Genomic DNA, 144,179 nt, shown 5'->3' with positions numbered 1-144,179 from the left:
AGCTTTTTTCTATTTTCCCCCCACCCATGATTCTACCTGGGTTCTAGAAAATAGCCCTAGTATTGCTTTAAAACGGGATGTTAATATAACTAAACCAAACTCTCCTGTGTTTCAGTTGATTTTGAGCTTAAAACCAAGATAAAACAGCCAAAATGCAGGAATTAGACAATATGTAAAACCTCATCGTCCTAGGAAGAGCTTTAAAGAGATAGAGAGCGGAAGCGAAAGGGGGTTACACAGTATATGAGACATCTTTTGTTCTCCCGCAGCTGTTCAGTACTTAATTTAAGTCCTCTTCGATTTTCTTACTAGTTTTGATATCTGAAAGTCTTGGTTTGGAAATTACTGTGAGGCAATTTAAAAAATGTTATGATTCAGCAAATAAAACTCAGTCATGCATTCCATTTAAGTTTTTCCCCAGAAAAATAAGAGTGAAGAGTTGACCTTATTTGTTGTGGTCTCGGATTTTTTATCTTTCTTTTGGTCATAAGTTGATCTTGAAAATAATTTTAATAAAATACAGCTACAATGGGAAATATATCTGATTCAAAAAACTAGAAAATGGAAATAGAACTAAAATTACTTAGATATACGAACAATCATCTTAAGTCAAGTTTCCTACAAGGTGATGATAAAACATTTTTACCAATGTTTGGACCTCTAGCTGCCGGTATGTTCAAACTATTGAGATGAGATTTCAGATATAGTTATTTAGAAGTATAAGGTCGAGATTCTATGAACGGCAACAAAGTAGCGTTTCACGGTTACGGTTATAGGTACAGAAACTCGAAATTTTTTTAGCAAAGACTAATTTTTCCCATTTCAAAATATTCATCTCATGCGAAAATCCTAAAGAGCGTTGGAGCTGTACACTTTTCACAAAAGAAGGATGCCTTATGCACGCTCAAAAAAAAAAAAAAAAAATGTGTGGACCTCCCTCGCTTTTCTCCAAAAAAAAATGATCTAGTTTTGGGGATCTATCATATCTAGAGTGTGCACATGATCAATCCGCAAACGTTCCTGGATTTGAAAGGAAAGACTTTATCAAATGTGAGATTGCAAACATCTTCCCTGTTATGTTATGTCCTGCTTTACTGTCTAGTCTTTCATATGCAATGCGTAATTGCCGATGATGGGACCCATCAGGACAATGTCATCCAAGGAAAAGTTTTCTTTTTTCTGCTATATATGTTGTCACCAGTGATTAGTGTCTTGCTTCTGTCATATGCAGATTTCCTCCGTGCGTCCCTAATAGTGTCCCCCCCCCCCTCGCAAATCTTTTTTTTTTTTTTCTTTTTCTTTTTGTGCATGCATACCGGGTACATTTTCTGTGATACACGTACCATTCCAACCCTTTTTAAGGTTTCTGGATGCTCTAAGCATTTTGCTGCGGGGAAAAGGGGGCGTTCCTATCCGAAAATTTCTAGTTTTTGTACCTATAACCGTAACCATGAACTCCACTGTGCTGCCGTTCGCAGAATCCGAGCTCATACCTCTGCATAATTATATCTGAAATCTCATCTCAATCGTTTGAACTGACCGACCGCTAAAGGTTCATAAATCAGAAAAGTTATTTTTACGACCACGGTGTGTATATGTTAGGAAAAGCACTAACATATGATTAATTTTATACAAAGATGCCATGAAAAAATAAATAGATGAAAAGATCATTTTTCAAAATTATAAACTTCTACAACGCAAAATGAAAATTCAACAAAACCATCCCATTTCTCTGGAAAGAAATTCTCGAATTCCTTGGAATTCCTAATCTTTCAACATGGTATTCCTTTTCGCTTAAGCGGAAGCCGCAAACGCCTTGGTTTTCCTTTTGTGCTCCACTCTGTAGGAGCTCTCTTATTTACGCTCTGTTTTGTCTTTCTCTCTTTTTTTCTCCTTTCTTTTTCCTGCGCCTACGTCTAGCTGCCATTCTGACAAAATAAAGAAAGAAAAAAAAAATTCAAAAAAACTGTTTCGAAATTAAAATTTTGGTTAATTAAATTTAAGATTGCTTCTTACATTTACGAAATTGAACAAATCGAAATTTATGCATTTAAGACCATTATTACTGCTTGATATAAATATTAACTTAATTTGGTTTTGTTTTAAAGATTTAAGTTGGCATAGTATTTTGAAAAACATTTATAAAGATTAAATTTTTGATTTATTTCTGATTTTGTTTGCCTTGTTTAAAATATTATTCTTTGTAGAATTTATGGTTTTAAAGAGATATAGAATAGCAATCATGGAATTGAATAAAGACAGTGTCATTTCGGAAACGCCAGAATTCTGACAATCCTAAGAATTTTACACTAAATTTACCTTCTTTGATTTTAAAAGTTTAATTGGACTTATTTTTGGATTATTTTAATGATGAATGTAAACAGCATCAGCTAAATAATTCTTGGGAGATTTTCTTATAAACTAATTCATATAAGTAATAACAGTTAGTTGACAGACTATGCTATTTCTCGTGATGATAATTTGAAAGAATTTACTTGTCTTTTGTGGATCATAAATTCTTGTCTAAAAGTACATGTTTTGAGAACACGAAATCATACAAAGCGAAGCTGCTTTAATCATGATGTAGTACATGTTTTGAGAATACGAAATTATGCAAAGTGAGGCTGGTTTAGTCATGCTGTCAATTTCTCAACAACTAACAAAGTTGTAACGACTTTTAACTTTTATAAAAGAGCTGATTTAAGAAACCCTTGTTTCGAGATGAAGATTTACTTGTGGTTGCAATCGTGCGAAATATGCTTAGAATTTTTCAAAATTTAATGCTTTTCTTGGGTCAGTGTATCTGGTAGAGTTTGAGCATCTCTTGTACACATAGTTTGTGTAATTTATCTGGAAATGAAGACTTAATAATATATTGTGAAATAATTCTTGCTTTTCATCTTCGTATTATGTGTTATCTTTATGGATGTCTAAGGCTTCCGACAGATGACTGCAAAACTTTGTGATTTTTGCTTGTTTCTATACACGTGATTGGTCCTTTCATTTTAAAGATATTATTTTGAATCACCTTACATTTATAATGCATGCATGTGCATCCCAAATTCTGAATCATTTTCAAAAACACCGATTTCCACAAATTTGACATTCGTTATCGAAGGAAGGAATTTTCCAGATTTTACTTTAGTATTTCTTTAGGCAAAGAAAAGTACGACCAGTCTGGAAAGGAAGGAGGATATCAATTTTTAGCGACATGGACGGAAGATTACAATGTTAAACTCTGTTTGATGGATGTTATTCTTTTGAATGTATTTAGTTGTTCACAATATTCAATGTATTAAATGAATATATTAATCTATTAGCTGCCACGATCACCATTTGGGGATTTTGGAATTTTAAGTATACCACTCTATACCAAAAATATATTTGGTTCACTAAATAGTTTAATTTCACTTAACGTATATCAGTCAATATTGTGTTAGCAGAAAGTGTGTATTATGTGCTTCATTTCTTTACAACAAGTGAACAAATTTGAAATTCATCTGCAACAAATTTGAATTTCGTTGTCATAGTTGAAGTATTATATTTTTGCTTCGATTTTTATATTATAATGAAATACCATACGTAAGTATGCAATTTAGAGTTATTGTGACGATCTTTTATTCACTCAGTCTTCTGATTTTTACTGAAAGGGTTTTATTGACCATTTTATAATTAATTTATACTTTTTCTAAAATATCAAATATTTTCAAAACAAAACATGATTTAAATATAATTATACTGTTACACAACTTTTTGTGCATGTATATAAGTTATCCGGCCAAACCTTTAAAAAATTGGCAGTTAAGGATTTAATAGGATAAAACTTTATTATGATAATAGGATAAAACTTCATTATGAAACGAATGTACATTATCTACAGTAAGAATGTAGCAAATAAATTATAGACATTTTCTTTCTGAATGAATGAATGAAGCTAGTCATAGTTTCATGTTTAACGCAAATGAATGTAGATTTTGAATCGTCAGAGCTAACATGGCCTCTTCAAATCCGAATCCAAAAACAACAATTGATGGATACATTTTTCGTTGGAATTTCATCATCAATTTTATTTAAAGCATCTTCGAACTTGTGTCCATGTGAAACAGACAAACTTTATATCAAGGATTTGCTAGGGCCTCCCAAGCATAAACTGCATTGTTTAAGTCTGTGGAGGAGGCAAGCCATATTTTGATTCTCAATACTTTAGACGCGTGGTACACGAATGCTCGTCTGAGACAAGCACTCCTGGCCCTTTCGAAAGTTTCATCTATTAAAATTAAAATATATTGAAATTCTATCTTGAAGCAACTCTAGGGTTATTAGTGAGTGCATTTCATAATTTTGAGCCTCTCTCAGATGATGAAGAGGCAACGGGGGGATCGTATTCCCCACTCTCTCCGAGTTGTTGCATCATGTCATCCGAGGGTCATTTGGTTCCCGAAGACATATGCCAAAACTGCATACACAACTGTTTTGTGTGTGTGTGTGTGTGGAATCGGTTTTTAGAACGGGGCCTTCCACTTCAAAAGCCGAAACTTTAATAACAAACCACCGGATCCCTTTTGTTAGATGTGAAATATTAGTGATGAAGAATTTTTCAAAAATTCTCTTTTTTTGAGAATGACTTTTATGAAATATTTTTCATAATGACAACACACTGTTTGATGTTTCAGAATAAAGAAAAAGAAAAGATGCTTTATCATTTTTTTGAATTTTTCTAAACTTATATATTCAGCTGAGTGACACAAAAGTCTTTAAGGTAAATGAAGTACGATACGCGTGAGAATGTGATAATAATTTATTATTTTTCTGTATAATATACACTGTTACAATGCCTCTAAAATATGAGCTGATTACAGAATACAAGTATCAGGTTACCATGGATACAACTCAATATAATTTGGCCTGAAAGCAAATCTGCTTCATACATAAATACTTATTATTTATGTATACTTATTAAAATATATTTAGGATTAATTCGAAAATGTAACTATAATGGCTGACAGGAATTAATAACAATCATCATGAATTAATAACAATTACCATTTTCATTCTTTCATAATCACCATTATAAGGCTAGTTCATGAGTAAAGTAGAACCTCAACGAATAGCAGTTTCTTCAATTATAATACAATAGTTTGTTACATTAGTCTCTGTTAAGGGAAATTTTTCTTGAATCCTCAAACATTCAGTCAAATAATGTTTCTAAATGCGTGTGTGTCATTCTCTGATTCTTCTATTTATTTCAACCTTGGAATTTTAATTAATATAGTCTACAATTACAATCCTTTTGAGGGAGCAAAAAATTCCTGCTGTCCTCAAAATTATAAATAAAACAGAAAACGAAGCAAGCATTAATAATAAAAAATAACTAGAATGTTTAATGGACATTAAGCAGATTTTAATGAAGTGTATTAAATAAATTTCATTCATAAATAATGTAACATATTAACAAATCAAGGCAAGATCTTGAAATTTTTCCCAGTCATAGTATTATTCTAAGTCATGCAACCTCCAATTCCTTTTATTATTAGTATTTGTTATTAGAACAAAACAACTAGCGAGATAATGACTGCACGTATAAATATAAAAATAAGTATAACATATAAAAATAAGTATAACATATAAAACTAAGTATCTTAACATATTTTTTTTTTCAAATGTATATTAGCAAAATGACCAATAAAACAAAAATATGATCTATATGATTGCAACAAAATCTGATGTAAAATATTCCAGATTTCTATTTTTTATAAATGGATTTGTTGAATGTTACAGTTAAAATAAATTTATAAAATAAATACTGCCCACTTACTATAGCGGTATATGAAAACACCCCACTCTTGATTTTATTATACATTATACTAGAGGTTAACATAATCATTTAAAAGATAATGCATTAGCAATAACGATGATATTTTGAACAGACCAAAATTACTGGTGCTGCCATCTATTGAGAAATAAATATTTTATATAAACCAATTTTATTATTCATATTACAAGAAAAAATTTCTCGAAATAGACTTTATATCAATAGAAAAAAAAAAAAAAAATTGAGGCACGATCATGTTTTGCTTATAAAAAAGAATAATCAATTATATTTTGTTTTAATGCTATGGAGAATTAATTAAAAGAAAATGTCAGAAATGTTCTTCCAATCCTTTTTGAGAATCTTTGTAAATTTATACTCATATACACCAACATTAAATTTGTTACGCATTAATATTAAATTAATTTTAATTTTTTCAGATATCACATTGTTATTAAATAAAGATCCGATTCTATAATTATGATTCATCTAACACAGGTAATTAATTCGGCCATTCCTAAATTTCTTGGGGGAAAAAAATAAGTAATGCATCAGTATCAAATAATGAATGTAGAAGAAACTGAGATTTATTTTGAAAGAAAAAAATAACGTAAAAGTGCTTGAATTTTCTTTTATTTGCATTGAATAGACACAATTACATATTTGAAAAAAAAAAAAATTCAATTATAAAAATAGCGAACAAAACGAAGGATGCTATATGGCAAATTAAATATTTTCGTTGAAGATTCCCTGCTATTTTTCTTTTAGAATGCTATTTTTGAATAAATGATCATAATACTTAACTAGCCGCCTTTGGCGTCCAACTGTTTGGCCGGGAATATTTATTGATTTTGTTCACTCACAATTAATTCTTTTGTACTTAACTTAATCTTCATGATTCCCACATGAAATATTTTTAGGGATGAAATTGTGATGTATATCAAAGCCATATTATTTCAAAAATCTTATACATGTTCCGTTTATTGTGTAAATGAACCATCCTAATATTGCCAAGCAGCACGACATCTAGGATATATTACAAACGTAATTCTTTGGAAAATCTATCATTTAACTTTCGCCGTGCAGTAACTTCACTTTCTTTTTCCTCATATAAACTGTTACATCTGCTTTCGTTTCAGAAGTGTTTCGATATATCAGAACCTTTAAATCTACCCGATTTCTTCTTTAATTTGGTGAATTACTCAAAAGATGATAAAATCCATCAGCAATTACAGTCACTTGCATTTTAAAACATTTATTTGATTTAGACGCAAAATATTTTTATCAATTCACACTCTAAACACGGCTATGTGCAAAGCTTATATACAATCAGTTACGAAATATGTTTTTACATTGATGGAACAGGAGCACGCAGACTTGTGAACAGTCCGTTCACTTCAGTTTGTTTTTAAACGTGGACGGTCTTCTTCACATCCTCCCCACTTTTTGAGTAATTACTGCAACTCAAAAACATACATAGTTTGGTTGAATAAATCAAGCTTATTGGGAGCTTTGATACATCTGCCTGATCGTGTAAATTTACATTCGGTAACTTCAGGGGTGGAGGAAGTGTGAGAAAAATCGCCCTTACATATAGTTTTATTTTGAATACTTTTATTCTCTCTCTTTGTGAGAGAATCTATTTCATTAATGTTTAATTCTAGAGGAAAAATTCGTTGCACAGGCCTCAGAGAAACTGCAGACTGTGTTTTCACTTTAACGGTCGAATTTTTCCGTCGCTACCAAAAGCCAATTCAATCGTTTTTTACTGCCGTCTCCTATTAATACAACGTCACCTATCTTGGGTTCATGAATGTCGTTTTTCTTATTTTGTTTTTGAATTAATAAACTCAAATATTCTTCTCGGAAACGAAGTCTTAAATCTTTCAGCAAACTTAGTTCTATATCTTCTCCTTTTTCTTAAACGTTCGGTCTCTACTATGTTTATGTCATTAGTACTAAAATTTCTATTCTTAGTTAAAAACATGGAAGGAGTTAAAGGAATAAGATCATCTGAATTTTCAGAGATAAAAGTTAGGGGACGCGAATTTATAACAGACTCGCAGTCACATAACACAGTCTCGAGTTCCTCAAAAGACTAGATCGATTTTCCGAGAGAGCGTCTTAACAGTTCTTTGAGAACCCGAATCAACCGTTCCCAAAAGCCTCCCCACCAGGAAGCTGTGGGAGGATTAAATTTCCACAAAATTCTACGAATGTTTGCCTCCCTAGTGATTTTTCCCAATCCAGTTCAGAAATTTCATTATTTGCACCTCTGAAATTAGTGCCATTATCTGAGTAGACGGTTCTTGGTCTACCCCTTCTAGCTATAAATCGACGGAATGCCACTAGAAAAGAATCGGTACTTAGAGAAGCCACAAGTTCTAGATGAACAGCTCGGTAAACAGCGCAAGTGACAACAGCGCAACAAAAGTGGTCCCGCTAAGTCGACTCCTGTCACTTCAAAGGCCACTATGTCGGAAACTCGATCTTCAGGCAGCCGACAAGACTCAATAGCCAATGGTTTTGCTTTATAACGTTTACATTTCAAACAACTATTAAGTACATTATTAATAGTTTTACGTGATTTTACAATCCAAAATTTTTCTCTTGTAATACACAGCATAATCTGAGTTCCAGCATGACAATTTTTTCTGTGAACAGATTCAATCAAACACTCAGTAAATATACAATCATTTGGCAAAAGAATTAAGCTCAAAAAGTCTTGTACATCTTTACGTTCAGTTATACGTGTCTTAACTCTTAAAATACCAACATCATCTTTAAAAATATCAATTAACGATATCGAACTTTTATCAGCAACATATTGGTTTTGGATTAAACGTATCAATACAGTTTCTGCGTTTTCGATTTCTGACAGAGAAAGTTTTGAAGATTTAGAAACAGAATTTTTCTTACAGCTATTTATGAAACGTAAAGTCCATGCAACTACAGTTATAATTTTATCATAATCAGGAAACCTAGAGGCATATCAGGGGATTGTCTCTTCCGACAAATTTACACTACTTAATTTGGTTTTTCCTCTTTCTGTCTCTATTTCGTTAATGTCATAGCAAATATTTTCTAATGGCCAGCATTCCGAGGGCATTAAGAGCCAATTGGGGCCATTCCACCATTCAGACTTCAACATATATTTAATAGAGCAACCTCTTGATAATAAATAAGCCGGGTTAATATTTCCTGGCACATGGCGCCATAACTGAGATCTAGATAACTGTTTGATTTCTTTCATTCTATTCGTAACAAAAACTGACCAATCTCCTTGCTCCTTGATCCACCAAAGAGCAACTGCTGAAGAATCAGTCCAGAACGTGATTCTCATATTTGGTAAGTCAAGGGCATTACGAACAGAATTCGCCAACATTGCCCCAATGCAACATGCCATTAGTTCGAGGCGCGGTATGTTCAAAGTTTTCAAAGGAGCATTTATAGATTTCGCCCGTACCAAAGTAACTTTTAATCCATCCGAATCAACAGATCGTACAAAAATACAGGCTGCATATGCTTTTTCACTAGCATCTACAAAAACATGAAATTCAGAAGTTTCTAGCATTACCATGTAACGCGGAATTTTTACATTGTTCAGTAAAGATATATCAGTTAGCCATTTACAAAACTCTTCAATGAAATATTTCTTGGGAGTATTTCTTCCCAAGAAATTTTACTCTTCCAAGTTTCCTGTAACAGAAGTTTGGGGAGTAAAGTGGCTGGAACTAACATACCAATGGGATCAAATATTTGCTGTACAAGAGACAAAATTAATCTTTTAGTAACTCTAGTTTCACAAGTTAAAGTTTTGAAATTAATGTTACACATTAGAGAATCATTATGAAGATCCCATAGCATACCTAAAACACAAGTTACACCAGATGATTTGCACATATATTCACATAGAAAATTACTTTCCCATCCTCGGAGATTGAAGCAAGCTCTCAATATCACCTTTTGCGCTGTTTCAATAAAATGTTTTTCTTCAATAACATTATTCGCTCTTATAAGACAGTTATCAACTTAAAATGAATGTCTTAATTTCTGCATCACGTCAGCAAAGTCATGAGGAGCGTAATCAAGGAGATGTTCAATTGATGCACTTAAAATAAAAGGGCTAGAAGTAACTCCAAATACAACCCTAGAGTGCCTATAAATTTCTCCTTCATTACTAGGATAGAAAAAACGAAGATAATCCCTATCATGTGGAGCAATCCCAATTTGAAGAAAGGCCTTTTCTATGTCTGCACTTAAACCTATCGGGAACATTCTGAATCTATCAAGAATATCAGGTAATAATTCGATTAAATTGGGTCCAGTAAATAAGCATTGGTTTAAAGACGGTTTTCCCTTATCTCGTGCCGACGCATCGAAAACTGGTCTTATCTTAGTGCTTTGGCTACTATTTTTAACAACAGGTCTATGCGGAAGATAATGGCATTTTTTGTTTAATTCTAACTCTGGGACTCTTTCAATAATTTTAAAATTTTCTCATTCATTGAATATTTTTTGATATTCGTAAAGATAACCATTATTTGGCGCTCTCGTTATAGCTTTCTGATGTCGTTTCGACGCTAATTCTTTATTATCTGACAAGTTTGAAGAATCTAATTTCCATGGTAATTCCACCTCGTATCTGCCATCGGGAAGAACAGTTAATTTTTCATGGAACTCTTTTAACTGCTCGTCAAATAATTTACTTTTTGAAACATTTTCAATGGGATCACGAATACCTAAAGAATCAATTTCCCACAATTCTTTTAAGGAAATATCATTAACGTACAAAGACAGAACTGCTTGCACAGAAGAATCTACAACTATTTCATCATCACTGGAACTGTTTCTTTGCCAACAACAGTCCATCCTAATTTTTTATGAATTGCAGCTAAGCCAAAATTTAACTGAACACACTTTCCCGTTAATAATTTCCCAATTAGATCTGCTCCTAATAAAAGGTCAATTTCATCTTCGTTACAAAAAGCATCAGATAATTCGATCTTAGTTATTCTTAAATTCTCTAATATATGCTGATTTTCTATTTTAGGAACAAAACCACAAATCTTACGTTCAGAAAAAACTTCACTGCACAATTTGAATGAGCCATTTAAATCATTAATTTCTATCGCATATATACCATGTTCTAATGGAGCAGTTTCTTTCCCTCCGAATAGACCATGAATTACCTTTTCACGTCTGACAGGTTTCAGTTTCAAGTACTTAATAACTCTATCACTAACGTATGAACGGGAAGACTCACTGTCTAAGAGTCCCCGAACTCGAATTTTATTTCCCTGACTTATAATTTCAACACATATAGTCTGCAAATATACGTTATCATTATAATTATTATTCGACAGATTATTTGCAACTTCACTACTTTCATTAGTTTTAAATGAATGAATTTCTTTTTTATCAGAACACATTAAAGTTACATGCTGCTTATTACATTTTAAACATTTCAATTTAACTCTGCATTTTCTACTAATATGGCCGTAATTTAAACATTTAAAACAAATTCACCTTTTAAACAATATTTGCTTCTTTTCATCATAAGACATTTTTTGAGCCAAAAGACAATCGGAACTCAAATGAGATTTCTCACAAAATACACAATTTGGCTTACCTTTGGGTATCCCGTCATGAGAAGCATTTGTACTTTCTAATATCGCTGTCGTTGCTACATCCGGGACATCTGCAACTATAATTTTATTATTATTTCGTTTAACTACTCCATTATTTTTACCAAATCTATCTCGAGCTAAATTTATCATCTCCTCAGATTCGACTTCATGACGCACAAAATACATTAATTTTTCGAGAGATCTTTGTAGAGTCATCATTATCTTCGGAAACTCGGCTTCTTTCGCAGGCACGTAGAACACTTTCAGGTAGACATGATTCGACATGAGGCTCCAGAAAGTCCACAAATTTTTCTTTCTTGCGTCCCAAGCTTTCCAAAGCTCTTGGTTTCGTTTCCAGCATGTCGTAGAGGCTCGCTAAATCATGAGAATTCCTTCCGGTAGTAGCATTCTTCATAACAAGAGAAAGAAGATCTCGCACATAGATCTGTACTAAAAGATCCTCCCTACCAAATCTTATTTTCAACTGTTGAACCGCTTTAGAATAATTTTCAGATGTTATTGGAAAACTGGAAACCAATCTTGCAGCTTTGGATTCAGGCACCATCGCTTGATATAAATACTGGAATTCATCGATTTCAGATAACTCATCCGATTCATGAATTTTAGAAAAAATACTCCAAAATGTGAGGAATTCTTTCGGATCACCAGAAAATTTCTTTAATTAAAATTTCGGTAGTTTCAATTTCGCAGCATTGTTTTTTGAAGAACATTCTGAAACACATCTGCAATTTTTATTCAAAAATGTTGCCACTTTCGTTTTCAGTTCGAGATATCTATCTCGGTAATTTTCAGCCCGTTCAAAATCTGTTTCGTATTCGGCCGTGTTCTCTTCTAAAAGTAATGAGGAAATTTCATTTTGAATTTCATCCAAACGAGAAAATTTACCCTCTAGTTGCGAATTTAATTCGTGAAGTTTATCAATATCCTTGTCGTCAGTTTCAAGTATCGCCAAGAGTTGCACCAAATTTCTCTCTGCATTGGTGAATGAATTTCTTAACGACTTTCACTTCATTTTAAGAGAATCCAGGATTTCAAATGCAAATAATATTCTATAAATCACTCACCAGATTAAAATGTCCTGTCACGGACGCCACAAATGTTACATCTGCTTTCGTTTCAGAAGTGTTTTGATATATCAGGACCTTTAAATTTACCCGATTTCTTCTTTTATTTGGTGAATTACTCAAAAGATGATAAAATCCATCAGCAAATACAGTCACTTGCATTTTAAAACATTTATTTGATTTAGACGCAACATATTTTTATCAATTCACACTCAAAACACGGCTATGTACAAAGCTTATATACAATCAGTTACGAAACATGTTTTTACATTGATGGAACAAGAGCACGCAGGCTCGTGAACAGTCCGTTCACTTCAGTTCGTTTTTAAACGTGGGCGGTCTTCTTCACATAAACTATACATATATTAAATAGAATCGTTTTTCTTTAGTTTTCAACAAGGAAAGAAAATCACGCTACTAAATATTTGACAGCTTGAATTTCAGTTCTACAATAAAATTGTCTATTATTGAAAACTAGGCAAATAAATAAATAAATAATTCCCAGGAAATTTTGAATACTCATTAAGTTGGTGTCACTAAAAAGAAAAGTTTTAAAAATTTATGATGATGTAAGAATGATAAAAAGTTTTGTGCATTTACGTATATAAAGGTTAGGTTAGGGGAAATAACGTCAAAATCTCATTTGATTTTTAATTAACAAAAATTTAAAAATGAATGCCTCTGAACTGTTTATTCTCCGCTTCTAATATATATATATATATATATATACACATCAAATGTAGCAGCCGTAGGTCAAATGGTCTTTTTTGTAGAGCGTCAACATAACATTTATCTTTATTATTAGTAAGTATTGAAAAAGAAAGACAGGCGACATTTTTTAAATATGGCTGATCTTTCCTTTTTAGTTGAGTAATTTCATAATTTTAATGCCATTTACTTTCCATCATTTATATTAAAAAATTTTAATCAATTTGGACCTATTTAGAGTGTATCTAGATTTATTTTTATTATTAATGCAATTTGGCATTAGTTTAAATATAATAAATAAATAAAGTTCATGAAAAATTAGAATTTTTTTGAAATTTAGAATCACGAAGGTATAATTGATAAAATATTAACCATTACCTGCAGTTCCAATTTAAAGAAATATTTTTAAAGATAATGATAGTATAAATATATCTTTTCAAAAAGAAATAATTTCATTTCTGTTTCTTGGACACACAGATCTACTAATACCAGGTTTAATAATAATTAATAAAGAACACTTTTCTTTTTAATCTGTCGAATTATGTTTCATTTATCTGTTTTATAAAATAAATTAAAATTCCATCCACCCTGCATAAAACCTTTGGAAATTCCATTATTAACTTCAATCCGAATATATAACTGACCACTATTACACCAGATGGCGCTCGCAAGTAGCATAAGTCTAAGGAAAAAAATTGTTGATGTAACTAACGTATTCCAGTTTTATGACTTATACTGATTACGAATTACGCAATATGCACAACAAAGAATAATCGTTACCGCAAGATAAACTTTTCAGGATCTATAAATATTTATATCAAAAGAAAAAAAATTTTTTTTTGCTCATGCACCAAATCGCTGAGTATTTTTTATCACAAATACGCTACGAAACGTATGCGGGCTTAAGTTTGCCAGCAGCTTTTTAATTTTTTTTTTTTTTATGTTCAACAATAATTATTTTTTAGAAGTAACATCCCTTTGAGAAACCATTGTATCATGCGTCATAAAATGGAATGGAATTTATTTTAAATGGTTTACAACAAATAATGCTTATCGTGTCAATGGCCATTATTGAAGGGAGGAAAAATTGCGGAAGTATTATTTTTATTAGCCGAAACAATCAGAACAATAAAAAAAAAATATGTTACAACCATGCAGGATTTTCCGTGAGCAAAAACTAGTCGATGGAGACTTGTATTATTAGATTCGGGGGTATGGATTGTAGATATTATTAGCATTTAAGTTTTTTTTATTATTTTTTTAAACTGTAGATAGATTTCTTGTTTCCAAATTTGTGAATATTTGGGTAAAAATTTTTTAACATTTTTTTTCATCGGTTTCAGATTCTCGTTACGGTTTTTTTTTTTTTTTAAATTTTTTAGCTTTATCGTTATTTGCTTTGTTTGCTGTGTTCATTATTAATTTAGAAATATTTCATAAATGGATTTCTCTCCCTTACTAAGTTTTTAATGAAAAGTTTTCATTTCTTGAACTCATTTGGCAAGTTGTTGACATTAAATTCACTTGAGAAAGATTTTATTTATTTATTTATTTTTATTATTATTATTTCTGAAACCTGGAGGCGCCATTTTTGTTCAACTTGTGCCGCTTTACTTTTCACAATGCTGGACATTAGGCAAAAACAGTATAAATACAATTTACAATATAAAGACTTCTGCAATTATTGAAAATTGATGGAAATTAGAGAAACTTCCACTTTTCTTGTAATACGAAAAAGGTATATTATAAAAAAAATTTCTCTGTTAAATAAACATTATTTGAAATCTTTAGAAATTTTTGTTTTACATAACAATCAATAACAAATGATTTTATTGTTTTCTTTTCACCATGGTTATTTAAAATGCAATTATTAGAAATTAGAAGATCTTAAAATATTTATACATTCAAGTACAACGAGTACTCTGAAAAAAAAAATAGTTCTGATAGTATTTTTCAATATATAGGAACTGAAACTATTTTTTTTTTTATTATTCATTGATAAGTTTTGAATAGTTACTAGCAATGATAAATATTCAATGTTTATCAATGAATTAAATAAAATAGTATTATTTTTGTTCGTAGAATTAAAAAAAAAAAGAATTATAACGGATCTTTGTAGTGGAAGAAAAAAAAGGAAGAAAGAAAGTATAGAAAAAAAGTACTTAGAAGTATAAAAAAAAAAAGGCAAAAAAAAAAAAAAAAAAAACGCCTTAATCGCACAAAAGGAAAATCGCTTCACCTTGGAGTAACAGTTGACTCATTTTCTTAGAAAACCTCTTTTGACTGCTTTTGAGAAACGATGTTTTACATGCTCATTTTGTGCAGGGAAAAAACGGGTATGTAAAACGTTTATCTACCCATTTAAGCTAAAAAGTCATATCTTAAAGGTCCTTGTCACAATTTCAACTAGCTTCGAAAATTTGTGAGCTCCTATTCCACCTTAAAGGCGTGTTAACTAAGAAATAAATTCGCAGGTTCGTGTCAGCTTAGAGATTTTTTTTTATAACCAAGTCTGCAGGCGAACAAGTTTTACGTATTGATAAAAACGAGTAGAATGGCGGCATTTCGCTCATGTGTCAAGGCCATGATAACCAAGAATAAATAAATAAATAATAATAGTTCTTTTTCTTATTTTTATAGAGGATTTTCTCTTGCGAACATAATGAACGGTTTGGATTTGCGGCGGCCTTTTCTAATTCTTAGAACACATCAAACTTCAAAGATAGATTTCTCAGAAATTGAAAATTAGTTCGTTTTGTCCAGACAATTTTATAAGCACCATTACTTCTTTTTGTTGTTGTTTTACACTCACAAATCATAGTAAAACTTCAGTGGTTTCATCATTTTCTTGACAGCAAATTGAATTTGAATGCTCCATAATCAAATGAAAAAAAAAAAAATTGCGTTTGAACTTAAAATTTTCCCCTGTATTTGTAGCAAGATCTCAAAATAAATCAAATAAACAAGAAAGCAAATTTTTTATTAGTAATTATGAAGATTCGACAATATTATAGAACTTCATTTTCAAAAAAAAAAAAAAAGTATGTAACAAAGAATCTTAAATAAAATATTTTCCCATTCCTTTCTTTAAAAAAACAAACAAACAGAAAAAGGATGATTAGAAATATGTGTAGTTAATTATGAAACAAGCAATTTTCTGAAATTTTTTCTGCATTTCATTGATGTTAAAAAGTCTTTATATTTTATAATTATATAGGAAATATGATAATTTTATAGTCTCTACTTTTAAGAGCCAGGAAAAGATAAAGGTTATAAATTATTCAACATTATTATACTTTTTATTAGAATTTATTAATACGTTTTGAAAGAATTTTGATATAACAATATTTACACATTGTACGTACATTTTTAAATACTCAGTATTTTACCAAAAACGTCCATTTAATGTTTTTTCAAGGGTTTTTTTTTTTCTAATAACTTTTGTTAAAATTTATTAATATGTTGTGATGGAATTTTATTATAAAAATAATAAAACGTATAAAGTAGATTCCAACTGGGACATAAATGGGATTCCTTCGGGCCCACTCATTGTTTGTTTTTTTCAGATATTTTTTCCTAATCTAATAATTGCTTAAATTTTGTTTGAAGCATTTTAATCTTGCGAGAAGGGTGATATTGTTATGTATAGAAAGAACTGAAAGTATTTGTTATTAAAATGTTTTGAAACTTCATATTTTAAATAAAAACTGAGAAGATGTTATATTTCGAAAACCTAACGCTTCTGGAAATCAATTATGTGTCATATATTACTTGCAGATGATATCATTTTAAGTCATATAATATTTGTCACCGATTGATTGCCAATCAAAATGACATCAGGGCTGCTTTAATTTTTTTTTTTTTTTTTCATGTGCGATATAATTTTTTTTGAAGGGAAGGGGAAAAATTTCGATCTAAAAACTATACTGCGACTAGAAAGCTATATAATATATTTTTAAAATAGGATATTAAATAATTAAAATTAAAAGAATACCAGTTTTAAAATAATTATATAGATAATTTTCACGAAAACGCTAAACTCGTGATTTTTTATAAATCCGTTTTCAAGACACTTTTATTTAAAGGAGTTTCACCTACAAATATTAAATGATATGAAAGAAAGATCCCATAAGAAATTTAGTGTCCCTAATTTTTTCTATATGAACCCGCGTGGGATCACCGTCTACAGTTTAAAAACTTTTTTAATATATTAGAAATATAATTTATAATCTTTTTTTTTTTATTATTTCTCTCACTCCCTTTATGTTACAGACAATCTGCCTTTTTGGAGTAGTTTTTATCGATTACTGAAATGCAAAGAGCGTCAACACATAATCCCCATCAGTGATTTTTAACATTATAGAAAGTAGGATGATTTAAATTTAGGTTCATAACTTCATATAAGATAGTTGTACATATAAGTTAGTTACATGATGATCTGATAATATTATTCTCCGAAAACTATTTTAAACTAATATTGAAAAGAAATTGTTCCAGTTTGTTTAACCGCCTTACCTGCTTTTTCACTTAAATTATGCATACGGATATGGATTATAGAATCTCGTCTTTTGAATTTCAATGTGCAAATGCAGATTATCGAAAACAATCAATCTACCATGACTAATTCGTAATTCAATTTATAAATACCACAACTGGGTCAAAAAAAATCAAGGAAGGAAGAAACTACTTGGAAAAGTTTGCTACTCGATGGACCCATCCAAAAATGTACATCGATTGATTGAACAAAGGAATTTTCAGTAGATAAACAATTCTTTATTTTAACATTTAAATAATAATGAATATATATTTTTTAAAAATTTAACACATAGGATTCACCGGTTAGTTCCTGGTCTTATTCAATCTATTCCGTTATCACAATTGAATCCTAGCTGTTGTGTTTCTAATGGGGCCTTTTTCTCTCAAGATATTTTTGGTATGAAATAAATGATACAACTTCGGAAAATAGTACAGAAGCGATGTGTATTTTTCTTAGTATAACTGATATTGTTAGCTATGGTGTTAATCGAAGTTTACATGATCTGCATAATTACATAATTTTATTCATGGTAAGTTGCATGTTATTTGCATTGTAAAGGCTTAAGGTTACATTTGATTAATTGTTAGTTATAAATCCATGCAATAAAACAAAATAACTTCTTGCCTTTCGAATAAATTAATGTAAATTGACATTTTATGTGCGTATAGAATTATATGCCAAAAATAAATTTTTTCATGATATGCGTTTTTATTAACATTATATTTGTTATTTTTAATAGAATTTACAAAAACCTAATTTATATTTTTTTTGCATTTAAAATGATATTTTCTCCCTTATGATTTTGGAAGAAGTTTTAACTCATATGAAGACTGCTCGCAATAATTCATTAACTGCTCGCAAATAATTTCATTAACTAAATTTCCTCTGATGGAATTCAGTAATGAAATGAATTTTTGTTATGCTTTTTTCATTTTTCTTTCTATGTATGCACTTTTAGATTAAATATTATATAAAAATTAATTAAATTAATTTTTATATAATATTTAAAAATTAATTAAATGCTTTATAGCCAATTTTAAAAAAATGAATTTAGATTGTCACAGAATTTCTGTGATCCAAATTAATTAATTAATATAATTGTTTTACTTTTTACAGTTACAATTTTTTTTTCACTAAAGCAATGCTTTTCCATAAATACTGGTTTAATCAATCGCCATTATTACAGTTTCTCTGTAACTTTTAATCTTTGTTAGGCACTGAAATGTCACGTGAACATATCAGGTATTTAACGTATAGAGTAGTTTGTAAGCATTTGTAAAATAGACTTCTCTTCTTTGAGAGTACGATGAATGAAGATGTAAACCTGATATTACAATAGAAAGACGTTATGCCATGAATTCAAAAGACGTTTTATAATGAGGAATGGTATTTCCAATAGACTGGATCAACTCCGTCTTATTGTCGTAACAATAGACCTTATTTCAATGGATGATCTTATTTTAATGGTGAACAGGTGGTTAGGAAGAGGAAGTAGCACTGAAATCTCTTTCCACTCAATCACTATAAGCAATACTCATGGATTTTTTCTTAGGAGGGGGGATGTATGAAAAATCCAAACCAAGACCAATTACGATCAAAATGCGGAGATCACCCGTGCTGGTCATCGTATGCTGTTCAATCGGCTAGCTTTATTAACAGTGTGTAGATAATTACGATCAGCAAATCGAGCAATTCCTATGATTTATAAAATTCTATGTTTAAATAAATTGATTAGAGTATAGAGTAAATAAATTAATTAGAGTATACTTCTATATATGTTTTCAATTTTTTATAAAATATTTATTTGATGTATACGCACATTTCAGGGTTACATCTCGTATTTTAATTCAAGCTCATCCTTAAAAATGCTTTTCATTTAAAAAAGTAATGATAATGCTGTTCAGTCGGCAAGTTTTAAGCCAATGCATATACCAAGACCAATTACAATAAAAATGTTGAGAAAACCTATGCTGGTCATCGTGTGCAATTCAGTCGGCTAGTTTTATTAACAGTTATTCGTGTGTCAGTGTCTAGTGCACGATCAACAAATCGAGCACTTCATATAAGTGATAAATTTCTAAGTTTAAATTAGTTAATTAGAGTAATAAAACATCTATATATGTTTTCAATTATTTTTATTTTAAGTGCTCACACATTTTTGAGGGGCATCTCATATTTTAATTCAAGCCAATTGCTTAGAAATGCTTATCATTAGAAAACTAATGATATTGATTTAACCTGTTAGTTGTTTCGACCTCTTCGGAAAATGCGTATCTAAATTGTGCCGTAAAAATTTAGCGATGACGAGTGTACCCGTCAAGCACAGAGTATGCGTAATATGAAATTATATTGTAATGAAATTACTTTTATTTTTTTATTTAAATAATCACATTTATTTATTTACTTACTTAAACTAGCATGCATTTTTTTGCATATGAATGGGGAAAAAAAAAAAAAAACTAATTTATTATTTTAATTTGCTGTTAGAGAATATTATTGAACAAAGCATGATACAATGCATTGTAATCTTTTATTTGTTCCTTTGATTTCGACTTGACCTCAAAATTTTTTTAATATCTTCAAATTTACGAATATGTTTGAGTTTTTAGTAAAATTTTAATTAAAACCAATTGTTACTACCTATTACACTTGACGAATAAACTCGTCATAACGCAAAATGCTGCACTTTTTCCATGACGAGTATACTCGTCAAAAACAGTTAACTGACCAATTAAAAAGAGAGAGAGAATGCGTGAATAATAAACAAAGATCATGTTTTTGTTATTACATATATACTGATTATTTTACATGATATATATTTTTCTCTAACTTGGAACTACATTTAACAGAAATAAAAACATCCTTCAACGTCATTCACTACAAGCACACAATAGCGTGTTTCGGCGTTCTTTCTTCTTTTTCAAATAGTGCTTTTTGTTGACATTTATCGAGAGCAAAATATGTCTAGTACAAAGAACTTCTTGATGCTCGTTTTCATTTATACATAATACTGCAGAGAATGGGAAATGTGGTAGTGGAATTTTGAGCTGTACCGCCGTATCACGGTGAATCAGCATATTGCGTGATTCCCTCACTTGTAGTGTTTTTCTTTTAACTGCATTGCTCGTGAATATACGAATTCCTTAAATTTCTGCTTTCCCGTATACTAAGTACATTAAGTACAGTAAGATAAAGAAGTACACTAAGATAAAGCACAGTAATCTCGAAAAATTCTATCTTAAGAATTGAATGAATTACCACATTAAAGAAGTACACTAAGATAAAGCACAGTAATTTCGAAAAATTTCATCTTAAGAATTGAATGAATTACCACATTTCAGACCTCCCTGAGTTCGAAAAAAGCATCATGTCTGTGTGTACGATATATCATAAACGCAACTACAAGGACTATTACAGGAATAAAATTTGATATGTGATCGTTATATTATGTTACAGATTTCAATCAAGTTTTGAGCGAAAACTGACTAAGGAAAATCTATCTGTTCGTCAGTCTAAGTGTACATGAACATAACTGAAAAACATAAAAAGTAGAAAGTAAGTGTATAATTATATTTTTATAAATGTAGAACTATCAAATTATGTTCCAGATCTATCAAATGATTGATTGTCTGTATACATGTGAATACAATAACTGAAAAACACAATGATCTAGACAAATGAAAATTGTTATGCAGTCCTGTTGCATATTTGCATTAAATTTTGGGTCTCATCAGCGGAAAGGAAGATGCCCCAAATTCTATTCGGCCTTATAAAGCATAAAAAGCACCACAATATGTTAATGTATTTAAAAAAATAGAAAGGAAAATACTTTCGCTGGGTTTAGCAATGGATAAGGTTTCGTCAGTGGATGTAATTAAAAATGATTAAATTTTTAAAATTCAAAGAAATATAACCGAAATATATAATCTATTGCTAAAATCTAAATCCTACTCAACCATTTGAGCAATGAAATTGTAAATATTTCTCAAAGACCATTTGACAACTTTATTTGTAACTAAAATAACATCCCTGTTTTTATTTAAGGGAGGATTTTCGTAATTAAAGATAAATAAGGATTTTATTTACTATTATTGGCTGATATGAGATATACACACATTTCACTTTATTCATAAGAAAAATTCATCTCGGTAAGCTGAAAGGCAAAGGTAGATTCCTTTACATCTGAGTTATTATCTGGCAACATAGAAGCAGTCAGAATTAGAACGTGAAAATCACTTTTCAGTCTTTATCTTCTAAGATGCTGCAGTTATCGAAAATCTTTAAATACCAAATTTGTTTGTCTTAATGAGGGGCTATTTTGGGTAACTGGATTTGTTTTTCTATCTTCAGTATTAAGAAAGTTATAGCGAAATGAAATTTTAACCCCCTCCCCCGCCCATCTTTAAGTTAAATGGGCCATTTACGAACTCGTCCGATATTTTTACATTTCTAACATCATTTTCCAAACCAGTTAAAATCCAAACAAAATTACCCGAGTTATTCTGTTTACAAGATAACATAAACAAAGCGTTACACGCATATATATACAATATATATAAATTATGATCGGTGAAGAACTGAAGAAATTTCCTCGAAGTCTTGTCATGAGAACCATTGCAATAGGTAGTCTTCCTATAGGAATCTACCTAAAAATAACAAAAATGTAACCGGCATACGGGCTAGCATTAGTTTATTTTTTAATTGCTTCATGCTTTAAAAAGTAAATATGCCCTTGTACTTTTTATTTAATTTAATTCGAAAAGGTAAACGTTATTTTTATATTTTATAATTCAAAGTATAATATGGTTTTCTTTCCATGGCTATGAGTTTCTTTCAAATGAATGAAATTATTTTAAATTTGTAATCTTAAATGCAAATTTATTTTATATTTTAAAACGTTATTGTAAGCGTATGCCAGGCATATGAACACTCGAATTATAATTTTAAAACACGCAGCATTTGAATTTAACAAGACAGTTCGTAGCTAATATTTTTATTAATTTAAAATAAAATTGAAGAAGCACTTGTTTGTAACTAAAATACATCATACTGCTTCAGATGTAAATAAAACAATCAAATACAGATTTCTATTGCGAAATTTAAAGCAGTGTCCTTCTTCCTGCTTCAACACTCTGCCTTTTGTTATTCTTGGAGTGAACCCTGGAAAACAAGAATACAAATTAATCTAAAACACATTTTTAAAATATTCTTTGTAGAAGGATATGTCATAATGAGTTGCGTATCTTCCTGTGGCATAATAATTTGCACTAATTAGTGTACAGCATTTCAGGAATGTTCTGACAACTTTTCTCACACAACACTTCCCCATTTTAACAATCATAAGGTTAAAAGCTGGTGGAATAAAAGGAAGAGTAATTTAATACATAAGAGATTAATACCCAGTTTTATATGCCACAAGTATTAAAAATCGGAACAAAATTAGTATCTAAAGATAAATTTTTCGAAGGCATTTTTCTTGAAGCGTTACAAATTGTTCATAGAAAAAAAATAAGAATTCTTGAGAATAGTTTTTACTTTGGGAACATCCACATAATTTTCGAAACAATGTTGTATAAGAATTGGTAAATGCGTAAATGGACCATGTCCAATTTTTTTTTTATGTTATGTTGACTCTTGTTTAAAGGGCATCAACTCGAATTTTTATCATACGAAGGGTCAAGTCTAGCCTTTAGTAGTTGAGATGAAGCGGCAGTTAAAAACTGAAAGGGATCTTGTCCAGGATATGTTCGATTTTGTTCTGTGGTAGTGATTTCGTTCTCATCAAAAAGTTATGAAGCAGAATATTTTGTACACAATGGAACAATATGTTGATTTGACCAGACCATACTGTAGAAAATGTAAAAATAAAGACGTCATCCATTTCAAGTCGTATTGATCTAATCTGAGCAAGAATAAAGTTTTTACTCTACAAAGCAAAGGAAAAAAATTGTCAAAAAATAAGTTTTATTTCTTTATTGTAAAATACCATCCATTTTCTCTGCGTATCAATTAATCGATACAATGAAATATGCACGTTACATTTTTTGTATAAATTCGAGAATTTTCACACTAATGAAAACCGGCTGTGACTGTAATAATACCCCAAAACAAAATTTATCCATCAACAAAATTAAAATAACCACAGTAAAAAATGGATGATTTGATTAGAATAAATTAAAAAATATGTATTCTAATAGGAATATAATGATTTTTAAAGTATTAATCATTAATTCAGTAGAAAGGTACCTAGCAGAGTAGTTTTGATCATGTCTTTACAATTTATAATTACATTTGCTCTGTTATTAAATTTGTTTCCCAAGTAGCACAGCTTATGAAATAGCATTGCACAATAGTGTGCGATATTATATATTTTTCAATACTTAACAATATTATACAATATTGTGCGATATTATATATATTTCAATATTTAACAATATTATACAATATTGTGAGATATTATATATATTTCAATATTTAACAATATTATACAAAATATGTGTGCTACTAGAGTTATTGTTGTATTTTTATATTTGCTTCAGAAAGCATATTAAAGCTTGTTTTATTGTGAATATTTGAATTTTATGAGTTTCATTGAGATTTTTGATTGGGGAATTGAATTCTCTAAGAAGAAGAATCGTAAAAAGGGAATTGTAATATGCGAATTAGTTATTCTTCAAGGAGTCAAATTTAAAATATTGCTTCAGGACTTCACTAAAAGTATTTTAAATACATTACGGTTACAAAATATAAAAATATATTACTGGAAAAGTCATATGTTTTTCACTTGAAATGCCAGAAAAATAAGATTAGAATCCTTTTATATTTAAAGATTAATGTATGATTAATATAAAGCAGAAAATGCGTATGTCTGTCGATCATAACTCTTTCGAAGCGGAAAGCAACAAGGACATGAAATTTGCACATGCTATTTTGGAATCCATTTCTAGGTCAACTTAACTATTTTCAATCTTTATATGTAATTGTTCGTTTCTGATGATGTCAAAATAAATAAGGTAAAGGTTTGTGAGGGATTTTAACTGCAAATCGTTATCCAAGTTAAATGAAAACAGAAACACTCATTTTTGTAATCCCGATATCTTCCCGTAAAGTCATTGCTTTTCTTCAGTTTGATGATGAATTAATGATGACGTATTTAATGTACTCAAAAGCACTCCAAAACGACTTCTATATATCATAAGGTCATCATTTACTTATTACTTATGGAAGTTTAAGATATTTTCATTAAATCAAACTAACTATGTTTGATTAACTCCGTATCTAGATGAACCAATTTTTGATTGACAAAATAAACTAGTTATCTTGAAGTTCATTGAAACTAGCTACCTTTAAGCTCAAATTTACTAGTCAAAACACTATATAATTGTAATATGCGAATTAGTTATTCTTCAAGGAGTCAAATTTAAAATATTGCTTCAGGACTTCACTAAAAGTATTTTAAATACATTACGGTTACAAAATATAAAAATATATTACTGGAAAAGTCATATGTTTTTCACTTGAAATGCCAGAAAAATAATAAGTGCTAATAATAAATAGTGCTAATAATAAAGAGGTTTTTCATTATTTCTTGACATAGATTTAAGCTGTAAGAAAGGTGTTTTAAGGCATGGGAAATTTTTCACGTAAATGTGATAAATGCAAAAGCAAGTTTAGGAAAAGAAATACTTACAGAAATTATCGGTCAAATTGAGTACGCTAAAAAAAAAAAAAAAAAAAAAAATGTTGGCTTGTATTATTATTTTTGGAAAGAATGAAAAAAAAAATGAATCCGTAAAGAAAGGATGAATGAACGAGGCATTCCATCTTAAATTCCAAGATGCAACTTTTTTTTCCTTACGGGTCTGAAACAACTCAAAAATCTTTTATGTACACTTAAATTTGGTTTATAGCATTATGAGTTAGGGTTATTAGATTTGAAATCAAATTAAGAGGGTTGAGCCTAGAGTTCATGAACTTTCGTATTAAAGGACTCACCAGTAGAGTGTGTCAACATGTAAAAAAATTATTGATTTTTTTTATTAATATATAATGGATATCAAATTTTTGTTGATTATTTGAGGAGTTTAGTTAATAATGCTAAATTTCCATGACCTGAAACGTGATTGCTACACATTATTTGCAATCCCTATTAAAGTATGATTCAACAAAAACTTTTTTCGCTGCGCAGTAGCTTTGATGCATTGCGAATAACTGAATCTCCGTTAGTCTATTCCGAACGAAACTCAAATTTTTATTCTTCAAAAATTATTTCTGTATTTTTTGTTGTATTTAATTCATTTGTCTTCTTTTTTGAATATTTTTGAACATTATTGCTTTGGATGTCAAATTGTAAAAGATTAAGGATGAAAGAAGATAAAATTGTAAATTGTAAAAGATCTAAATTGTAAATGGTAAAAAGGCAAAAGGTCATTTGAAGATCATTATAACTTTACTCTTAGCATTTACGTCTATTTCTAAGTATTCTCAACGTCTAAGTAACTCTTGCGTGAAACCCTAGTTTGATCACGGATTCATTGTTTTATTTATATTTTCAAAGTCGCAAATATGAAGCTAGCACAAACAATTTATGACTGATGGCTATTAATTCTATTTTTTATACTTTACTTCCTACAATAGTACATTGCTTGCTTTGTAGGAAATTGTTCATTTTCTCTCATTCACTTGCATATTTTCAAGGAAAAAATATATATTTTCTTGTATAATATAATTTGAAAGTAGTACATCCTAAAATCTAAAAAGTAATTTTGGAAAAAACGACCATTAAATTTTTGAGAAAGAATATTGTTCATACAAAAAAATTAATTTTGGAAAAATCTTCTTAATTAAAATAAGATAAACACAAAAAATATTTGATATGCAAATTGTAAGAATATCAATATTTTGGACCTAAAATAAAATAATTCTTTTAATACTGAGATTTATTTTATCTAAAATTTAAAACTTATTGAATGTTTGTTTTTCTCCTGGAAATTATAAAAAAATAGTATACCACATCTCTAAAGTTATCACAGGTTATCCAAGACAGTTTCATAAATTAAAATTTTACTAATGGATATGGTCATTTTTTTTTATCAAGAAGACAATTTCACTGCGAATTTAAGCGAGACAATAAAATTTAACAAGAATTTATTTATTTGCACAATAGGAATATCGACTAAAAATCCAAAAGAATAATTTAAAGTCACGTTTTTCATTATTTCGTGGAATAATATCATCTATTTTCTTTGTAGGATTGAAATTTTTTAATTATTACTTAAAAGTTTTTGGAATTTTATGCTTTCGATACTTTTTCGCATTACTATAAATTTGTTACAGTTTCAATATTAATTGATAGCTAAATATCAAATGTAGTCTCTGATTAGTACATTAGAATTGTGAGTGAAATATACAAGAAAGTCTGACAATGTTTGTATCTTTCGGTGCTTTTGAATTACTACTGGCCGAATAACCAGTAGAATTTATCTTTTAAATATATATTCATAAAAAATAGCAATTCATATTTTGCTAATATAAAAGAAATCTCATCTTAAGAGAAAAAAAATTATGCAAATGATTTATGCGTTAATTTTTAAAGATATTTTCAAATAAAATATTAAAAAACGAAGACAAAGTAAAAAAGTCGATTTTTTTTTCAGTTTTTCACAGCTTTTACAGTCATAAAAATTACATAAATGTCTATTTTTTGATTAATGGTAAGTTATACGCATTTTTAACATAAAGATATTAATGAAGCAGAAATAAAACAAATAATTAAAAATTTCCTGAGTATTTTAGATATCTCAAACCATATCTGAATAATAGCACAAATGTAGAATGGTGATAAAATAAAATTTAAAATTTCCTCAAAATATAAACATTTATTTATTTGTTCTCGCTACATATCAGATAGGAGGTGAATTAGAATAAACATGCAGAAGTATTTGAGATCTGGCAACTTGGGGCTTTGTTAAAAATGTCCAAATATACACAACTATTTGAATACTTACAGAATGCCCCAAAGGAATATAGTGGAGAAACGACATGCTAGCAAGAATTATATAGGCTATATTTCAGATCTAGCTTAAGGGAACAGTATTAGAAACAGTGCTACATCCTAGAATCCAATGACAGTTCTTCAGAGAACTCTTAAGCCATCCATAGTATGGAGGATTTCCGAACTCTTGCCTATTGGGAATGTAAATTTTACATAGAAGAAGTCATCAATATTCTGGAGGCTCTATTTCGGGTATAATAATGACCCCTTTCTTGTCGCTGGGATAAAAGATCTGTTCCCCATCCATAGAAAAAGTGTCTAGAGCAGGCACACCGTGGGAGACTCAGAGAAAGCAACAAAAGGTAACCGAAAATTCCCCCTGAAGATGCTGCAGTCTCGTGAACAATAGAGTCTCCCTCTTTCTCCCCTGTATAACCGTCCTTGAGATTCCTTTATTCCACCTACCTACAGAAGATTCCCTTACCTTTGAGACTTCAACGGATCTTTAGAGTTTGCAGTCTCTTTGTCTAAGGAGCCCCCATTCAGCAACCAACGCCTTAGAGATCCATTTTGAAAAGGTTGCCTCTCAACAAAAGGGAGCTAGGTAAAGGTATAAAGAAGAAGGGGCTGATCTTTATTCTGTAGGGTAGGCGAGGGGCCAAAATTGACCGACAGCTGGGTTGAGTCGTGGATCAGCGCGCTTTGACCCCAGGAACAGATGCTGAGCTGAGAGTAACAGCTGGCGTTTAGAAGGCCGCAGGGGGAAAGCAACAGATGAATATGATTGGCCCAAATAAGGAACCACATCCAGGTGGTGGAATGGTCTACGAATTCATTCTTCTTTTTCTTGAAAACAGGCCTTTTGAAATCTTTCCGTTTCTTAATCTCCTCCTCCCCTCATTAACTTTATTGATAATTCGGTAACAGAGACAAAGACGTAATATTTTGCAATTCAAAGTAGTGTACAGCTAAATTGGGTATTTAATAAATGTTCAAGTAGTCATGTCGTAAAATGTTCTATAAGGACCGACTAGAGTCATATTTTGACGCCAATTGTAGAAAACCAATGATCTTACACAAAAGAATTCTCAATGAGAGACTAGTTGTAAAACCTTTATATTACTACTGCTTTTATGGTAGTTGTAAACGCACCTGCTTTGTACATTAAATATTTCAAACCATAATAACACAAATTTTGCAGTTAATGATGCAATAGCAATTTTACTCATTTTGGTTCATTTTCATCGATAATTAACATCTTTAAATAAACGATAATTATTGAAAGACTTTGAACGTGAGAAAGTATAGGGAGAAAGGGAATAGATAACAATGCGGGCAAGGAAAAAATATATATATGTATTAAATATTCATTTTGAGAGCGACAAAATTATGCATACTTATCGTCTGCTATAAACAAAAATGCGACGCCATATTCAAACAAGTGAGTTAATTTTTTCAACAAACATGTTATTTTAAAATTTATGCCACTGACAGATTCACGTGAATTTTTAAATTAATGAGTAAACTAAATATGATTGCGAATATTGACTTACAAAGCTTCTTGTTAATAATTCCACAGACTTAATGTGATATGTTTTTAAGCTTATTCTCTTCTTCTTATATTTAAGTTCTCAACCTAAAGTATATAAGAATCTCATCGTTACTTTTGATTTGAAAAGCATTCCTGTTCTTGAAATAAAAGAAGCAAATCCAACTTTTATGGTTATGTATGATCATGCTTGTTTTCATCTTTTTGAAAACTGAAAATCAGGCTGCTCCAACGATATCAGTAAGATAATCAAATCAGAATATGAATTTTGAAGTATCATATTTTGATTGCATTTAAAGAACATAAAAGTTCAAAATATACGAAAAAAATCGAGAAAGATTTGCAAAAGGAAGGAAATACCTTTAACAACGCTAAAGATATTTCCTTCCATTTTGCATTTATCACTAATTATATGAGTATGCTTGAATATGGGAATTAAAAAAAAACTATTAAATTACAATTATGAATTTTCAAAATTATGCGATTTAGTACATTAAAACAGTTTAAACCGGACTGACATATATTAAGAAATAAATTCAACTGATAATTTTTTCTATACTATATCTTTTCTTTTACTATAATATTTGAAAAATAAAATTGAAGTAAAAGTATGCCATTTTATGTTCTCTAATGTTTCAACATTTTTTTACTTGCTTTTAAGAGTAATACGTTCTTAGAACAAGAGAAGAATTGGCGCATTTTTTAAAAAATTGCCCTCATTGAAGCTGAAATAACATTTAATTATATTTATTTAGCGTTGCCATTCCATGTAATCAAATGTATTCGATTTATAATCAAATCAGAATATGAATTTTGAAGTATCATATTTTGATTGCATTTAAAGAACATAAAAGTTCAAAATATACGAAAAAAATCGAGAAAGATTTGCAAAAGGAAGGAAATACCTTTAACAACGCTAAAGATATTTCCTTCCATTTTGCATTTATCACTAATTATATGAGTATGCTTGAATATGGGAATTAAAAAAAAATACTATTAAATTACAATTATGAATTTTCAAAATTATGCGATTTAGTACATTAAAACTGTTTAAACGGGACTGACATATATTAAGAAATAAATTCAACTGATAATTTTTTCTATACTATATCTTTTCTTTTACTATAATATTTGAAAAATAAAATTGAAGTAAAAGTATGCTATTTTATGTTCTCTAATGTTTCAACATTTTTTTACTTGCTTTTAAGAGTAATACGTTCTTAGTACAAGAGAAGAATTGGCGTATTTTTAAAAAAATTGCCCTCATTGAAGCTGAAATAACATTTAATTATATTTATTTAGCGTTGCCATTCCATGTAATCAAATGTATTCGATTTATTTGAAAGGAAACCGAATCTTTAAATTAAATATGCGTTGTTATATGTTAAATGCACTATTTCATTAAAAAATGCGGCATTTTTTAAAGCTTATAAATTAGAATCTAACATTTCCTATTCAGCAGATAATTTTTGTAAGATCAATTTTTTGTGAATGCAACTTCACGTGAAAAAAATTGAAATATGTTGAAGCACAATAAGTTTTACCTAGAAATAATTGGGGGTATTTTAGTGAATTTACTATTTTGAATTCTTAGCAGTGAATTTATCAGAACATTGACAATTTACACACTTACGCTACTAAATCTTACATAAGGCAAAATTTTCTCCGAAAAATGAGCACTGCACAGAAACGTTTTAACATTTATATCATTGATTTATATATATGTGCAAAATTAAAAAATAAACTCAAAAAAATATTTACTACATGAATGAAAAAAAAATAATTTTAAGAATTAAAAAAAAAACCGAAATAATTTAATTGCTTCTTTTGTCCTTACATTTCGAGTTTCGCAAGCTAAAAAAACATTAAAATAACTGGAAAATATAAAAGCAAATATATTCAATTAAATATTATTTAATGAACCGGGATCATTACCTTATTGCATAAGTTTCTTTTTTTACGGATCATTTTTTTCTTAAAAGAAAGTACGAAATCTTTAAAAATTACCATTTGTTGACATTTATACATCGGCATCGAATTAATTTGAAAGCGTCTTTTATTATTATCTGCTTTTTTTTCCTGGTAGCGGAACTCTTCATTTATCATTGCTTAATTATTATGTTTTCATCGATTGTTATTCAAGCGTTTTATTTGTCGCAATGACAGCTATTACTATTAATTATTTACTGTCGATAGACTGATTTCAGGACAGTTTCATAAGTTTGTGTTATTAAAATGAGTCAACAACATTGTCTTGATTGTTCAGCATTTCCCAATTATGAGCGCAAGAACAAATTTCTCTTTCTTGCTTTACTGGAAAAAGGTAACGTAATTTTAGATTTACAATAAAATATTGCATCAAAATCAATAAATATTCATACTGATCACGAACAATACTTCACTATTTCTGTACTTAGAACCTGTAAAACTAATGAAGTTATCTGTACGCTTTCATTACAAGAACATTTCAGCACGAATGCACAAAAAAATAATATTAATGTAGAATCTTACAACACTTTGTGTTAGGATACTAGAATATTCTGAGAATAGGAAAGTGCATATTAGAACAAAAGATATCGCTTTTTTCCTAACAGGAAATTATTAAATTCATATGGCCAATAAAAATCATCCTTTGAAGCACTTTGTGTACGTGTGTGTCCATGCTTGCGTGTGCGTTTGCCTGCATGTATATCATCATCTGCGATGTTTTAGGATGAAAATTGCCCAGTAGTCTCTATTCGCACGAATCTATAGCTATTTGTTATAATCTTTGCAATATGCTAATTGTTATAATCTTTATCATAAAAGGAACTAAAAAAAATGACCTTAATTGCTGGCTTATTATCTGCCAGGTTCAAAGGCTTGACTTCTGTTTTCTTATTAGCGAGATTTAAAGAAATAACAATCCATATATAAACTGCTTGGCTAAAATAACGATAGAAAACGACGATCTGTTAATTTACTATGAAAAGTAAATTTCTGTTATGATACATTTGATATAATTTGGGAATTTTGCACTTTCATACACATACTTTAGGGGCAAAATTGACCAGCCGATTGATATAGTACTTTCCTTCGCGATTATTATTTTTTCATTATAATTATTTTATTAACCTCTTGCCTGCCGCGGGCATATATATACGTCTCCCTAAGCCAATGTGTTAATTGCCTATGGCGTATATATACGTCTCGCAACTATATACGTGGCACTGGGGACCGAATCTCGCAAGTTATCCTCGGCAGGTAAGGGGTTAACTAAAATTCATTCATTTAAAATTTGAGAAGCAAAAGAAACTTCTAGTTATAACATATTAAAGTTATTCTTTCAAAAGGAAATTCAATCGTCAAAAATGTCTATCACTTCATTTCAGTCATTTCTATTATAATAATTGATGTTATTTTACCTAATATTTTACTCATTTATTTGGCCTGATTTGTTTTTCTTTAAATAAGGAATGCTATAACCTAAATTTTGTTCACTTCCTGAAGGGCTATAGTTTGAAATTTTGAACACTTATGTTTTCTAGGTAACAATACAACATTTTAACTTCTTCCGAACTTGATTCTAAGGTAATTAATTTAATTACATTTTGATCCCATTCGAGAAACGCCACCCGGTAGTAAATTTGATAAAAAATTGATTTAAGCTTACATAATATTCATAAAATTAAATAAATTAAAGACTAAAATATAAAAAATGATTAAAATAAAATTCCATTTTTTAAAAGATTAATAAAACTATGTTTTTAAAAATAATTTTTATTAAATTTATTTACTGCGTTATCCTACAGTTTTTCACCAATTTTAAGTAAGAAGTTCGTCTTATTTGGCCGTTAGTCTGTTGATAGAAACTGTTATTTGATAGAATGAGAGTGAACAATTCTTTGACTTAGCTTTGTTCCTTTTTAAAACAGAATCAATTCGAAAACAATAAAGCAGAAATATTGAAAAGTACGATGCAGAATTTAAAAAGACGAAGCATTTTTAACTTCCTCCAAATATAAAAAATAAATAAAAAAATTTAATATTTTTTTATTACATCAATTGAAACTATTCGCATGAGATATTTCAAATAAAGGCGCCCCCTTTTCAGTCAATAACCTATACAAATATTTTATATCAAGTTTTTAAATAAAATTATGGGTTTTGCTTCAGAGTAAACTCCGATATTGTTTCATTATTAATGCCGATTCTTACCCGAGAACGTTACTTCCGTATTCAAGGCTAATATCTCATTAAATCTTGAAGACTATAATTTCGAAAAGAACGAACATTTTTATTTGCGGAAAACAAATATTGACAGTACATGTTTGAAAGTCGGCTATCACTCTATTAGCTCTGAAAAGATTTTTAATTCGTTTGTGTTTTTTCTTTCGAGCAAACCGAATTATTTTGTGTTTTTTTTTTTTTTTTCCTTTTGCAATTCCAAGTAGAAGCAGCATAATTATTATACATAGAAACTTATATTAATTTTGTAATTCATTTGATGGAACTGTATTTTCGATTTGTATTCTCCATTAATAACTGGCTTTCAAAATTTTGTTGAAATTTCTCGTAGTAAAATAAAGGGAATGAATTAACACTAACTTAGTTGATAAACGGCCTTTTGTTTTAGTAAATCACAGTTCATCTAGAAATTACAAATCGAAAACTCAAGTTTTTTTTTAAGTCAAGTATAATATTTATTAATCAAGCTAAGGAATGTTTATTTTGTTACACCTTGCTATGAAGTTAAGTTTCTCGAAAAATCGTAGAAGAAAAAAATATATAAAACAACCGAATAAAATATTTAACATTCAGATTTGTTAATTTTAAACAGAGCTTTCATTATTTACAGCTTGAATTATATTGACTTGCAAAATGAAATCAGCTATTTTGGGAAAATATGGTTTGCACTAGACGAAGAATTTAGTCAGCAACATAAAATATTGAAAATTAAAACAAATTATTCATAATTTTCAATAAATAATAAAAATATATGCTACTGAGAATGTTTATTTTCAGCAATTATTTTGAAACCAAAACAATTAAAGAAATGCGATACACACTTGAGAAATTTCTCACGGTGGTGTTCGCAATCGCATACATCTGAATCAAAAATTTTCGAGAATACTTTACTTATACATCTTCCGGGGATTCAAATTAACGACACTTTTCCCTTTTTTTTAGGATTCCTTAAATATAAATCACCAATCAAAAATAACTTAAACCTTAATCACCAATCAAAAATAGCCTAAACCTTAATCACCAATCAAAAATAGGCTAAACATTAATCACCAATCAAAAATAGCCTAAACATTAATCACCAATCAAAAATAGCCTAAACATTAATCACCAATCAAAAATAACTTAGACATTCATCACCATATTATACAAGGCTATCTTCGTTTATATTACACTATCGTATTTATAGACGTACAAAATTTCAAAAGTTTAAGAAGAAAGAAAGTTGACTTTGTCGTTCACAGAATACCAGTCTAGGTGGGAAAAAAAATTTATAGCGTTAAAAAACAATTCTTCAGGAAGTCTTTTAACAGGAACGAAAAAAAATAAAAATCTGAATGTGTGATAACTTACTGTTCTGTTACCTTAATGGTTGTAAAACAATATGTAGAATTCATATGCATTCTTCCGAAGCTCCAAATTTGCTGTTGTTTCCTGAAACAATACACGTATAACAGGTTCATGTTAGACACATTCGAAACATTCATAAAATAAAGCATTAAAATAACCTGGGTATTCTCTAAGAGAGTTTTCGAATCAATTGGCCAAAATTTATTAGCATATTGGAGTTTGTTAAATTGTTGCTTCGGTAATATAAACAACTATAATCAGTAATATAAACTTTTATAGATAAAGAGAAAACGAATATATATAAAAATAATACATTAAAATAAAATCTATGTAATGAGACAATTTCTTTTATGTAGTAAAAGAATAAATACATATTGGATAGCTTTATAAGTAATGCTTTAAAATATTACTTTTCCTCAAAATATGGAAAAACTTTCATTTTTCATGAGGCACAATTTGATTCAATTAACATGCCTCAAAATGCCAAAAAAGTAATTAGAAAATAGTTTTTTTTATTTTCAATTTTTGCTTTTATTTTTAGCATTTCAATTGCATTAACATGGTAAAAGAGAAAGCAGTTAAATGACTAAAATTTTTTCTTGTTGTGGGTTTTATGAACTACACCCACGTTAAGCCATGCCAGATCTTGATAGAGACATTTAAGATTTAAAAAATTATAGGCATTCGATTTCTGGAAAATTATATAAATTAAAAATAAATACCCAAAACAAAATTTAACTCAAATGGAAGCATAAAATCTTGTATTTTTTACAAGAAAAAAATTAGAAGGAAATGTGCATCGTTCTTTATATATATATATACAACACTCCCAAATGTCTGAAATCAACAACAAAATATATTCTTTATTAATATTGTCAAAATTACTAATCTTTTCCGCACCTCTTTACACTATTAATAGCTACAGCGTTCATCATGTCATTGGATTCCATTTAATATTAAATGATCAAATGTTCTTAACAGTCTGGTGCTTCTCTAATAACACGTCAGCAAAGTGGAAAACAATGATACCGAGAAAATGCTATGCAACAGTTATTGAAATTAATAAATTAATCGTTGATGTTTTAATATATATATTCACCGTTTTCCTGGTTCTGAGGCTGCATTAAACTTTTGCACTTGGATATCTCCTCTCGAGCACCATTCAAAACGATGCATCATTTTGATGTTTTATTTATTTATTTTTTAATTTTGATTGTTAAAAATACCTACTGAGTGGCAAGATGTAGATTAATTATTTTCGGGGAAATTGAATATAAACGATTACATTTATTTTTCGGAGCAATAAACAAATCCTGGTATTAAGTGGATAATTATGCATCGAATTACTTTTTCGAGGCAAAAGATTAACGATGTAGCCTCGGGTAACATAAAAATCGCATCCCAATTATTCTGTACAATTTGGTGGGTGACGCTATTATAGCGTTGCAAGTAAATGGCGATTCGCTTCGCTGAAAAAGTATTTGGACATTATGCACATAAAATTTGAGATTTTATACAGATAAATTTAAAAAATTCTCCCGATGTTTTAAGAATTATACGATTATATGCAGAATTTTAAAACTTATCCATTTCCCGTAAGTTATTCTCGAGTATTGAAAAATATTTCAGATTAAATTTGCGCCATCCAAATATTTAAACATATATCAATGTATGAATTTTTTTGATTTTCTTAGATATGGATATTAAAAGAAAGTATGAATTCACTTTTTACAACTTGAGTGGAATAGAAAAATTCAAACCAGAGATTTTAAAAATTCAGATTTTCTATAAAATAATTTTTAAAGGATTTTATTTATTTTTACTTAAAAAAGGGTTCATTTTTAAAGACACACGTAACGAAATTTCATCACTTTTACAATACATGCGTGTTTAAACAAAAGGGCAGAAATTGACAGTAACATACATAAATATTGTCACTGACCAGTTACATTAGCTTTGAAATAATTAACTGATAGTTTTGAACTGAAATAACCTTTGAATCATTGCAGATAGTACTACCTTTAAAAAAAAAACTGAAAAATACGAAAAAAGGTAATTTAGCAAATGTTTTCAAAATAACCTTTTAAAAGACAACACGAGAACCTAACCTAATATAAAGGCTATTAAATACAAATTCAAATGTGTCGTTTTTTTTTTCATGCTTAAAAATAAGTCAGTTATGGTAATTTTAAAGCTAATAGAGTTTTTTGGTTTCCTCTTGTAAATCAAATTTTCATTCCAGAAATAGAAATCAAAGATATTAATATCTGGGAAATGTGAGTCTATGCAATGACCAGGATAACGATTTGTATCGTGATTTGTATCGTGATATTCCAAATAGACTTAAAAAGTCAGTTTTTGAATACTGAAGATAATTTCCGTAGAAACAGTTTTACATTTTCACTTAACAATAAAAATTTAATAAATTTACGATATTCAGTAAAATATGATGGTTTGGAATACATTTAAAAAATTGTAAGTGACAACAATTTCCTCTTGTGCCTTCTCCCGCAGTACATATTCCCGCTGTTAGCGACATCGGATGAGATTGTAACAAATTTTTTCAGTTTATTGTTTTAGGTAAATTAAATCTCAGGCTGAATATCTTGAAATCTTTCCCAAAGCCGAATTAATACGCGTTAATTCTATTAAATTTAATATATAAAATATCTTATTTATGTTACGTTTGAGTCTTACTAATATACCTTACTGACAGGTACAGGTATCCCACAAACAGTTATGTATATAATAACTGTTTGTGGGATACCTGTACCTGTCAGTACAGGTAGAATAGTGTACCTGTCAGTACAGGTACACTACTGTTTTCGCCAAATCTGTTCTTTAAGAAAATATGCTTAGATTATTAAAAATGTTAAGATGCACAAGTAGAATTAGTTCGTAGCTAAAAAGTAAGAGACCACCATAAAGCATTTTAGAATATTGTAGACAAATTCCATAAACATCGAAAGAATCAAGATTCAGAAACTTTAGATTTGTTGAATATAAAATTCATGTTATTTGCTACATTGAGGTATTAGCTTTTAATCTACGAAATATCGTTTCTATGTGGTGATATTTAGATTTATTATCCTGTTATTTTGCGGAATAAAACAAAACAAAAAAAGGACTTAATTCAGAAAACAAGAAATGGAAATTAAATGAAACAGTACTAGTTTATTTTTCCGAATGTAAAATATTAAGTATTGTATATATTTAATTTTGTTTTTATTAATAGATGTTGTTTATTTCTTATTGAACTTTGATTAACGCTTGCAACATCCTAGAACTTTAAAACAAAGGTAACAAAAGCAAACAGATGAAAGATCAAATATCGCAATGAATATATATCAAATATTTTTTGAAAGAAGAAACTTTAGTAAAAACTAATAGCAAATAAATTTAAGAAATAAATTAAAAAAGAGAAAAAATTCAGAAAAGATCCACAGAATTCTAACAATTCAAAATATTAGTCTTAAGAGAAATGACATTTCTTAAAGACAAATTTAAAAAAAATTACAAGGAATATTACATTGTCACAACTGTTATAACAAATCTGATTACCGTTTGGCAAATTACGTCTAGTAATATAAAAAATTCTACCAATATTTGTTATTCCATGCTTCAGAATTTTGTTTAAAATACAATAATTTAAATACAACTGAAATTCGGATTAACAAATATTTTCATTAACTCATTGTCTAAAGTCAATTCAAAGTATCAACCACACCTTTAAAAAAACGATTAATTTGATTTAATATCACACATAAAAGGTGTTTTTTCAGATGGCTTAAACTCTGAAAATGTTACACAATATAGGAGTTACAAATTTCAGCAACTCTATCTCGTGGCGATTTTTAACGTTAATGATGTAGTATAAATGCAAAAACCCTTCGAATTAACATTCTGCTGATGGAAGTGGATAGAAACTCGTTTTTTTTCGCACTACCCTATATTCATAATTTATGTCAAGAATTTGACTTAAACCAGTTTGTAGGAAATTTTACATAAAACTTTCTCGCTTGCGCTTTTTATGGTAAATAATTTGTCTATTGAGAAAGTTTTTTTTTTTTTTTTTTTCGGAATTTACACTTAATAGAGATATTAACAACATGCCAATGTTTATAATGGCATGAAAATACTTTTCAACACTTAATTGCACTTGAAATATTCTATGCGTGTGTAGTTACTTAAGACACCTGGATTTCAGGTTTAATTATTTTCTTTCCTATTTTTCATTTCGAAAATCGCTTGTTGGTAAAAAAAAAATTCAATTAATGCTTTATTTTATAGATTCATTAAAAAAATTAACCAGAAATTAGAGTGCTTCATTTAATTATTTATCAGTCATTTTGAAAAAAAAAAAAAAAAAACTCACAAAACCAAATTATACGAATACCCTTAAATGTTTCTGAAAAGAAATGGAATTTTTTTATATAAATCATTAGTAATTTCCATTGGGTATTACATAACCTTTAACAGGAAAATTCAAGGAAAAGTATGCATTCAGTATTTCCAACAATATATATACTTAGATCCTATACTTTCTATTTAGGTAATATTTGCAAATACATCCAAGAAATTTAGACAATGTATGCATGCACATTCATATTTAAGAAACTAAAGGATATAGTTTTAATTATACCTGTTAAGATATTTTATTTCATATCATTAACCAAAACTATCAATTATAAATATCGCCATAGCAGGGCATATTTTAGGATTTGAACTAAAAACCCGGAATCAGGTCGTTACGATTCAAATTAAAATTTTATGCAAAGAAAAAAAAAATTTTTTCATAAAAACCATTCTTTAAAGCGAAATGTCTTCTTGGACTTAGTCATAAAACAATTGGAAATAAAAGAACGATAAAAATGGAAAAAGTAAACAGCATAATAAAATAAACATATATCCGCTTCATTCTAGGGTGGGGTGGATTTAGAGGTTAAATCTAACATTTATTGCAGACATTTAATAGAACAGCATAAATGAAAAAAATTAGTCGGTATTTAATGAATTCATTTTATTTAAAGATAAAAAAAAAAGCCAAGTTTACAATTTCTTATTCTTATGCACGCGCTAGCCAATTAATTTCGCTTTCATCCAAACATCATTCAGAAGTTAAGTTTTAAATTTAACTCATTTTAAAAATAAAAAAAAGTATAGCACATTTTAAAGAATTTATGGTCTCAATAAAATAAACTTACTATATATTCAGAAGTTAATGTTTGATGGTATGAGTGAACTGTTTTAAACACACTGATTTTTAATTCTTTAGTAATAGGAAGGATTCTTTATTTTTAGAGTTAAATACGATTAAGGAAATGCATTACATCGTTAGTTAAAGGAAATGTTAGACGATTTAAATGCCTCTGTAACCGTAATAGTTAGGTTTCAAATTAAATGAACTCGCTAATAATTCGCCCCCCCCCCTTTTTTTTTCTTCTAAAAATTGCAGCAACTATTTTTATAAAGTGGCAAGAAACTCCGAATTTGAAAATAATATGGATCAAATAAATTATATATTTGTTCCAATGTATAATTGTTATAATGCCAAAATCTATCTTTCAAAATATAATTTTATTGAAGCGACGATTTGAAATTTGCTATATTAAAAAAAGGTTGCTAATTATTTATTATGCATTATTTTTTTATTGCGAAACAAATAGCGTTTCTGAATAGCACGTGAAAAAATATAAAAGATAATTTGATTCAATATTTTCTTTACCCTTTATGATTAAAAAATGAATTTTTTTTATCTATCGTTATTTACTAGGGTTTATACAAAAACCAAATTTTTTGAAAAACCAGTTTTCGAATTCAATATTTTTAAAAAACCGGTTTTAGCCGGTTTTCGAATTTTTGTCAAAAATAAATAGAATAGAGAAAAATATTGTATTTAATTTATATAAAATAACAAAAAACAAAATCAATGTCGAAGTCAAAATATAAAAAAAATTAAGAATTATATGAGCCGTTTATTTTTAAAGTGGGGCAAGTCCATTTTTGAAAAGAATGGAGATAATGGTAGTTATAGATAAAATTTGTTATCTTTTTTTGTGCGTAAACAAGTTAAAAAAAAAAATCAGATTCTAGTATTTTGGAAAGGGAAGTTTTAGCTCTTTACAGTATTGAAAATATGTTTATTTTGAAAGTGGTGCAAGTCCGTCTACCCTATATTGAAATTATTTTTGACCGAATATATTACTGCAAAATTTAGCTCCAGTTGCTGTATGGTGAAGCAAATGTGGCCGTTTGATATCATGTCTGAAATCTAGGGTATTTCTATCTATCTATGATAATGAAAATCAGTGATTGTACAGTATTTCATATATAATAAAAAGTACATCTTAATTTTGTGTTTCGATAATATGTTTACTTCCAACACCGATTGTTCAGTCCAGTGACCATGAAATAAATATCATTGATCACAAATTTTTGTTGTCAGGACATTCGATTTTACCGAACGATCGTAATTTTGAAGTGATAGAACTGGCAATTAGGAAAATCAGTTCCTTGTATTTTCCCCGGGATTATTATAAAGTAATACGAAATTGTCTAAGACATAATAAATGTTTAATACATGAAATGAAATGCGGATATTTATTTTCAACCCAACCTCTGGAGGAAGCGGTTTTAAAAAGAAATAAAAATTCCGATGGAAAAACCGGAAATTGTTTAACTACATGCTGGATCAGATTTACAAGGGATGCACCACACAAAATATTCTACAAAACTTCGATAAAACGAGATGCTGAATTTAAAATTATCGATTTGCCACCATAACGAGAAAGACCAAATCATTTCAGAAATATAAAATTATCTTTTACGTGTGAAAAAAAAAAAAAAAAAAAAGGAGATTATTACATCTGAAAAATGCAAGGACATGGATTTATTACCATACATACCTCCTGTTCATCATGAACATTTTAAAATGTTAAATCCTGAATAAAATTCAATTTAATTATACCTACGTATAAACTGAAAATGTATAATTTCATTGAAATTCTTAATAAAACTGAATTGTTTTTTTGTTATGCTATATTTTCTACAAGAATATTCTTTGTTTTGTTTCACTTTTTATCAAATGAATAAATACAAATTTTTGAATAGTATTTGGTTTTTATTTAAAAAAAAGACTAATGCAACTGAGATATTTCCCAATTAAATGAATGTTTACAATAATTCATTAATTTTGAAAGTGAGGCAAGTCCATTTAGTTATAATAAAACTCGTATTTTTTTTTTTTAGTCGACACTGAAACATCATTGGATTATAAACTAACATTATCTGGTACCAAAAAATATAAAAATTAATACTCACCAATATTTAAATTTATTGAAATGTTAACCTTTAAATATCTCGCAATAACAAAAAGTTGACTTGCCCCATTTTCAAAATAAACGGCTCATAAATACTATATATTTAATTAAAACAGCGAAAACTAACAAAAATTTCAAATAATATTTATATTATTTTCACTAATTTCGATTCCTCCTAAGAAAATAGGATTTTAAAAAAATAAAATATCCACTGAACGGTGGCTAAGTCTTGTTCTTATTTTGGACACAATATTGCCTGTAGTTGAAAATACTCTTTCACTAGCTACAGAGCTTGGTTTTATAGTTTTCATGGCATCAAATAACAAATAAGTTTCTTGTTGTTTTATTCGTTGACTCAAATAATGAAAATTCATCTTTCGATGTCTTTGGATTTTTAAGTTTTCCTTCAGGGTCTTCAAGAAACTTTTGAATTGATTTTTCTCCATGGCTTCTTTCAAAAAAGCATTACTCTGATCAGTAGTTTCTTCGATTTGCTCTTCCTCAGAATTGGTTTTCACATAAGAATTCGGAAATATTCTAGACAGTATTTTTCCAGATAACTCAATAATTTCGGTTTTTGAAGCTAATGAAAGTATACTAGATTTCTTCGCTGAACTACAAATGTGCAAATGCAGCAAAAGAGTTGCTAATTCTACATCTTTCTTGCATTCGTTTTTCTAAAGCATATAATAATTTCAAAATTATTTCAGTGTTTAAATTTTTTTAGTTCATTTAACAGAAATTCAGATATACCTTTTCCTGTTTATAAATTGGTATATCGTCGCCTAAGCCTTCAGCTGCTAGACGAATCGGTCCCAACCGATAAAATATTTGTTTATTTTTTATTGAAGAGGAATATCCAGGCGTTCTGGATATTCTGGCGTTCCGGTTTTCAAATGTGACAAATTTACTTTAAAAAACCGGTTTTTTAAAACCGGGTTTGGAAAACCGTCAAACCCTATTATTGACTCAAACATGCTTGCGTACTTACTGTTGTAGTATACATCAAATACTACGCTAATTACTTAAAAGAAAATACTAGAAATTTGACTTGAATAACACTTAAATATCGCCCATAATATGAACGAAGCTACTACAAATAAGATTTTTTTATTCAGTGAAAACTGAAATGTCTAATAGGAAATGAAAGCTCCGATAATTTTAAAGGTGTTTCTTGTGATAATCGCTCCACTTATCGCAATTTTAAATTTATAAGCTGAAGTTATGTTTTTCTTTGGCGTTATAATTAAACAAAATTTAGAATCGAATATATCAAGTGCTTTTTAGTTTCTCTGTTGAGTCAATATAACACATTCTCAAAACAATGTATCTTAAGAGAGAAAAAAATTATAGTTACAGGGTTAGAGTTATTTTGTATTAATGAAGACTATGTCAAATAGATTTTTACGATAGCTGTAAGCTGATTTTTACTTATCGTAAGTGAGAATGAATACCGTCAAAATAAATACTTATGTTTTTTGTTAATTATACAAATGATAATTAGAATTCACGAGAAAGTTATGTTTCACCACGAATCACTGTAAAAAAATTGCTTATTCAGAAAAAATGAGAGTAATACACTTCCATTTTATTGTTTCATGTTACAGTTTAAAATTTCTACTAACTGAAGTTTAAATCGCTATTTTTTTCTTGAAATGTTTTTAGGATGATCATTTTTCGATAAGCTATAATTTAAAGAAATCTATTGCCATTATTAATCGTAAATAAATACCGTAAGCCACATCTTTAAAAATCTTTCATGTAACACTGAAAAGAATATTTTTCGTAAAATATCAAATGAATGCATCTGCTTCAATGTGTGACATTAGTTAAATAGAATGCCGTACATCATGTTTAACTAAACTGAAGATTAATTTTTTTGCACTCAGGTGGCTCCTCTCGAGCACCATTCAACACGGTGCATCACTTTGGCATTTTATTTAATTTTGATTGTTAAAAATACCTACAGAGTGAAAAGGCGATTTTCATCGAAAAAATTTGCAGTTTGAAACAATTATACATATTTATTCTTCGAATAAAAAAATTCTTGCATTTGTTGAATTATGCTTCGAATTACTTTTCCGAGTGCAAACGGTTAATGAAGAAAACATTTAATTTTAAAAAATCGGTTTAAAATTCGATTTTGAGCATCCAATCTGAAAACATTTTGCCTACATAAAAAAATATGGATCGCTTTGATCTTAAATAGGAGTTATTTTCATTAAGAATAATTAAACATTATCCGTTTTGGTAAACAATGTTTTTAACAAAGAACAAAAAGTCGCCTAAAAACAGACAAACCGAAATAACTTTCTAGCTAGCATGAACATACGCAAAAATATCAATTTGATAGGAATCGAACATTTGGATTGCAATAAAAATTTTTACGATTGAGGTTCGTGACAAAAAGCATTAAAAAAACAATTACATTTCGGAAGCAACTCCCTTCTAGACACGTGTTTTTAGACACTTTTGGAAATAAAACAGTTTATCAAAACAAAAAACATGGTCTACGGTTGCTTAAAATTCTCAGTTGCGTTAAGGAGAAGTACTTTAAAATCAAATTTCATTTGAAATCGTAGTCTTTAACAGGTGTTTTAAGCTTCATTAGAGGATTTAATGAAAGAACCGTAGCTTAGAACTCTCGATTCCAGAAGGCGTTAATAGGTTAATTTTACTGACGCACAAGGTGAATTATATTTCAGAAATATTTTGTTTCCCATCTAAATAAGAATCCAAGATATGCTAAAAAGTTAAATATTCCTCAAGATTTTTTTTTCTCTTAATACTGATGTTACGGTTATTTTAAAATCCTAAAATTCATAATCCTTATCTAGCACGTCAAATTTTATTTCGGAAATTAAACGTTAAAGTCACCAAATCATTCTTAAAATGTATTGAATCTATTAATTCTCGGGAAAACGTGAAAGAAATCTAAGTTCGGTAAACAAATTTTAAAAAGAATAACAGACAGTTCTGTACCGACAGTATTTTGCAATATTCGGCTTTATAATTATCAAATTATGTTCAAGAAAATAAAACAGTTGCTTCAAATTGTTTAAAATCTCCTTCAAACTCATTTCAAGATCTTCCAGGATGGTACTTTTTATTGGAACATTCTGCATTGAGTTTTAAAAAGTATATTTAAAAAATTACTTTACAAGTCAAATATATTTGAACGGAAAAATGGTTTCCTTTAAAATTGCTTATAACTTAAAAATGGTTTCCTTATAAATCAAATTTGAGCGGAAAATGCTTTCCTTTAAATTGCACAGTACACAATTTGTCATTAACAGAAGAAATTTTACTATTTTCAAGTTAATTGAAATGACAGCTGGTGACAAATTATACAAAACTATTTTTCTCAGTGCTAAAAAATTACCATTCAAATTAGACTCATCGAGTGTAAGTATTATGTCTCATATATACAAAACTTCTGTTATGAGAAGTACCTAATGTAACATTTGCGCAGAAATGACGTAGTTTCACTAAATAGAATTTTCAAACGGAAAGATCCAGGAGTATGATTTCAAAAGACTACGCTCAAGACAATTCGATTAACTCATGCACTTCAGCTTTACAAGATGCAATATAAACTATGTATTTTACACCAAACCGATTCAATTTCCATTTGATAAAAAATCCGTAAAGTAACAAAGGAGAACGAGTTTTTAGGGCAAGAAGCACGATTTTTTTTTATTGTTGAGTGAACACAAAAGATGGTGGCTACACCCACTATGCTCCTCGTTTCCAAGTAGGAAAAGTTGGAAATCGCCGAACCGAATCAAGAACAAGGTCGTGACGTCACGATTCTGTAGGTGGCTACCAACTAGTTAGTCGACTGCTTAAATTAACTGCTTTTGGAGCAAACGAGTTTAGGATTTTTCCCCCTATCTGAAAATACTTTGATCAACTATCAGAATACAAAGAAAGCTATCATCCGACATAATATATTGTAAAAAAGTTTTTCCAAACTTGAAACATTGAGACCTTTTTCAGAATCAAGATATAGAAAGGACTTGAATTGTACATTTTTCATTAGTATTTGCAAAGATACATATATTCTAAAAAACTTCACCGTAATAAAACTTTTATATCTGCTTATTCCTTTATATTAAGATTTATAATCACTTAAGGGAAAGTTCCAAATGATTCGCAAGCAAAAATCTGTTACAACAGATTAAATTTTATTCTTCCATTAAACGTGGATCTGGGTATTGCAAATCTATTTGATTAGAGGTTTTGGGACATGTTACCGAATGTTTTTAGTTAAGACATACGGACAGAAGTTAATAGCGAAAGTTTTATTCTACAAACTTATACAAAAAAAAAATAATAATAAAAAAAATCTTATTACAGCCGACTAACATGCAAATCATTGTCTCAAGAGTTTTAGTAAATACGTAATGAAAGTATCTAAAAAAGTCTGATAAACTTTATCATCAGTTGATTGATTAACATCAGTAGAAAATACGTTTAAAAGCTGAAGTAGACATTAACATATAACCCAAGAGATACATTCGCTATCCTCAAAGTCTCCAAGAAATGTTTACACCAACACATCAGATGAAGACAAAACAAACTTCAGAATCTGTTGAATACCTTCTTGAAAAAAGGTCGGTCAACCACAAATTCAACGAAATTCGGCTAGGAAATTTAACCGCATGGAGAATTTATGCGATTGAAGAAGCCCTTTCTTTAGGAAACAAAATAGCACCTTTAATATTCTTTAACGTAGATAAAATCTAGTTGCACTAGTCACGAAATACTAATAAAGAGGTATGTGGCATGGTGTATTTAGCTGCAATTTAGAATTTAGAAAATGCAATCCTTGTTAAAAGAATGAAGGGCTTTCCAGGAGAAATAGCCATTCCATTTATATTGACCAAGAGAGACTACTCAATGCCAAGCTCAGAATTAAAGGAGAAAAAAGGCCGCCGACCCCGATCACATAAAGCTGAATACACTGAATGAATAAGTATTAAAACAACTTAATGCCTTAGTTCCGAAACGCAGATTAACTTTTAGTACGAGTCCGTGTACACAAATGAACAATTTTCGTACCGATTATTCAAACAGTCTTTATTTGGAAGAAGTAGAGAGATCAAGAATAGCAAGCCAAGAATAATGTTACAGTAATTATCCGAGTGAAGGATGCATTAATTATAAACAGCATTAATCTTTGAAATTCAGTTTTCAAACAGATTGCTATAAATTTACACAGATTTACCATATAAAAACATGCAGATTAAAGCACATTTCACCGATTCCATGCGAGATTTCTCACTTTGAACGCTTCCCTTCAAAGAAACAATGAGAAATTCCCTAGATAGGCTTGACCGAAATTTTATGGCCGAATGATTATGAAGCAAGGTCGGTCGCCTGAATCATTAGGCAATGTCTGGTGACGTTCAGTTTCACTGGAAGCGTTTTCAAAAGATGACCTAAAAACTGTAAAGAAAGCCGATTACCTTGTATTCGTTTCTTGTGTCAAGATTACACGGTCTCATTAAGAGTGGAAAGTGTTCTGCCTGAAAATTGAACAGCAAGCATTTCGAGTAAGATATGGAGACTTCGTGGCAGTTACCGTTTTCATGTAAGCATGAGGAACAGGTTATCTTGAAGGATTGTTTGAGTTAATTCTTTACGTTAGTGAAATCAAAACATGCTTCAAAGATTATAAGAGAAATTACGAGATTTGTTTACTATAAACTTAGGGAAAAAATTTTTAGAGCAAGAACGAAACTAGATAAGTATACGGCTAGAGTTTATACCAAAAATAAAGACATTGGAATGATAGACAAGAAAATTCAGGATATATACAAGGGGATACTTCATTTGAGATATCGAAAATACAAGATTCCATTGAAAAGCCCCGGATTTTTCATTTTTTTTTATCCTCTAAGAAATGCGTTATGCAAGTTTATCGACATAATTCTCCTTATAAAAATAAGCTAGAGGAGAATAACTCATTTCCATCAAATCCGAGGAAGACTTCACACAAAAATTTATCCAATAAGAACTCCTGTTCGAAATACGCTTTGTTAAGTCGTATTAGAATTGGTTAATCGAACCAAGTTTGATAACGAATTAATTTTAAGTGAGCAAAACTCGTATACTTAAGAATTACACAATTGTTCTAATGACTAGAAAGTAGATCAAAGATAAATAAAAACAAAGTATAGTATTTCAGACAATCATAATTATCAACATTCATTTGACTCACCTGGCTCATTCTAAGGATTGAGCATCCGCGGGATCTTCTATCAAGAACACTTCTTCACTTAGCCGCAAAAATCACTCAAGATAGGCCGGGACGAGTGCAATATTTAGTTAACACTAACAATACTGCAAATCATCCCAACCTGGCCAGAGTAAATGATAAGACTAAACTGGATTTTCAGTACCTGCATGATAAAATGTGCCGTTTCAGTTCAACTCATCAATACAAATCTAGAAACTCATTAATCATATCGCTTGTTTAAAAGCAACATTAAGCATTATCTAACCATATTTATTATTAGAATTTTGAAATTAGTAAAGGAATGTTAGTACCAGATAAACGAAGTTACCGAATGAAAAGCTGCCAAACCATTAATAAAGCAAAATTCTGAGCAGGCACATGACAGGAACCGAAAAGGAATGATTAAGCGACAAGAGAAGTCAAAACACGAATACTTTCCGAGACACAAAGAATTAATTTATGTCGTGCACGGCCTTTACTTACCACTTGCATCTAGAAGCGCAAGAATTGCATGTAACATGGGTGTGAGCAATGAAAAGTGGTACATACCTGCGAGAGAGACCGAGACAAACTAGTTTCTTTTTAAAAGAAATTGTCATAATAATACACCAGCATTCTGGTTGTAATCGTGAAAGTAGTAGTTTGAAAAAAAAAAAAAAAAAAACGTTTTTGTATTCTACAATTTTATACAAAAAGACATCACACCCACTCACTACTAGCATTACTTGCACATCCTTTAATGGCCGAGACAGAGAAATAAATGACAGTTTCAACAATAACGAAACAATTTTGGAACAATTAACCGAGGTGTAACAGTCGAATTAAACTCAAGAAATTTGGTTAAATGCAGGTGATGACAGTTGGAAAACTATTCGAAATAATCAACAATGATTGGTAAAAACTTGCATTGGATAGCAGACATGTGATGTCATCATTAGACTTAGAATGTTTCCGTCACAAAAGGATAGGTTGTTAACCGCAAACGATTTGAAAGAGTTCGCTGTTCAGTCAGTCATTGAAAGAAACAGTTCGCTCCTAAATGCAGCCAACAGCTGCCGTTTTGGCGTGCACGCGCACCTGTATTCCAAAGTAAACTGATCTCTTTGCGTAATTTATCAGCACAAGTTCAACGTGCATCGGAACTATCGTGACAACTAAATACGTAATGCTTTCGCCAAACAGCAATTGTTTGTTCGCCTTTTCCGATCTAGACAATATCAACACCTACAGCATCGAAACGGGCTACTGCGCTCGGCACTTGCAAGCGGAAAATAAGGATGCTATAAAACTTGCGTTCTTTTAAAAGAGACTAAACTGAAATGAAATTGTAAATGCTAAAAATGTTGGAGCAATTGAAAGTAGTGGCTAACAGAAGCAGAAACACTAAGAGAAATAAAAGTAGTAAAAAAATAAATAAAATAAAACATTTAAAATCTTAAGTTTGAAATAAAAATTTTAAAATCCTCGACAGAATTGAAAGAAAAACCATAGAAGTGATTTCAACTGCATAAACAAGCAAGATACAGCGTCTGTTTTTCAAACTCGAAAGCAAGAGAAATTGAAGGAAAAAAATATATATTGCGTATTCTTAAATTAAAAAAAAATAAAATAAAAAAGAATCGTATAAACAATAAACAATTTTCAGATTGCACGATACACAAAAATAAAATATCTTTCACACGTAAAAAAGTTAATTTAAAAAAGATCAGAAAAAAAAATCGCAATAAATCCGCGGCTTGTTTAGTACCTGTTACAACAAAAATAAACTTTAAACACTCAAGGTTTAAAACAGAATGAAAAGGTAGCTAGCTCGTTCGAAGAGAAAATGAAAAGGGTACTTATCCATTGTTGTTTAGTCCAAGGAGGCACAGTTCAGAATGTTCGGAAACTCGCGTCCGAAGGTGAGAAAAGTCCGAAGCAGGTAAGTAAGTAACGTAACCAGTTACTGCAAGAGGTGGATTCTACCTTGAACTAAACCCCAAGGCAACTACTAAGACTCGTCTGCGTGGCGTCGCATTTGGTGAGTGTTATAAGCGCAGCACAGAAAAAGGGCGCCACGCTGGACAACGATCAGCCAATAGTCGCCAATACGTTCTTGGGAGCCAATAACAATTTGATTCTGAAACTACGTTTGATCAAGCGACAGCCAATAAGAGTGCGTCAGGTAGCGCCGAATTCGAAAGCTGTTCTGGTCAGAATTATCTGGAAAATAAATGGTTATCTTTTGTAGGGGAGATGAATACATGTTAAAATATTCTTCAAGGGAGGTTGTAAAGGGAGGAGGAGAGGGGGAGGGGATGAGTCGATTGACATTTTGTGATATGTAAAATTTTACCCTTTTATTTTCATGCTTTCTAAAAATAGATCAACAGGTAGTCAGTTCTTCGATTAAATTTCATCTTAGATTGGTTGTATGAATATGTTTCTTTAAAAATTATTTTTTAATGGAGGTCTTTTTTTATTGATGTAAGAAATGGGGATAAAGTAGTTTTGTCACGTGTTTATGAATTATTATTTTATCCGTTTACAATGGTTTTTAAAAATAAAATAACAGGTTACTCATTGTTTAGTTTTTATCTTTTGTAAGCTTTATTATTTTTATAAAAAGTTTTTTTTCAATTATTTTATAAAAAAAATCTTGATTTAAAAAAATATGAATCAAAAGGGGTAGATACTAATGTCACATTTTCTTTAATTATTGGATATATTTACGGAAAATATTTGAAACGTTTGCACTATAAATACCGCAAGCATTCCCCTGCCCTAACTTCTCTCTCACACACACAGGCACTTTCTCTCGCGCGCGAGCTTTTGTCTTTTTCTTTTCTCTCCCTCTCTCTTTTTATTTTTATTTATTTATTTTGTAGAAAGTCAGTGATAAATAACGTTTTAGAAAATGGTTATCTGCTGTATAGAAATGGCAATAGTATCAGAATACAGATGGCATGTGAAGTTGCATATCTACTTTTTAACACAGAAAACCATAATAGATTATACACTATATCTCTGCAATACTTCAGATTGCAAAACAGATTGCTTAATCTAAAAAACAAATTTCACAAATCATACAAAAACGGAAAAATTTTAGTTACTTGATTCATCCTATAAATAGATCAAATAAGGTTCATATGATTAAATAAACAAACTACATATTTAAAAAACACAATGAAGATAGATCAACATTTTTTATTTTAGTCTTATTCTTTCTGATTTCAGCCAAAAGACGCGTTTAACTCCCTTTGCATTTAGTTACACGAAAAGATGTGAAGATAATGCTGAAAAAATTCATTTTTCGCTTTATTGTAAATATTTTAAAAAAATTATTAAGAAAAAATTATTTAAAGTTATAAAAGGTGTTTTATTAAAAACTTTCAGTACCATTCCGGCAATCTAGCTCATATGCTTACTTTACAAAATATTAGATTGCTCGTATGTACACTTTATAAAATATTTGATCTCATAAAACTCAACAGAAGTTTTAGAAAATTTAAATGTCACAGAGTAAAATAAAGCCTCTTATTTTAATTTCTGATTCTGATTTAATGAAATTGTTGTATTTTCTCATAGCTAATTTTCGTCTCGTTATTTTAAATAAAAAAAGATATTATTGTTTAAATACAACGGTATGATGTAAGACAACTTAAAACAGACTAAATTCTTCCTAAGTTTTGTTAAAAACATAGTTTGTAAAAAACCCAGAAAAGTTTTTAAGATTAAAAAAATGAGTTAACTAAAATACCAATAATTTATCTGAAAAAATTTTACCTAAAAATTATGGAAGATTGGTGCAATAATTCATGTTAGATGACATTAACATTAACATTTTTTAAATAGATATAAAAGCGGAGAAGAAAGATATTTTCATTAAAATATTGCCCTTAAGTTGTTTAAACAATTAATATCAATTAATTAATTTAAATTATTGAGTTGTTTTAAGACTTACAGTTACTAGACTTAATAGTTAATCATATAGATGACTAAACATGTGTGCTTTTTAACTTCATCAAAGTCTTTTTTAGTGAAAAAAATTACTTAACTCTTTTGTTTGATTATATTGTATTGAATATCTTGGCAATTGTTCATTGAGGTAGAAAAATTCGAACTCATTTTGGTGAAGTTTCGTCCAACTGATTGTAATCTTTTTAAAAACGAAATCATTTTAATTTAAAGAAAACTTACACGCACGCATATGTATCAGTGTCCTTGAGGGTGTTAAAGGTCATGTAATCTTGTATTTTAATTCAGTTACTTTGTACTTATTTTTTTTTTTTTTTGAAGAATCTGAAGTGAAATTTCTTATATTAAAGATCCCAATTTAAAATATATTACAATATTTATTTATTGAACCAAGAAAATGGTATGGGAATTTGTCCGATTCTTCATTATTACTTTCCAAATGCTGCTGGGAAAATATATTGAGAAACATTCTAGTCATTATTCATCTATTCAACATTTTTTTTATGGATAATCAATTAATATTTCATTTACATTCACCCCCCCCCTCCACCAATGCTGATTCTTTAGTCAAAAATTGACCCATTAGAATTTTGTAGGCAAAATGTTTTGAAATTTTTTTTATTTTTACATTCCTTTCCATTTGGGGGAAGAATAAAACATATTCTTGTAGGAAGAATTTCTCACAGATCATAAGTTTGAAAACAAACAATAAAATGAATAATTAATTATTATTAAATAAGTAAAAAAAATGTAGTTCATATTCGTTATTTAACAAATATATATATAATAATTTAATATATAGGGATATTTTTAACTATCTTTGTGAATAAATACAGAAGAACTAGAGAGGCGTTTTAAAAGATTTCATCATCACGATATTTTTTTACTCATGTCCATTTAGAGTCGCAACTCCCAGTTTATTAAACCGTTCGTAAACAAAAATATATTAGATATAGAAAATGTTCAAAAACTCCCGATTTAAAGAAATTTGATCAAAATAATAGTAATGATAACAGTGCCACCCCTCCTACCACCAAATTTTCTTAAGTTTCAACTTTATCTTGCCTTACAAAAATTTTATTTTAAAAATGAGTTCAAAATATGTACATAAAATCTCTTATCTGGAGAAATTTCAACAAAAATAAATGAGCAAAAATTTGAAGATAACACGATGTTGCTGCTGCGGCCACTTGGTGGTTTGAGAGTTAATTTAAACTTTTACCAAAAACGGCTCTACTACCTCAAAAAGAAAGCTAAGATGCTATGATAGAGCGCCGAGTTGAATTATTTCAATGACCTTTTACGTGGCTGAAAAAATTTGCGTTTGCTTGCCTTCCATAATGGTAATTATTATTTTGATTTTATCTTCTTTCTTCGCTTCATTTTGAGTTGAAACAATGCAATGTACTGATGAATTTGATAGAAGTTTTAACACTTTTCAAAAATAATTCCCACAAAAAATTATTAAGATCCTTCCATAAATTACGAGTGATTTTTTAAATCTAGATATAGAGAAATAAGACCACTAAAGGCTAGCACTTGAATACAGTTAGTTATTCTTTCAATATAGAAAACGTTTTTTTTTTTTTTTTTTTTTTTTTTTTCAAATGTTTAATCCGATTTCTCCCATGTGTGTTTTAGCAATGATTTCAAATTTCAAAATTGTTTACTATTTGAATTTTTTTACAGATGTATGCGAAAATGCTGACCTTTTGAATTTTTTTATATCTTTATATTTATTTATTTTTACTCTAGTGTTATTTCAAATAAAAATATATTAGTTCTCCCAATGAAAATAATAAACCTGTGCCTACTTTTTATTATTAAATTGAAGGGGGGGGGACCTCAATAAGCACGAGTTTATTGTAAAAAATACAAAAGAGACGAAATTACTGGCACTGATATTCTACTAAGTTTTAAATTTAATTATAAGTCAAAAACTCTTATAAAGACTGAAACAGGACAGATAACACTCACAACCACGTGGTGGTGTGTTTTTTTTTTTATTATTATTACAATAATCCTAATCTTAATTTGCAATAAGAATGTTCATTTTATCTTCAAGCATCTTAATTACAAGTCCCCCTTAGTATCAAATTTTATTTGTCCTTTTTCTTTCTTTTCTAACATGATACAAATTTTTACAATTTTTCTTTTTAACAGAACAATATCCCCAATAAAAATTAATTACTCCTTCAACGTTGTTTTAATTCAATTATTTTTATCTCATCTGATGAATTACTTATACTTTCATTCAAAAGATGTGAGTATCGATTTTAAAATGAGTATAATTTAGAATTTTTCTCTCCCCTTTCCCCCTTCCCCGGGATGAATGAACATTTAAATGGATAACTCCCCGAATGGAACGTACAAGGCTTTAATACATAATTTTTAGTGTTTTTTAACACATAATTAAAAGTTTGTTTTGAAAGCTACTTTTGTTTAACTTATATTTTGATAAATATGACAGGGATTCCCATAAAATGCACAGTCTGTATTAGACAGAAAATCAGAAAAATAATGGCTATGAAAAGGACAAATCTTAAGGACATTGTATCCTTTTTTTTTATTAGTCAAATATAACAAACAGAGTACTAAACAATAATTATAGAAATTCTAAGTCACGTATGGGATTCCTCACTCTTACAAATATCCTGGTGAAAGATATCTAACAAAATAAAATTAGCAATTAACTATTCTTTGAGGATTTGATTTTCTAATTTTTGTTTAAAATGTCTGATCATATCCAGTCTGATTACTTTTTCTAGCAGTGATTAGGCAACATGAGAAAAACAACAACAGAAAAAAAGAAGAAAAAGTTTCTGCAAAGATTCACAGAAAAAAATGGTTACTCCATGCCCATTATTATGATAAAACCTTAGTTTATTTTATCCACGGTTTTCATTTTTTTATTCTCATTTAACATTATTTTGGTAATGATAAGCGTAAATGCTCTTAATGGATAATAACTTAACTCATTCTGAGGATGCATTTTCCCAAAATGTATTAATGCATTGGAAATTGCACGTTGTGCAAAGAAGTGAAATTGTTTCAATTTCTAATGTTAAACTACAGGATGTCCCGAAAGGTTGTTTACAATTTTTAGAAGTCGGCCAGGCATGTAGAAACAAATCATTTTTACGTTAGAACAATAAGTCAGAAACTCAGAAAAGGTAAAGAAGGTGAGAAGGGGCTTTTCGACAGTGAATTACGTAAAAACAAAGGATATTGCAGATAAAATTAATAAAACAGATTTAAAGAATTATTAATTTATAATAGCACAACGAACTAATTATTTGAACAAGTGTCTACAAAGCGTGCATCGCTTCAGACGCCATGTTCTTTGATCACTTAATTCCAAAGGTTTATTGTTGATACTGCGTTCTGCTTAACGTTATCATATCAGCATGTTCCGAACGGCTTATATTCTTCTCACTTATTTAACTCCTTACAATGCTATTATAAATTTGTATTTAATAAGTCAATGCTGCATATTTTATCTGATGTCTCCTTATTCTTTACTTCATTCCATATTGCAACGAATCCCACTAGGTTCCCGACCTCATGTGCTATCACAAAACTAACTTTTTCCCACATGTCTGACCTTTCAATGCAGTTTGTAAACGACCCTTTCGTGACACCTTGTATATACACTTAAGTACAGCTCGCAACACCAAACTCGATGCAGATAAGATAGGAGTTCGTTCGCGATTGTACAGCTACACCCAATTTGTCTTTGACTGTTGCATTCAGTATTTACTCTTAAGATGTTATAATAACCTATATATGATTAATTTTCTTTTGTTTAACGGCTGCCGAGATTATTTGATCAAAATTTTTGCACCATTAAAACTTTATTTTAAAAATATTTCCGCATTATCCTGGGAGTGGTCGCACGGGATACCAATTTACCGCACTTTTGCTGTTCCACCTGACCTGAAGAATCCATTTATCCATTATCAATTATCTTTTCAGTATCCCCCTTGACAAATGGTTTGTTTTCGATGAATATCGCTAATGCGGCTTTTATATCCTTTCGAGAAATTTTTGGAGAAATGACGCCTCAATGCTTTCAACCATGAATGCTTTTTAAAATTCTAGTTTTAAATTAAATCAGTGATTTTTTTATTTATATATTTACTATAATTTTTAAAAATTAGCTTACGAAAGAAACTAGATGCTTTCTTGACTGCTTTACAAAAATAAAGGGAAAAGAAAAGATCGTTGATGTGTTTTTTTAATACGAAATTTTTTATATCCGTTAGTAATTGATGCACATGATGTGAAGCATATTAATCCGAATTTCGAGTAGTTTCCAATGGATATCGCTAATTCAGCATTTAGACGCATTTGAGGAGCAATGACATAAAATCACCTTCACCCAATAATGCTTCCTTTATTTTACCTTCCAATTAAAAAAGGGATTTTTCATATTTCTTTTCGTTTTTTAACTATGTAATGGAGAGAAAATTTCTAGACTGATTTGCAAATAAAAATATAGCTTTGCCGATGTTTTTACACTAAGCTGTATTTTATTGCCGTTAAAAATAAGTTGTTCATAGAGTAAGACATAATTATGAATCTTAGAAAATATTATGAAGACAACTCATTTTTTTTCCTGCAAAATGTATGTATCAAAAAAAGTAATCTAATTTTCTTTTAATATGGAAATTATTTGAAATATTTTATTCAAATGATTATGCGTATATGTATGATTATTAATTTATGTATATTTACGCGTGTGATTATTATGTATACAAAACAGTAAATGCGTTGTTTTATCCAAATGGTATTTCAAGATGATTTTCAATGCAACTATTAAGAAAAGCAATTAAAAATAGTTAAATTGCTCAAATAAATAAAACACAGATTATGTTAGGTTTATTTGTAAGCTGAATTAGAGGTAAAGATCTCAGTTATCATTTGTCCTGTAATTTAGAATAACTTATCTTGACATTTTAATCTGTATGCAAGCTGATAGTGAAATGGATCTGGTAAATTTATTTTGATATAATTTACGTAGTGAGTTATTAAGCAATGAGTATGCTTATAATGGCATTTAATATCAATTAAGTAGTTATTTTGGAACATAAAATGTTTATGTTTCAAAAGATGATGAATGCAGTTGTATAGATAACTTACCTTTGAATAATTTAGTTTTAAGCTCTGCCTTATGTATTGAATGCAAGTAAATTTTCATTCAATTTTATAGTTTTGTGAAAAAAATGAACGTTCCTTTTTTTTCTTAAATCCTGTTTCTAGTATACTTCTTCCATGTAATGAGTTTTATGTCCATTTTCGACTTACTTAAAAAAAAAAAAAAAGCGAGTATATATTTTGGAACATTCCCTTTATTCGAGGATCATTTGGATTCAATTTTTGATACAGATATACGATTTTGATGAAAATATCACATGACAAATTTTATTCATTTAACTCATTAACTTTTTCAGAAATATTATTCTTTTAACCATAGATAGGGAGATAAACATTATCTATTCTGATGGATTGGCTCAGATATTGACATAAATATAAGTCATAAATTCTAATTAATTTGAGTTCTAAAAATAATTTTCTAACAACTCGAATTCCAACTTTATTGTAATTCTGCGTTGCGCTGGCTATTATTTTCCCCATATAAACAAAATGCTCTGTTGGCAAATTCCTTTTTGAAACTATTCAGGTTCAAATTTCTTTCTCACGAGCTTTTTTTAGCTACTTTTTGCCTTCCTTGTCAGTTCGTTGAACTGCTCTCGTCATGGCTTTAGCAAAATCTCGATAAAAGACAAAAATTTGACTATTTGCTAAAATTTTTGAAGAATAAAAATCGTTAAAAAAACTCCACGCCTGTTCCTTCAAGGAGTTTCACATATATAAATTTAGTGTTATAATTACAAATTGCAAGGTATTAAACTAATTACGTGTTTATTATAATGCTCATATACATACAGACAGACAGACTTTTTTTTAAGACGTGGAGAGGGGTGTCGGAAAAGTCTAAAACTTGTAGAAACGTTAAATTTCGTGGTATAATGAGGATTGTAATAATATGTCTTGATATGCTTCCATCCTAGAAAATACAAAAGTCTTTTCTTTTACTATATCAGAGTTTTTCGAAGGAATTTCCCTCCTCTTATGTTGAAACTCTCTTCCTCTCTCTCTTGAATGAACAGTTGGGGTCGGCTTTTCTATAGGAAAGAGCGGGCCAAAGCAGAAAGGAAACATTCTTTTGCTCCATTTATTGTAAAAGGGGGAGAGGGGAGACAGGTATTTACGAACCCCTCTGACCCTTTTTTTCTCCCTCCCTTATAATAGGAAAGGGGTAGACTGTAGCAACATTCCTACGACGACCGAGAAGAATAATTTCCTCTTGACTTAAAATAATTGAAGAGCTTTGTCTCTATCACTGCATTATTATGAACATCAGAAAATTTTGTGTTCATTGAAAATAACACAGATCTTGTTTCTGAGAAGCTTTCATGGGCTTCTTTTAATGTGCAAGTTCTAATTTTTCTTAAGATGTAGATCAAAGTTTTCTTTCAAATGGAAAAAAAGAAAGAAAGAAGGAAGGGAAAAAAGAAAGAAAGAAAGAAAAGAAAAAGAATATACGACCTCACTTTCGTCAATAAAATTTTGCTACGACTTTAAAATTGGCAAAAGATGAGGTATTAATGAATTATAACGAGCAGAAAATATAATTAAATATTTTTGTTTAATTTTAAAACTTAAAACCAAGAATATTTTAACTGTTTTCTATAGTAAATGTCAAAAAATGGGACATTTTTATTAAAAAAAAAGTATGTGAAAATTTTTCCGACCACGCTATGAGTCAGGAGTTGAGATTACAAACTCCGTCGTAAATTTACTTGTGAAGTATTGTATTTCAACACCTTTGTGAATCTAACTTTTCAACTATAATAAAGTAGCTGTACTGAAGATTTTAATTCCTTTGCGTAACTGTTTTAAAAATTTGCGTATTATTAAAAAATATATAATTTTAAATAATAATAATTTATATAATTTTAAAACCAAGAATATTTTAACTGTTTTCAAGAGTAAATGTCGAAAAATGGAACATTGCTTAAAAAAAATAATAAAAAAAAAGGCATGTGAAAATTTTTGAGACCGTGCTATGAGTCATGAGTTTAGATTACGAATTCTGTTTTAAATTTTCTAGTGCAATATTATATTTCAACTCTTTTACGAATCTGATTCTTCAATTATATTTAACTAGCCGCACTGAAGATTTTCATTCTTGTGCGTAATTATTTAAAAAATATTTCGTAAATGCAAAATAATTCAATATATATAACAAAAACTGATAGATGCAAGTAATGGTAAACTGGCAACATAAATGTTTCATAATTTGAACGAAGCAAATTTCAAAAATGTTCCATTAATTCAATATTTTAGTTTAAAAAATAAGAAATCTTTTAAACTTAAGAGATTCTTTTCAAAATATCTTAATGAAATATCAACCTTGAGCTCATATTTGTCAAATAATAATCGAGTCAAAAAAAGAAAGAGCAAAATGAAATCTTACGCGCGGAATATTTACATCATTAATAATAGGATGTAATTCATTTGAAAAATATTGTACGTCTTCTAAATTGATGCAATTCAGGAATTTCATTGGAATGATATTCTAGCACGTATTAGACGTTTGCCTACCGATTTCCGCAAATATTAGAGTAATTTGTTGTTAATTATTTATTACGAATTTGAATATTTTGAATGCTAACTAATTTCTTTTCCTAAAAATAAATTTTTTATTAAAAAAATCTTCATAAAATTCTTCAAAAATATGCATTAAAACTACATACAGTTAACATACATAAAATTATTAATAATTAAAACATACCGAAAATTGAAAGGCCTATTAAATTAAGACCTATAAGAAACATATAAAAAGCGCCTTAAATTTTAAATGAACATTCATTATGTGACAGTCAAAAAAGATGTGAAATTCATCGCAGAGAAAAAGAAAATTGTTATTGCGCACAACAATCAATAGAACAGTTTCTTTAGTGTTAATTAGGGTCCTCCATTACTAAGAGGACCATTTACAGGTACACGGAACTAATGTTGAAACGGTGAAAAATGCAAAATATATGGTAAAATGGTTAAAGTTTTTTGAATTCAAATGCTTCCTTAATTAGACTTACAATTGATGATGTACCTATATGTCCAAAAAAAATCATCATAACAATTCATTTATTTATTTTGCTTTAAAGAAACAGAAGATTTTAGAGTCTAGTTATTTTTTAATTGTTTCACACATTAACTAAAATTCCCGATCTCAATCTTTTGTTTTTAAACTTGAGTTACTTAATCCTTCGACCAGATAATAGGTCATTATGACCACTAAAATACATGTTGAGTATATGTATATTAACCCTTTGCAATCGAGAGATGACTCATGGTCGCCATTCAAGACGGTGCATCACTTTGACATTTTATTTATTTATTTATTTTCAATTTTAATTGTTAAAAATACCTACAGGATAGTAAAAATATGTAAATTAACTTTTCGGAGAAATTCAATTTGAAACAATTATATATATTTATTCAATAAGCAAGCTCTTGTATTAGGTGAATAATTTTGCATCTGATTACTTTTCCGAATGTAAAGGATTAAAATGAGTTTAAACAATCTGATCCTCCGACCAGATTATCTGTCATTGTGACAACTAAAATGCACGTTAAGTACACGTGTATTCAAAGATTATTTCGGTTGGAGGGTTAAGTATTTTCTATCTTCTACGCAAAATTTGAAAAAGAAATTTCAATAAACTATATGCGATTTATTTCAAAATCATTAATTCATATTTTAGACCAACACTTGAGACATTTCACGGGCTTATTAAATTGTTAGTTTTATATTAATGTCTTAAATTAAAATTTTTATATGTTGTTTTTAATTTTATTTTATTCACTATTTAATATGAATTAAGTGAACTAGGCTATACGAACTAAGCTATAGAACTACTCAGTAAGAGTAGTTCTATAGCTCTACTTCCTTTAAAACATTCGATAATAAGATGCTTTCTGAAAAAAATTTAAAATAAGTTTAAGCAATCTGATCGCTTTTCTAAAAAGCACTATAGGTAACATATAATTCTGACTGCTATTATGCCTTATCCACATGGGTGTGCAATTCTAAAATTCCTATCAATCTAAAAGTGTAACAAATGTCAAAAGATAAGTTTACATATAGTGGGCTATTCAAGTTCACCAATGGAGTTTAAAGAATTTATGAAAAGCCTGTAGATTCGTTGGATATCCATTATTGCATATTTCCAAATCCCTTTTTAAATGATCGATGATTATACCCAGATGCACTTAAATATGACTCATGTGGAGAACTAGAACATATAATTCTGACTACTATTATGACTTATCCACATGGGTGTGCTATTCTAAAATTCCTATCAGTCTAAAAGTATAACAAATGTCAAAAGATAAGTTTACGTATAGTGGACTATTCAAGTTCACCAATGGAGTTTAAAGAATTTATGAAAAGCCTGCAGATTCGTTGGATATCCATTATTGCATATTTCCAAATCCCTTTTTAAATGATCGATGATTATACCCAGATGCACTTAAATATGACTCATGTGGAGAACTAGAACATATAATTCTGACTACTATTATGACTTATCCACATGGGTGTGCTATTCTAAAATTCCTATCAGTCTAAAAGTATAACAAATGTCAAAAGATAAGTTTACGTATAGTGGACTATTCAAGTTCACCAATGGAGTTTAAAGAATTTAAGAAAATCCTGCAGATTCCTTGGATATCAATTATTCCACATTTCCAAATCCCTTTTGAAATGATCGATGATTATACCCAGGTGCATTTAAATATGACTCATGTGGAGAACTAGAACAGTAAAAACTTTCCTTTTATAAATTGTTTTCATAAGGTAAAGGATTTACTACATGTTTTATGATTTCGGATGTTTTCTGTATTACCATATTCAATGCTGAGTATAAAAGAGTTTCTTTATAAATTTCTTTGGGATTATTTGTCAAATTAAGCTTACCATAGCTTTTCAAAGCAAGAATATTTTCCCATATGTGACACACCGAAACGGAAGTAAAAAATCTTCAAATCATGAGAAAAACTAATTGAGAAATTACCTAGAATAAAGACTTTTGAAACTTGTTTTCAAATTATTTAAAAAAATTATTTCCATGCTTAATATTATTTTAAAATATGACTTTCTTGTTTGATACTAAATTTAAACTTGCAACAAAAAATTAATTCAATTTTGAAAATGTGTAAAGTATATCTTAATCAGTTAACTGGTTCGATCTCTTCGGAAAATGCGTATCTAAAATGTGTCGCAAAAATTTAGTTATATTTACTACTTATTACTCCTGACGAATAAACTCATTATAACGCAGAATGTTGCATTTGTTCCATGACGAGCATGCTCGTCAAAATCAGTTAACAGGTTAAACTATACTTTTCCCAAACAATATATCAGAAAGATCGAGTATATCAGGATTAGAATTACAAAAAGTAATGTTTATAAATATTTTTAAAGCATGCTTTCTTAATTTATTTCCCACTGTGGAAATATTTAGAATAGAAAATCTTGAAAATATGTTAATGAAAATATTAAAAGATAATATTAATCAAAATTCATAAATACCGCATAAAACTATCACTAAAAATGATGCAAAATAATCCTAATTAAGAGATAAAAAGATGCGATAAATATATATAATGTGATATTTTATTTCATTATTTTGATGCAAATATTTTCTAGATCTTCAGATTCTATTATCTTGCATCATTATTTGGTTGAATCGTGACTCTGAATATTGAGATTTTAAGGTGTGTGATTACGTTAAGGGTTAATTTTTTGAAAAACTTTCGAAAATAATTATATTTAAAAAGATTGCAAAAATATCTATGAAATCAAAATATAACAGTTAAGTGGTAAAAGCTTTTAAAAATTAGAAACAAAGGCCGTTATATGGCTAAAAAGAGGTATAACGCAAAAATCTTCTAATTTAGAGGTTTATCAAATGATTTGCTTAAAATTTTGCAGTTTGCTTAGAAATATATTATGTAATTCCTAAACTAATAAGCCGTATATATATCCATTCTTTAAATACTGGAGTTCGACTAATAAATAATACGAAATTTTCAATTTTTTCACATTATACAGCACTAAAACAACTATAAAATATTTGAAAAAGGCCTTTATATGGCTAAAAAGAGGTATAACGCAAAAATCTTCTAATTTAGAGGTTTATCAAATGATTTGCTTAAAATTTTGCAGTTTGCTTAAGAAATATATTATGTAATTCCTAAACTAATAAGCCGTATATATATCCATTCTTTAAATACTGGAGTTCGACTAATAAATAATACGAAATTTTCAATTTTTTCACATTATACAGCACTAAAACAACTATAAAATATTTCTAAATGAATAGATTATTTATTTTCTAGTTCAGGAACTGCAGAAAATTTTGAGAAATTATTATACCAAATTGGAATAGCAAATCTGCATTAGATTTTAGTTTATCAGGTTTTTCATTAGAACATTCTATCAAAGATTAGAATCTGAGGAAATGTGATTCAAAGATGTAAAATAGCATTAAAACATATATAAATACAAATATAAAAAAGCAACGTAACTTCCTAAACAGGCTTAGAAACGAAGCTGTAAAGAATTTATAAAGAAGCTTGTTAAAACATTAAGAATATTAAATTGAAAAAAAATCATAATTTCGCAAAAAAGTTACTTTTTAAAGTAGTTACCAACTTTAAATACTTTTCAATATCATGGATCTAAATTTCAATCAAGGACTGGACAATATCTTATAACATTTTTCTGAGTGTCTTATGTTAAATATGTAGAAGTAATATATCAAACGAAAATGTAGAAAATATTTTAATAAAAATCGTTAAAAATAATTCTAAAAAAAATACTGCACAAAGCTAATACAAAAATTAATATAGAATAAACCTAATTAAAAGATTTAACTAAGAATTACATTTATGGGTTACTTTATTTCACTTTATTAGTTTGATTAAAATATTTTCTGTATCTTCAAATTCTATTTTCATATACGATTATTTGGCTGCTTTAAGATTTTGTAAAGAAATGTAACGAATTTTATTGTTCAATATATGCATTTTTTATATAAATAGTATAGTTTCAAGGACTGGGGCATCCAATAAGTAATCTTTCAAAAATCTTCCTAATTCCTAAAATTTTTCTGACTTAACATTCTGCATCTGACTCCCCAGGAAACAATGTTGTTAATTTCTTAATGAGTTCTTTGTTTCCGAAATCAGCTTTGCCGACATGCCTTCATTGTAGGAAAGAAGGAATCGGAGAAAGAGACATTGTGTAAAGGAAAGTAGAAAGTGGCGAGAGAACAGGTAGCATGCCCAGGTGCTAGTATACCAGTCTTACCACTTTTAAGCACAGCACCTGCTATTTTTATGATGAACGAACACAATGGATTTCTACCTAGTGACAGCTCGAGGGAAGTCAAGCTCAAGACTTCTCGGAACTCTACCTCAACCCCCTTTTTAAGTCGGCCCAGACATTGATTTCTCTGCGGAAGTGAAATGGTACACACGGGGGAGGAGAACAACCAGCACTGTCAAAGTATAAGTTATTGTACTCTGCAATGGTTATTATAGCAAAGAATTTAAAGAATGCATTTAGTTTGAGGAATCTTTTACCAGAAGAACCGATGAGAAATATCTAGAAATCATCTTAAACGTGGTGAATTTAGGTTTAAAAGCTTTACGTTTAAAAATCTGAAATGGTACACACGGGGAAGGAGAACAATCAGCACTGTCAAAGCATAAGTTATTGTATTCTGCAATGGTTATTATAGCAAAGAATTTAAAGAATGCATTTAGTTTGAGGAATCTTTTACCAGAAGAACAGATGAGAAATATCTAGAAATCAGCTTAAATGTGGTGAATTTAGATTTAAAAGCTTTACGTTTAAAAATCTGAAATATAGCACAGAATATTTTATCAAGGAAAACGATAGTAAATAGCTAGGAATCCTCCTAAACATGGTAAAAAAACGTTTAAAAGCTTTACGTTTAAAAATCTGAAATATAGCACAGAATACTTTATCAGAAAAAGCTAAGTATCATCCCACACATGGTAAAGCTATTTTTCAAAATCTGAAAAATAACAGAGAAATTGTGGTAAGGGCAACCGACAATATCCCTTTTCCTTAGGAAACAAAATTGTACTATCGGATCAACTCCTTTTAACAGTAATTATACAGCCACAGTAAATGAATAAATAAATTGGATTGTTTATTCATTACATTATACTTATTTCAAACATATTATTAACTTATATACAGAATTAAGAACATACTCAGTTAGAATAAAATAACTAAACATTCAATTAAAGCAAAGTACAAGAAAGAATTTAACTTAAACAGTTGTATAGGTAGAAAAAGGAAACAGAGAATATTGAAAAAAAAATTAAATGATACCAGTGAGAGCAATTTCCCTGGACCTTTCTCACATGTTATGTAAGAAAGGTATTATCACCCCCCCCCCTCCCCCGCATACAAATTGTGGATCTTGGGCAAGGACATGAACACCACGAATGCCCAGATTTCCATTCACATGAATGTTTCGTAGTATAGCTTCGTAGAATATTTCATAGTATAGTAAAGAAAACCAAGTTTGCATTTGGGATACTTTCTTTTCAATCAATTGAAACTAAAATTTGATCCAGAATTACAATTTAAATCATAATATCACATTCCAAATTTCGTTTAGTCTGGTTTGGGTTAATTTAGTTATATTAATGTCCCGTTTTAAAGCAACACTAGGTCTATTTTGGACCTCGTCATTTTGAGCCTCGGTCAGATGACGAGGACGACACCTGAGTTGGCACCCCCTTTCCTAATTTCTACACCACAATCACACCACACCAGCGGGAGGAGTTTTAGTTCCGACTGATTTAACGTGCACCGGACCCACTTACACGACGGTTCTTCGGTGCAATCGGGCCTCGCACTTGAAACCCTCCGGTTCCGAAATTGAGACCTTCTCACCAGACCATCGCGGCCCTTCCAAAATTCGTTTATTTAAGTTGTTGAGTTTATGAGCTATCATGTTTACATGCACTCGAATGTACCGACCAATATACGGTGAAATAATTGAACGGAATTCGTTCAAAATTCGGCACTGTTCTACATTCTAGATGCTAAAACGGTGTATCAAATTTCATCCATCTGGTTTTTCATGTTTTGTAGTTATCATATCCACTTGCCCTTGGACAGACTGATAGAAAAATTCGTTGGATTCGTTCTAGATTCTTAAAATTTGATTCATACTAAATTTCAGCCATATATTTAGTTCAAAGTGTTTTTGAGTTATCGTGTTGATAATAGACAGACATAATTCTAAAAACGAATTTTTTGGACTCGGATAAATCTGAAAACTTGGGGATTCGTCAATATTTAGAGTTTGAATGTTTTGACGTTCCTCTCCGTGTGCTTCGTATACAAGAAAAGAAACAGAAGGAATTAAAATTTTGTCGCTTTCCTTTGAATTTTATCACCACTTTTAATCTTCTGAACATAGATGCCATCGGTTTTCTTGCCAGTTCGAGGGAGAAATTCCTCATTCTTTCACGATAATCCTCCCTCTACCTGCTTTTTTTTCAACTTTTTCTTGTTCAAACTGGGTTTTTTCATTGTCATACTTTGTTATCAAGATAAGCTTATAAATGTTCAATGGTTTAGGGTCTGGGAACTGCGGCGGATAGTCCAAAGACTTAGGTGCCCATGTACATTGTCACAGTAAAAGTAAATGGTACCCGGTACATTACTTGAAATTTTAGATAAAAACATCAAACAATCCGCTAAAAAACAAAACAAATTTCAATGTTGATATGTATAGTTCTCTTAAAAGGTTATCTGCCATACACCCACATTCTAATTCTTCCCTGAATGAGAACTTTTAAAAGTTCTCATTCAACAAAGAATTTGATGCTAGTAAAATACGCCTATACTGCATTTATTTTTTAACACATTGTTCATCATGTGAATTGCCAGTATTTCACGCCTATATCTGATTGGGTATTCTCTTTACTACTACAGTTAAGAGATAGCAAAAGAGTAACTATCTTATTAGATAAGGGTCCGAATCACAGGCATAAATCATGGCAGTCAATGTGTTAAAATATAATTGGTGAACTATTATCGCCTTCAGACAAGGCAACGCATAATTTTAATTTCGAAACAATCCGAAAAAACATCTAATGACTATTGTTAAGTTTATCTATTGGTTCCTGTTCCAATTCCGTTTATCAGCAATTTCATTATCTTAATTAAACCTGATATCGATTCAAATCTGATTTTTAATGGCGTAATATGAAGTAAAAAATGTTGAAGGAGCATTAAAAAAATATATACTCTCTGAATAAAGAGAAGAAAGTAAAATTCCAATACCTGATAAATTTGCTCATGAGTATAGTGGCAAACATTTTCAAATTACTATAAAACACTTTTATCCCAAACTCCCATACTTTAGATATGACCGGTTCGTATTACAAAAACTCAAAATATTAAGGAAGAAAAAAGAATCCGCAGTCCTTTGACCTCAAGTGTAAAAAGAAAGACAAAACTTGAGAGACGATGAATAATTCTTTAAATATGGGTGAGGTTACTTCCTTGAGTGAAAATTTTGTTTGATCATCATTTATTTAAAAATATTCGTCACTGAAGATGTGCAAACGAGTTCTACATAATTTATTTTTCCTCTTTTGTCAATTTGTTCTTTATATATTAGATTTTGATGCCAGCAAATATTAACCAGAATTTGATTTTAAAAAACAGCTGTCTAATCTGTATTAGTGGCTCTTTTGTTTTAGTCGCATTAACAAAGAAAGATGATGCTTTAATTTACCATTTCTATTCTGAAGTAATTTGAGAATTGATGGCTCTTTTCAAATTACAGGGGAATTATAAATGAATATCCCAGCTTTACTGGTTAGAATAGAAGAACCAAAGAACAGCCTTGTTATTAATCGGAAATCAAAAATAAAGTTTAAAGTTTAAATTCAACACAGTTATACGTGTTCAATGTCAGCACCCCCAGAAATGCAAAGGGTATAGAAGAGGCAATTTTTTCTGCTTGCCGGGTGTGAAGCTTTGGAAAGATGCAGACATGCGTGTATGGTGATACTTTATTTTTTTTCTTTGGCTACAACAAACAGCAGGTGTTTGTTTCCCCGCTACCAACAGACTTTACATTGAAGAACTTAAGATATACATCTGCAGTCTTTCGAAGCGTCACATTAATATCGTTCGTATTTTTGGAGGGGCTTACAATGAAACTTACAACTGTGCTGAATCTAAACTTTCAACTGTTATTTGTAATTTTCGATGAGGAACAAGGTTGCACTTTGTTTCGTTTTCTTTTAACTGTTAGCACTCGAAAAACTAATTCATTGTATAATTATTCCCTTAGTACAAGGATTACTGTATTGATTGATTGTACTGTATTGATGATTAGGAATGTTTACTGTACTTGATCTAGTAACGTACTGGTTGGTTAATGTATTGTCTGTGTTTTAAGTTGAATTTTCTCTGAAAAATTAATCTACATCTTCTTATAAATCTGTAGGTATTTTTAACAATCAAAATTAAAAAAAATAAATAAATAAAACTTCAAAATAATGGACCATCTCGAATAGCGTCTGAGAGGAGATATCCATGTGCAGAGGATAACAGCTCTGCAAAGTTGGAATATTGATTTACTCTCCCCCAACATTTTTAAAAGAATCATTTATCTGTTATTATTCATTCTTATTTCAATTACTCATTTGAAAAAAAATATCTATATGTAATAATCTGTTTGATTGATATCGGTTGGTTTTGTTAGTTTTATGGTTTAAAAGCCAGTTTTTATAATAGATATTCATTATTATGTTATATACTTAGCTCTTTTGGATTATTCAACGTTCCTCAGTGAGCGGTGTTACAAACCTTTGCTTAAAATATATGATAAAATGGACTTAAACAATATAGCTTCTTTATATTTGTATGGCTTTCTCTCATATGGCACTGGATCCCATGGAGGGTAATTGTAATCATGTTCCTTTGAAAAATAAATAAAGGCTTTTTTCAAGTAAAATCAGAATTCAAACATTAAAAATTAGAAAATATACAGAGTAGTTATAGAGTCATTGGACAAACTTTAAAGGAAAAGCAAGTACACGGAAACAGGTCATTTTCGCAATAGTACAGGAAGTTACAAACGCAAAGCGAGACCCTACAAAAATCTGTTTATCAATGAATTAAATAATGGATATAACAGATAAATTTAACAAAACAGGTCTAATAGAATCAAAATTAACAATAGCATAGCAATGTAATTGCATAAATAACATCATTACAAGTTTCTTCATAAATAACACTATTAATAACAGTAGTCTAAATAACACTATTACAGCACCATATCAAGCAGGACGCATCACAGGAATACTAAACGGTTTGCCGCATGAAACTATGTGGGCTTTGCGTATTGTTACTAATGCAACTATGCAATTCTGCTAATGTAAATTTGTATTCCATTAAACCTGTCTTGTATATTAGGTACCTGTCTACTATACTAAACCTGTCTTGTACCTTTTTTAAAACTTTATATGGTGCATCCTTTTTCTTTTACTTAATCTATTGGCAAACAGTCCTTTTTAACGTTTTCTTTTCTCTTCTTTTTTTTACATTTCTAAAAATGGGCAATTCCTGTATGTCAGACCTAGCCTTTAAATTCATCCATGGTTTAAAAATAAGCCTATATATATATAATAGCAAGTTAATGCGACCCATTCCTTTTACGGTCTTTGGAAGAGACAGCACACATGATAGATTGATTTAGATGCTTTCTGTAAACCGCAAGCAAGCAAGCAAAAAAATAAATAAATAAAAAATTTGACTCTCTGATGCGATTTTTGTTCCTTCTCCCGCAATGAGAATTCCGAATAGCTGTTTACACTTTCAGTTCAGTTGGAAGAAATGCCGAAATTAAATTATAAACTCTGCTTCTTTTTTAAATTCATTTGAGCTGAACGCGTGAAGGATGTCATTGAAAACAAAATTTAAAACAAACTGCAAATCTGCATCATTCTGTTGAAAGTTTGCAAATCATACGAACTGATTGCTAGTGATAAGAAAGAAAGAAAATAAATGCTCCGCTTTGGACGAATCGAAATATAATTCATAACTGACTACTGCTCTTTTTCTAATATGACGATACATTTAGAGAAAAGAACAAGAATCCAAGTTAGATTCAGAATAACTTTATTTTATTGGGAAAGTGAAATAAATTTCATCTTTAAAAGTCTATAATTTACATTTTGTGATATGAATTCAAATGATTTCATGAATATCATTAACAAAACGTTTTACTCATGCACTTCCCACTAAAGCCAAAGTGTAGAAACAGAATGGATAATTGTTGACAACCTAATTATAGTGAACAGAAAAGGCGGGGGGCGGGAATCCCTGTTTAGAGGAATGTTAATTATAATTTGCTATTTCAACATTTTAAACAGGCTTTTAAAATTAGATTAACTAGATGATTGGGTTGAGGTAGTTTTAAAAACAGCAAACTTGAAATGAATCTAAACATTCAACAGTGCGGCAGGAAAAATATCATTTCATATATGATTATATTTAGATAAATATTCAAAATTAAGCAACTAAGTTTTAAAAAATTCTGTCCCAATATTAAGTCAAAATAACCTAATCGATCTAAATAACAGTCTTATATCTTTATTATTGTAGTGGTATAAAACAAAGTAAATGTAAGATTCAGAACTTATAACTTTCCTTTTACGATTTATCATTGTATTATGAGAAATGTATAAAGAGTGTTTCTAAAATTATAGAACTAACTTAAAAGGCTAGGCAAGCATACAGAATTAAGTCATTATTACAATAGAAGATGGGGTTACTAATGCGAGGAAGATATCTAACGCGTAGCTAAAGGGAAGGTGGGGGTCTCTTTGCGAGGGAAGCAAATAAAAATTATTCTAAACAAAAATAATGTGCATAGCATTGGTTTAATGAAATCAATTTCTTAATAGTGTACCAAAAAAGTTGCATAAACAAATTGCCCTCCCTATGATATACAATCGTAAGTAGGAAGTTGCACAGATGATTAACCTTCGGAGAACATAAAGGAAGTGTTCAAAAGGTTTCCCAACCGAGCTTTACACATCTCCCATGTTGTTATTCGTGAGAACAGTATTATTGTGCTGTTGTAAATTTTCAATCAATTTAACCTATGTGCATCTTTTTCTTTTACTTAATTACAAAAAGCCTTCCATTTCCACCCCCTTTCCTACCTAATGATATATTATAAAATGACTCATCTCTATATGTTTGACTTATCTTTAAAGTTTGTCTCAGGAGTTTAGAAACACACTATATAAAGGAAGACCAATCCACCGTGGGAACCTTTGTAGGACGGATAAGAATTTCTAAATTTTTTCAACGTGTAATAGGTAAATACATTTTTTATGCAAAAGTTCAACACTTATTCGTCTCTTTAAATAAATGAGATTATAGTCTCTCACTTTCGAAGCTTGATCTCCACCGTATTATCGTTATAACCTCCCTCCAATACAATTTTTAAAAAAGAGGAATTGGATTCAAAGTAGCGTAGCTAGGGTAAGTGGCCCCCGAGGTGTGGAGTTGCTTTTTCGGCTCCTCATAATATTTCTGCAAAAAATTATCATAAGCGCATTAAGGCCTTGCATCCCAAGGCGCCCAAGACATCCACGCCCTTTTGCTCCTCGGACGCTATGCCGCTGCAGACTCAAGACATACTTAAACAAAAATCCATATTTGAAATATGTATATATTTCTGAAAATAGACACGAAAGGCATAGAAATGATTGATTTTCAATTTAGCTACCACAAAACATCCATCAGTGACTCTAAATCAGCAACCTGATGTTAAAGTCTCTGCTTCTGCACTGAATGATTCCAGAAAGACAATTCTACCAATGACATACATATCGCGTGCATGAGTCAAGTGTGGGTCAAATCCAATGTGGAGGATCAAACGGCTTCCCTTTTGTGCGATGAGGATGCCTGTAAAAAAGGACACCCTGTTCGTAATTCAACTACTCAACTTTACAAATCCGTCCGTTGTGTATTTACTTTGCCTTCAAGGTGAGACATTAATATAACTAAATCTTACCGTAAGATTTGATAGATTTACGTTCCCATTTGAAGCAACAAAAAGGCTGTTTTGGGACTGACTTCATAAACTTGAACTGCCGGCAGATTATGAAGAAGAAATCACTCTTTCCAAATTGTCGCGTCACAGCGCACTATGTATTCACTATGTTCTTTACACGGCGATTTTACAGTTGCAGATTTCGAACCTGGAACTCTGTGGCGAGGAAGCTGAATTCTTACTATTAAGTCATTGTGGAATTTGATCCTTCAAAGAGTTTGATAAAAACTGCGAATTTATTGAATGTGTTGTCGTTTTGATTTAGCTAGAATCCACAGGATGCTTCTTTAAATGATAATAGAGTTCTAATTTTTTTTATTCTCTTGATATGTATATGATTGCTTGGAGTTTAGTTAATAACTTTAAAAATTCGATAAATCAATGTACGAATAATGTTTGGAGAAATATGTTCTAAAATTAAATGGAGTAAAATTAAATTTCTAAAATTATGAGTAGCAAATTAAGTTGCAACTAGTGTTCCAGTCAGATGCTTTAATTTAATTATATCTCATATCTGCAGCATTGAAAAGTTTTTACATAGATTCTTAAAGACTAAATGTGATAAACAGTGAAGAACCAAAAAATTTAAGCATTGTGTTTTGTACCAAAGTATCAAAGGAGCATGTGGTAAACATGAAAAATGTTTTACAGTCATTAACCCTTTCTAGGGCCGTGGGAAGTATACTTCCCACCAAATTTATCAATCTTTGTATGAAATTATGTAGGTTGGCATAAGTTCTGACAATTTTTTTTAGTAAGTCAGAAACTTAGATGCTTCAGTTCTTTATCTCAGACAAAATCATGTGTCTTGATTTGTTACTTAATTATTAATTAACCAAATTAATTAATTAATCAAATTAAATTTATCTAATAAGCTAAACGAATCCCTTTTCTTGTTCTAATTTCAAGCCTAAAAATATTTTAACATAATATGACTAGAAAAAAATGGCCCTTTAAAGGGTTAAAGTAGTTTAAAAGAGAGTTTAAAGAAATTGCCATTGTGAATATTTCTGTGGCTAATGTGAAATTTTTTCGCTTTTGGAACTGGCAACATTTATCACTTTTAATCTTGAATTGTAGTGAGATTTTATTCTCCAACCAAGGAAGAAATAGTCGTTGAAGAAAAAGTAAGAATTTCTAAATTATAAAGAGCGATCCTACATGTTAAATCACAGATATTTTGACAGCAATCATCTAATCGAGATTTTCGACAACTATTAATACATACAATTAAGAAAACAATTTAAAAAATTTAATTAAATATACTAAAGAATTCTATTAAATTAAATTTTATTTTGTATTTACCTAGAGGTTCATGTTTATTTTCTGATTCGTATATACATTGAAGACTACGAAATTGTTTTCAGTAGTAAAAAATTAGATAAGAATTAAAAAAAAAAAAATCAAGTCCTAAAGTGTTTTGAGCAAACTTTGAAAAAAAATAGAGATTTTAGTTTTTTTTTACAGTCAAATCTGAAAAATATGAAATGGAAGTAAATTAATATCTGCCAAAGGGACATAGAATTCATCAAAATTTTGATATAACTGTCATATGGTTTGGAAATACAAAGCTGATTGTTATTTTCTTCCAAGTTAACGGATTTTAGATTTTTTTAAAATTACGCAGTCATTAAATCCAAATATCTTCTTTCCTACATATTTTGGTCTTAAATGAATTTTTGTCTTCACATTCGCGATTTTTTAAATTTTTTTTTAAAAAAATGTAACTTCTTTTAGGTTGATATGATTTTTGACTACAAGAAAAGGTTTTATTAAAGGAAGCAAGCTCTCCAAAATTGAAATTTCACTAGATAAAAGAATCTTGTAAGATTTTTTTTAATCCTGTAAGTAGATTTCGTTCCAGAGCATCTTTTAGAATGTTCTCATGGTTTTGATCAATTCATAGTCACGGGATACAATTCAAATACGCCAAGCTAATATAATTTAGAAACACAAAACTTATCTAGTAGAAGTAAAAAAAAAGATGGGATATCACAGCATCAGCAAGACGATGATCTGATATGTATCAGATGATACGTGCAATTACGTTTCCCAGTTGACTTTTCATCACGTGAATTGACTATATTAGATTGCTGATTGCTAGATAGCAAAAAAAAAAAAAAAAATCTACTGAAGTATTAATATGCTGTTTCCACTTAGTCATTGATCAAAGAAGATATGACAAAAGAATGAAATTATATATACTTAAAAAAGAAGGTTTTGTTGCAAAATTCATAAACATTGGCTTTCAAGCAAAAAAAAGATCTGATTAGCTTAAATGGTAATGACAGAGTGCTTTTCACTTTTTTCTTCATTTTTTACTTTTAAAAGTTATGATTTCTTAAAAAACACCTATTAACATAATTTCGCAGTTAGAGATTTCAAGGTACTGGGAAACCAGACATTTACATGCTAAAAGTATGTTAATGTCTGTTTCTCCAGTTCTAACAAATTTTTTTTCAGTTGATATTTTTAAGTCTCACAAAACACTTCATAAATCCTTTTTTCACCTGAATTTAAAATTTTAATAAAGTAGAAAACAAAAGTAGCTCGTTTTTCTGATTTTATTCAGTGGCATTGTCTTAAATCACAGCTAATTATGCTGAATATTTTTTGTTGAATATTATTACTGTCTTTTAAGTCTTACTTGATGGAACATTTCTTTCCTTCATTTCTTTACACTCATCTGCTTTTTGTAATATGCTTTTTCCAATATTCAAATTTGTGCGGTCCGTTCTAAACAACACTCGTATTGCTTCTAAGATGGGACGTCAAACAACTAAACTAAACTAAAAGCTATAATAAGCTCATCTACTTATAATACTTAAGATTTATTCCTTTGTCAAATAGTTCATTTGGAAGTTTTCATTTGAAATCGATATCGTTTGATTAATTCGCTATAAAAATGAACTTTATTTTCAAAAGTAAAAGTTCATATATTTTTTTTAAATTTTAGTAAACTTGCTCAACTGTATTAAAATTTTTATTAAAATCCAAAGACATATATATCTTAGTTGTCAGACGATTAGGTTAAATTTCAGAACGGTATAAAAACCGTTTCACGTAAATCATTATATAGTAACAGAAGTCAAGAACTCAATACAGTCTAATTTGAAATGAAATTAATTGGTTTATTTTGAAGATGTTTCATTAGAATACATTTTCAACTTGTATGAGATATTCAGGAACTATAACATTTAAAAAATAAAATTAAGTTCTATCGAGAAATAATGTTCACAACTAATATGATATCAAATGAAAACGATACTGCTTTTGACGATAATTGTCTACTGCTTATGATAATAAGTGTCTACTTCTTATGATGATAATTGTCTACTGCTTATGATAATAATTGTCTACTGCTTATGATGATAATTGTCTATTGCTTATGATAATAATTGCCTACTGCTTATGATGATAATTGTCTACTGCTTATGATAATAATTGTCTACTGCTTATGATGATAATTGTCTATTGCTTATGATAATAATTGTCTACTGCTTATGATAATAACTTATTCTATAGCAACAAACATGTTTAAGACAAAATGTAATGATTGTATACCTATCATAATCCTTTAAATTAAAAAAATTAATAGCTAATATACATTATGATTCTTAAGTTAATGTTTGATAATTAAGAAGTTAAAGAATATAACAAATTTTAAAGAGCATTGTTTAGACACTTAAATTCTTGCAAATAATGGTTATCTGGAATTTAGCAGATAACAATAAAACTAATACAGCTTTGTGCTCATAAGACAAACTAATGGTACTTTCTGTTTATAAGAAAAACTGATGCAATTTTGTGTTCATTAGAAAACTAATATTGCTTTGCGTTCAAAGAATAGTATAATTCTTTTTAAAATTGAAAGGAATAAATGTTTAGTTTATAATCATCTAAGTGTTTCGAAAATTAGTTCATGTAAGAAAAGCTTATTTATATGCAGCACGAAAAAATTAGACGTTAAAAACTAAAAAAATAATAAAATCGCAAACATTGCTCTTGCTTTAGAGCGGATAATCTTCAACAAATCTGCTAAAAACTGAAAGTACTTTGTAAGCAGAGGAATTTAGAAACACAAGTTAAAGTTTTTGACTTTATCCATCTTTAAAGTTAAAATATTTGGACATTCAAAAAAAGTTGAAATAACTCATGCAATGATTTTTTTTAAATAAAATTTAAAATGCTAAAATTGTAGCAAATGATAAGAAAAGAAAGTACACAGTGTTCTTGAAATTTTATCCACAAAATGCGTGAAACGTGAAATTGTCAGAATGTTTGTCACATATTTGTTCTGTTGTCCATATGCGTTCATAAAAGTTTTTCAGAATCACAACAATTTCAAAATAATGAAATTATATATATTTTTTGAACTAGTATAGAATTTAGTTAAGTCAGTTTAAGAGTTCTCAAATCAATATGTGAGGCTCTAATACGTAGAACCAGAGATGTTGATTGGCTTGGAAAGATGGGGAAGAGGGACAGTTATCTGTAAAGAGCTACCTGTATAAATGGGCCAAGTCAACCTGATCAATGCAGACTTGCCAGCTGCGTTAAAGGGGATGTATTTTTTTGGGGGGGGGACATATCCCTCCCTCCTCCATCCTTGTTAGTACAGAGAACTTTGATCAAGTGCCTTATCCAATTATCCAAGAGGATAAGGCAGCCTGCGATAGTAAAAACTTTTTTTGATTCAAGAATTTTCATAAGACACTTGAGAGACTGAACCCAGCCGAGCAGAAGTAGTGTAGGAATTCTTGGATAAAGCAGCCGATGACAGTAAAAACATTTTTGAGCGAAAGAATTTTCTCAAAACATTTGAGAGACTGAAGCCAACCGAGAGAACGGTGATGTCTACTTGAACGTTAGTATAGAGAACTTTGATCATGTGCACAAGTAGAGTAGGAATTCTTGGATAAAGCAGCCGATGACAGTAAAAACTTCTTTTTGGATTAAGAATTTTCATGAGACACTTGAGAGACTGAAGTCAACCGAGTGAACGGTGATCTTTACTTGAACGCTAGTATAGAGAATTTTGATAATGCGCGCAAGTAGAGTATGAATTCTTGGATAAGGCAGCCGATGACAGTAAAAACTTTTTTAAGCGAAAGAATTTTCTCAAGACACTTGAGAGACTGAAGTTGACCGAGTGAACGGTAGTCTCTGCTGAAATAGAGGGGATAGAGATGGGTTTCGCTGTCGCCTTTATAGTTAGTTGGCTTGGCGCTGGTTCTATGCCACTATTGAAGCTTCTGTTTTTAAAATCAGTTTTGTAATGTCGCTTAAGATGTTTTACGCACATACACTATAGTCAAAATACATTTCACTGTCAAAAATTTTTTTGCATTCAATTTTTTTAATGCTAATGTAGATTTAGGAGATATTGCATTAGTCAAGAATAAATATTTGTGCTTTTCTCTGTAAAATAATATAAAGCATTTGAAAATAGAACCAAACGGCCTCACTTGAAGCAGATTTGGAAAGGAAAAGAAAAAAAAAGGATTTGCTCAGAAGGAATACACAGGATATTCAACGGAAACTATATATGATGGAATATATATATATATAAATATAACTGAAAAATATTGTGTGGTGAACCAATTAACATAAAGTCTATAAAATTGTGCAGAGCCATTGACGTTTGGATCGAAAATGAAGAGCATTTTGTAAATTGCCAACTCTTTAAATTACATTAAAATAAGTATTTCTGATTTTTTTTCTGAAAAAAACTGAAAAATTCATATGATTTACCAATAAAAACTTCACTCGAAACCTTTAAAACTGAATGCATCGAAACCTTGCAGTTACATTGAAACTGCGCTCAAAAACGATCATTTCACTGATTAAGATACTTTTACTGGTAAATTATAAATGGAATAAATTTACATGATGGCATTACATAAAGTCTCACATAAATATAAATATTCATGTCATTGAACTGCACGTTGTCTTATTCTGAATTCTAATGACATCTCCATTTTCCCCTGCAAGATGTACTATGAATTAAAATATAAAATTTCTAGGCGCATTTTATGAGTATCAGGCAAGTATGATTTTTTTGCATTGAAATCTCTTTTTATGAATAATTAATATTTCATAGATTATTCATATCATTAACTCTTAACATAATGAATTAAAGCAAATAAAATATTCTTGATACCCTAGTCATGTTTTTGGACGAAATACAGAGGCAACATTTGCTCTTTGTTATGCCAAATCTAAATAACTAATAAAAGCTATTTATTTCATATAAAAATATTTTGCGCAATCAGGTAAAGTGAACATTTATCTATATTTGCTGAAATGTTCTTTGAAAAAATCATACGTGGCTAAATAATTAATAATAAAAGAGATATTAGTAAATACTTTTAATAATAAGCATACATTTTCACAAATGTTTATTTTAGTTAATTTTCGCAAACAGTCCTAACATAAGAACGAATTTTGTTATGGAATATTTGCTCTTTCACCACTGATTTTTTTTATCTTAATTTTTAAAATACACGAACACATTACTTTATTGAGTTATAACTCCTAACTATTGTTTAAATACTTGCAGTGGAAAGACGTGCCAAGCACGCGGATAAGCATTTGTCCCAGAATCACCAACAACGTGCTACACACGTTTGCAGGCAATTGTCACACAAGCAAAAATGACGTTTGCGACTGGGATTGTTTGCCGGAACACAGTTTACAGGAGCACAGTCTTAGGTAGAAAATTAATTCATTTAGAAAATATAAATCGTTTTCCTATTTCTATAAGGTGCCCCCCTTCATTATGCCACTAGCTGCCCTCTCACCACATCTTTTCATCTCAAAAAAACCAACCACGACCTAGAAAATATCTGGTGGACCAACGTTATGAGAAACAAGATGTCCAAGGTTAAAATTAGAAATCTTGTGCGGTTCCTACAAGAGAACGAGGAATTGATTTCTCCAGACCCAAGCCCAGTATAAATTTTCGTTTAATTTCTCAACCAAGCTTTTCACCAGAATATATTACCGTCAATAGATTTCATCTACTCATACTCCCCACCGAACACCTCCTTCATCATTATAATATTGTATATAGTTACTTTTTATGTGTATTGATGATATTTTATGTCTTTTTATGTGTATATTGATATTTTATGTCTTTTTTTGTGTATATTGATATTTTATGTCTTTTTTTGTGTATATTGATATTTTATGTCTTTTTATGTGTATATTGACATTTTATGTCTTTTTATGTGTATTTCTTTAATCTTAATAAATACTCCCACGTATATCCTTTCAACCGACAGGGAATCCTAGAGGTTCCAAGTTCGGGGATATTCTGTGGCGAAAGAAGAAAGGATATTTTATATGGTCTCTCTGGAGTTTCAATGGACTGTTCTGGCACGCGTATCTGTGAATTTCTTGCCATCGCAAGTGGTTAAATACCATTTACTTGTTGCTGGAAAGATAAAACTATTCATATTTTTCCAATTTTAATAAGGTATCTAAGAGAACGATTCACGCTGTTTTTTTTATAATTTAAGCCCGACTTCATGTTATCACAATAATTTATGAAATCACTATTTGATTAGGAATTACCCTCTGTGCTCAGATTCAATCTAGCATTTTGAGAAATGTATTATTATTATTACTTTTAGTGGAAATGAAATCTACTTAAATGTGAGAAAATCAAAATGTAAAGTTACTGACTGATACAGACCAACGGTTTGGCCATATTCCACTTACGTATTACAGAGTATTTTGCTTTTTCTCTCTGTTTTCTATTTTCTGCCATCACCTTCAGTTTCACTACAAAATATTAGAAATTTCAGATTCTTCTTATATTTGAAACATTCTATTATTAATTTCTGATTCAATGTAGAATTCAGTAATTTTGGCTCAGTGCGTAATCGTATTACATTACTTTATTTAATAATTTGAGAACAATATTAGATATATCTGTACTCGCAGAGTAAATAAGAAAAACAAACTATATATTCATTTTGTAAGAAAATACAAATTACTTCTGACATTAATCGATTGTTTCTAATTGTTTCTTGCTTAAAGCAGAATTCTAGTTCAATAAAAAAAAATGCTGGTTTTAAAAAAGTTTTAAGGAAGAAGTAATCGAAGAATAGGTTAAAAAAAAAAAAAGAAAGGAAGAAAAAAAGGTGCGATTCTAGTGACGTAGTTGCGAGGATGAGAGATTTTAACGGTTCCATATTTGGCCAAAGTATTAGGATACTCAGGGCCGGTTTTACCATTAGATGACATAACAATGAACACTTATATATTAAACGAAACTGTTATTTGTTCGTCTGACTCCCACCTCTAAAAATGAAAATTAAAGTATAATATTAGTTAATCATAATTGCAAATGTATTATAGATCCTCTAAATGGCGAACCAAGCCTTTTCCGTTTTTCATGCTGATTTCAAACCAGATAATTCATACTTATATGTATATAAAATTAAACATTTGTAGTTAAAGTATCTTAAAGATTCAGAGATATGATTAAATATAAAAAAGTTTGATTTCTTCAATTTGAAAGCTAATTTTTCTAGCCTGAAAGTAGTAAAATCATAGTAGTTGGGTGTTAGGAGTATTAAATGAATTATTGATTATTTGAATATGTAAGTGTGTATTCATAAAAAAGCATTAATTTTTTTATTTGGTACGGCAGTTACTTTGTTCAAGACCTGAGTCTTTCTTAATGAAGAATTCATAAATTTTCTATTGTTTCCGAAGATACAAAATATTTACACACTGTAATTAGTTTTACAAATTCTTATATTTAGTTGAAGCCAATGCTACTAATAAATTGAAATAAGTTTGCATTGCATATTCTTCCTTCTGTTAAACTGCGATTCTAATATAATAAAGAATTCCTGCGTGACGTTAAGAAAATTCAAACTTTATATGTGGTTGTATTTGTGTAGATAAATTAAAAACTATTAGAAAAACTCTTTCTAGGACAGCTTTTTACATTTAAACAATTACTCTTACCCACAAAAGTAATAATGCAACTTGGATCTAAAATCATAAATTGCAAAATTTCCAAATAGTTGAACACAAAAAATGTTCAGGAAAATGTTTCAAAGTGTAGCATTGAAAATAACAAGCAATTAACACAATACTTGTTGCTTTCTTAAATTTTGTAATTAATTTTTTTTCCATCTATAAAATTTACTTCACAGCAATGTATATGCAATCTGAGAGTTTGCAGTACCATGAAGTTTCTGTAAAATTAAGACAGTTTCTTGTACTGTCGAGTTTTCTTGTACTTTTAAGATACTTTTTAAAGTTCGTAATACTTTTTATACTTTTAAGATACTTTTTAAAGTTCGTAATACTTTTTATACTTTTAAGATACTTTTTAAAGTTCGTAATACTTTTTATACTTTTAAGATACTTTTTAAAGTTCGTAATACTTTTTATACTTTTAAGATACTTTTTTAATTTTCGTAAATTGGGCATTCAGATTTTCAGTGATTTACCGATGACATCCTGTGGAGATAAACTATCCAATAGCTGAAAAACCCCATAAGGAGAATAAATGTTAATGGCAAATCGCTGAAATAGCTGGGAAAGTCTTGCAACACTATACAAAATTATTTGAAAGTTCCAATCAGTGGGGAATACTCTAAAGAAGTCGAAAACATGATGGTTATCTATTCCACGAGTCGAAAAAGTCCGATGATTGCACAAAATGAATAAATAAAATAAAACAGATTAACATTCCAAAATTAGTATCTAATGTAGAAAACAAATTTAAGAAATCATGCGATCCTGAGACGTTTTGTGTCACGAAAAGAAGGATATCACAGTCAGAAATATGTGAAGAAAACTATTCGTAAGAAAAGTAAGTCACAAAAAAGAAACACCTTGACTTGGCAAAAGATTGCGAAAAAAAAAAAAAAAAAAAAAAGAAAGAAAGAAACTCCCAGTCCTCCCTGCTTTTCTCTCTCTCTCTCTTTTTTCTTCCGGATGAGAGTAATTCAACCTCAGTGGTTCAGATAGTAGAAAGCAGGCATAGACAGATCTCGAACGAATGAATATGAAAAAAACTAAGCAGGGGTGGTTCGATGATGATTTGGGGTTGCAGAGTCGGTTTGAGGAAAAGCATAATAGAAGGGACAATGAATCGATATAGCTATCGGGAAGTTTTGAAAAGTAATATTCATCAAAATACCTCCATATAAATATTTAAGATATCATACAACTTCAAACAAAATAATAATCATAGGTATATTGTTCGAATTTGATTCTATGCATATTATTACAATTTGACAAGAAGTATTATGTTCGAATTTACTAGTGCATGAAAACATGCATAAATAAAAATGCATGAAAATAATTCAAAACTCTACACTATACTATGTGTCCGGAAAAAGCTTTAAAAATGTTTTTGCAAGAAAAAACTTTTGTTACATTTTTTTATTGTAACATTTTTATTTTACAATCCCCAATAAGTTAAAAAGTATTTTTACAAGAAAAGATAATTTTGTTTAGATAGCGAATTAACGTAGATGCTATCGTATTTTTGCTCAAAATTTAAAAACTCTGTCGCATAAACAGGGGCAATTTATAAATCAAGATAAAAATCTGGCTACAATTCGGACCATATATTTTGTTTGTTTAGACAATTTGCATCAACAAAACTTAGTACCACTTCATATCCTTGCACCTAAAGATCCCTTCTCAGTTAAATGGCTATAGAGCAAAAGAAATAGGGATCTAATAATCTATTAGATAAATGGTTTCAATCATAGGCGTAAGATGTAGCAGCGAATCTATTAGATCGTTGCTCGTGTATCAAATATCTTGATGTTATTATGAAACTTTGAAAGTAGAGTATCATCTAAACACAATTCAACATCCTTTTCATGCAGCATCCTCAAACTCAAACTAATTCGGCACCATAATGTTGAGACGATTTCACATCTGTTTAATATTTAGGTTATTTCCCGGTTGGTTTTCAAAACTCGGGTTTCATAAGAGACGATTTAGCTTATGATTAAGATAAAATATTTTTTGCAGATTGTTCAAGAATTTTATTTCATAACTCTCTTAAATTTTTTAGAAATCAAATGTCTCTCAATTACACTAATTAGGATAAGTTCGCTTATTTAAATCTTTGAAATGTATTCCATAGCAAAATTTCATTTACTTTTGCTAGTTTAGTTAGATTAAAATTCCATTTTAAAGCCTCTCAATGCCTATTTTATAATGGACTTGTTGATTCTGAGCAGCTTTTGATTTTAATAATAATTTTAAATTTTCATATGGTATTTTAATTTTTTTTTAAATTAGAAAAGATCTCAACTACAGACTGTTAAATAAATTTTATTTTATTTTTTGGACTAGTATTCTCATTCAAAAAAATATAATGGCAACTGTTTTTCTTTCATGCCATACTCTGGATTTACTCTCTGCAATCCCGCTCTCTTAGTTGAATTATTTATCGTTCATAAAAACCAAATCAAATGTCTTTTATTTTTTTTTAATTCAGTGCAGCTTTTGATTTTAATAATAACTTTAATTTTTGACAATGATTTTTAATTTTAAAAAATTCCAAAAAGATCTTAATCATAGATTATTAAATAATTTTTATTTTATTTTTCGGACTAATATTCTCGTTTGAAAAAAAATACAATATCTACTGGTTATGGCTCTCGAAATGTCAGATGACAAGGACGATTTCTGAGGCAATGCCATATTCTCCTACTCCTATTCCATGCAAATGCGAGATCGTTTGACCCATGACTCACTTGGCTCGCGTACATGGCAAACTTCGCTGAAATTGCCATTCCGATCACGAAGCAGAGACTCTGTCACTAGGTCACTATGACTTTCAGATCGCTAAAAGCCACAAAATGATTTAATAAGGCTTTTTTTTTTCTGCCTTCATATCTGTAAATATACCATTAATTTTCCCCAAATTTATTCGCATATTTTCCCTTTCTGTATTTGCCTTTTCTACAGTCATATATTCTTTTAAGCGAATGAAAAAATATTCCAAATATTAATTACAACAGGTGAGAAATATACTTAGATGGAAAAAAATAATAATAAGAAGAAGAAAGTAATTGCTATTTAAATTCAATGCGTATCACCGTCTGAACGTTTTTAGATTTCAGAACAGTGAGATTTTTAAAGCGGAACACAGATACTTTGCACACCACAAAGTATAGTGTTCTGTACATTAGATACCTTGTTCATAAAAAAACTTTCGTGGATTTTTAAGTTATAGCATTAATTTTCCTTTTGATTAAAAATAATATGAAAATCGAGACACTCAAATGTAGAGGGTCATATTATCAAGCATCAAATTCTATTTATCTTTAATGCTTTTTCTTAAACTTTTAAAAAGTGTTATGATCTTTAAAGTAATGGTTAACTGATTTAAAAGGTATTTTCAACTTGTTTTGCATTTCTTTTATGTATTTAAAAATCTTAATAACATGCAACATTTCGTAAATTAGAAGTAAATCTCCTCCATGGCATCTATGTCCAATAAGCTTAATAAATGGCCTATCATTTATTTAAGTTTATCAAAATATTTACTGTCAGCAATGCAAAGAAAGTCTTACCTAGAAAGATCACCAAGAAAGAATTTTTTAAAAATATCTTTATGTTAATGTATGTTATGTTACTGTATAAGTCACTTGGAGATCAAAATAAACCGCTTCTTATAAGCTGTATATTACTCCGAATGCTCTGCTCATGTGATATTCAAGTATCGATATGATCAAAAACAAAGAATTATTCTAGGAATATTTTTCTTATAAATACTAGAATTTGCCTGTCAGTAATTTGGTTCTATTGCTTTTCTGTTAAAATTTTAAGATAGTATTGTAACGTTGTAGGTATATATGTCTTCGATAGTAGTAGTTAATTATAGTTGTTGATAATTGTAAGTTAATACATATAGTTTTAAGGGAATTGGTTATATACAAAATTTGCTGGTATATTGTATAGTTCATTCCTTATAAGCGATGAAAACAAAAATATGAATTGTTATTCATATAATCGAAGCGCTTCGTGCTTTGTTATTCAACTATTCCGCCTGCAAATTGTATGCGCATCGAATTATAATATTTTTAAACTTATAAACTAAAATTAAGCTTTTCATAGACATTTTTACCTGAAACAAAAAGTCTGGAGAGTCTGTGAAAATCTCACATCTATGGACTCTTAAGGGAATTAAAACAGTAACGTTATTCTAAAGCAGATGATATCATCTCATTAGATAATAGAGAAAACAAAACGGTTAAGTGACTAATGCTTATTAACAAACATAGCAATACATAATCTTTAAAAATAGAATATACTTCCAAAAAATCAACATATAGAATAAAAATTTTTTTAATCTCTCAATGTTACTTTCTTTATATGTCACTTGGAGATGAGAATAAAGCACTTCTTATAAGCTGTGCATTTCTTTTCTTTTACGAATATTTAAGAAAAGATAATTCAATTTAGAGACTTTGTATACCGATTCTAAAAAAAGTCCATTGCTTAAAAACAATTATTTTCCAAACTTTGACACGCAATTTATAATTCTCATCAAAAATGTAAATGCAAGTAAAATCATTTTTTTATTCAAATAAAATAATTCTTGAGTATTGTGCGTAATATTTTCTTGTGAAGTTGTCAAAACCAAAATGTTCTTCAAATGTGTAACAAAAGTCAGAAACACAAATGTGTTTTTAAAATCCACTGTTTTACGATTATGTGCACATCTTACTAAATAACATCCCAAACAGAGAAATAATATCTAATTAAAAAAATCTTGAATGGTGTCAAAAACATCAAACAGGTTTTCCCAATGTTTTGAATACAAATGCGCAAGAGGCTTATAAGCATGAATCATATCATACTTCAGATTATGAAAAATGTTTGTTTATTAATTGCACTATCTTGCAAAATCAAAAAAGAGACATTTCCATCAATTAAAAGCTTGAGAAAATAGTTTTATTTAACTGTTGCAGTCTTTTTTTTATCCATAATACTAAAAATAAAACATAAGTTGGAAAAATAAAACAAGAATTAATCTTTCTGTATTATTTTTTAAATACTTTTAAAGAAAATAATTTATCTTTTTATCAACGTTCAGCGACTTTTAAACGATTTCAATTTTTGACTGTTAAGCGAGATAATGTTGCTTATTAGACGGAGACTTTCTCCATATCGGTTTTCAGAAAAAAAACAAATAAAACTCATTACATAAAAATAAACTCATTAAATGAATAACTAGCTTTCTAAACATAACGAGTATTATTTTCATTTGCTTATTTTATCAAATGCTTAATATACTAATTAATTAAGTTTATTTTATATTTGAGAAAAATTCAGACAACAAAACTTCCATTGTTATATTAAGGTATTTTGTTCTAATTTTGAATTAGAGATAGTGAAAATAATCTTGATTGATGTCAGAAAAGGAAAAAAAAAAAAGAAAAAAAAAAGCTAAAAATCTGTAGCTAGAAAAGCAAAATAAACATTTTTATTTTATCTTTCTCTCTAGCATTTTGATAATTTTCAAGTTCAAAGAAGAAGGTTTTCCAATAAAAAGTAGGATTTAAATGTCATTCATTATCCATAAATCTTAATCAGTTTTTGAAACCACCATTGTTTTCATAAATGATTTAAAGTAAAAGCAACAACTTAGAGGGAGTTTATTTATTATTTATTTTACTACTGCTTCATGAGAAAGTGAAAAATAATAATCAATAAAACGTAATAATAAATAATAATGGAAAATAATAATTTTTGAAGAAAAATTATTTTTTAGTAAAAAATTAGTTGCATTTCTGTTAATTTCGGTGTCATAAAAATTGCATTTCTCTCTTATTGTTTTCTACCAATTACAGATACTTTCATGGATATAACTATGGATACTTTCCAACCAACTATGGATACTCTGTAAAAGAGGTAAACTGATTCCATTTTTCATCTTTAGGTGAGCACCCAAAGTTCAAAAGAGTAGAACATTGATGTACAGTTGCTAAATTGCTGATTCTGTGACATTTTATGAGTGAAGAGGCCACGAATAAGTTGAAAGATCAGGGTACACTACGTTCAAAAGGGTAATTATCTACGCACAATTATTAAACTGTTGATTCTAAATCACTTCTAAGTGAAGAGACAATAAATAAGCTGAACAATCATCTATGCACAATTATTAAACTGTTGATTCTAAATCACTTCTAAGTGAAGAGACAATAAATAAGCTGAACAATCATCTATGCACAATTATTAAACTGTTGATTCTAAATCACTTCTAAGTGAAGAGACAATAAATAAGCTGAACAATCATCTATGCACAATTATTAAACTGTTGATTCTAAATCACTTCTAAGTGAAGAGACGTTAAACGGAACGACTAGACCACACTAAATTCTAAAAGGTGAGAATCATCAATTCGCAGTTATTAAACTATGAATTATGTAGCATTTATCAGTGAAAAGGAGATTAACAAACTAAAAAAGTAGAATGTGAAGTGGAATGTGTATACAGTAGATAGTTCTTTCTAAGTTGATACAATGAAGTGAATAAATTTTTCAAAAATGACCCAGAATTACTGATACAGGTTGAGCCTAAATCTTGAAAAACTTATATAATTTAACAAATATTTTTAATTGGTGTCTCATTATTTCACGACAACTATATAAATTTAATCGAATTAAGTATTATATCGATAACATTTGAACATGAAATTTAAATCATCGATGGATATGGTATCGATATTAAATTTGTAATTGAGAACATATTGAAAAAAAAAATTACCTTCAATTCCACACATTCTTTCGTTTCCTCCAAATGATTCCCCTCTCGAAAAGATCATTTCGAAACGCTGTTTCAAATCCAACTAATGGCTCAACTCACCCATCAACACTTCTAAAGGATACGAGTATGAAAATAAAATTCTTTAAAAAGTCATTTCCTACGGCATCTCATTTTTTCTGTCTAGGTCAAGGATGCGAAGAATTAAGAAAGATCGAGTAATGCCGGTTTTGAATTGCCCTTCTCTTTCGTCTCAAAGTCTCGAGAGCTTTTGCTTTTAATTAGGCTGCTCTTTCGAGAGGAAAATCTCTGTGCATGGGTCTCGAGCGTCAAAGGATTAAATATCTGAGTTTCATTTGAATGGGTGTGTGTGCCACGAATATTTGGCTAATATGATTCCTTTGCAAAGAAAAATTAAATTGCTACGAGCGAAATGGTCTCATGTCTGCTCTGCATTTAGAGAAGGACTTAAACGTCTTCCACTTTTTATTCCTTTTTATTGGAAATTGCGTGTAAAAGAGAGGAGGTGGGAGGATTGACGTTCCGTTTCTGTTTGAAAACCTTTATACTTTAAATATACTTTTACATAAAGTTTTTCAAGTATACTTTTACTTTAATAGGAAATAAGCTAATGAAGATAAACTAATAATAAATAAAAATACGTAATTAATTATAGTTATTTTAAAATAAACTACATTTAAAAGTTACATTTAAAGATGGCTTGCTTAATTATTTTTACTTATTACTAAACAAAAACAGAATGTTATAACCTATAACGGAATTTGGTGCATCATTTTTTTACTAAAATTGCCAAAATTAGATGATTGGTTGGATCTGTCAAAGAGAAGTCTGCTTGCCACTATGTATATATGAAAACACGATACCTTATTTCTGCTATGCTCTAGATGGATGAAGTTTGGTAAACGGTTTTATCAGTTGAATGATAGATATGACCGCATTTTTAAATCAAATTCGTCTTCTTCTGAAAGTCTGTCGGTCTTGATCCACAAAATTTTTTTAAAAGTTTCATATCGGAACTCTAAACTGAAACTCCGCCACCAAATTTGAAGCTGAATAAATGTTTTGTGAGATCTCATTCATTTTACACACACAGCCATGAGTAAAACACAAAACGAAGAGAATAATTATTTGAATTTATTAGTAGTGCACTTTTTTTTTTTTTTTTTTTGACGAAAGCAGAAAAAAAAAACATTTAGTTTATTGTGATGGTGCAGATATTTTGGTGAAGAAGAATATAATCATATCAAATGAGGCTGTAAAATTTTAAATAAATCTTCGTAACTGAAAATGCTGATCCAAAAGCTTCAAGTTGAACAAAATTCGTAAAGCGATTTTTTAAAATTTTGACAAATTGAAAACAAAGCCTTATGAACCTTTAAAAAGCTTCCTTATAATGTATAATTATGCAAAATAATAATAATAATAACAGAAAAGAAATAGTGTTTCATCCAATCTTCTCCACAAATGCGCCGATCTCTATTCATTCCGGTAAACTGTAATGGATAGTTCTGTATTCTTAAAAGATATAGTTTTTACGACCCCAGATGGGAAAGATCTTTTCCTGATAATCAAAGCTGGATTTATCTCAGTCGTGAATCTGTTGAAAAAGACATCTGTCGTCGATTTGGGAGAATTTATTACTATACTTACCTGCTATTGAGAAGAACTAACAAAAGAAGAACGAAGCAACAAAAAGAATTAATGTTGAACGGAGTTTAGTTCAAATGTAGTTTAAAATTTATATTATCTTGAATGTTCTTCAAAATTTATGTCATTTTTCGTTTCATTTGTGAATTTTATAAATAAAATATTTTTCCGATCGTTACGCAGGATATATTTATTTTAACGAAACAGTTTCTCAATTATAGATTAATATTGGAGCTCTATTATTGAACGGAATGCAACAAATACTACCAAAAACGTGTATAAGGTTTGGTTTTTAGATTAGCATACTAAATAAGCTATTGCTATTGTAGCTATTTTAAGCTATTGTAGCTATTTAGGTCTACTAGGTATAGAAAAAGTGACAGTCTAAAACTGACCATTAAACAATATACAAAAATAAAGTAAATTATTCTAATGCATGCTTATAAAGATTTTTCTTTATAAAAAAGGTATATTCTTGGCAAAACAATACATTTATGAAATGTTTCTCTGTAAAAAAAAAGGGTGGAGAAAGATGCTTTAATTGATATTGAAAGCTATGAGAAGCATGAATAAAAAATTGGTCAGAAAAAATGAAATGTGTTTCACAAAATAATATTTTAAATCACATGTTAGAAACGACAAGCATGCATTAGAGTCTACTTCTTCAGACATGTAAAATGCAACTTATAGATACATCTTCCCACAGTGATTGTATACTCATCAGTTGCTAATCGGGTAATGCATGACTTGATTGAAGAACATGAATTGATTGAAAAAGTTTATGAATTTCTCAGATGGTATTTTCAATCAGCTTTATTTAAAAAGTGACAGAACAATGCATACTTTTAATTTCTAATCTTGATTTCTTGGAGCTAATTTCTCACTTCTATTTTCTGGCTTTCACCTGAAATTGCACCAGGAAAGCAGTGTGTCTTGGGAATTATCAAGATATTTCCTTTAATACTGCTTTGAAACTCAAAGATGAGTTTCACTAATAAAGTATGCTGTAATTCTCTTTTATCATGAATTTTTGACTCATGGAACTGGATAGATATGTTAGATAAAGTGGAACTAAAAACTCCACTTCAAAGATTGTATTGCCACAATATATTTTGTCTTATATTTGCTTTAGTGCCAAAAGAAATATGCAAAAATCACTAAATAAAGAAGTATATTTAAAGCAATTCATCAATTTACAAAACCTCTTAAGGTTGTTTTCAAGACGGGTTCTCAAGTTTGACTGCAGAAATTCCTGTAGAAGGATAATTTAAAAAGAAACTATTTTAAAGAAAGAATCCAAAATATATGAAAGTATAGACAACAACATTAAGCAATCACAATCAAATGAATTTAATGTAAAAGGAACTTTGAATATGTTACAAGTAAAAATAATATGTCACTTAAAAACAATCGCAAATCCTTACTCATATCTGCATCAAAACAAATGTGATCTTTTTGTCATAAAACATATTAATTTTCAAAATTTTAGCAGCTATCTGTAATAAGAAAAACCTAATTGCGAATGAATGCACGTTCCTTAACCTAACTGCAAGAAAATGGACCATGTGAGAGACCAAAAAAATGAAAGAAAGAATTTTGGCGATGGAACTAAAGTTACAGGTTATTATAAGACTGGTGATATTAATTTCAAATAAAGAATGAATTCGAATTAAACATTGCAATACACCGTTCACTGAAAGTCTTAAATTTCCATATTCAGATATTAAATCTATAACTTCTTTTCAAAGTCATTGGATACCAGTCAACTACAAGACAATACTGTTATAATGAAAACAAAACGGAAGTGGTACATGACAAGATTATAATTATTTAAAATGAAGTTGATAAATCCATCTTTGGGGCAAATTCTAGCATTATAATCCCCCAGAAGACTGAAAACATCTGATTTACTGATACAAATTGAGAAAATTATTAATATATTTTTGGTAGTAACATATTATTTCAGAATTTCAGTGAAAAGAGTTTTAAATGGGAAATCATTATGGAAAATATAAACTAAATTATGGAGAATATAAATTTGAACAATATGGAAAATATAAATTAGACAATCGCTGATTTGTGAAATTTCATTTGTTTGTATTCATTATTGAATATTAAATCAATATGAGTGAGAATGTTAAATCAATTATCTTCTGAGGAGAATCTATTGAATCACATTTTGGCCAAGAGACAAAAAGTAATAAGTTATTTTGTATTTCCATTTAAAATGTGGTAAATAATTTACTTATTACCATGCTGATTCATTTTCTAGATTCATACTGTTTGTTGTTTTTCAAAGATATACCAGGGTTTTGTGGATGATGTTCGTTATTTTGAACTATAGTTAGAAGCTAACACTTGAACCAGCATGCTACTTTTAAACTTTCCCTCCACACAAATGTGAAGGCATCTGAAAATCCACTTATTTAATGTGCACAACCGCATGGGGGGGGCACCTCGAAATGAGGATGAGATGCTTCCGGCATGGTGGTTGGATCTCGCCACCCTGGAGGGTACACTAATAGGTGGGGGATCTGACTCTTCCCATCGATGACGGGACGTACTTCCTTCGGGGGGGGTTGTACCGTGGCCGGTGAAGGCCCTTAGGATTTAACCACAGTTCCCGCCAATGTTGCTGTTGCGGCGGTCCGGTCATTCAGTTTTATGGTTTAAATCCGTGTGCCTTCGTGGTGGGTCGGAGAGTTAGATGGTCGACTTATTTAATGTGCACCTGTTCTGAATATACGACAGTTCCTGCTCGAACCACTTCGAGATCATATAGCTGATATTCTGACACTAGGTCATTGTGGTTTCTAAACCATAACGAAAATGATATTATTAGCTGATATAAAACGTCCAAGGAGAACATTTTGTGAGAAAAATTATAATACTTGATGGGCAATCAAACAGCGTTTAAAGTTATTTTGCTGATAAAAATAACGAAACGGAGAAGCAACTTCGGAAATATCTCATCAGATACGAACGAATGACGATTTACAATAGCAGACTATACAGATACTGAAAGGGAAAAGAAATTAAATTTCATCGCAATCATATCAACACAATGGTTCTCCCAAACTAGCACATAGTATTCGTAGACAATTGCCAGCTGCAATAGATTTTTCACACACGAATGATATCAACCAACTAACTATTACTCTAACATTCTTACACAATCAATTCCTTTTCTCTGGCAATAATTTCTTCTTTTTCTTGCCAAAAATAACAATTCAGCAGTTTGTTTTGGTTGCCCTAGTGACAAATGTAACTGTGTCTCATTGAATGGAGGGCAATATGTCTCATGCTTATTGTACGTACCTGATGACCTGCATGATGAGTGGCATCAGCTTGTTTCAACATAACAGAACCTTTCATTGCGGATAGAGAGTGTGTTCATTGGAACAATAGCTTGCTCGGTGTTTTTTTCGTTATTTATTTATTTATTTCCCAGGTGATTCTCTTTGCATTTTTGGGCTCTTTTTTTAAGTAGGATGGTGAGAAAGGAAGATATATATATCAAACAAATCCTCGTTAAAATTATCATGGGTGCTGGTAGCCGTTTTTTTTTTTTAATAATTTTTTTACTGGTTACTATAATTTAATTACCTGTATTTTATTTTATAGCAACTTAAAAAATAACTTATTGAGCCAATATCTTAAAATCATAAATATAATGAGCGCAAAACCCGGTTACTAGTGACTGGCAGTGGTGACATTTGCTATAAGTTATTCAGCCAGTCATGCTTCTATCCATAATTGCAAAAATTAATATGCTTTTGTTTAACCGTAATCGTTCCTCTCTCAAATTAAGGCTATTGATCACATAATATTGAGGGCAGGGATAGCCTGGTTGGTGGAGAGTTAGATTCGCGTCCCTTAGGTTGCAAGTTCGAACACCGCTGGCCGAAGATTGCTTGGTGGCTAACGCGCGTATGAATCTGTCGTGGTCACATAGTCCTCCATGTCGAGAGTAATACCACTGGGGGTACTGGATCAGGGGTGATCGTTCTCTGATTGAGGTCTAAATTATGATCTGTGGATTAGTGAATGAAGTCCGCCCCGTAAAAAGGGTTGTGACTTGTGAGTAGCTAAGTCTTTCTCTTGGTCATAGATGGCGCTACTATAAAAACAAGAGACACTCGCCCACCGGCTTAAAATCGCTGTCTTCGTAACAGCGGGCTTGTCCATGGCAAGTGCCATAAGAAACAACAACAAACAATACTGAAATAGCTCGAGATATTTATATAGATGGTGGACGTATGTTGCTCATAGAAACAGGAGTAATCTCATTCAATACAAAATATTATCCAAAGGCTTGATTTCGGCGAAGCATAGCCAAACGTGACTCTTGCTTCAAAAAAAAACCGAACTAGCCTACCAATGGCTCTACCGATAAAATGCATATTATGCTTTATCTCACTCCTTAAAACAATGGCACTGTTTTGGCACAGCATAGCCAAACGTGGCTCTTGCGCCAGAAAAAATGAACCAATCAATGACTGTACGAATAAAATGCATATTATGCATTATCTTACTTCTTAATACAAGATTACTCCGTTAAAATTCTGTGCCGAATTTCATTTCCAACAGGACAAAATAATGAAGTAAAACTATTTATGTAAAATGTGAATGATCCGGTATTTTTAATGTTTGTTACTTATAAATATTTCCTTGACTCACAGATGAAGAAAATGCGATATATTTAATTTGTTACACGTTTTAATACGTAGGAGGACCTTGAAAATGTTCATTCTTTCTCTATCTCTCTAATCAAGCACATACGCATAGCTAGTATCTTCAACATCTGGAGAATATTAAGCCACAGGAAAAAGCAAATTATTCAAAATAATGCAAGAAATAATAGTCTCTTACTACTTTATAGTTAGTAATAAATATTTTTAAAAGACTTTTAATTTAATTATGGGGAAGCATAGAGAATACTTTTCTATGGAGCAGAATGAAAAATGACACACTAGCATCGTATAAGAGTTAAGGAATTTTTTAAATGAGTCTATAAGTAATATTTGAATTTTTTCATGTGTTAACCACATTTTGAAAATTTAGTTCTTTTCCATAGAAACAATGTAGCATTATTTTTGTACTGAATTTATGTAAATAAGTTGGGTCCATTTTTCAGAAAAGCAACGTATTAATTAGTTTTTTAAATTAGTTTCTAAATATTGAGGATTAGATTAAATCAAAAAACCTCGTTAAATTTTTAATAATTTCATTTATTTATACATCTATAGAAACAGGGCTAGTAGACATTAATTGTATGAGTATGATGAAACATGAGTTGATGATATGTGCTTCTGCGAAACCTCTAGAAACTTCTGGAACAAATATATATATATATATTAGTGAACTTACTTCATTAGCTTTAAACCATTGGAAGTGGTAGCCTCAAAATGTCTCGAATTTTTTCCAATAACGATTTTATATCACTTCCTCTGTATAAAATTGTGGACCTTGAGTAAGGTCTCAAATTGTGAAACCATTTATCTTTCACCATTACATGCCATTGGTGAATGATAGTTACGAAACATAAATCTTGGGTCTAAATCTAGCACTTTTATTGAATCTATTCCGAGAACATATATTTTCGGTACCTTTTTGCCAGTTGATTGACATCAAAATTTGATACAAAAATGCAGTTCAAATCCCAATAAAACATACCTTCTTCTTGCGTACAGCCGACCACCCCACCACCACTGAACGTAGCAGTATTGACAAAATTTGTTGTGGCCGACTGCTTTATCTTCAGCACTGTCCATCCTTGCATTGACCGATTTGTCAAAATGACATTCTCTTCGAGGTAATTGGCCACAAAATGGTCAATTACTGTCCTTCTTCCTTATCTACAAACTCTCAAATAGTTGGTAAAGAGCTGACAATTTTTGACATCATATCCTTCAGTGTTTTAAGATTACCTGGTACTATCAGTACTATACTTAAGTCATTATTTATAATTTTCAGATTTTTTTTCTTAATTCCGAGATTTCAATACATTCCTTTAAATAGTGGTAAACAGTACCGATTCCTCCACAATTTGCATTTATTTTCCCGCATTCTTACAAATCTTTGAAAATATGCAGGAAATCTCCCGTGTCCTGATATAATTTGAATTATCAGTGGATGGTATCTTCTTATTTTTATTTCTGGATTAGGAATAAAATCGAAAGTTACTCTTCTGTTTTTGGACATATACCATCTGTCAAACCATTGCAGCTTTATTTCTTCTCTTAATTCAAATTTTAAGACACCATTTGATTTGGGGACAACCATATCAACACTCTCTTTCTGTGCCGCCAACTTTGCATATTGATCCTCCTTTTCATTACCATATATCCCAATATGGGCCTTAACCCAATTCATCTCTATCCACTTGTTAGTTTTTACACTTTTTATCTTTTCTTTTATCGTCCATATTTTCTTATTACAATTGTGAGATGATTGTATGGCTTGTAGGACTGACAGAGAATCTGAAAAAATTGAGCGCTTCTGTCCGTCCTCCACCCTTTCACAATATTCAATGGCCATCTTTAAAGCTTGCACTTCTGCCTGGAAACTTGTGGTATGATTCGATAATTTCACAAGACTTTTATCTATCTCTTTCCCATAGTAGTATACTACTATTGCAACTCCTACTTTATTTTCATCTTTTGAACCATCTGTAAAAATTTCTATTCCATCCATACCTGGGATTTTAATTTGAAAACCATGAATAAACGATTCTGCAGGATGTTGTTCGAACTTGTCAAAATGTATCTCATAATCTTTTTTGCTGAAGCATTTGTTTCCTATTTTAACTTAATTACTAGCAGTTCTTATTTGAAATTTAGGGAATATTTCCGTTGCTCAGAGGTCCATTGGCAAAATTCCCGTTATCACTTGAAGGGCTTCTGTAGAAATTGTTCTATATGCCCCAGACATAATGATGAGAGGGCGCCGTTGGATTGAATTTAATGTTTCTCTGATTTTCTTTACATTTAGCCTATGTTCCAATGCTCCGTGCAAGAAAAGAACAAATGGCTCAATGGCCCCCAGTGTAGATTCTTCTTAGATGGTATTTCCTTTTTCTATAAAATTTATCCGCAGCTGTCACTAGTTTATATGTTAATACATCCACTTTTTTCTTTACCTTGCTAAAATGTGACGTGAATGTTAATTTACTGTCACATGTAACTCCCAAGTGGCACAGCTTGGCCAGTATTGGCCCTTGCGCCATAAAAAACAATCAAATCAATCAAACCCAACGATCAAAATCAACGTTCTCCAAATGTAATAGGCATTTGAATTGTTTTTTTTTCATTAAACTCTTTATGTATTTTGCCCTATTTTACTAGCCTACAAATTATTTGTTTTCCTTTAATTTCTAGTTCATCTTTTGTTTTTCCCGAGATTATTAGTAGCACATCATCGACATATGCCTGTATAAAGCAGTTCACTGGAAGATTTATTTTAAATGCTGAATTCATAACCAAGTTCCAGAATAACGGCCCGCTGCATGAGCCCTGTAACACTCCTCGATCCATTATAAATTCCCAATTATTCTCTCCATCTTGGTAAATACATTTTCTTTCATTTAAGTAATCTTTAATCACTTCAAAAAGATTGCTCGGGCAATTCATTTTTATAAGGGCATATAAAATGCTTTTCCTCCATACCGAATCAAATGCTCCAGCTACAACCAAAGATTTAACTGTTGTTTTTAGTTTTTGATTCATCGCGCCTTTTATTTTACTCCATAGTGCATTTTGGGCTGTTTCACAAGAGTGGTTACATCTAAAACCATGTTGATCATGATGTATTCTATTTTGTGCCGTTAATAAGTGCTGTATTCTTTGAGTTATCAGTTTATCCAAAATTTTACTTGCTGTTGTTAGCAAACAAATTGGTCTATAGGATTTAGGATCCTCTAAGTCTCTATTAGTTTTAGGAATTAAAATCAGTTTTGCAACCTTCCACTGATTAGGGAACGTACCTAATTCTAAGCACTTGTTGTATAACTCTAAAAGTAGGAATGGATTCTTTCTGTTATTTTCAGCAAGCATCTCCATTGGGATGTTGTCTAAGCCAAGTGTTCCCTTTTTAGTCATTTTATTAATCGTTGTTCTTATTTCATTTATTGTGAATATTTTATCTTTTTCTTTTGTTTTATATTCCTCAATACTTTCCCTCATTTTCTTCTGCTTTTTACTTTCTTGTTGGGACTGTTCCTCTTTGAAAAGGCATCTCAAAATAATTTCAATAGTTTCTTTTGTATTTTTGGTTTTTGTTCCATCCTGTTTTTTGACACAGTGCAAAACTGTTTTCGTTTTCATTTTATCTGCCGCTAATTTATAAGGTAGCTCAAAAGGGTTCATTCTCGTTATTTCGCTACATAACTTTTCAAAGCATTCTATACTTTTCTTTCTTAACATTCCTCTGTATATTGATTCATTATTTTTATAAATTTGTCTTCTTTTCATTCTCTCTTCAGTGTTTTAAAAACTTTGGTATCTATGCCGCAAGGCTCTTGTCAGTGTTCTTTGTTTCTCCAGTTCAGTGTCCCACCAGGGGACCCTGAGATGATTTGTCTCTTTACTGTTTGATCTTTGGCTAATTCCTTGAATGAATTCTGTAAATTCTTTAACCCATACTTCTAAATCTTTTTTAGTTTTTATCCTTTGCATTCTTTATCTTATATTAGCATATTTTTCAGCCACTTGAGAACTAATTTTTTGAATTTTCCACTTGCTTAATTTAAATCTTTCTGCTGAAAAAACTTTACCACCCATATTAATTTGAAAATCCAAAAAGCCATGGTCACTCAGAGTACTTTGGATTACCTTCCAGCCCATTGTTCTGTCATGCAGGTCTTTAGTTTATAAAGTGACGTCAATCCAGCTTCTTCCACGTGCAGATTGAAACGTTGGCAATGAGATTGGATCATTCCAAATAACAAGGTTCTTCTTAAAAATGAATTCTATAAATGAGCCGACTTCATCTTGTGGTCTATGATCGGGAATTTCATTTTCCCACAGACGACTATGAAGATTGAAATCTCCTCCAATAAGTATGGATGATGTCCTCAACTGTTCAAACAGATTTTCAAGTTCTTTGCAGATTTCTTCTTTATTGTGAGTCGGTGGTAAGTATGCCGATACCACAGTAATTTCACTATTTTTCACTGATAAATTGGCGCTACTATGTTTTCGCAAGTAAATCTTGTCAAAACAGAAATATCTTGGTTTCTTACTGCTATTATCGCCTTCCCGTAAGGGTGAGTAATTATTCTCCATCCTAGGGGAAGTCCTATTATTTTTCCTTTCATTGTATATGGTTCTTGTAACAAGTAAACATCTGGAATTTTGTCCCCAAACAAATTTGAGAATTTACCCCGACCTATATTATGTTGAATAACACGCCAAGAATTATCATTGAAAGGCTTATTATTCATAATTCGTCTGTTTAATCAACTGATGTCTCTCCCTGATAAATACAGGGCAATGCTCCGATGTTGCAATATGATCCGTTCGAATCATAATTTTTGTTCTTTTGCGATACTCTTTGTAGTTTCTGCATTCTAGATTTTGCTTTGTGCAATTTTTATAGTTATGCATTTCCAAGAACTTGGAGAAGCTATCTTCTTTTTGCATACATTTAGATCGAACATGCCCATATTTGAGACATTAAAAAATCTAAGGGGTTCCACAAATTCTCTAAAACTATAAGATCCGAAACCACACTGTAGTTATGCTTTATCTTTAATTATTCGGAACGCTTTCGGGTCCAAACTTATAACCCAGTGAGACGAGCTGCCTCTTCCTTTTTTTCCTATATAGAACCCGCATATTCCCTACTATGCCATTGCTTGGCTTGATTTGATTGAGAAAATTCAATTCCTCCTACTCCCTGGGTCTCTCACTCTTTTCCACATCATATATAATGATTTGAGGCATTCTTTTCTGTGGAGTAGTAGCCTTGCATACATTTTGCAAATTTGTATGACTGTTAATTGCATATTTTAACTTTATTACCATTTCCGGTGTTTCAACTTGAACCAGAACTCCATTTTCCATTGCTGGCTTCAAACCCATAATTTTAATTTCCATCTCCTTTGGGCTGATATTCGCTTCTAATGTTTTTCTCATTTTAATCGATGAGTCAATTGTCTCTGTAATTGGTATAACCACCAGTGTAGGCAGGTTTGCTTTAGGTCTTAGCAATGGTGTTGTTTTCGTATCCTTTTCATTCGGGTTTATCATTTTTTGTTGTATTTAATTCCTTACTTCCCCCACCAACAGAGCTAACAGAGAGTAAAGCTTAAGCAAGCTTTTAACGAAATATTTGGAAAGCTTTCCCAATTTTAAATTTGAATTATTAGAAACGCATGTAAAAAACTGTCCAAATAAAATCTCAATCAATTTTTTAGCAATAAAAAACTATCTAAAGTATAACAAGAATTTCTTCTAATTAGATGCACTAAAGAGAACTGAAAACTTCCAAACAATTTTGTTGTCAACTAATATTCAACACATTTATAGACACTTTCCATAAACTGGAATTTAAAATTGGCAACAAAAAAAATCGCAAAATAAGAGTCTACACAATAAAGAAATCTGTGATACAGTAGGACAATATTCGAGTCCTGCAAATAGTTCATGCACTGAACGCAGATATTCTTAAATGGTAAACACAGAAAAAAATGTCTACCCAAACAAGTGGGCGTTTCTGTCACAACTACACTTCAGAAAGTTAAAAACTTCTAAGATTCTAAAGAATTTTGAAATAAAATTCAAAAACTGTTACACCAGTTAAATTGTTACACCAGGGTTTCAGCCACACTTGATCATCACATTCAACAGAAATTATCCATCATTTTTCATTTAATAGCCATATTTTGAATAGCACAAGAAAATATCAACTACGTAAACCGATTACTGCGTATCCGAATCCATGAACATAACATACCAAATAACATTTGGTATATCACAACGTAACATGCCACATTTCATTGACGTGAGTTACTTTTAGATGCAACAGACGGTCAATTGTTTGACTGATTTGGTATTTTATAACTACTCATATTTTAGATGCTAAACCCCGGTACTAAATTTTACCTAAAAATCTCTTTGCATTTTATAGTTAAAGAGTTCAGTTATACTCGAAACGCCAGACAAACAGACTTCTTCTGAATAAATTTCTTTCAAAACTTGTAAAAATTTACAAATTTGGTCGTAATTCCATATACAAAATGTCAGCCATTTATCTCAAAGCATTTTTGAGTTATCTCTGTCACAGACAGATATTTTCCAAATATGTGTTTTTTGAATTCTGGGAGATCTTAAAAATGGAGATTCGTTAAAGCTCGAGCTTGAACTTTTTGACGATTATGATACTTCTTTTATATTTCATATACGAGAAAGTAATAAAAGTAAAAAATATATTTTAAAATGAACTCTTACTAGTGTAAAAATTTACAAATTTAGTTGTAATTCCATATACAAAATATCAGTCGTTTAACTCAAAACATTTTTGAGTTATCTCTGTCACAGACAGATATTTTCCAAAAATGTGTTTTTTGAATTCAGGGAGATCTGAAAAATGGAGATTCATTAAAGCTCAAGCTAGAATTTTTTGACGATTATAATACTTTTTTTTTATATTTCATATACGAGAAAGTAATAAAAGTAAAAAAATATTTTTTAAAATGAACTCTTACTAGTGTACTTAATCGAAGATAATAATCTTTTTTTCCCTTTTATTCGAAAGGTGTAAAAGCTTGAAGCTTACAACTAAGGGCTCCAAAAAATGCTTAAAATGAATGATATGGAAAGATAGGAAAAAATCTTTATCATTAACATAACCCATTAATTGATATAGTAAAATAAATAATCAAATGCTATTACGAATTATAACTGATACAAGAATAAATGTATCGATATCTATTATCGATGCAAATAATGTCTTAAACAATCACACATAAATTTAATTTATGCGTATAAAGCAACATAAAAGGAAAGCCCTAGAATTAAATAAATGTAACAATGGATTTTAATTGTAACCTGTTTAACAGTACTCTATTAATAATCTATTTAACTATTTATTTTAACGATTTTCTGTTTTTTTTATCTATAATTTATAAGTTGTCATACATTATTATAAATATTGTGAAATCTTAAAATCATATATTTATGCGATTCACTATTAAGTGTGTCTTCTTATATGAAATATTTCAATATTTCAAAAAACTAGTACAGGAAATGGGTAAAAAATAGATTGCGAAATTCCACTTTTACAATCAATAAACATATCAGTGAAAAAGTGCTTAAAATTGCTTTGAAAATGACTAATTATGTAGTTTTTACAAATCTATTTTATCAATTGAATTTTATTAACTTATTTCAATGTGCTTATCGTCTTTAAAATATTTGATATTTGTAAACACGGCTTTTCAATTTTGATTATTTCTTAAGTGTTTACTGATTGCTAAAATTTAAATCTTTTACAGAATATGGCTCTTAAATAAACAACATATGTATGATTAGCATTTCTAAAAATCCATTTTTCATTAATTCAGATTATTAACACTGTCAAGACTGTCAGCTGTCAAGATAAAAATTCTGACAGCTTTTTTTTTTCCATCTACGTTTCCTTCGCTTATCGACATGATGATCTCTAAATTAAATCAACTTCCATCTGAAGTTGTTCCTCCTTCCTTTTTGATGTAAAAATAATAAAATAAAAATAATTATAAGGCTCTTTAAAATAATCAATTATCAGAAATGGCTTTCTTACAAAAAAATTATGTATTAAAAATAATAAAGAAAAGCCTAAAAAAGGATAAGTTGAAAATTTAGTGGCATTTTTATCGATCTACAAAAAGAAATAACTCTGTAATGTTTCTCTAAAAATTCAAGATGACACAACAAAATTAAAATTCCCCTTTTATCAATTATTTTTTAACGAGCAGAAGGCGCCTCTGTATCATTTGTAAGAATTTCTTAAAGATGGAACCATTTTTTTAGATGTCTAAAGAAAATATTTTTCTTTGTACCTCCTCTGTCTAGTCAATGAATGCAAAGTTTATGTAAACTTCGAGTATATTTAAATATTTAAGTATATATACCATAAACGGGGACGAGTTTGCCACATTTTATAAGGGAATCCTTCCTATACTGCAGACGACTTATAAAGCTTCTAAGCAGAATTCTGAAATTCTTAATACAATAAATTCTGGGAGTAATAATTTAAAGCTCTAGAAAAAGAAAATTTTCAACATTCCTAGTTCTGAAATACATTTATTATAATGTGATATTATATAAAACTATTAACATATATAACATACCCTTGTTGTCTTATTTATTTTTCTCTTATTATTTCAAATGTCCAAATGATATTAACTTTGATTTTGAAAAATTAATCAAATTTCCTTCAATATTCTAAGAAACAGGATAGTATATGCTGTTGCAAGTTTAAAATTAATTATGTTATAAAATTCACTGAATTTATATTTATCTTTAAGGTATGATTTCCTTTTCAGATCTCTAGTTTACTTTGACGTGACAACAATTGGAACTCATCAGCTGCAAAATGCTTCTTACATGCCCATATTTACTACTCTCTTCCTAATCCTGTTAAATTTTGATGTTCCAATGACAGCTATATACATGTTCTTAAAAAGAAAATTAAAAATATTTCCATATCATATGTCAACATCCTCTGTCTATATTGTTTAGTCAGGACCCAGGATCTTGTCGCCTTTTGTGAAGAGGCTTATTCTTATTTGATTTCCCACTCGATTAAAATTCAAAGGGTCCAAAACATTGTTTTATGAACTATGAAAATCAGTTGCATGAGGGAGACAAATTAAAACTGGAAGCAAAAATTCCAAAGTGAGGAATGCACAATGTAAGTTTCTCGACAATAATATCTTGTGTTGAAAAAATAAATATAACTCGTCAATTTTTAAAGCAAGGATAAGCTCATCAAATATGAAATTGAAAAAATATTGTGAGAAAAACTTTATAATTTTTCAGCTAAGCAGAAGCAAAAATAATCAGTTTTGTTCACTGGATATTACATTTAATACCTGAACCACCCACACAAATGGATTATTTTTGTGAGTATTAAATTCTATTTCAAACAATATAAAGCATTCTGCAAATACGTTTCATTTTTGCATGGACTTTTAAAATTCAAGAGAAAAGAATACTTTTCGTGTTATTATAAAACCCAATATTTTAATAAAACGGTTGAGCTTATACTGCACAAATTCCCCCCAATGCGAATTTATGAAATTGGTTTAAAGAACACAAATAGGAACATTTGTAAAATCTTGAAATTTCTAGATATTAAGGAGGCTTTTGAAGAGGTCAAACAGGATATCTCGATTTCCTGGAATACTCGCTATGCCCTAGAATTTGACGTAACTACTTGCGGTGGCAAGAAATTCACATGAGAGTGTGCTAAAACCGTCCACTGTAACTAGCACCAAGGTCACACAATGTATCCGATATCTTATAGAAACTGGAAAAAGATTCCTTAATGAATTAATTTTCAACCTAAGACTGCTGTATACTGTATTCAATTTTCAACCTAAGACTGCTGTATACTGTGTTCCGACAAACAATTTCAGTCGATGGATTGCGAACATCATTTTTACTTCTGTGACAATTGTCTTCTGAAGTGTGCAGCACGTAATTGGTGATTCTGAGACAAAAGGATCTCGACGTGCGTAGCAAGCCTCTCCACCGCAAGTCGTTAAATACCAATTCAGATGAATTGGACATGTTAGAAGATGTCTTCAGAAAAGTTTGTTTGACATCATTTTTATTACTTCATTCAAATCTTCCTGAAGGATGGAATCACAGCATTATTATAAGGTCATTCTTCAAAGTAGAAATTTTTACGGAAAGAAATCGGGGTTTGCTTATGGATTTTCCAACTCGTATATTATCAAAATTTTACTGGACTTAAAGTTTTCTCTGTTTTCGTTTTCACACTTCCAATTTCAAGCAAAGAACAATGGCTGACACTTCTTATCAAGTTTGTAAAAACAATATAAATTCATTTTCAAGCTACAAGGTCGAGTTTTTAAAGGAAAATAAATTCAATTTCAAGCTACAAAGTCAATTTGTCAAATGAATATAGATTCATTTTCAAGCTACAAAGTCGATTTGTCAAATGAATATAAATTCATTTTCAAGGTACAAAGTCCATTTGTCGAATGAATATAAATTCAAATTCCAGCTACTAAGTTGAGAATTATGATCTAGAATGTGAGAAAAATTATCACTTTCACCAATTATATCCCTCTTCATTTTTTTATGAAAGTCTGGTGTTCTTATTGTTATCTTAGATAGAAAATTTTGTTTGAAGCAACATATTATGTATCTATCCAACAAATGTGAATTAATTTTCCTCGGGATAAACAAAGAAGTAAAACTAGCTTTTAATTACAATATAATGACGCACCTCTCATATGTAAGTTCTCGTTCTATTTATCAATAATAATTCAAGAATTTAGAGCTCTACTTTGAAAAAGATGGGCTGCAGGCTTTTATAAAAAGAAAAAAATATTCATCAGTGTTATAACTGATTATCAAACTACAAGCGATGAAGACAATTATGCCATTTCTAGCTTTTCAGCTATTGACATATTCATGCTTCATAATAATAAAATCAAGAATGCAGACAAGATATAAAGAGATAATGCCCATTGTATCTCTCACCCAATTTATTGATAGTTCAATTTTTTTGAAAGATGCCTTATTAAACTAATAGGTTACAATTAAAGATAACTTTCCTCTCTTATTCTTAAGAGATGATTACAAACTCAATAGTACATTCAGCTTTGCATTTATAGTTTTCAAAGATTATTATGAAACAAATATAGCAATCCAGAATTTAGGTGGAATGTAATATTTCCATATTGAATTACTAATAAAACCTTCAAACTATAAATAATATTTATAGAATTGAAAACTTAAACTAATTTATTTGAAATTACTCTTCTTTCCCTAATAAGAATAAAATCGTATTTTTTTAAAATTAATTACTGGTTGGAAACCCAATTCACTTGAATTTTCTTCAAAGTAAGAGTATAAAATTGTTTTTTTTTTCGGCATTATACTGGGATTTAAAGAAACAAATGCGCAGTTTAGTAAAATAAGCAGAGAAAGTATCGACACAATTCCTGGGAAATATATTCCGAAATCCATCCCAGTTTGAAATTCTTTTTCAGAAAAAATTATTTCTATCTAGAAAAATCTGTGTCTTATATTCCCAAATGCTATATTCCTTAATAAAATTACCTCTCCATTCTCAGATATTCAAAAGTTAAATATTCAATAAAAGCTAAATTGCGATACTAATTAATATCTAACCCAGTTACCATTGTTACACATAAACGAATATCGCTTAATGGACTATGTTGCTTCTCTAGTGATGGGATATAGTATGTCAAATATTTGATAATGTTATGTACAAATAAATAACTCATATCTATGAGTAATAATAAATAATTTATAGAATATTAAGATAACCTTGCCTTCTCTTTTTTTTATGTAAATTAATATCTTTGACTCATGTGCATTATGTAAAAACCCTTTCCCCCTCATTATTTAGATCGTAAGTTCTGTTTATGTCTTTTTTTTTTTTTTTTGTAAATCTTTTTTTATTATTATTATTTTTCTCACAACAATAGATTTTATTTGTTTTTTGTTGTTGTTCTTTGGCGTCTATATTGTAATAAACCTGTAAACCTGTTTAACATTTCTTTTTAAAGCTATATTTTTTTTAGTTTAACTTTTAGAAGTTTTATTGTCAACACATTTCTTCCACTTTATCTCCATCTTGCATGGTACAAAACTCCATATGCTTGTTTTGTCTGCTGGCATGACTTCGACTGTCGTATTTTTTCTTTTTGTATGATTTAATATGCCTTTAATTTTTCCTCTGGAATTGATTTTTCTCTCTGTTATAGGAACTTTTTCTTCAGTGAAGCCTTTGTTGCACTTACTAACTCATAAGGAATGTTTTTATGAGTAGTAGAAATATAAAGCATATATGAATACAAGTGGAATGTGAAAATAAATGTTGGCATTGAATACTCCATAGAACAACTTGAGTGGTGAAGATAATTTAGAAGACAGCGTGGACCTCAAGACATCCGATGAAAGATTAACGCGTAGAAATTATGTTGCTATTATGTGCACCGTCATTTGACATCAGGTGCAGATCCTAGTTTTTATGTCTGTTTGGAACAAACTATTTTCGGAAAAGTTGGACACTTCAAATACAATTGAAAGTGCTTATTTCTTAAATAAATCTTTCAAAATACAATTCCAATTTACTACAAAAGTATTTGCTTTGCATATAAATAGCATCTTAAAGAGAAAGATACAAATATGTTTTAACTGTATATTTTGAAGTAAAATTGTTTACTTCCTGCATTGTTATCAGATATAGGATTTGAAAGCAGAATTTCCTAGTTAATATATTTTTCGAGCCACTTATTTGTAAATAGAAAACGTAGTAAAGATTTTTGTCAACACAATGTATTTACTGTAGAGAAAACTCTCTATAGTAAATACATTTTTCTATTAGATACTAGCGGAAGGAAAGAGATCAAATTTATTGTTGAAGTTTTTTTGATAATGCAAGAAAACGAAAGGAGGAAGAAAACACTCAGCATCTTAATATATTGTGATCGAAGTTGAAACAGTTGACGCAAGGTTGAACTTCGGGACATCATTTCGAAAGCATATCCTACAAACCCTATTACCAATGTAACATCTCGAACATAATTCAATGAATTATTCAGGCGTGTAATTGGTACTAATAAGATGACCGCAATGACTTTTGTTGTGATCTGTTTCGAAATTTTATGTTAAATATGACGAGACTTTGGTGGGTTTGGACGCACAGATGGCAACCGCTTCATTGCTGAAGTCATGTGCGATGGGGAAAGAAAGAAAATATACATATAAAAAATACTTGTGTAGCGGATCCCATTTTCTGGATATTGAAAAGACCGGATCACAGCGGTAAAACCGGTCTGAAATTCGAGCAGTTGGCTTACCTGTAGGTCATGTACAATTCCATCGGTTAGGTGAGGGTGAGACAGCTGTTCCTAACAGAATCCTCCCCTCCCCCCCTCTCTAGCTCCATAATTGCATCTTTCCACTTAGAATTAGGAAGAGGTGGTTTTGAAAAGGAGGGTACCTTTTTTCGAAAACAGTAAACGAATAAATAAACTCTCTTCCATAGATAGTGATAAAAAGATAGAAACTGTTTTCTGGCACCGGTGACAATACTATATTACTATTTTTTTTTTTTTTTTTTCGTTGACCTATACTCAGAAACTCCCATTTCGAATATTATATTTCGCAGAAAAGGGCGGGATTTTTTCCCTCCTTTTTTTTACCGTGTCATCGTGTGGAAAAAGGAATTTCAACTTCCGTCATTTAGATGTTAATGATTAATGGATGTCAGTTTAAACCTTCTATTTCGCACTTTTTTCAGTTATTTTAAATTTCACATTGGATCTGGTAAATCTTTTTGTGGCACTGAATCTCTAAATCCAGATTTACATAAGGATATGTTTAGAAAACATAAGCATAAGCTATCCATTATGAAAGAAATTATCCAAAAGAAATGATACAATTATGTAGTATTTGATGACAAAATAGAGAGCAAACATTTTGATATAAGCCAGAAAGTAGGAAATATTTTTACTACGTCTTCTTCATATTTATATTATAGTGTCATATATTATGTCTTCTTATGTCTATTATGTTTAAAATCTTCCAGTGGTTTTTAATGTAGGAATCATTTAATTCAAAATACATTGCTACAATGAAAACAGGCGGACAGTCAAATCTATGAAATATTCCAGGTATTATTACCCCCCCCCCTTTTAATTAATAAAATCTATTGTTAGTAACACATAATTTCTATAAACTACAGCTGCATGGTTCCCAATCTACGATGCCTTAAGGGACAGCTGGGCCAACCACCTTATCTGAGTATCTGGAAATTCTGGGCAGTTCAAATATTATTACCCCCTCCCCCCCCTTGAATGGGTATGCTTTTTAAGATTAACAGTATCAAAATCTATATTGATGGAAGAGTTTTCCTCGATCGCAAGAGTATAATTGATGGATGTATGAATTCTGGAAAAAATTACAAGAAGCGGAAAAGAGACTATTAAACAAACAGCAAAGAATAAAAAGGTTTGCATTATCTTCTCTGTGTTGCTCTGTCATCTGATAGTCGAATAGATACAAATACTTATTTCGGAGCGAATAAATTATTTTTTTTAAAGAAATTGTAATAAAAAGAGCTACTACAAATGGAAGTACATATAAGTATTTATTGGTGTAGTTGTAATAAATATAAAAGATAGTTTGCGTAAACGTCAATTTATTTTATAAGCAAATATATCTGTAAGCAAACTCGTTAAAAGACTCAGAATACATGATAAATATTTATTGTTTAAAATCATATAATCAAAATAAAAACCTCTTGAAAAAAAATCAATAGAAAAACCATCCCTGAAATAAGAAACATTCATTGAAAAATTAATCTGAAAATTCATCCTAGTAGCAACATCCTAATAGTAATTCATCCTAGTAGAACATCCTAATAGAATTCATCCTAGTAGCAACATCCTAATAGTAATTCATCCTAGTAGAACATCCTAATAGTATTCATCCTAGTAGCAACATCCTAATAGTAATTCATCCTAGAAGTCCTTATAGCAACTCTGAAGTGAAATTTCAGATTTTTAAATAATGTATGTCTCCCTCCTTGGAAATTGCAGATCTGAAGAAATAGACTCACGATCGCACCGACACACAAACTGGAAGGCGATTCAAGAAAGAAAAAAGGTTCTTTGCAAAATGGAACAAAGAACATAAACTGGGATGGCTACAATACAGAGCTAAGCATAATGAAGTACACGAATGCAGAAATTCTTAAACAGCAATTAAATCTTAAAAATTCACAGTATAAATCACTAATCAAGGGTTTCCAAGGAAATTTTCAGGTTCGCTGATCTTGGCTTACCTCGAAACTGGTCACAGATTTATCAGATTTCGTATGCATCGGTTTCCTCGTAGGTATGAAATTCACTCTCAAAATTTTATTGATGAAAAATCCATAAATTTTCCACCATGTGAAACTATTAATATTTAAAGTGTTAGTCACTAATAAAGGATTTCTCCAGGAATTTTCAAGTTCTCTGATCTTGCCATAATTCGAAACTTTATCATAGATTTCTTAATACATCGTCCTAGTAAGAATGAATTTAATCTTCAATATTTTATTGAAGAAAATCCATACATTTTCTACCATGTGAACTAACTATTTAGTCCCTAATCAAGGGTTTTTCCAAGAATTTTCAAGTTCGTTGATCATGACTTAATTCGAAACCGATCATAGATTTCTCAGATTTTGTATACATCGGTTTCCTAGTAAGTATGAACTACATTCTCAAAACTTGATTTATTTTATCAAAATATTTTATTATTTATCAAAATTTTTAGAAAAATCCATTAATTTTCCATCATGTGAACTATAAGTAATATTCCACCATTAGATTTTCTTCCCCAAATGTTTTCATTTCTCTCCTCGTTCGCTTTTCTCCTGATGCTGAATACTTAAAACTGGATAATTATGCTACAAATAATCATGGCAATGCAAGTTAGTGACGATTCAAAGTAAGACAAACTATCAGGCGCAATCAACGATTTCTTTTCCGTTTATTAAGTATATTATAATAACTTTGTCAAATGATTCAAGTTAAAATGGTGTGAAATAAAAAAGCAACATATAAATTGGAAAAAACTGTTTAATAATTTTTTTTTTCAGAATTATTTTTCTAGTGAAAGAACCAGTTCTCTTTAATGCGAAAAAGACAATCAGCATATTTAGATTATTTTTAATAATTTTGTTAAATATTTCAGACATTTCAATAATAAGCGAAAATACTGAGTGTATAGTTCCTCGAAAACTGTTTTTGTTTGGAAAATCGTTTTTGTAAATGTATAGTACATTTTAAAAAAAATTTCTGGTTGGCATTCATATTCCCTGTATGCAACTTCTTTCATTTCCTTATTAGACTTCGGAATAACTTTTTCCTTAGTTTTTTTTTTTTATTCATTTAGATGCTTTTCAGTTTTATAAGAAATGTCACCTACAAATTTTCCATTTGAATTTTTCCCCGATGATTCTTTGGAGAGTAGATATGTTCACTTGTTCACTTAAGTTTTAGAAAGTGAATATTAAAACTTTTTATAATTTATACTTAAATTAGATGCAAGATTGTGAGTCCCATTTCTAGACATCAAATATTTCTCTGGCATAAATCATGGTAAACACGCAAATTTTGTCGTTAATTGCGTTTTAAAATGTAAGTGCAAAAATTTGGTTGTTAAATCCGCTGCTTATTTGATCCTGATTTAATGACACCCTATTTTAATTATATAAAAATAATGTATGGCAGAAAAGGAATATATAAGTATGCCTCGGAAATGCAAGTGTATATTAATGTTTCGAAATTCGGATATAAATTTTAAAACAGTGATATGGCAAATCAGTAAAATATATTCCAAATAATTTAGTTAACAAGAGCTTTACAGCTTTGTGTATCCACATTTAAACCGAAAATTCTACATTATTCAATCTGAGATGAAAACGAAAATATTTTATACCTCATGTAGGTCTATGTGGATTAAAATAACAGGCTGTTACTCTGTTATTGGTTTAAATTTAGAAATTATAACTGAAACTCAAAAATTTGGAACTAAATTTTTTCCCTATTTTCCTACAATTTTGAAGCCTAGAATGAATTCGACTAAAGATATTCCAAGGACGAAGCAATAAATTTCGTAATTCAGATTGGTCATAGGTATAATATTTATAGTTGAAATTGCTTTTAATTATTTCTAAATTGACGTATTGAAATTGTCTGTTTTAAAGGAATATTACATTTTATTAACTTTGAACTGCGCATTCTTCTTGAATTAAATTATTTTACTTACATTTAATCAACATTGCACCTTTAATTATTTCATATTTTTCAATTCCAACTATTAGTTCACTCTCTCCCTATATATCTTTTTCAAATTTCCAATCGTCCAGATACATTTTTTTTTAAATTGTAGTGGATGACTTGATGTTAATACAGTTTTTTCAAATATTAATTCATCAATTATTAAATTAAATTAATTTTTAATACTTTAAATAGAGTTTTAGCAGTTTGTAATGAAAGTTGAAATCAACAGGCAGTAACTCAGTCGATAAAATGAAAGGATTTCAGTATTTTTCACGTGAAGGTGAAGAATGCGAGTTCAATTCTTGCGAAAGTAGGAATTATTAACTTAATTTTTTTTTATATATTACTTATTCAATTCTAAGTAACAGTCGCCGCGGTGGCCTGGTGGTAAGGTCTCGGCTTGTGAGCCGTAGGATTTTCAGGTTCGTGACCCGATTCCAACGAAGACCCGTCGTGTAAGGGGGTCTTTTGCACGTTAAATCCGTCATGCCAAACGTCCTCCCGCTGGTGTGGTGTGGCGTGGAGGGGGGGTGCCAGCTCAGGTGTCGTCCTTGTCATCTGACCGCGGTTCAAAATTACGAGGTCCGTCCCAAAATAGCCCTAGTGTTGCTTTACAACGGGACGTTAATATAACTAAACTAAATCCAAGTACCAGTCACTGCATTAACTAATGACATACTGCATTATATGATATTGTTTGCAAATCAGTACTTAAAAGATACGAGATAACAAATTAAAAACATGTTTGCAGAAAGGTATTTACAACCACAAAAGATGAAACATTTTAGACTCAAAGAAGGCTGCATAATCCTTGTCCATATGCTAGTTTCAAATTTCGATTCGTTGATATCAAATTAAAGCTTGCATGAATTGATTATGCCACTTATTCGCTTTTATATCCTTTGTTGATATCAAATGAAAACTGACACGTTATATTTCTTCCATTAAGTTATGGGTGGGGGGATGATTCCTTTAATGTCAACTACCACTGAAAAAACTTTCATGTATCATCTCTAGTTGCCCGCACGCAAAGAACGAAATTGAATTGATGCAGTTTCCGGAATGTAGTTGTGAAACCCACTCACGTACATCCGACCTGGTAACTGTTGCCGCAAGCTCTTTTTACCTTCATTGGAGGTGAAAGTCCACTTTGGGTTTCTCTCGTGTGATTAACTCATAGTCATGTGACGCTCTTTTAAAGGGAGGTTGCGCAAGCCTTTGTTTGAGAACAGTTTTCGCGGTACTGTCGCTTCCGAAAGGTTGTGGAACAAAGATCACTGAAATGCGAACGAAGCACTAGGGATAAAACCGCAACTGGCCTTCGTGGCTTCCTTGGCGGGGGTTATTAGAATTACCTGAATGAAGCCGTTAATCACAAGGTTACTTGTATTGTTGCAAATAAATTCGAGGGAATAAGGCTAAATGCGTTCACGGAGTTCACTCGAACGCTTGGCATAGTTATTACTTTTTGAAAATTGGCGAATTTCTGACAAGGCAGCCGCCTAGAGCCACTAGGCTGAAACGGGGTTGCAAGGAACTTTATTTTTTTTATTGTCAAATAAATAATTTGCAAGAATACAAATTTTATTATTGATAAAATATTAAGATTATAGTCTATCAAGTTCCTATAGGTTTCATTACGTTTAATTAGTTATTAGAATATTCATAAAATCGGACATCTGCTTCCATAATACTGAATACAAACGAAGAAGTTGGGAAGCTTGAGACATTAATAGATAAATAAAAGCCAAAATATATTCGTAAAATTAGTAAAATAAAAAAATATTAACTTAAACATGCCAAAAATGTGCTGAATTGTGAAAGTAAGTTTATCAACTTTTTAAAGAGAAGCTTTATGAGGTACACTACCTAGGGTCACAAGATGCATCAATACTCTACTGTTTTTGAATAAACTGCATCCTCCGGTTTTTAATACTAGACCCAAAATCAAAGCTTTTCAGTGAAACGAACAATTTTAACTCACTGATTGCCTTTCCTGAGTTTTTAAATTTTTGCCTTGATTGTTAAATTTTTTTTAATGGATGTAGCAGTCAACGTGTTAAAAACGCCAGAGGAAATGAAATTTGCTTACAGCATCATGAAACAGATATAAATTCCAAAATATTTTCAATTTGTTACGAATATTTGAAAAAAATATAGCTCGCACATGCAGAAGACGAATGGCGCATTCACATTAAAATGGAATTTCTGACAAATACATGTTATATTTTTTGACAGCGCATAGCGCCTCATCTTTCACGTCCATCTTCTTACTCACGCTATTTGTTATTTCAATAGATTCATTTACTTACACATTTATTCACAAATCGAAGAAGCAGAAAGGATTTTTAAGTGAGAGGTTAAGAAGAACTCAAATTGCCGGCTCAAAGACCAAGTAACAAGCAGTTTTTGCAATATATTTCATAGAAAATGCGCATTGCTCACCCAATCACAATCCCATCTAGCCATGACAAAGAATAGCTATGAATGTAAATGGTCTTTCAGAATGGATCATTCTGGTCTTCTCATATCAATTTACCTTGCTATTTTCAATACTACTGTTCCAGTTGAAATTAATATTTCATACATTTAAAATAAGATTGAAATTTTTGTGTAAAAGGTAAAACGAAAAAAAAGTTATGACTATGAGAACTGTACTTAGACATCCATGACTCTGAAGTTCAGCATTTTTGTTAATAATTTTTTGAGGAAAAAATATCTATTTAACTAGTATTGTAAAAAAGAGAAGTATAATATTCCTTACCCTTCCTTCCTTAATACTTCAAACGAAATTATATAAGCCATTAATCTTTCAGTTATTTTTAATAAAAAATTAAAATATTATATTTAAAAAATCACATGTAATGGGAGTTTTCTCATAATTATATTCTCTTAAATTGTTATATATTTTGTGTTGATGAACAATAACTTCAGAAAAATTTGTTCTACGAATTTCATTTTCTTAAAAAAAAATACAACTATACTTCTCTATATTTAAATGAGCTGGTGAGAATTCCTAGCCATTTTATCATTTCATTAATACATACAAATAAATATGACGTCACTCAATACTTATTTAATAACTCATATGTATTGAGTTGAGTAATAAGCTAGATTTTTCAAAACTTTATTGTTCTTTTTTTAAAAAAGAAATCGCAAGTAAACATTTGAGAGTGGAAATATCCAACAATTGATAATTATTTACAAATATTACCCAAGATTGGATTTCGCTAATAACCATCTCAAAGATGGAATAATTAGAATCTTTCAACATTCCGAAAGAAAGTGAAGTAAATAATAGTTCGGTAATAGTTTCCATCAATGAAGCAATTATGAATTATTTCATCAATCTCCGTTTCCGTTATCAAGTTTGAGAAAGGAAAAATAACTATAATGAATGTAACAGTTGAAATCAGCTCATTGTTTGAAAAAAGGAAAGATATTTACTAGGCTGGTATATTACGGTCAATTTTTGATATACTCCATGACTGTAATAAATATAAAAAAATTTCAATATCTTTATTCCAAAAATAAGTACACTAATGCACCGTTTATAAGTTTCTCATTTATACATTGCTTAGATTTATGCGTCGTTTCATACCAATCCTGATTCATTTGTAATCATAAAGGTTTTCATTTATACGGCGTAAAGTTTTGGTTATACGTCGTTTTCCTATTATCCAAAATTCTGGTAAATCGTTTGCCTCGGTCGTTATTTTTCGTTATTGTCAAAGAATGGAATTTTCTAAGAGAATATTACAGGAATATGTTTAGTTTAGTTTATTTATATTAACGTCCCGTTTTAAATCAAAGCTAGAGCTATTTTAGGACGGACCTCATACTTTTGAACAGCGGTCAAATGACGAGGCCGACACTTGGGCTGGCACTCCTCTCTCCAAGCTTCGACACTACACCAGAAGGAGGGCTTTTAGCCTCCAACGGAGTATGTGAGCTGCGATACCAGTATCATGACTTCAGAATTATTTACAATTAATAAATTAATAGGAAAGAAATTATTTGGTGATAATTTAAAAGATGATGAAGAAGAAGGTGAAGAAGTTATTCCCCCTTTCTTTATAGGTGCTATGGATTCCAATGAAAAACTTCGAACTTATTTGATTTGTCCAAACACTAAATTAAAAACATTAAATGAATTTAATTCGATTCGTAATGCTTTATTTAATACTCGTAAACAAGTACATATTTTTTTAAATCAAATTCTTGCACACATGCATATAAAGAGTATAAAATAAGAAATATGCAATTTGTACTCAAGATATGCAATAAATGTATGACAATTCTCGCCTTTTTTAACAAATGTTTAATTTTAAAATTTAATTACTATTTTAAATACTATGTAGTAGTACACTAATACTATTCAAAAATTTAAATTATTGCTTTTAAATGAATTGGTATTTGTAGTATTAAATTTGGTTTATTCGAAGTTGTTTATCCAATATAGATTATGCGTCTTTTCATATCATTCCCCCCCCCCTTCGTCTTTTGAAAGACGTAAAAACGATAATTTCCTGTATTTCCTGCTGTTCACAAAACCTAATACGAATTATTTAAATCATTGTAATAAGATTAAAGTATTAGCATCGCTTTACGCGCTCTTTCATCCCATTTTCACATTACTTTCTGTGATTTCGTGACAATAACACATCCCAAGAAATATGAATAGGACATCTGAATAGAAAAGCTTCATTCTTAATCGGATTTATGTTTTTATAGAATAATATTCGCTCTCCTCCTTTCTCCTCAATGCCATTTTAAAACTGGAAGAAAAGAAAGGATGGTTGCCATATTTATTGATAGACATTCTCCACCAAAAGATTTTAGAGGAGAGCTTTGTAAACTATAGATCTAAGCGAGATTAAAGGATCATGTATATAAATTTTGTGGTTCCTAAAACATCGAAAGTGCGTTTATTTGTCAGATATTACAACATTATCTAATTAAAATAATTTAGAACTATTTAAATTTCCACGGATTTTTTTTTGTTTAAATGTAATGAGTTATAGGTTTGTGTCCAGCAATAGTTCCTTTCAGTGGCTTAACAAGGATACCTTGTTACACTTCTTTCTTTTAGTGGCGTGATAGCAAGGAGGGGATACAGATTCCCCCGGGATCTCTCTAAGGGGTCGTCAGGGGCGCAAAACATTAGATCATTCATTCCACTTCTTGAAATGAAATATGATGCAGCAGCGAGAAATTAATATTATATTCCGGGCCCTATATACCTATGCCAAGACACTGCTAAAGACTAGAGGCATAAAAAAATAATGTTTTGCCCTGGGCGCCACTTACTCTTGATACTCCACTATAGACTGGCAAGGATAAGTAGTGCTAGAGTTATGATGTGACTTTTTTAAGTGCCCACAAAAAATATATTTTCTCTTTGTGACGCCTCCATCTTCTGCTCGTTTCGCTAGTGGTTTCTTACTCATAAGTAAGATTGGGGGGAAAGCCAAACCCATCTTTTTTTTTTTTTTTTTTGGAGCGTAAATGGATGAGGAAATCATTGGAATTTTATCCGACCAGAAAGAGATGATGTATTTAAAAAAGCTGAAGAATCTTCATCAATAGCAAAAATGTCAGATTCCGTGACTTTAATGACTCATGGGCCGTATGGCCACCCTAAACGAATGTCTTTGTGGCCCAGCAAACATAACAATATGTATCAAACTTTTAAAATCAAATTTCTCAGTTTAATTTTTTTAAATTCGTAATTATATTCCTAGACAAATAAAGTTTAGAAAAACATGGTTCATATTAATAAAACGTGAAAAAATTTATAAGTCTTAGTATTTACTCTGAAACAAAACTTGAGGATCTTAAATTCTTGGAAGAACAGTTTTCTTTGTTATCTGCTATTTTCTTCGTAGATATAGAACCAGCACCTAACCATATAGAAATGAAAGTAATTGAAATCAAATACTATTCAGATTTGAAGCCTAAATTCAGTGAAATTAAAATGTCTGAATTTTACAAACATCTGCCAGACAGGTTTGAAAACAAGCGAAAATTGGCGTATGAAAATATTTCCTTGCTTGGAATTGTTTATCAGAGCGAGCAATTATTTTCATTTAGGAAATGAAATAAAAATCTCCTGTCAGACGCAGAAATTCTGATATTAATCCTGAATCGGCTTTGATATCCATTATTACGGACAAGAAATCCTTTGATGCAAGAAAGATGGTAGCGAACACAAAAGCCCAGCAGGAAATGTTATCGTTACAACAGGTCCTTTTTATACCATGTTTTTATAAAAACTATTTTCCTAGAGCTTACATAAAGTTTGATCTTATTTATTTGACCTGTTCTTGCGTCAGAGATCACCACCCTTGCTTTAGAGGTTATGTTTATTTACTTAGTCCACATTAAGGATGATTGCTAAGCAGATTTGCTGATCCATCCAAAATATCTTCTGAATTTTTTTCAGCAGATGGAAAAAATTCAGACTGGTTTTCAATATTTTTACTAACAGATGCATAAGCGATGTTAGGTTTGAAATTCGACTTGCGATCCTGCAGTCACTGAGTTTGATATTTAGACATTAGCTACCCACAATTCCATTTACAATATGCTTCAAGAAAATGCCGCTCTGGTTTTGAAAAACCGCTATGTTTTCCCTTGTTAATGCAGCCTTGGAAAAATCAAGACTAGTTTAAACTAGTTTTGTAAGTTAATGGATGGATTATTCAAGTAGTCAGGAAAAAACTAGTCTTGCTAATACCAACTTAGTTTGAAAGAAAAAGCATTCTTCAACCCAAACTATCTTAACTAAACCGAAATAATGTGTTGGACTTTCGCTCATAGTGTCTCTCCTTCGTGGGTAAGGAAAGGTTACGTGATGAACGTGAAACGAAGTGCTATTTGAAGGTGCGTTGGTATTATTATTTACATGTGTATTCATCACTTTAAATTTTGTTATCATATTCGTTTATTTCGCTTTATTTCGTTTATTTCATTGATCATTATTTCAATGCTTTAAAATTTCATTGATTATTATTTCATTCATTTAATATTTCATTGATTTAATATTTCTTTGATTTAATATTTCTTTGATTTAATATTTCATTTATTTAATATTTCATTGAGTTAATATTTCATTTATTTAATATTTCATTGATTATGATTTCATTGATTTAATACTTCATTATGATTTCATTGATTTAATACTTCATTATGATTTCATTGATTTAATACTTCATTATGATTTCATTGATTTAATACTTCATTATGATTTCATTGATTTAATATTTCATTGATTATGATTTCATTGATTTAATATTTCATTGATTATGATTTCATTGATTTAATATTTCATTGATTATGATTTCATTGATTTAATATTTCATTGATTATGATTTCATTAATTTAATATTTTATTGATTTAAAAAATATTTAGTAAGTTTTTATCAATACTGAAATTCTATATCAATCGTGTTTCCAATTGCTTTCCGCACATTAAATTTTTAAGCGTGCATTTTTGGAAAAAGGCTATTTAAGAATTTTTGAATGTCTCTTTATTTTCAGCATATGGATGTTTCATAGGAATAATGTTTTATGTAATTTCTGAACGGATAGTAATAAAAATATCTATTTTCAAATTTGTAGGGAGAAAAAATCCACGTCATTTAACTTATAGGCACTTTTTATTCATTGTAAAAAAAAATTCAAATTTAATTCATTCTAATAACCTTTTTTGATAGCAAACAAGAACTGAAAGAAAAAAAATTCTGTGCCATCTTTTAACATTAATTAATTTAATGATTTTCTACTGGCTTATCTTTCATTACTCTTATTTCTTATTTGCTTTCATAATTAATAATTTCCTTGCTATAATAGAATGTTTTATTTTCTACTTTTTCCTCTAGTTTAATAATATTTTTATGATTACAGATTTTTATTATATTATAATATTATCGTGTAACATATTGTATCAGTTCCCAAAAATATTTGAATTTATTTGCAAACATCGCATTTGAATAGTGGTTTTAAAGAATTACGCAGTCAGAAGGTTAATGCTTTTAAGTCACTATTTTAGTGAAAAAATAATGTCATGCACCGGACACCATTTACCCTAGCTACGCCACTGCTTTATTAGCAAAATAATTAAATCTTTGTTTCATAAAAACGATTTTTAATTCCATAATAATTATAAAGATGGATTATAAATTAAAGACTAAAGTAGAAAATAATTAAATATTTTTAAACGCTATATTTTAGCATAAATAAAATCGCTTTAAAAAAAACTGTTTTTATAAAAATTATTCTTTTGCGTGTTTCTGTTCTCATTTCGCTGCCAGATGGCAAGAAAGAAGTCGTCTGCGTGATATTGCAGTAAAATGAGTAAGATAAAGCATTCTTCACACTGTAGAATCTTGTTTATTATTTTCTATCCCTTACTCATCGAAGCATGCCGAAAATCCTCGGAAACTGAGACGGTTGGGTGACTTGTAAACCTCCCCTAAATTACAACGGAGAGGGGGACACTGATACTACGACTCTACAAAAAATAAATAAAGTCTGGGCTTTGTTAATATCTAAAAGCTGTGTCTAGGAAAAGGAAGTGATATTTTTTTAAAGAATTCTCGAGCGTCAATCTCCATTTAATGTTGTACATTGAAAGAACAAAAAAATTTTACAAAAAATTTGTAAAACATAGTTCTTGTCCAACCACATGATTAAAAAGCATGCAACCACTGAATAATATAATTTGAGCATATGCATAAAAATTTTGATTATACTGCGTGCTAATTATTTCCGAAACGTGATTTGAACGGAAATCAATGTCCGAAAAATTATTTTTTCTTTTTCTTTTTCCAAACATGCATTGTTTAACGGGACTTCAAAAATAATCCTGTATTATTATTATTATTTTAATTTTCAAAGAAATAAGATTGTTTTACTTCCTACAGAGAAAAGAAGCAACCTATTTTGAGTTCCGTTTAGTGAAGTGATATACTGCTTAGAGTGGATCCCTTAGAAAATTAAATCATCGCTTTCACTAATTATAAAAGAATTTCATTGTTTTAGATGTTTAATCAGTTTTTACTTTCTCTAATACGAAGTATAGAGAAAGTATTGTAGCCGTCAAAAAAATCAAACTCGAAATTTTGAACAAACTTTGTTTCAGACTCCCTGAGTTCGAAAAACACATTTTTGGAATCATGTCTGTCTGTCTGTATATTTGTCTGTCAATACAATAACTCAAAAACGCTTTGAGCTAGACGGTTGAAATTCGGTATGTGTTCTTAGCATCAAATTTATCAAATTTCATGAAAGTCTGTCTGTCTGGCTATCCGAATATAAGCTAACACGCTAACTACAAATGAAGAGACATAGATAAATAAAATTTGGTACACCGATTTGACATGTAAAGAATAGATACTTATCAAATTTGGAACCAAATCTATCCAAGGGGATGACCGTCTGTTAGCATGTACTTCCACCAGCATATAAGAGCGATAATTCAAAAACGCAGTGACTTAAATATATGAAATTTTGAATGCGATTTTGTGCCAAATTTTGGTTCTGTGCCAAAAATTTGGTTTCAATCGATCGAAAAAAAGCATCTAAAGCAAAATGATTTTCGAATACTATTAATCGCTCTGGGGCCACTTCTTTTTTCTAAGCCATTAAGGGAAAGGACCTTATAATTTTGAACTGTTGTCAGATGACGGCATTGTTTTCTTGATAACATTTGAAGATACACCGAAAGAAAAAAAAATAGTACGTATATGTTAGAAATTGATTGGGAGAATTAAGATTTTCACGGTTGCAGTCAAGTGCTTTATTTATAGTCGCCACCATTTTATGAAATTCAACAGTTATTCTATCCCTTAACTAAACTGAAAATAGCGTCTTAGGTTGATTATAAGATTTACCTACTTTTTGTTACACACCATCAATGGCGCAGTGACTGGGGACAAGAAGGCATAGATATTTGGTCATAGATTTTTGGCTAAGCCATATGAACATAATATTAGGGCGTTTGTGCCACTTTTGAAACATACATATCACGAACGAGGAAAATAATAATAAGGTTTTGTCCCTGGCTCCATTTACTCTTACTAAACAATTAAAGATGAATGCGGGAAAAAAAATAATGCTTTGCATCGGGCATTACTTACCCTCGCAACGCCACTGACCACCGTGCCTGCCATAAAAGAGCAGATCCATAAGAAAGGTTAATAGTAAAGCATGTTAATATCACTAAAAAATTATATCTGAAAGCGAAAAGAGAATTCAAAGAAATAACCAATTATACGCTGAATAGAGAAAAGGCTTGGATTAATTTAGTTATAATAATAATAATAATAATGCTTGTTATAAGTATTAACGTATCTTATTAACCTAATATTCTTTATAATAACGTTTCCTTTTGAAGCACTTCAAGAATTATTTTGGAACGGATCTCGAAATTTTAAACGGTAGTCAGTTGACTGGTAGGTAATTAGGATTTATTTGCGCAAGAACCACGTTTGTGTCACTAAGCGATGAGTGTCATTAAGCGATGTTTAAATGAAGATAACAACATCTGAGCAGGCTATTTCCACATAACAAAGGCCGTAGTGGCCTGGTGGTAAGGTCTTGGCTTCGGAACCGAAGGGTTTCAGATTCGCGACCCAATTCCACCGAAGCGGGTCTGATGCGCGTTAAATCCGTCGGCGTCAAACGTTCTCCCGCCGGTGTGGTGTGAGAGCTCGGAGAGGGAGGTGTAAGCTCAAGGTTCATCCCAAAACAGTCTTAGTGTAGTTTTAAAACGAGACGTTAATATAACTAAACTAAACTAATCTAATCCACACAACAAAAGCGTGAAGATGCCTGATCTCTGCACTTTACCATGCATCAGGAGACTTACCCGACATAATCTGATCATGATTCGGAAACTATTCGGCTGACACCTTATCCCTCCCCCCCCACTTTCCCTACAACCAGGTTAGGGTACAAAAAAATATGAAAAATATGTCATTTTATGTTCGAAAAGAAATAGTGGAAAATACTAAAAACCGAATTAAATAAAAATTAAAACATTAATTAATAATTTAATTCTTTAAAAAATTATTACAACTTCAAATTATAAGTTACGCTTAAGTACTCCAGGCCCTACGAATAGTGATTATTATTTTCTCCAATTTGACTTAGTTGCTGATGTCTCATAACCTCTAGCTACAATGTTGCTAATGAATGAAAGAAATTATTCAAGAATAAAAATATAAGACAAAAACCAGCCTTGCCTAAAGAAATACTAACTACTTTTTTAAGATGCTGCTACTTGCCTAAGTGAATTGAATGCAAGAGACAAAATGGAGATAAGTGTAAAATGAATCGTTTGATTGTCTTTAATATTTTTTTAAAATTCTCTAAAGATCTTGTGACGCCAAGTATTTGTATCTGTGTCGAGAAATATTAGACAAAACGTTATTCAGCATTGAAGTTAGAGAAGAAATCTTTCATTTCCAGTTCAGTTTCTTTAACCTTGCCCTCAATAGCAAATGACTTTTTTTTAAAAAATGTTCAGCGCAAAATAGATTGTTTCTTACCTATTCCCAAGAAATAATGTGATCTGAATGTATTCCCTTTTTAATAATGGTGCTTTTGAGTTTCAATCTTTTAGATCTTGTGGTTAGAGTAACTTATTAACTTATAAGCAATTATATTTAACTGTATAATGGCTTTTCTTTGTTTATTTTTACTGAGCCATTTCTTCCACTGAAAATTGCGTTCAGAAAGATAATTTCTCGGGGAAAACTTAATTTCCCTGGGAAAAAATGAAGAAATGATGAGAAGGGGGAGGGGAAATAAATAGTAATTTTCGTTCTGGAAAGGAATAGCTTTTAAGTTCATTGCAAAAAGACATTTCAAATGAAAAACTGTGTTACAAGATTTCCTTTTCACCAACTGACCCGGAACGGAGCGGATGTGTTGTTCATTTGTAGAACGAAAAAAAAATTACTGTCTGTAACCGTATTTTTCCAACCCAATTTTGTTCATAGAGCTCGAAACAATTCGTTTTCAGAAATGGAGCAAAATTTTTGGAAGGATAGTTTACACTAAAATTTCTCTAAATTTAATAAAGAAAAAGTTTTCATTTTAAATTTTTAGTACCGATTTTTTTTTTTCTGCCTGTCGATTTTTTTTTTTTTTTTTACTTAATTATCAATAATAATCTCTAAGTGAAAACAATAAAATAGAACATTTATAGTGTCAAAAACTTTTACACCACAAGCAACTTTTTAAAAATTTATAATTTAGGTAAGCACCTCGCTGATACTTTACATAATTCCAGTACAATAGCAACGCATTACGTAACGCGTGGAGGTATTCAAAAACATTTTACGGTTCAAAATCATACACCTAGCTTCCTTGTACAGAAATAGTTCCTTCGGAATGTGACGAGCATAGGACGAGCAGTCAGGAGATAACAATACACAACCTATGTTAGCTACAAAATACCTGTACTTTTCAATACACGATTATAGAAACCAGCTGCCATATAACCGGAAAAGGAAGCTATTAGTTCTTTTTCACCTGCACCTACGCTTTTTATATAGAAAAGGTTGCCTCGGGCAATTGGAAGGGGAATCAAGGGGAAAAAGTATGTTAAAAAAATAAGAAGAAGAATCTTCGAGTAAAGTGAGCAGGAAGGACAGACAGCTTCTCTATACTATCCAACCTGCAATAACCGTTTCCGCCTATTGCATACAAATACACCAGAACCGGAAAGGAGTGATTAGGTAGTTGTTTGGGCTAAGTCATGTTTTCCTCTAGCACACGAACTAGACAGAAGAGGGCCAATTCAGATTTGCTGGATTTTTATCTATTGGATAGTAATACTATCGGTCCAAAGAAGATCTTTTTCAAGCGGAAAGTAATGAGGCTTTGCAAGGAGAGGTGGATATCATTTGTCTGGCTTGGTTGCATTACGGTGAAAAGAATACAATAATAGCTGTTCTCGACAAGTTGATTAATTTTCCGAGCAACAACTTTGAGTTAAAAGAAGAATTCTTAGGAACGTATGAATGGTTATCATTATGTTTTCTTTCGGTTGGATTCAAATAAAAATTGTAATTGCTTAAGCTTGTCTTTCTCGTTTTATGTGAATGTCTGGTCATTATAAAATTGTTTTTAAGATTGTATCTCAGTGGAATGAAGTATAAAATTCATGGAATTCTTAGATGAAATTTTTCACGTTTTAACTTTGCGTATATAAAGTTAATTTTGTCTTATTAGAAAATCTTTTGGTGGAGAGAAAAATGAAAGAATTTCATGCCTGGTTTGATTTGATCCTTGAATGCTGATTATCAAGATATCAAAATAGCTTTTCAAGATATGAGGTAATTAAGTCACTGAAAATTTTTTAACCTGCGTGAAAATGTTACAACCTTCGATATAAAATAGCTGACTTTTCCAGTTCTACACTAATTCAGTTAAATTATGGTGTGCTATGTAAGAATTATTTTGCCATGAAATTGTTTCTTCTGAAATAAAGATACACAGAAGAAAAGAGATTGAATGAATGAATGCAGAATTTCACAATAGCAGCATTTATCTTTAAACAACTATTTGGACTGTACCCTTCCAACAAAAAAGAAAACTAACAAGAAATCATTTAAATAAGCTGGATATATTCATTTTATCGTTGAAAACCGCACATAGGAAAAAGAGAACTGAATTTCTGCCCTGATATATAATTTCGTATTTAAATGAATCGTGAAAAGTTCCCCTGGTTCCAAATTTCGTATTTACAAATCTTTTTAACAAGATAAACATTTTATAAAACAAAATATTGTGTTTACAGCCGCATATTTATGAATGAAATATTTTTTAGAACACTAAAACTCTGAAATGTGCATTTTGTCTCGGAACATATCCTACATATCAAAACACAAAATTGAATTTTCTTTTTTCATTGAAGGGAAAAATTATGAATTCTATGAAATAAAATATAAAACAAAATAACATAAATTTCCCAATGTTAATTGCAGGCTTGTAGTCCCAGAATTTTATAGTGCAATATTTGAGTTTTCAATATTTTGTTCAATAATTTTGAAAAATTTCGAGATGGCACGAAATGAAAGTAATATTTAGATAAAAAATAATATATTGAATTGTAACATGGCATTAAACACACGTTTTGAGGGAATAGTTCAGGAAACTACTAATAGAACGAAACTTGGAATAATTCAGTCTAACTACTTACTATGCGAATTTAAGTTAAATGCATGAATATAGATATATTAGATTAGATGATTAATAATTCAAGATGGAGCGTCATGAGTTATGCTTTAAATATTTATTCTTTTAAATTTCTGTTCAATGATTTATCTTGCCAAATAAGTAGGAAGCCTTTCCTGGTTAAGAAACAACGATCGATAAATGAAACGATAGGCAGGTGAACTTTTCAGAGAATAACATGATTATTGACCTTAAGTTTCCACCCATTGTGGGCAGAAATAGCATCTGTCGATTTCGACATTTCCATTATTTTGCAAACGATATTTAAGAAAAAAAACCGAGTAAAAATTTTTTGATTTCAATTTCGTGGCATCACTCAAAAGCCTGAATACAGGAATTTACATGGAATGTTATTTTTAAAGTATTTGTGTATCTTCTATTTTTGTACAAAGGGAATAAGAAAATATTATTTAAGATGTGTCACACATTCCTTCATTTATGCAGATATGAAAATGAAACGAACATAATCTTTTAAATCTATCAGTCCTATAACCGAGTTTCTTAAAAATAATCAAAGCATTTATTCTTTACAATTTCTGAAAAATTAAAAGTGTTCTCAAGTCATTGATTTTTATTAGTAATATTCATCAATCAAGTAGTTCTCTCTAGCTAGTTTAAAATTCAGAAATATCCTCTGAATAAGTAGGGGAAAATTCAACATCTTCGATTGTGTTCTAGTTTTAATCTTGTGTTCCGTTAATAAAAATTTGTTTTAGGTGTCCAATTTAATAGGTCTTGAGATTTTGAATAAACACAATGAGCAAGTCTAACAACTACGAAATAAACATACATTTTTCTTCTTTTTTTTTTAGAATTTCATTTTTCTCTTGATTTAATTTCTTCTAAGTTTCCCAGATGATTTGTTTCATTTTGCAATCAACTCCTGAGTAGGAAGCAGGTCTCAGGAAGGATGTAGCGACAGATGGGAATCTGAAACCTCTTTCGTATTCTAGAGTTTCGTAGGTGACCTCAAGCTAGAGAAGGCTGATCTTTAAGACGTCTTAATTATCACTCATTTCCATCGTAGTAGTGTCATGTTGGAATCGGATGCTCGAGTTTCTAATCTTTCTTTTTTTCTTTCATTTTCACATTTTTTCACCTTTTGTTTGCAAGGACTCTCCATTTCCGTTGGAATAGCGCTCCAAAGAATAAACAATTTGAAGCGTATATTCATAAGAGTTATTAAAATGGCATCAGATCACTGTTGAGTGCATAAAAACATTTTTCGAATTTACGCGTTGCACTCAGTGAGAAAAAAAAAATATTATATCTATGGTAGTTCAAAATAATTCAAGAATTATTTTACAAGATTTTTTTCTGAAATACATCAAATTCTTTGAATTATTTTTTAATTCACTAATTTATTGAAATTGTTTTAAACTTAGCAAGGTGCGAAATAAATATTTCTAGCTGTTTAAACTCTATACTGGCTTCAAAATGCATATTATAGTATCGAATTCTGTAAGATAGATGCAAAATAGCATAAGTGTTTATTTCTTTCCTCTACATCTCTGAAACAACGTTAAAAAAGCAATTAATGTACTTAATGCGAGTTTATTATGATAATACACATGAAGCAATATATATATAAAATTTATGCATAACTGTACTCACAGCATCAGCAGAGGAATAGATGTTAAAGTTTCATTATATTAATATAAATTTTGGCTATCCCACATCTCCTTCTAAACAGCTTGGCTGAATTCAATCAAACTTAGCATACTTATTATTAAAGACAAGAAATTGAATATTATCAACATATCAAAGTGTAAAAGTTAAGATTCAGTTAAAGAAATAAATAAAAATTTTACCGTTTTTCTGCAGTAACTTTAGAGCAAATTATTTCAAAAAAATACTTTTATACCTTTGTAAGATTCAAAATTTTATATTTGTGATATCATTTTTACTGTCATGCCACTTTCTGCTTCGATTTTTGTGATTTTTTTTCTCAAAATTTAATAACTAATTGAATTAATAGCTCGCAATTTTGAAATAAGGAAATTTACAAATTTTCCGCTGCTAGGAATGGTGAGTATTTTAGTTGTTCCTCTGTAATTTTTTTGATATCTTTGTTTTTATTTTTTTTATACTTTTGGCTGTGTTTCTTTGTTATTGTTATTGTCGCTGGATTCATTGTTGAAAAGTTGTTGTTGTTATTGTTTGAAAAGAATTCAGGCAAAGAACAGTTTCTAAGGACACACTAGCAGAGTTCTAGAAAATCGTTAAAAGAAAAGCTGAAAAGCAGACGATCAACAATTCATATCGTGAACATACGTCGATTTATTTAAAGATATGGAGGAAATTATCTATACGGTGGTTTTTAAAAATCGTCTGGTTCAATTAATATTTTCATTTTAAACAACAAACTTTTCTAATGGTAGCAGAATTTTTTGTTTTATAGTATTTTAAACTAAAGTAGATTTTACATTGAATATGTTGGATATGAAAGTATTTTAATCCTGGCAACGCCGTGCATATTAGTTAGCATTAAATAAAGTTTGCCCAGAATATTTATAAGTGTATTTAAAAAAATAAGTTTTAGAGATATTTTCTGTATAACATATTTTTTTAAATTTTACAAAACATTTTTATTTTGACTAAGCTTCATTTTATAAAATAAGGAATCATGAGATTTGAGAATTTCAGCTAATGCTTTACTTAATATTTATAGAAATAATTATTTAGAGCCCTTCGCGCTCCAATTTCTTTTGGAAATTTAATCTGTTTCCCAGCATATAATTTGATAATAATACTAATAATAGAAATATTTTTCATTAGAAAAATTTTTAGGCATTTTTTTATACATTTAATATTTTAACATTTATGATTTTATTATTACTCATTTTTCTAAAGCACGCGTACTAGTTCCTATAAAATCAAAAAATTTCAAAATAAAAGTACATTTTTCTAACTCGCAGTGACGAATTTTGACTTTATTACAATACATACAATAAAATAAAACATTATAATATCAACCATTTCTGTTCGAAATGAGTTATATTTCACATAAAATGTTTAAGAATAAAGTGAATGCACAAATATTAAAAAATGTCAATTTCTCAAAGTTTGTAAATTATTTAATTTTATAGGTATATAAGTATGTATTATCCCTTTTTATTCTTAAAAATATATTCCAACTCGGTTCTGGTTTAAATTTTGCTATACATATTCTTAATCACTATGAATTGCATGCAGCTTTTTTTGGATTTTCTTTCGCTACATTAGAGAGAATTGAAATCCTGGATTTTATCAAATTTTATCAAAGAAAATTCTGTAAAATGCCATGATTAACAATGATCCATGATATGCCTTTTCATTCAAAAGTTTGCGGAGACCCTTTCAATCATGAGGCCTTTATGTTTTCGATATTTATTATTAATATTTTTTTTTCACTATAATAAGTATTCTCTTACAAAACTGAAACAAAAATTATTATAGACAAAGAAAACGAGAAAATTTGGTCTGTAAGAAAAAGAAAATCAAAACCTGATCTTTTTTAAATACAGGGTGTCCTGAAAAGTTTTTTGCAAGTTTTTAGGTTATATCAGGAATACGGAAACAAGTGAATTTTACAACAGAATCTGGACTCAGAAACTCAAAGGCAGACCGTTACAGAAGATTCTTTATCAATATATCAAGTAAAAAAAAAAATATTTACGGAATAAAATGTACAGCACAGATTTAATGAAATACAAATATGCAATAATATAACAGCCCGCTTACAAGTATAATTATATTAAAAGTCATATTAGGCAAGACAGAAATAATAATAGCAAATAGGATGTAATATTTGTACAAACCTTTGGAGTACTTGTTCTCCAAAGGTTTGTGGCTGTACAAGTGTTCATCTGAAGAGATGTATACTTTTCATATTTGCAAGACGCTGCTACTTCATTTAGCAACTATTTTGCTTCCTTTCGAGGAGGTAAAGAGTACCGTAATTCAATGTAATTGGAAATAAGGCTTAAAGTACATTAAGAGTTGAGCAGAACAAACATACCTCCAATAATAACTCACTACTGGACAGGGGTCAGACAATATTAGCAAAAAAATCGCACGAGTACATCTGTTCTAATATTGATGTTTATTTATTAATAGTCCCATATTCGATGTTGTAGTCGATGTGAAGGTTCCAAGCATGTGATGTAATTATTACAAATGGTTTACTTTACCTTTATAATTGTCTGCTGCGATCGTGACATTCAGTTTTTTTGGAAGGAACATACAAGGAACATCATGCAAGGAACGTACACGTACCTCTGACAACGCAATTTCACTACCAAACAATTGTTGGACAAAAAAATAAAGAAATAAGTCGTATGTATGTACCATTCTAATGCTAATTTGTTAAAGGTCCCATATCTGACAGTGTAGTTTCTTGTGAGAGTTCCGTGCATGTGACGCACGCAATAGGGATTAATTATTACGAATGGTTTGGAATGCCTTTAATATTGCCTGCTTTGATCGTGTCATTCAATCGTCATGAAAGGAATGCACACCTACCTCTAACAACGCAATTTCAATACTAGAGAAGTGTCGAACGAAAAAAGTCGTACGTGTGTACCATTCTAATTTTTATTCGATTAAGGTTCCATATTCAGTAGTGAAGTTACTTGAGAGGGTTCCGCACATGTGACGCTCCTAATGGAGCTTAATCATTACGCATGCTTCACAGTACTGTCATCAGTGTTTGCTGTGGTCAGGTCATGCAGTTTTTCCGGATGCCCTCATGAAAGGACGAAATATTCCTTTATGGTTGTCAAATTTCTTGTCCTCAGGATAAAGTGATCACTAGTTCAAAACCAGATTTTACCGAACATCTCATGTAATGTGGGCCTGTCGTTGAATCTGTCGTCATATGCGTCAGGTATGACGACAGATGACTTATGTTATGACTCGGGCATGACTTATGTTAATGTGTTACAACATAGGAATGTGTATTGCAAATTCAATTGTCGTCGATTTAAATCCATTTTCATTAATTCTCATATCCCCTTAAAAGGAAACGTTGATAAAAAAATTAATTGTTCAACTACATAACCCTTTTCAGGCTTTAAATTAATTATTTTGTTATAAATTTATCGAAAAAAATGGGTTGCTATTTATTCTGTTGCAGAATTGTAAAATTTGAAAAGAAAGAGCAAAGATTCATCAAATATAATAACCAAAAAAAAATCTCTCTTTTTTTTCTGAAAAATTACAAGAGCATTGTAGTTATCTGATTTTGCACTCGTCCATTAAATTGACAAACCACTGAAAACTTGTTAAACATTACAGTTAATAACAGCATAAATGGAGAAAAAGAGTAAACCTACTCTGTAACCTAACGCCTAGTCAGCTAGTTTTACTGTTGAACCTATTAAATTTAGAAGTAATTGATATGTCTGAACGGAATTCAATTTTAAACGTTAGCAACAGACATTTTATGAATAATGAAATTTCATGTTTGAATTACTAGTTGTTTAATTTCCTTGAACTGTTTCTATAGCTCTATGACTTGCAAAAACACTATTCATGGATGAAACAGTCTTTTATAGCTTTCTACTACTTTCAACTTGAAATGTCACAGATACAATGATTCTTTTATAACGCATTCGTAATTATAGGAAAATAGGTGCAGATTATTAACCTGATAGAGACCCCTGATGCTAAAATTTTTGTGAGTGGCCAAACTATAGAAAGTCAAGAAATTCTACAATGGCATTCCTTTGAGATTTCTGATAACCAATACTTCTGAGGAAGGGGAGGGAGCAGATGCATCAAACTGTTTCTTCATACACAACAGAGTGAGATCTTTGAGGAAAGAATTTCATCCCTAAGATAACTGAAAATACTGCGTGTACATCATTTGCTCTAAAAATGATATTTGGTAAGTTAGAAGTTCACCAACCAAAGTGAATTTGTTTTTAAATATCTTGTAAAACAAAATATTGGAGACGAGTCAAGAATGAGTGAATTAATAAGGATGTAATATATACAAAATATTATGTATTCCAAACATATATATGTAAATACATTTTAACAGTGCGTGGCCGAAAAGATGGCACTTTTTAAATTTTATCTTCGATTTATTGTATCTCATGACATTTCATACAAAGAATAAGGATGCGTCAGTCTACATCGCGACACACGAGCAAAAGAGAAAGAAATGTGTCCCTTGAGTGATTTTACTATGAGATTTTAATAGCGAATTCTTTTACACGTGTTGATTTAGGGAAGGGAATCTTAGGTATCTCTAAAAGAATGCTATAATCATTGAGGATTTTTATCCCTTTACTTGGAGCGTGAGAAAATGCTGAAGCAAACAGTTTTTTAGAGAGTGTGTTAAAAATAATTAAATGAAAAGTGGGGATTGGATCAAGAGATAATATAACATTTTAGAATGAAAATATGCTCTAAATTAGGATAAAAATTAGGAAATTAACTGGGATAAATTAGATTAAAAAATATCACTGATGATCACTTGCATCCTTGTCAAGCGTCTAGTTCGCTCGACTTTTAATACGACCCTGTTCATAAATATTCCTAAATAATTTAATTTAGATCTCGTGGAATTATCCTCAGAAATATTAGTAGCTCAATTTTTTATTATTTGATTAATACATCTTTCATTTTAATATTTACTAATAAGGATGATGAAAAAATAGTCGCGTTTTCTTGCATTGAACTCTAATAGAACTCAAAAGATGCGTATTTGTACGCTTCTCGACCAAATAAAATATTTTTAAAAAATTTTACATTGACCCTTCAGTTCGCGTAAAAAGAGACAAAAAAGGTTCTATAACTTACCTCAGAGCTAAAGATATACCGGCTATGGTTTTTTTTTTTTTTTTTTAATTTCTATTAGGATTTTGATTCTTCCCTTTTCATGCATGCTAATAGGAAAAATATTTTAAAAAATCCCATGCTTCAGTTTGATTTTGTGCATTAGAGCATTCTAGAAAATTCAAAGTTTTACTATTATACAAATATACTTAGTTTTTCTTAAGTCTTGCCAAAAGTATTAAAGTTATTTGTGTGCGTGAATTGTTTTGATTATAAATTTTCTTTTAATGAATTTTTAAACCTCGGGTTTACACTCACTCGGAAATCCTCCTTCAATAAAAGTTTAGTTGCCAAGCATGAAGTTTATTTGGAAACTAAATTCGAATGCAAAAATATAAAATATGAGACGTTCTATAAAATATTCTTGTACTCGCATATTAATGAATCAAACTATAAATTAATGCATTTACTACAAGAAATAAAAGCTAATGTAAAAGAAAAGAACGTAAGAGTGTTTACCCATTTGCTTTCACACATATGCTATATGGCACATAAGTTATTATTGCTTAAGCGTGTACCCTTACGCAATATATGTGTTTAATTACGCCATATATTAAAAACAAATGTTCAGTTTGGATATTTTTCCTTTGATACTGTTCAGCTCAAAGTTTAATATAGATCTACAAGTTTGATTTAAAGATCATATACTTAAATTTATCCATTTAACTTCGTGCATTTCTGAATTATCGTACTCGCACAGAAAAGAACGGACAGACCTCGAGATAAGAACAGATAAGACCAAATTTATTCCTATTCCTTAGAACAGATTCAAACCAAACAGAACAGATTAGAACCAAATTCATCCAGTTTGGTCCAAAATTTTGATACAGATGCACAATTCAAGTGATAAAATCCAATGTCAAATTTACCCATACCAGCTTATTGCATTTTTCTATTATCGTGAATAGATACTATATTCTACTATCAGGCATGGATAGACAAACTGATCTCCCATTTAAAAGTTTTTCTAAAAAATGACGCAGATCTATGAATCAGTTTCGTAGCGATCGTGGGGGGGGGGGGAGGGGACAAATAGGTATAGATGCCCAGGAAGCCAATCTTAGTGCGTTTATATCGCATTTTTAAGAGGATTCGAAAAAATAATGTCATACACATGACGCCAACTTATCCTCGCAACGTAACTATTAGAAACTTGTTAGAACATTCCAAATTTCATTCCTCCAATTCCATTTTCTTTTAATTTAATGTTCCAGATAAATAGATATAATTCCAGAAAATCGATTTTTTGAACTCAAGGGAGTCTAGAATGTTGAGATTCATTAAATTTTCGAAGCTAAATTTTTGTCAACGATAATACTTTTTTTTTTTTTTTTGTATGCTTCGTAAAGGAGAAAGTAAAAAGGGCAACTACTACGGACAGCAAATCCCTTGGCAATATTTCTACACGTGAAACTATCCTGTACCAGATGTCTGTTTATGGCTTAACAGGGATTAATACCTACCTGTAAAAACGACAGAAATAAGGATTTTGTAAAAATTACTTCAATTGTATTGAAAGGAAGAAATGCACTGTTGTAAAAAAATAGACATCCATCTCCAATAAAAGTATGGTCTCTCTCTTCATACATCACCTATTCTTTTCAATAGAGAAGGCAGTCCTTTTTTCTTTTTTTTTTTTTTTTTCTCAGAACTTTTCCAACTGTTTTATGAGTTCCCCCGAGGATCTACTTAGGTATCTTATTTAGAAGGCCACACGCAAGCAGCGAACGGTTTCTTTAAAAGATAATCTCCTTTTCAGTTGGAATTCCGTACACGGAGAGCTGTGAATGATGGAGGGTTGAAACCAACTTTGTAATAAAAGGCTCAAAATATTTTCTCACTTTAAAAGAAACTTGTATTTTTGAGTTGTGTGAAGCTTAGATCTTTACATCGAATACTTGTGGTTTACAGGTGTGTCAACTGGTTCTGAACACTACGCACAAAAATAAATAATTGGCTGCTTCTAACACTTTGTGCGATGGTTTTAATATTGCTTTCATAGTAATTTCGGAATCGTTAAATTATGAATGATCTCGTTGCGAGATAAATTTTTTCATTAACTAAACATTATTTTTTCCATGGATTAAAATTTTTCATTAATTAAAAATTACTAAAACATACTAGTACTATAGTTACACATTCGTGGAAGATTTTTTATTTTTGTGAATTTTGCCTCCTTTTACAAGTAATAATTTACATATATCTTTGCTTTTTAGATACATTGTTCCTAATATCACTTAATTTTCAAAGGTAAGATGATATCTGTCTCGGCTAAAGAACTCCTACTGTACATTTTGAGTAACGCAAATCTACTAATTCCAACCTCTGTTAAAATCTAATGATTATAACCCCCGCTCTTCGGAGATAAACGCTGTCTTAACTATTAGCATCAAGAATTTTGTAAAAGTTGTTAAATTAAGCGAAATCATCCTTCGTAAGCATTAAACATTTGAGTGCCATTCTCACGTTCTCTTTCGATTTTGGACATTTCTCCGAGAACCGTGGCACTTTGTGTGCAATAAATTAAAGACTTCAAATTAAAGAGTATTGAATTAATTCAATAATAATTCTTTTAAAGATTTTTAAACTCCAAAAAACTTACATTTTATTTTTATTTTTTAAAACAAGTTGACTATTTGCTCTAATATTACTTCTTATTTGAATGATTGTCAGAAATTGAAAATTTCTAAATAAATCGTTTGAATTAATGTTTCAAATCAGTGGCACATCACAGTTAGTTTTTAATTAATAATTAAAACTCTAATTAAAATTTCAAAAAAGGGACCCCAGGTGCACATTCCCGACCTCTAAGGTATACATGTACCAAATTTGGTAGTTGTATGTCAAATGACCTGGCCTGTAGAGCGCCAACACACACACACACACACACATTGAGCTTTATTATAAGTATAGATTAATTATTCATGATGTTTCCCAAATTGAACTTGTTTCGGACTTTATAATAAAGAATGTCAAGAAAGCTCGAAAAATGATTCCAGATTCGCAAGAAGTCACTCCAACAAACAACATATGATCCTGCTGTTCTCAGATATAATAAAATACCTAGAGATGCGTTGGACAATGTCTATATTTATATCCTATCCCTTGAAAGGCCGAAGAAAATCACACTGTTGCCAATCTAGAGGATAAATGCTTATCCACAATTATTTCCAGTTTAGGCCCGAGATAGCTACTGTACGCAACAAGCAATAATTTCTTATAATTGTAAAAAGTAGCTAAAATAAATAAAAAGAATTTTAGAATCGGTCCTAAAATTAGCGAGACACGGATAATAAAATTCCGTTAAGTACAACTTTCTCTCATCAACAGTTTTTAATTATTTTAATAAAAATTTTAATTAAATAAAACTTAAGTGAAACCCAACGTTAAAGTTTTATGGGCTCGTTTTAAATATAACACTTATGATCATTTTACCCACACCATGGAACTCCAAAAATCCTGTCGTTACCCTTTATAACTTAGTTATTCGATAATTCCTTATATTGTGTTTTCACATATTATCAGCTTTTTCACATGAAAATCGGGTGAAAGATACTATTCTAAATTCGCTTTCAGAGTTTAAATAATATATATGCAAATTTGAAGAGCTTGAAAAAATTAAATGACATCAAATAAATAATCTCTTTATTATAATCACAATAGTTGTCACCATGATCAAAAAAATTTTTTTTGGATAAGAGTTGTTTTGAATAAGAATTATTATCTTTGTAAGAAAGTGGTTACAATCTTCAAAAACGTCGAAACAAATAAGTCCGGTGACTTGTTTGCCCATTTCCAAACATGCGCTATCGCTTTTCATTCTTCATCTTATCTTAAACCAAACACAACTAACTAAATTTGACATAGTCTTGCATCCAGCAACAAACTTTCCCATTTTTCAGACCTTGTTGTTCCATCAGGTGGTCCTTCTATCTTTCCCCTGCTGAGAAGGGCTGTTTTATTTTTATTTTGTTGAATGGGCTGTTTCTCCAATGACTTTAAAATGTTACATTTTGTTTTTCGTAGGTGATATTTCTCTGCAGGTGATATTTGCTCCCTGTCGATGACATTTCGCAGGTGATATTTCCCAGAGAAGTGTTGTATAGATGAAATCTCCATAAAGAAAATTCTCTCTTCAACAAGAATGATATTTAGAGTTTCGAAACTAAATAATAATAATAATGAATATTAAAATTTTAGAGTCTTGGACTGGAGTGTTAAGTAGCTAAAAATGGAATTTTTGTCCAAATGTGTTGCATTTTGAAACTATTCGAGTGAAATTTGAAACAAATTTGATTTGAAAATTCGATTTGAATGCTTGTCCATAACCCTGAGTTTTCTTAGTACACTATAATTGTTAAAATAGCCAAAAGTAGCGGGAAGAGTAAAGCAAAGTAACGAGCAATAAAAAAAAGTAAAAAAGTAAAAAAAAGGTGTCAAAAATTAATAAAAAATGTATTCCACATTGAAACAAACAACAACAACAAAATTGCAACAAAATTTTCTAGAATGTTAGCAATACGATTTTTTTCTGATTAATGCAAATATTCAATGAGATTTACAATTAGATGAAATTATTATGTCCAAGATGCCCTAAAAAGTCGCTTATAATCTTTTAGATTAGATCATACATAAAGAAACCAGTCATTTTTGCAATATATGATGGGATCGAAAACACTCTTTCGGTGAACTAATTAAAAAATTATTTTTTTCAGACAATATTTACTACATTTTTTAATGGATTACAAATCTTCAATAATGCAACAAATCTATTGCATTAACAAGCGGCATGCGAATCATGTATAGTTTTTAACGTCAAATAGTTTTAACAATGAATTTGAATTGCTTGAACGTCAAATAGTTTTAACAATGAATTTGAATTGTTTGAACGTCAAATAGTTTTAACAATGAATTTGAATTGTTTGAACGTCAAATAGTTTTAACAATGAATTTGAATTGTTTGAACATCAAACAGTTTTAACAATGAATTTGAATTGTTTGAACGTCAAATAGTTGTAAGTATTATAAAAGCTTGTTGTTAACACTACGTTCGTTCTATTTGACTTTATGGTATCTCTAATGTTGCTTACGACTTCTAATATTGTTATTTTTCAGGTGGGTTTTTACACTATTATAATTTGTATTTCATTAAATCTGCGTTACGCATTTTATCTGGTGTATCCTTTTCTTTTACTTAATACGCTGACAATAAGCCCCCTGTTTCCTTTGCGTTTCCGATCCTATGTAGCCAAAATGACTTGATTTTGCAAGCCTAACTTATCCTTCAAATTTATAAAGGATCTTTTGGGACATTATGTATAGAACAAAAAGAATCCATACGAAAATTTATCGTCATTTTATAGTTGTATTTTACACGTGCTTGGCAGATGTTAAGTAATAGTAACGCTAGAATACGAAATAAATTTCTAGAAGTTAACAAATTTTATTGAATAAATTGCTTGCTTTACTTGTTTAGAAACTGTCATTTCCAACATAAGTAAACTTAGTTAAACAGGTCTCATACACATAAAAAATATTTTAAAGAAACTTTTATTTGCTTCATTACAGTGTTCTTTATATCATTATTTAAGCTAAGAAACTTCCATATTTTATATTTTTAAGTACAAATATCCAGCAACTCCTCACAATTTGAAAAGATGAAAATCTTGTAAAGTAATCCATGTTTTCTGACAGCACGTTTGAAATTTTTTTGAGTAGCAAATAAAAATATTTTAGATTATGTGGGGCATAAAGGAATATAAATTCATTGCATTAACATTAACAGAATGTAATTGGTTCATATTATTTAAATTAAATTTTCAGAACTAAATTCAATCTATTTTTTATTAATTGCAAATATACCCGACGTTAATTGGAATCAAAATATTCTCATTTATAATATTTTTAACGTAAATAATTTTGTATAAATTATTATAATATACGTAATCTCTTCACTACACCACATCACTCGTCTTGGTCACTTGCAACCGCTTGAATATAAAAGATATGTTGGTTCTTTCTTTCATTTCTTTTGTTTATATTTAAATAAGTATTTTAAATCAAAATATTTTTGTTTCAAAAAATACGAAACAAAAATTTAAAAAAATAGTGATACAGTAAATGAGAATTTTGCAATTACTGTATCTCAAAATCGTCTGTTTTAAATTTTAAAGGAATTAGTAATAATTTAATGGGGAAAATCTTTGAAAGGAATTTAGTATTACTGAAAAGGTAAAATTTTGAATTTTAAAAATATATTAAAATACTTCTCATGCCATAATTTGCTCTGAAGTTATAACAGAAAAATATCTAATTTTCGATGAATTTCTAATCAATTGAATATTTATTTATTTATTTAATTTGCACTTTGAAAAGTTGACGACATTCTTTGTCTTGTCCCAAAGAATAAATTTGCGAAGTTTGGTTGAAATTTGTCCTTTCATTTAAAGGAAACGTGGAACATATCTATGTGAATACATGAATACACAGTTACAGTGACTTTTATTTTATTAAGATTATTTTGTTTATATCATTAATTAATTTATTTATTAAGTTTTTTATATTTATTTACTTATTTGTTTTTCTAATTAATAAGCGAATGTTTCAATAGAAATGAAGATGTAAAATAAAGAAAAAGTGTTACCACACATAATACAATAATTTATTTTAAGAACTGCATAGTCGAATATGAAGAGAAAAAACTGTTGAGGGTTTATAAAGCAAAAATTACACGATTCAATAAACATACTCATGAGCTTATTCATTGAAGTTTAGTAAATTATTATTCAGTAGTTCTAAATAATCAAACATTAGTAAATCTAAAACACTGTGACGAATTATGAATAAACATAATTCTTGGAGTCTATTCATAATTTGTATACAGCCTCTTTCAGCTCATTCAAGACATTGTTTATGTTAAACCTAGGGGAGAGTGGCGGCAGTACAAAAGGATGTCCAGTTTGAAGCTCCGAGCAAAATTAATGGTGCATAATAACGGGGGGCCCCTACTAGCTTTATTAAAAGAAAACACTCAAAACCTTCGAGTTAAACTTGTTTTTCTTTCTATACTTCCGAAATGCTTCAGGGCAGATATTCAAAACATCTGAACTGGAATGCAGAATGCTATTGGAAGGAAGGGCACAGTTAATCGAAATCCCGAATGCTGTATTTTCACTTTCAAGTGACTTTTCTTGATGAACACTTTTTTATGTAGCTTCCTATAGGAAGACTACCTATTGCAATGGTTCTCATGACAAAACTTCGGGGAAATTTCTTCAGTTCTTTACTGATCATGATCACTAGAATCCAAAACCACCCTTCGTTCAAAAGTTTATATATATATAAAGTATAACGCTTTGCTCATGTTATCATGTGAACAGAATAACTAGAGTAATTTTGTTTGGATTTTAACTGGCTTGGAATAAGTTGTTTGGGATATAAAAATCTCGGTCGAGTTCGTAAATGGCCCATTTAGCTCAAAGGGGGTGGAAATAGGGGTGGTGGTGAAATTTTTATTTCGCTATAACTTTCTTAATATTTAATTAGCCAAATGAGCGCCTCATTGAGACAAAAAACTTTTATACTTAAAATTTTTCCATAACTGCAATATCTTAGAAGGTAAAGGTTGAAAAGTGATTTTCAAGCCCTCATTTTGACTGTTTCTGATATCTACAATTTATGTTGCCAAATAGTAACTTAGATGTTAAGAAATCTAACTTTGCCTTCCAGCTTGCTGAAAGGATCTTCTTTTTCGCTATCAATGAAGTACACGTAAAAGTTTTTAAAAATTTTCACTTAAAAAAACACAAGAGTATTGAATTTTGATGTTTCAGAAGTCCTAAATCCCATTATTTTTTTTAAATGGTACTTGTATACTTGGTACTTGTAGTGAACGTGATAAATCAATAAAGGCAATACACTAGATGGGCGACATTTCTTATGTGGTCCTTGCACCAAAGTTGTAGATTTGCGTTAAATGTTGACTCAATTCACCTGTGGAAAGGGACGTTTCGCCAGAAACATCCCTGTTTATCCACCCCTCTTTTGTGCTAAATAATTAAATAAAAAGGAATCATACTGGCGAAGATTTTGCGTCGTCGTTTCCACAAAGTGCAAATGTTGTATTTATTTTTTAAATTATTGTTTATTCCCATATGTTTTAACACTTCGTCCAGTGCAAATATAAGTTAAGCACTTATGTTAATTTGAATCAACATAATTATATCTTAAAGTGCATCAAAGGGCATTTGCTTTTATTTTTGTTCTTTAGCTTTTGTTGAAACCTCGTGATACCGTAGTTCAATTTGACATTCCTTTTCTGTTTCCTGTCATAACGGCCAATAATATTATACCGTTAAAATTATAGATTCGTTTATCAGTTATCGCGCATAGATATAAGTTTAATAGTAGTCGTTATTATAAAGACTTGTATTATACAAGTTATATCTCCATGTATGATTACATCAAAAACGGTTAATAATATTATCTCTTTAAAAATATAGTTCCTTTTTAACATTTATTGATAGATATAACTTTTATAGTAGTCATCATTATGAAGACCTGTATTATACAAGTTACATCTTCATTATTGATTACATGAAAAACGGCCATAACAGCCTATAATATTATCTCGTTAAAAAATATAATTCCGTTTTTCATTTATTGCACATAAATATAACTTTAATAGTAGACGTTATTATAAAGACCTGTATTATACCAGTTACATCTTCATGTATGATTACATGAAAAACGGTTAATAATATTATCTCGTTAAAAATATCGTTCCTTTTTTACATTTATTGATAGATATAACTTTTTCAGTAGTCGTCATTATGAAGACCTGTATTATACAAGTTACATCTTCATTATTGATTACATGGAAAACGGCCATAACGGCCAATAATATTATCTCGTTAAAAAATATAATTCCGTTTTTCATTTGTTGCACATAAATATAACTTTAATAGTAGACATTATTATAAAGGCCTGTATTATACAAGTTACATTTTCATGTATGATTACATGAAAAAAAAGTCGAAAAAATTTCCATTTTCAAGTAGTTTGTCATTTTGCGCATTACATTTGGGTTGCAGATTTATTTATTATGTCTCCCAACATTCATCACAAACTCTGATTATTGGGCTTTCAATTTAAATTTCATTCGTCTTTATGTGGAAAAAAATATCCTTGTATACCTAGAGGCCCGTTTATTAATTATACCTAGTTAAAATTACCTAGAGGCCTGTAGTATACCTAGAGGCCCGTCAATTAATTTTCGCTATCTTTTTCCTTTCACTCCGAACTCATACTTTCGCCCTCTTTCTCACCATTTTTCATTTATCTTACATAGATGTCACTTTAACAGTAATCCTCATTATAAATACCTATATTGTACAAGTCACATCTTCAATAGTGATTACATGAAAAAAAGTTGAAGAAATTTTCATTTTCAAATAACTGATCATTTTGTGCCGTTACATTTGCGCTGCGTATTTATTTATTCTGTCTCTCAACATTCATCACAAACTCTGATTACTATGCTTTCAATTTAAATTTCATTCATATTTCTGTGGAAAGAAATAGACATCCACATATGTCTAGAGGCCCGTTTACGATGAAATTCGATTAATTTTCGCGGTCTTTTTCTCTTTCACCCAGAACTCGTACTTTCGCCCTCTTCCTCACCGAGCGGTTCCATGATTTGGGCACTTGCTTTAGGAAATCGAAAAGAAGGCCAGGAAGTCTGAAAAGGTTGTTTGAGCAGCCACAAAGAACTTCCGCCAAACCTGTCATTTGGTTTGAGGGAGAACTGGAAAGAGGGGGGGGGGGGTTGCAGTGTGTCTACTGCAAACCACACCCCGATCCCTTCAGGTCAAATGGAAGATTCTCTTTCATCGGTCACTATTTCCATTAGGCCTTAAATTCTTTCATCATGATTGTTGCATTTTCAAGGAATTATTCAACCAAGCAAAACTTTACTTTCGCTTGTGAGCTATTAGTTTAAAGTGGGATATGTATTTTCTACTGAAAGAAAAAGGAAAGAAAATGGTATATAGAATCATTTTCATTGTACACAATCATTTTCATTTAAAGAGTAACGGAATATTTGATTATTCTTTCACCAGGGCTAGATTATCAAATAGGCAAAGTAGGCAATTGCCTAGAGGCCTGGCAAAATTAGAGGGCTCCTAATGTCTCGATATATTATTTGTGATATTTTCTGATTATATTAATTTTGTGATTTCTTTTAATTGACAAGCGCTTTGCATTTGAATTAATTCAAATTAAAATCGTAGCGCTTAAGTGTTAGAATATTGTTCTAATAGTTCTAATTAATTATCTTTTACAATTCTTATGTACAAGATATTTTATGAAATTATCTTTTACAAGTTTTTATATCTACCGATTCTATATAGTTTCATAGTATATAGATTCTATATAGTTTCATAGTATATAGATTCTATATAGTAATAGGTATTCCGACAATGTTTCAGTTTTTACTTCTTTTTTTTATAAAACTGTCTTCAGAATCGAATCTCAGGTTATATATATATAATATAATATGCGAAATGCTAAAATCGGTTCACTCGAAAAGGGCCCGCTTTTAAATGTTTTGTCATTTTATTAGAATTTGATTCATAAAACTTAGTATATTGAAGACAAAAATTAATAAAGTGTATAGGAAATTAGAGAAGGGGAAAGGGGGCCTCGAGTTTTACATTGCCTAGGGGTCCCTCCCGAATCCGGCCTCGTCTCTGATGATGATATAGTTTATGATAGTATTTTTTATCAACTTAGCGTTCTTCCTACTATTTAAAATGCTCTGCTTTCCATTAATAAATTAAACAAACATTCCGGTAGTATTCGTTATGAATCACTTTCATAAATTTTTTCAGACAGAAAAAAATTGATTATATTTATTATTTCTGAATTTTATTATTG

At 29.9% G+C, this 144,179-nt stretch overlaps 1 long non-coding RNA gene across 1 annotated transcript; it reads right to left on the bottom strand.

Annotated features, from left to right (window-relative positions):
• Positions 1-22,759: 22,759 nt before the first annotated feature.
• Positions 22,760-88,682, bottom strand: LOC129958097 (uncharacterized). The gene is made up of 3 exons (XR_008783141.1): positions 88,451-88,682; positions 34,890-34,970; positions 22,760-22,929 (listed from the first exon to the last, which is right to left on the bottom strand). It is a non-coding gene; the product is annotated as an uncharacterized LOC129958097 (long non-coding RNA).
• Positions 88,683-144,179: the final 55,497 nt, after the last annotated feature.

Source organism: Argiope bruennichi, chromosome X1 (genome assembly GCF_947563725.1).
Source record: "Argiope bruennichi chromosome X1, qqArgBrue1.1, whole genome shotgun sequence".
Lineage (NCBI taxonomy): Eukaryota > Metazoa > Arthropoda > Arachnida > Araneae > Araneidae > Argiope > Argiope bruennichi.
The sequence above is the reverse complement of the archived record's forward strand: the minus strand, read 5'-3'. Positions and strand labels throughout refer to the sequence as shown.